Raw genomic sequence first — 126,544 nt, 5'->3', positions numbered from 1 at the left:
CTGTGAAAAATAGCAGCATGAACTAATTTCATCCCAGTCTTAGATTAGACTCACACATTCACGTCTATGTGTGCAAAAAAAAAATTGTATCCCACACAAACTGATTATTACTGATAGATAATAATAGGATGCCAACCCCCACAGCCAGGTGTGGCGTATTTTCCTATGAGGACATTACAGGACACTATAAGTCTAAGGGTTAATGTTACTTCTTGTGGAGAGTGACAAGCCAAGCCTGGCATATCAGAGTGAGGAGACATGTAGGCCATGCATCCTCCTCTGGGAAATTAAATAGGCAAATTGTCTCTTCAGAGAGAAAGATGACTAGACCTCTAGTGCCACCTATTGGAAGTAGCAAACCTAAAAGTCAATATCGAATAGCCAAGGAGCCTTGTCACATGACTTAGGATAAAAGCCAAAACCAAAATCTTAATTTGCAGACACTGTGTTTCAGGGTACTGCCCCTCATCAGTGCAAAGTGTGAGATTTGGTTCGACTGTGTGAGAGGCATCTGACCATTACCCCTTGGATCACACTCAAACGCCTATCACTCAGCCAAACCAAATCTCACACTTTGCACTGACGAGGGGCAGTACCCCAAAACACAGTATCTGTAAATTGAGATTTTGGATTTGGCTTTATGCTAACACATGTGACAAGGCTCGTCAGAGAGTCGATATTGACTCTTAGGATTGCTACTTTGAATAGTTGGCAATAGTTCTAGTTATCTTCCTCTCTGAAGAGACAATTGGCCTCTTTAATTTCCCAGAGGAGGAATGCACGGCCTTTAAGTCTCCTCACTCTGACATGCCAGGATTAGCTTGTCACTCTCCACAAGAAGAAACGTTATCCCTTAAACTTAAAGTGTCCTACAATGCGCTCATAGGAAAATACACCCTACCTGGTGGTGGAGGTTGGCACAATATTAACGCAAGTGGCGCCCCGGCTCAAGGAAGGCTCACCCTATACAGACCCTAGTAAGCCCTATTGCTAATAACTTAAATCTCACTTCTCAAATCACCTAAACCAAAGAGATATAGAAACCTAGACCAATACTATCGACCATACCAGAGAACACCTCCAAAATATGAGATCGGGAATTTCAATTGTTTCAATGATGAAGAGACAGGGAATATCCCACGTGTATGCTGACCCTATAGGGTGTCGGAAATGTATATACGTAACAATAGAGATCTATCCCATCTACATGACAACACAATGGATCCCTACGGCCACAATCACTATGGGAATCACACCTCCAAAATTATTATCCCTCTGTGGGACAGATTACTCAAGAAAAACTCGCCCTCTACGAACAAATACTAAAGAAAAGCTCTTGATATAAAGATGCACAGTGAACTGTTGATCGCCCAATGAATACATTTGGGCGTCTATCTCAGACTAATGTATAATTGTGTTATCCAGACTTATAATTATATAAAAATCCCACAAGAAAATATGTGGAGACACAAAAGAGAATAGTAAAACCAAAAACACTCAGTTTGAAAAAATGTTGCAGTAATCCGCAAGTGCTAGTAAAAGATGTAAAAAACAGGGTATTTGGTTGATACGTTTTTTGCAAAAAATGTATACTAAGCTGCTCTACCAATCTTCACGGTATACCCTTATCAGAGCAGTCCTAACTAATGTATGCAATCCCTATCTGATGTATTTAAAAACCTGATCATCTGTATATTACCTGTGTGAACAGGGTTCAGAGAGGAAAAATCCATGTGTGCATACAGGGTAGAACAGCTTTTGTGCAGCTAGCCCAAGAGGAGTGGTGGAACTCCCCAGTCTTGTAGACACAAGAGAACAATTATGGAAACAGGAACACATGGGCTACTTGCACAGTGAACAAGTCTGTATGATCATGTTCACACACCACCAAGAAACCTGAAGACACAAAAGAGAATAGTAAAACCAAAAACACTCAGTTTGAAAAAATGTTGCAGTAATCCGCAAGTGCTAGTAAAAGATGTAAAAAACAGGGTATTTGGTTGATACGTTTTTTGCAAAAAATGTATACTAAGCTGCTCTACCAATCTTCACGGTATACCCTTATCAGAAAATATGTGGGAAGGTTTCTTAGGACCATATACCCATAAGGGTCAGTGGGGGAAGGCAGGTTTAAATGGTGGTAGATAATAATCGGGTAAATTGCATCACGCTAAAGGAATGAGACCAAGTTCAAAGAAATACCCCCTGCTTAAAGGAAACAGCCATATTGTATTTGATTGTTAAGGCCCATCGGATTTATGATCCCCGTATGATCCACTTTCCAATCTCTCCTCCCTATTGATGGTTGAATGACTTCCATTACAGTCGAGGTTACAATTCCATGATATGTCTCGATATAGGGTATTTTTTACTGTAGGGGTACAGGGTTATTTGTTTCACAAATAGTATAATTAATTGAATTACTTTAAATCAAGTATAATTTATTAATACCTATTAGGATAACCATACACCTGAGGTGCAGAGGTTAGACGTCGCAAGCTGAGGGTAAGCCAACACCAAATGCCCCTTCCAGCCAGTCCTCGGGGGGTTTCGCCCCATTTTCCGGCACCCATTTGACTCCCGCCGGTGCTATTCCTGCAAACAAGCTGGCCACTTCTGCCCGGGATGGCAGAACAGGAACCCCGCATCCAAGGCAACTGTTCTCTTGTGTGGGTGGGGCGGTTGGTTGGGAGGGTCCATGAAAACTTGCAGCCGGTTACTGTGAACGACATCACTGTGGGGCTCAAGGGCACGGTGCAGAACGAACTCTCAGCCACTCTGAATTTGTGTTTCCTTGAAGAACTTATCCCTGGGAAGACCTTGACTGTCACCGGGTTTGGGGGTGTTCGTTGACCTTTACCGAGGGTCCGGGTTTTCCTAGACTGGGGTTAAGGGAGGTGGACTGTCCAGTAACCTCCCAACAAATGTTTTATTGGGGACTGAACTGGGACGGTTGGTCGCCCAATACATCCCTGACAACCCTCCCAGATCTGGTACTTCATGTGTTTCAAATGTCCATTAGATGTCAATGTCATGCATGATGATGTGTTTTGTTGCACAGAACTCAGCCATGTCACTCTGTGATGCTGCTGAGGTTCCCCTAAAAGGAGCAAACATCAGTCCTAAGAGCGATGGGAACAGGCAAGGGGATCATGAAGCAGGTGGTCCTGTGCAGCTGATCAATGTCACGATAAACTGTGACATGGTCAATGGTAGCTGCCCGATGATTAGCACTGCTCCTGTGGTATCTGGGAAGGTGGGGAAGGTTTTATCCCCAGCCTTTCAGGGTGGTGGGAAAGTGTTACCCCCAGCCTGTCAGGGTGGTGGTAAAGTGTGTCCCACAGACAGTCAGGGTGGTGGGAAACTGTGTCCTACAACCTGTCAGAGTGATTGGAAAGTTGAACCCATAATTTATCAGGGTGGAGGGAAAGTGGTACCCACAGCCTGTCTAGATGGTGGGAAAGTGGTACCCACAAACCACAATCTGTCATAGTCAGGGGAAAAGATTACGCACACCCTGTCAGGTCTTATGGGAAAGTAATGCTATCCTGCATAACCTCTGTTGCCAGCAGTCAGTGTCCACAATGCAGATAACCTCGCTGCCTTCTGGACCCTCACCATCCAGCTGGATAACGGGACCAGTTACTCACCCAGAGCAGGTCCCAGAGGGTTTCTATGAGGTTGAAGCCTCTACTGGCTACCTCTAGCCAAGAGCTTCATATTGCACTACCCATAAATGTCAGTCTTGAGGTGCTGAGCGACCTCACGGAGAATAACATCTGAGTACAAGAAGGAGAGGGTATTGTGGGATCCACAGAGGTTGTGCCATGAGATGGGCTTGGGAGACGGTCTGTAAATCAGTTTCCCATGCCACCTTTAAAAGGAGGAGGTGTCATAGAAAAAAAAATTAAAATCCATAAAACTTCTCCAAAGAAGGGGGACATATCACCCTCACATTGAACATATGGGATTAATTATAGGTGGGAAGAGATAAAGAACTAACATTCCAACCTCCATTGAAGTAGGGGCCTCCTGCAGTGAATAGGTAACGATAACAGGAGATTTGCTCTGGGAAAAAGACATCAAGACAGAGATTTGTTTACGCAAAGGTGGGGAAGTACATTACCTCTGATCAAAGCATGTCTCAGATTTTTGGGATTCAGTGGTCGGTGATGAATATTGGGTTTTACATAGATCCAATATTTATGGGAGATATATTTTTGGCGTCGTAGTGAAAGGACAAATATAACACATTCACTCATATCACCCTAAGGCTGGCAGAACCCCTCCGACTTAATATTGGTTCAATGTATGGTGATATCCATGCCATATTTCATCTCTATAGACTGAAAAAGATCGCGATAAGAAACATGTCCAACAATATCTACTGCCTGGGACCTCCAGGGATGAAGATATCCTGTAAGTTAGGGATCCCATAAAATTCTAAAAGACCTAGCAGCACATCCCACAACCAGCCCCCACATGAGGTCACCAAGGAGAGGTATGTGGGTGAAGCCTTGATCTAATAAAAATCAGAGTTTGGGTTTTGATAATTAGTCAGTCCTAGAAGATACAGCTCACTGTTGGTTCTGTCTGTTTTTGTAAGGAGTACCTACGTCTGCTAAATTCTGAGCCATTTCCGTGAAACAGGTTTAGCACTTTTCCTTTGTAATCTGTTTTATTGCATGTGATTTTATAAACCGTATTGTTTTGCTCCCATTTTGTAACATCTTTATTTTTTATAAACACTGCCTACCTTTCTGTATTAAATATATTAAATGTAACAGCTCTGTTCCTTTTGCTCTGTAAACCGCACCCATGAAGCCATACACTACCTGTAACGCATATCCAATCGGCCTGTATAAATTTTTGGTGGTGGCAACTAATGGTTCCTTTTGTTATTGTGGAGCTAGCAGTGACCATATTGGGGTCTATATACAGTTGTGCTCAAAAGTTTACATATCCCGGCAGACTTTTTGCTTTTTTGTCCTTTTTTCAGAAAATATGAATGATAACACCAAAACTTTTTCTCCACTCATGGTTAGTGGTTGGGTGAAGCCATTTATTGTAAAACTACTGTGTTTTCTCTTTTTAAATCATAATGACAACTTAAAACATCCAAATTAGGCTGGTTTCACACTTGCGTTTTTGAACGCATGCGTTTTAAAAAAAAAAAACGCATGGTGCAAAAACGCATGTAAACGCGTGTAAACGCTGCGGTTTTTTTTATCCACGCGTTTAACGCGTGCGTCAAAAAAACGCAGCGTTTACACGCATTTACATGCGTTTTTGCATGCGTTTGCGTTTTTTTGAGCATTTTTCAAAAAAATAAAAAATAAAAAAAAAAGGTTACCAGACACAACCAATGGGAATAGAGAGGGCGTATATGATTGGCTCTCAATATATAGACCCTAGGGGTACCGAAATGTTCAGAGCTTGCTACTGTTTCCGGTGTCATGATGGATCTTTTAATGGAGAACTTTTATTTCAAACTGGAGTTCAACTTCAAGATTTTCCTTGCCTGTGTTTTTGCTTGGGAGCAAGACCGAAACCGCCATAGATGGAGAAGGAGACAGCGTCGGTGTTTTTGGAGGCACCCCATCATTGAAGTGCGTGAGACCCGTGGAGCATATCACACGCTCTATGCGGAGCTGAATGCCAACCCGGAGAAATTCCAGGATTACACGAGAATGTCTCAAGAATCTTTCCGGGATTTACTGTCTCATGTAGAAGGTTCCATACGGCGACAGGACACACGGCTCCGTAGAGCAATTCCACCTGAGGAACGTCTGTTAGTGACATTACGGTACGTTCCAAAACTAAGCCAATGACAGTCCAATTTTTTGGTTATGACATGTATTTTTTTTTTTTTTCTTTTTCTTATTTAAACACACCATTAAGAGCCGATTTTAAATGTTTTTTTTGTTTCTTTTTCTTCTAGATTTCTTGCCACAGGAGAGAGTTTATCTTCCCTCCACTTCCAATACCGCCTTGGAATATCAACCCTGTCCGGAATTGTTGTGGACACCTGTCGTGCGTTATGGAATGTACTCCGTGAGGAGTTTATACCCGTACCCACCGTGGACATGTGGCGGGAAATTTCAAATACATTTTTGAACATGTGTGATTTTCCAAACTGTTTAGGGGCGGTGGATGGGAAGCACATCCGCATTGTCAAACCTGCCAGAACCGGATCTGAGTTTTTTAATTATAAAAAATATTTTTCGGTAGTGCTCATGGCAACAGCGGATGCGGAGTGTCGCTTCATCGCCATGGACATTGGAGCTTTTGGCCGTGGCAATGATTCCCAGACCTTCAAGAGCTCGGATATGGGCCGTCGGGTGTATGGCAACAATTTTAATTTTCCCCCTCCACAGCCTCTCCCCAACACTCAAGGCCCACCGCTGCCATTTGTTATGGTTGGGGATGAGGCCTTCCAGATGTGTGAAAATCTCCTGAAGCCATATTCTAGTAGGGACTTGGACCACACTAGAAGAATATTCAACTACAGACTGACCAGGGCCAGAAGAACCGTAGAGTGCAGCTTTGGCATTCTGGTTGCTAAATGGCGCATTCTTGCAACAGCCATCAATCTAAAAGTGGAAACAGTGGACGAGGTGGTCAAAGCCTGTGTGGTTCTACACAATATATAATGGCTAAGGAGCGACCCCACATTGAACTTGATGAACCAGTTTCACACCCACTGCCAGATTTTCAGCATCACCCGATGCGGTCAACTGCAGCCGTTGGTCTTATGCGGGACCAATTTGCGGCCTATTTTGTGTCCGATATTGGACGGGTGTCATGGCAGGACAATGTTGTGTAAATGTCCTGTTGTATGTTTATGTTTACCAATTATTAAATACTGATATAAATTTTTCTAATTAATAAACTTTAGTGTTGGTTGTGTTGACCATGTCTCCTATCTTTTTCCTCTCTAAACAAAGGTTGAACAAAGATGGGCAGTAGATATGTATATCATAATTTGTAATCCAAAACCAGGAGTGGGTGATAGTTGATGAGGTAATAATTTTTATTTTTTCATCATAATTGACCTCAGTTGCACTCCCTATTTTGCTTTACAAAGAATGATATAAAACACCGGCCGCATACTTATAATAATGGAACTAAATTTTTAATTATTTATTGGTAATCTTCTTGACGTCATTACGTCAAGACTGGCACGCTCTCTATACCCGTCAAGTCAAGTGTAAGAAATAATGAATTCATGATGAACATATACATGCTCATGAATTCACAATTTCTTACACCTGGCCAGGTGAGCATAGATATGTAGCGTGTGACAACCATTGTCCCATCAGTTTGACAACCATTGTCACATAATGTGCTATATAAATAAGAGAATATGGTGAATATACAAGTCAGTAATCAACTAAACAGGTCAGGTGTCTATTTTGACATCTGACCGGTTCAGTTGAGTTCTGAACTTGATTTCCACCATTTTCTCTTTGTACAGTGACACTACACTAGGTACAAAAATAAGAGTATGGAAATAACTACTATTTTTTTGGCCAACTCATATCTGTATACTAAAGAAACACATATAGATGTTGTCTGGTATTTTATACTACTGGAGATATGTTTTGGCCAAAAGAATAAGTGTGTGACGAAGTTTATTGGTGTGTATTGAGAGCGGTGAAAGACACAATAAACCAAACATAATTGTTGCAAATTAACTTTTTTTTTATTGAGTAAACACAAACAAATTAATTTTTTTGTACCGCGACGGGTTGTACCGCGCCGGCTTGGGGTAGAGTGACGTAACTGGGGGGTGTTCAGAACTGAAGCCTGGCTCACCGTGGAGGAGGCAGAGGTGGCAGGAGAAGGGGCAATAAAACTGGAAGGGTCAGGAAGTTCGGGGATGGGGCTTAAAACATGAGGGGCTTGAGACACACTGGAAGGGTCAGACACAACAGACAATAGAGACACATCGGTAGGTGATGGGGGAGGAATACTCAGAGTTTTTTGTTTTTTATGAGTTTTGCCGGTTTTCCTTTGGGTTTTCCTGGTAGGGGGATGTCTTCTTGGGCTAGGTTGTAGAATGTGGGCGGGAGACACGTGAGGACCCGGCTCCACACTAACACAGTCCGTCTCCATTGTGGAGCGCTCGGCAATGTCTGAGTCCAACAGCATTGTAGTGGGGGGGAAAGATAAAGCCCCGCCTGGGTCCTGGCGCCTCGTTGGGGGGGGGGAAACTAAAACCCTCCCAGGATCCTGGTGCCTCGTTGGGGGGGGGAACATAAAACCCTCCCAGGGTCCTGGTGCCTCGTTGGGGGGGGAACATAAAACCCTCCCAAGGTCCTGGTGCATCGTTGGGGGGGGAAACAAAGCCCATACCAGTGTCCTGCTGCATTGCTGGTGGGGGGGAACATAAAGCCGTGGCAGGGTCCTGCTGCATCGGGGTGGGTCCTGCCCGGAAAGCTATGGCTTGGTCCTGCTGCATCATGGGGGGGCCGGTGCGATACGCCATGCCTGGGTCCTGCTGCATGGGGGGGTGGGCCGTCCTATACGCCTGGCCTGGGTCCTGCTGCATCGGGGGGTATCCTGCCCGGAAAGCAATGCCTCGGTCCTGCTGCATGGGGGGGGCCGGTCCGATATGCCAGGCCTCGGTCCTGCTGCATCGGGGGTGGGCCGGTCCGATATGCCATGGATGGGTCCTGCTGCATCGGGAGGGGGCCGGGCCGATAAGCCACGCCAGGGTCCTGCGTCATCGTGGTGTCAGCGGAGGAGGTCCAAGCCGGAGCAGCGGTTGTCACGGTGGTGGCGGTGGGATGTCCAACAGCACTCGTCATCGTGTTGGCGCTGTAGTGGAGTACACCTGTGGATGGAATAGAGGTGGCCGTGCAGTGGTATGCAGCAGAGGTAGGAATGGTGTTTAATAGTGACAGTGACGGCACAGTTGGATATGCCGCCACATTACGACTCTGACTCTGCTGCATAGCCTGCACAAAAGCAACATTGCAGGCCTGCATCACACTCAGCTGGAGATCAGGGCTAAGGTGTTCCGACATGCCCTGTTGGATTTGATTAAAAAAATGATGAGCTGGCTTCTGGAGGTCGGCTTTCACTTGATCAACGCTTTTGGCGACATCCTGGATGCGGCAATCTAAGAGGTTATGGGACACATCCATTCTGTCACCTAAAGCCTTGATAGCTTCGTGTAAAACTGAGCTCAAGTGCAAAAACTCGGGCATGAGGGACCTATCCGAAGCCCACTGTCGCTGCCGGGATGAGCCCGCAAAAATGGGTGCAGCGAAAGAGGACTGCGAAAGGGGAAGGCCTGATGGGCCAGCCCCCTGTTCTCCAGTGAGTGTGGAAGACCCACCTGGTGCTGCGCTGCTGGATGGCTGGGACGGGTCCGTGGCTGCCGGCTGAAGGACCGCTCCAGAACCTGTGGCGACAGTCGTGCAGTGTGTGCTGTGAAAAAAAGAAAACAGAAAATTAATACCAAAATATAACAAGACGGTACATCCTATGGAATTAAAAATGACAGATTATCTCAATGCAATACAACCGGAAGCATGTGAGAAATACTTACGTTCTCATGAGAAGGACCGGTCTTAGAAAGGCCAGCACACGGTGATATTTGTACAGCCGGTGCCTTGCTCCGGAACCACTAGCTGCACTCTTCTCTGCACGCAGGTCCTTGTTGAAGCGGTCCTTCATGGAACGCCAACGTGTTCTTACTTTGTCCACTGTGAAATAACAAAAAAATATAATGGTCAGAAAAAGGACTTTTGGCTGTGCTCTCTTGACTGTGTGTGATGACAGAAACTACGAAAAGATTCATCACACACAGTCAAGAGAGCCCGGCCAAGGTCTCTGCTGCTTCACACTGCAGTGAAATACTTACCAAATGCATTACGGACCGTGGCGGGGAATTCTCCCAGCCATCCCACAACGCTTGGGCCACCTCACTCCACAACCGACGGAGCGTACTGTTGACGGCGTGCTGTGGATCCCTGCTGTCCCACAACGGGACTCGCTCCTGGACCAGGGTGATCAGGAGGTCATTATCGATCCGGTCGTCGTCCCGTTGTGAAACCTAAAAGTAAAAGAAAATCATTTAAGTTTGCTCAATCACATTGGGAAAAAAAAACACAGAAGATGAGAAAGGGCAGGAATATGAAAGACAACTTTCAGAAAAGGATCATACAAGAAAAATTTAAAGAAAATCAAGGGTACAGAAAGGAAGATTAAAGAATATTACAATGAGGACAGTCTGCCTTGTATACATACCCGCTGCCGTCGTCCCACCGGACCTTGACTCCGCTGCTCAGTCCCTCTCTGTCCCTCAGTTGAAGTGCTCTATAAAAAAAAAAATCAAATTGTCTCATGTGTCGATGTGACAGTCAATACTTACCAAGCTGAAGGACCAAAAACTAACCTCACTGACATGATCCACTTCTGACTGACGTGGCTGGAACTCCTCATCAGATAAAGACTCCGCAGAAGACATTCTGATGCATGTTGAAAGAAAAAAATAGAAGAAATTAGGACATGTAGATCCAAAAAATTGAAAATAAATGCATTGGCTAGGATATACTTACATTGCTCTGGGTCTTGTCCACCAATGCATCCGGGCAGGGTCTTGTCTTCTTTGGAGTCTGATGAGAAGTGACCAGAAACTTCCCCCAACCTTCCTTTTATAACCCTGCTGCTATGGGGGAGGCTTATCAGTGTCTAGACAACCTTTGTTAAAAAAAACGCATGCGTCAAAAAAACGCATGCAAACGCATGTACAAAAAAACGCACGCGTCCCCATTGACTACAATGTATTTTTGGTCCCAAAAAAAACGCATGAAAACGCATGCGTTTTTTTGTGTTCAAAAAACGCCCCTCAAAAATACTACAAGTTGCATTTTTGGAAATGAACGCATGCAGTAAAAAAACGCATGCGCTCAAAAACGTACGCAAACGCGTACACCAAAAAACGCATGCGTTTTCAATGTTAAATATAGGGGAAAAAACACATACGTTTTTGTCACGATTCCCCTGACCGCTGTCACCAATGGGTCAGGATTCACACCGTGACCGTCACCCCTACGTCACGGATTGGGGTGACTTTAGGCCAACAGACGGCTATCACATGTGCAGGGGGGCTTATCTTAGTTATCCCTCCACTCCACGATGTGATGAAAAACCACACACAAGGCTATTGACCTCTTAGCTTACAGCAGGGGCTTATTCTAGGTATCCCACTGCTTTCAATATACCACAAACTGCAGGGATTTATGTATATCCCGCTTACAGTTCCACTTAACACTTGCAGCTCTCTGGCGCCCCCCTTACTCTCAGGTCAGATTAGGTACTGCACCCTGGGTAATTAGTCGCCAGAAAGGCTGCCTATGTACTGGCTATTGGGCACGCTGCAGCGACGCGATAACTACTCCCACTCAGGCAGGAACAATAATTATTAACGCCGCAGTCGCTACAGCCTCCCTCAACAGTCGGCACACATATCGCTGCCACCAGCTTCGATTAAACGGGTCCGAAGCTAACCCAACACAACAGTAACAGTAGCGTATTTCCCTTCAGAAGACAGGGTAAGTTTAGAGCAGGATGAACGAACTAATATATAATAGTATATCCCATTAAAAATAATTAGGCAGTGCTTTATCAAAAATATTTTATAAAGAAGTTACAAATGAGACAATTGCAAATATGTACAAGGGTAATTATGACATAAAGGGAATAAATGAGAAAAGATAACACTCACATGTTAAAAGCATTGCAGGCAACCAGGCTAGGGCAGTTTCCATATTTCCCAGTCCATGGGATGCTGCTGGCTTCAGGAGAAGACAAGAAGTCAGGAAGAAATCTAGCAGAGAGACTGAGCTGGGGCTCCTGCCACAAACTTAATACCTTAAGGCTTTGACATCACAGAAGGGCTGGCTTATCCAGACCCTCCTCTCTCTACATTCTGAGTACTTCAATCTTAAATTTATCTACTTGCTATAACTTTGCTACAAAACATGACAGAGTCAGACTCAACCTATCATTCATCTCGGATTAACGTGAGCATTCTAATGAGATCAAATATGTCCTATCTGGGATACATATTAACAGAGAAAACCCTACTTCTTTACCAGACGGAGTTAGAAGCCCGAGTTTCATGGGATGTGTAGATACACCGAGTGAGACTAAGAATATATATTTTCGTATTTCTAGCTTAAATCGTTTGCCTAATATCTAACAAAAACTAAACAAAGAATCTTTCATGAATTTTTGGAGCCACTTTTCCAGTTCTAACCAGAGCAGGTGGGAGGGGTGAGGGACTTTCGTCCGAGCCTGGAATTTACGACCCCAGGGCAATAAAACCCCCTTCTAGCATACAGTCTGTAGCCCAGAGAGAAACAAGGAGAGTCAGCTAGGGAAGGGGGGGTTTAGCCCACCTCATGAGCTGAAGAGCAACTAAACTTATATGATATTTCATACCATATCGTGACAGTTTTTTTTGTAAAAAACGCTGCAGACAAAAACGCAAGTGTGAAACCACCCTTACACTGATAAAAAAGTTCACATACCCTGGTAATTTTAGCCTGATAACATGCACAGAAGTTGACACAAATGGGTTTGAATGGCTACTAAAGGTTGCATCCTCACCTGTGACCTGTTTGCTTGTGATCAGTGTGTGTGCATAAAAGCTGAGTTTCTTGGATCCAGACAGACTCTTTCATCTTTCATCCAGCCACTGACATTTCTGGATTGTGAGTCATGGGGAAAGCAAAAGAATTGACAATGAACTGTATAAAATTGGAAAGGGATACAAAATGATATCCAAGGAAATATAGCAGGGTAATTTTCAAGTTAGTTTTGTACGGCTCCCGAATGAGGTTATAAATATCCCAATGGCCTTTAATATAAAAAAAGATTTAGTTGGTTAAACTACCACACTGAGTAACAGAACAGAACAGAACAGAAAGGAAGGATATTTATTCTAAAAATAGGTTACCCAGTGGTTTCAATAACAGTTATCCTGTGGTTAGAATAACTGAAAAATCATATAGCTGTGCAGCAATGCATAATATGTGTATTTATATAGCTTGGTCATGGAGGAAGCACATCCACAGAGTCACACACAAGTCCCATGTTCCCTATTAGGGTGTGTTCACTCATAGTATATTTGGTCTGAATTTGCATGCACAAAATCCAGTGTGATAAAGTGTCAGATAACGAGATGAGACTTCATCAATATCAACTACACATTGCTGAAAATTTCTGTGCAGAAGTTGACATGAGGCGTGTATTTTAAAATCTGCAACCTGTCAGTGCTTTAGGCCTCTTTCCCATGTCCTGATATTTAACGGTACTGGAAAATCCAGTACTGGAGATAACAGAGCTACACGGAGTATGTGATTATTTTGGCAACCGTGTGTCCCATCAGTACCACACGTACTGGCACATGGGAAGCAGCAGTACAGTTAGCGCTGTTCCCTGATGCCAGGTGCTGAAGACAGCTCTCATCATTCTCCCCTGCTCACGTTGCTATCAGCGCTAGCAAGGGAGAATGTTTAAAGTTATATGCAACTGATAACAGTGAGAGCAGGCCGCAGCTGATGGGAGTATTCATCAGTTGCCGCCTGCACTATAAATGAATAAAAAAAAACAAAATGGGTTCACCTGTATTTTTGATAACCAGCCAGGCAAAACTGACAGCGGCAGGCTGCAACCCTCAGCTGTCAGCGTCAGAAAGGCTGATTATCAAGAATAGAGGGGTCCTCATGCATTTTTTTAAATTATTGAAATAATTAAAAAAAAAAAAACAGTGTGGGTTCCCCCCATTTTTGTCAACCAGCCAAGCTAAAGCAAACCCCTGGGAGCTGGTATTCTCAGGCTGGTAAGGGGTCATGGATATTGCACCCCCCAGCATAAAAATAGCAGCCTGCAGCCACCCAGAAAAGTCACATCTATTAGGCTAGGTTCACATTGCGTTAGTGGGTGTCCGCTAACGGACTCCATTACATGGCGCAATTGTCGCAATTAACGCCATGTAATGGATCCGTTAGCGCACCCATTGACTGCAATGTGCTAACGGATCGCTAACGCATCGCAAACGTATGCCATTTTTGGCATGCATCTGCGATGTGCCGTTAGTTACGGACGGACCTCGAACGCTGCTTGCAGCGTTCAGGGTCCGTTCCTCGCTAGCGCAGATCGGGGATCTGCGCTAGCGGGACTGTCAAACGCAATCCCTTTTTGGACATTGCATTAGCGCAATCCGTTAGCGTATCCGCTAAAAGGATTGCACTAACGCAATGTGAACCTAGCCTAAGATGCGCCAATTCTGGTGTTTTGACTGGCACTTCCCACATGTCCTGTGGTGGTGGCCAGTGGGGTATTTGGGGTAATATTTGTAAGGTTGATGTCACCTTTGTATTGTCAGGTGACATCAAGCCCACGGCTTAGTAATGGAGAGGTGTCTACAAGACACCCATCCACTACTAATCTTATAGTTACAGGTGAATCTCACAAAATTAGAATATCATCAAAAAGTTAATTTATTTCAGTTCTTCAATACAAAAAGTGAAACTCATATATTATATAGAGTCATTACAAATAGAGTGTATTTCAAGTGTTTATTTCTGTTAATGTTGATGATTATGTCTTACAGCCAATGAAAACCCAAAAGTCATTATCTCAGTAAATTAGAATATTTTATAACACCAGCTTGAAGAATGAATTTAAAATCCAAACTGTTGGCCTACTGAAATGCATGTTCAGTAGTGTTGAGCATTCCGATACCGCAAGTATCGGGTATCGGCCGATACTTGCGGTATCGGAATTCCGATACCGAGATCCAATATTTTTGTGGTATCGGTATCGGAGGTGTAAAATAAAGAATTAAAATAAAAAATATTGTTATATTCACCTCTCCGGCGGCCCCTGGAACATCACCGCGAGTCACCGGCGTCCGGCAGGCTTCTTTGTTTAAAATGAGCGCCTTTATGACCTGAGGAATGACGTCGCGGCTTGTGATTGGTCGCGTGGCGGTCACATGGGCGGCACGCGACCAATCAGAAGCCGCGACGTCATTCCGCAGGTCCTAAAGGCGCTCATTTTTAAAAATGAGCGCGGTAATAGCTTTCGATGACGTAGCGGCTTGTGATTGGTCGCGTGGCAGTCACATGAGCGGCACGCGACCAATCAGAAGCTGCGACGTCATTCGCAGGTCCTGAAGCCGGCCGGTTAGCCGCGTGATGTCCAGGGGCCGCCGGAGAGGTGAGCATATCAATATTTTTTATTTTAATTCTTTATTTTACACCTCCCTATGGATCCCAGGGCCTGAAGGAGAGTTTCCTCTCCTTCAGACCCTGGGAACCATCAGGATACATTCCGATACTTGATGTCCCATTGACTTGTATTGGTATCGGATATCGGTAATGGCGATATCCGATATTTTTCGGGTATCGGCCGATACTATCCGATACCGATACTTTCAAGTATCGGACGGTATCGCTCATCCCTAATGTTCAGTAAATGCACTCAATACTTGGTCGGGGCTCCTTTTGCATCAATTAGGGTATGTGCACACGCTGCGGATTTTGCTGCGGATCTGCAGCGGATTGGCTGCTGCAAATTCGCAGCAGTTTTCCATGCGTTTACAGTACCATGTAAACCTATCGAAAACAAAATCCGCAGTGCACATGCTGCGTTGTTTATTCCGCAGCATGTCAATTCTTTGTGCGGATTCTGCGGTGGTTTACACCTGCTCCATAATAGGAATCCGCAGGTGAAATCCGCACAAAAACCCGCAAAAAAAAAACCGCGGTAAATCTGCAGTAATTCCGCAATAAATCTGCAGTGTCTATGATGCCAGTACAGTTGAATGTAATGATGGAGAAGAGAGTGTCTGCTGACGCTCCCTCTCCCATCATTCCCCTCTGCCTCTGACACTGCGGGTGCGCGATTACGTCATATCATCGCATACCTGCTGTGTGTCGGGCAGACTGCAGCCGCTGAGACCGGAGCCGAGCCTGGAACACCGGGAGCAGCGTGGGGCACGAGGAGAGGTGAGGATTGTGTTTTTTTGTTTAAATCTATCAATGAGTGATAACTGGATTGTGGGGCCATTCTCGGGGGGGTGGCTACATTATATTCTTTGGGGGTTTGTATTATATTCTATGGGGGCTGTATTACATTACATTCTATGGGGGGCTGTATTACATTACATTCTATGGGGGGCTGTATTACATTACATTCTATAGGGGGGCGGCTGTATTACATTCTATGGGGGGCTGTATTATATTACATTTTATGGAGAGGCAGCCGTATCACATTCTATGAGGTGCTGTGCTGTATTATATTCTATGGGGGCTGTATTACATTCTATGGGGGGCTGTATTACATTCTGTGGGGGGGCTGTATTATATTCTTTGAGGGGCTGTATTATATTCTATGGGGTGCTGTGCTGTATTATATTCAATGGGGGTTGTATTATATTCTATGGGGGCTGTATTATATTTTATGGGGGGCTGTATTACACTACATTATATTTAGGGCTGTATTACATTCTATGGGGTGCTGTATTATATTCTCTGGGAGGGCTGCATTATATTCTATGGGGGGTTGTATTAAATTATATGGGGTGCTGTGCTGTATTATATTCTATGAGGGGTTGTATTATATTCTATGGGGGGCTGTATTATGTTCCATGGGGCTGTATTCTATTCTATGGGGAGCTGAATTATATTCTATGGGGTGCTGTATTATATTCTATGAGGGGTTGTATTATATTCTATGGGGTGCTGTATTATGTTCTATGGGGCTGTATTATATTCTATGGGGTGCTGTATTATATTCTATGGGGGCTGTATTACATTCTATAGGGGGTGTATTATATTCTCTGGGGGGATACATTATATTCTATGAGGGATGTATTATATTCTATGAGGGAGGATTGCATCATACTCTTTTATGGGGCTACATTATATTCTATGGGGAGGTAGGCTGTATTATTTTCTATGTATTAAATTTATTATATTCTATGAGGGGTGACTGCATCATACTCTATGAGTGGGCTACATTATGATATATGGGGGCTGCATTATACTATATGAGGAGGGCTGCATTATACTCTGTGAGGGGCTACCATATATTATATATGCAGGGGCTGCATTATACTATTTGAGGGGGCTGCATTATATTCTCTGGGGAGTTATATTATACTCATGGGGCTACAATATATTATGTGGGGTGGCTGCATTATACTCTGTGAGGTGGCAGCATTATACTATACTAGATGGCAGCCCGATTCTAAAGAATCGGGAGTCTAGAATCCATATATACTTGAAATTCGGCAGGAGCTTGAAGAGCAACGTCACTGGGCCCGCCTCCACGCAGTAGAAACTTGCTGTGAGGTAAAAATTCAAAAATCACACCAAAATGGCGGGCGGAGTGTGTCACAGTACGGCACGTTTCTGATTGGTCGCTCGCAGCAGGCGGCAACCAATCAGACACTGGACACTGTTGACGTCACTTATCTCCGGACATTAGCTCCAGACATTAGCTCCGGACAAAGCCACGGAAGTTGGCACAAATTGCAGGAAGTAGTATTCTAGGCAATTATTATACTATATGTGGGCTGCATTATACTGTATTGAGGACTATGGGGAATACATTATACTATATGAAGAACTATGGGGTGCATTATACTATGGGAAGTGAATTGTACTACATGGATGACTATGGCAGTGCATTATGCTATATGGAGCACTATGAGGAGTGCATTATACTATATGGAGTACTGAGCAGTGCATTTTAATATATGGAGGACTAGGAGGAGTGTATTATACTATATGGAGGACTGAGGAGTGTATTATATTATATGGAGGACTGAGGAGTGTATTATATTATATGGAGGACTGAGGAGTGTATTATACTATCTGGAGCACTATGAGGAGTGTATTATACTATATGGAGGACTGTGGTGAACATTATAATATATGGAGGACTAAACATACTAAACAAACAAGATGCTGCCTATTAATCAAGTTGTATGCATACAGGTGCTGCTCACAAATTTAGAATATCAAAGCAATTATTTCAGTTCCTCAATACAAAAAATTAAACTCCATATTATATAGTCATTATAAACATAGGGATCTATTTCAAGTGTTTATTTCTGTTAATGTAGATGATTATGACTTACAGCCAATGAAAACCCAAAAGTATTCTATAATGTTGATTTGCCTCTAATGTTACAGGTACTGATACCCTGAGACCTGTGGACCTTAGATCACCAGAGTTAGCCATCTGCTAAAGCACAGGATCTACATGTCACCTACTCCAAGAGTGACACAGTGCAGAAACGCCACTAACAGGACTTATTTTCCAGAAAACACACATGGACTAGTAAGTGACTAAGTGGCCAATCATTACTATATACTAGGTCGGACTCGGAGTTCCACTTGCGAGAGCTTCGCGTCACTTCACCCTGCACAGCCGCCCGTTCTTTGGACAGGAGTGTGCAGCTGCATAGAAATATGGACGTTTCGGGTGATGCAATGCAAGGCTCGCGTATCCCTCTTGCATAATTGGCATATAAGGCCGGCCTCACACTCATCGTATAAAAATACGGTCCGTAATTTACGGCCGTAATACGCAGAAAAGTCCCCAAAATAGTGGTCCGTATCTCCTCCGTAGGCAGGGTGTGTCAGCGTATTTTGCGCATGGCATCCTCCGTATGTAATCTGTATGGCATCCGTACTGCGAGATTTTCTCGCAGGCTTGCAAAAACCGACATACGAATATACAATGGATCCATGTTCTCAAAAAATCATAAAAACATATATACTATATACATATGTCATTGAGACACACATATATATATATATATATATATATATATATATATATATATTAATATTTATTTCAGCGCGATATAGCAGAAAGCCGGTAATTCAATTGCCGGCTTTTGCTATCTCCTTCCTAAACCCGACATGAAATGAGACATGGTTTACATACAGTAAGCCATCTCATATCCCCCTTTTTTTTGCATATTCCACACTACTAATGTTAGTAGTGTGTATGGGCGTTCTAGCTATTAAATTTAAGGGATAAATGGCGGAAAAAATTGGCGTGGGCTCCCGTGGAATTTTCTCCGCCAGAGTAGTAAAGCCAGTAACTGAGGGCAGATATTAATAGCCTGGAGAGGGTCCACGGTTTTTGCCCCCCCCCCCGGCTAAAAACACCTGCCCCCAGCCACCCCAGAAAAGGCACATCTGTAAGATGCACCTTTTCTGGCCCTTGGCCACTCTCTTCCCATTCCCGTGTAGCGGTGGGATATGGGGTAATGAAGGGTTAATGTCACCTTGCTATTGTAAGGTGACATTAAGCCAGATTAATAATGGAGAAGCGTCAATTCTGACACCTATCCATTATTAATCCAATAGCATAAAATGGTTAATAAAAACACACACACATTATTAAAAATTATTTTAATGAAATGAACAGTTTGTTTGAATATTTTATTATTCTCTTAATCCACCTGAAGACCCTCGCTCTGTAACAAAGGAAACATAATAAACCAACAATATACATACCTTCCAATGATCTGTAACGTCCCACGATGTAAATCCATCTGAAGGGGTTAAAATATTTTATAGCCAGGAGCTCTGCTATAATGCAGCTGTGCTCGTGGCTGTAAAACCCAGCGAATAATCTCCTCTCTCGCCTATTTAAGCCTGGCTGTTCCTTCAGCTAGTGCCACTTGTAAATGGTTCCTGGTTGGATTCACATCTCTTTGGAGTTCCCTGTTATCCTGACCAGTTCTGCAAAGCTAAGTTTTTGCTTACTTTTTCTGTCCATAGTTTGTGGTCTTATCCATTCTGTGCTTTCTTTGTTTGTCCAGCATTATCAGTTTGAAGTATTTTCTGTCTTGCTGGAAGCTCTGGGAAGCAGAGTTACCCTCCACACCTTTAGTCAGGTGTGGAGATTTTTTGTAAACTCTGCGTGGATTTTTGTAGTGTTTTATAGTGACCGCACAGTATTCCATCCTCTCCTATCTATCAAGCTAGACTGGCCTCCTGTGCTCATCCTGGTTTCATTCTGTGTATGTCTTTTTCCTCTCCACTCACAGTCATTATTTGTGGGAGGCTAATCTATCCTTTGGGGATTTTCTCTGAGGCAAGATAGTTTTCCTGCTACTGTCTTCAGGGGTAGTTAGCTCTTAGGCAGTGACGAGATGCCTAGGGAGAGTTAGGAGCATTCCACGGCTGCTTCTAGTGTTGTGTTGAGCTTAGGGTCTGCGGTCAGTACAGACCACCGCATCATAACAGTACAAGTGGCCAAAAATGAATTAATTGCATCTCAAAAGAAGGAAAAGAAAGTTCTGAACCATTTTTTTTTCTGTGTTCTAGTTTCTTTTTTTTTTCCTCTTGATATCTGGGTGGTTCAGGATATATGCTTTTGCATGGATGTTCAAGATTTGTTTTCTCGTGTGGATCAACTTGCTGCAAGAGTACAGAGCATCCAGGACTATGTTGTCCAGACTCCGGCTTTAGAGCCTAGAATTCCTACTCCTGATTTGTTTTTTGGGGACAGATCCAAGTTTTTGAACTTTAAAAATAACTGCAGATTGTTTTTTGCTTTGAAACCCCGTTCTTCTGGTGATCCCATTCAACAGGTTAAAATCATCATATCCTTGCTGCGGGGTGATCCTCAAGACTGGGCTTTCTCTCTTGAAGCAGGGGATCCGGCATTATTGAATGTTGATGCATTTTTTCAAGCGCTCGGATTATTGTACGACGAACCTAATTCTGTGGATCATGCAGAAATTTAGAAAATGGTCTGTGCTCACTAAATGGAATGAAGAGGCTCTGGCTGCTATTTTCAGAAAGGGTCTTTCTGAAGCCCTCAAAGATGTTGTGGTGGGCTTTCCTACGCCTGCCGGTTTGAGCGAATCTATGTCTCTAGCCATTCAGATCGATCGGCGTATGCGCGAGCGCAAAGCTGTGCAACATATGGCAGTATCCTCTGAGCATAGTCCTGAACCTATGCAATGTGATAGGATTTCGACTAGAATAGAACGGCAGGAATTCAGACGTCAGAATAGGCTGTGTTTCTACTGTGGTGATTCTACTCATATTATCTCTGATTGCCCTGAGCGTACTAAGAGAGTCGCTAGGTCTGTTACCATTAGTACCATACAGCCTAAATTTCTCTTATCTGTAACCCTGATTTGCTCATTGTCGTCCTTTTCTGTCATGGCATTTGTGGATTCAGGCGCTGCCCTGAACTTAATAGACTTAGAATTCGCCAAGCGCTGTGGTTTTTCCTTGCAGCCTTTGCAAAGCCCTATTCCTTTGAGGGGTATTGATGCTACACCCCTGGCCAAGAATAAACCTCAGTACTGGACACAGATGACTATGTACATGGCTCCAGCACATCAGGAAGATTGCCGTTTTCTGGTGTTGCATAACCTGCATGATGTTGTTGTACTAGGTTTCCCATGGTTACAGGAACATAATCCGGTGCTGGATTGGAAAACTATGTCGGTGACTAGTTGGGGTTGTCAAGGGGTACATAGTGACGTTCCTTTGATGTCAATTTCCTCTTCCCCCTCTTCTGAAATTCCTGAGTTTTTGTCAGATTTCCAGGATGTATTCGATGAGCCCAAATCCAGTTCCCTTCCACCACATAGGGACGGTGATTGTGCTATTGACTTGATTCCAGGTTGTAAGTTCCCTAAGGGCCGACTTTTCAACCTGTCTGTGCCAGAACATGCCGCCATGCGGAGCTATATTAAGGAGTCTTTGGAGAAGGGGCATATTCGGCCATCTTCTTCACCATGGGGAGCAGGTTGTTTTTTTTGTTGCCAAGAAGGATGGCTCCTTGAGACCGTGTATTTATTATCGCCTCTTGAATAAGATCACGGTCAAATTTCAACACCCTTTGCCTTTGCTTACTGATTTGTTTGCTAGGATTAAGGGGGCTAGCTGGTTTACTAAGATTGACCTTCGAGGGGCATATAATCTTATTCGTATTAAGCAGGGTGACGAATGGAAAACTGCATTTAATACGCCCGAAGGCCATTTTGAATACCTTGTGATGCCATTCGGACTCTCTAATGCCCCATCTGTGTTCCAATCCTTCATGCATGATATATTTCGGAGTTATCTTGATAAATTCATGGTTGTATATTTGGATGATATTTTGATTTTTTCTGATGATTGGGAGTCTCATGTGAAACAGGTCAGGATAGTATTTCAGATCCTCCGTAATAATGCTTTATTTGTGAAGGGGTCGAAGTGCCTCTTTGGAGTGCAGAAGGTTTTTTTTTTTGGGCTTCATTTTTTCTCCCTCATCTATAGAAACGGATCCGGTTAAGGTTCAGGCCATTCATGATTGGATTCAGCCCACATCTGTGAAGAGCCTTCAGAAATTCTTGGGCTTTGCTAATTTTTATCGTCGTTTCATTGCCAACTTCTCCAGTGTGGTTAAACCTCTGACCGATTTGACAAAGAAAGGCGCTGATGTGACGAATTGGTCCTCTGCGGCTGCTTCTGCCTTTCAGGAGCTTAAACCCCGATTTACTTCTGCCCCTGTGTTGCGTCAGCCGGATGTTTCTCTTCCATTTCAGGTTGAGGTTGACGCGTCTGAGATTGGGGCAGGGGCCGTTTTGTCTCAGAGGAATTCTGATGGTTCCTTGATGAAACCGTGTGCCTTCTTTTCTCGGAAGTTTTCGCCTGCAGAACGCAATTATGATGTCGGCAATCGGGAGTCGTTGGCTATGAAGTGGGCATTTGAGGAGTGGCGACATTGGCTTGAGGGGGCCAAGCACCGTATTGTGGTCCTGACCGATCATAAGAATCTGATTTACCTCGAGTCTGCCAAACGACTGAATCCTAGACAGGCTCGATGGTACCTGTTTTTCTCCCGTTTTGATTTTGTGGTCTCGTACCTTCCTGGTACTAAGAATGTTAAGGCGGATGCCCTCTCTAGGAGTTTTTTTCCTGATTCCCCTGGAGTTCTTGAGCCGTTCGGCATTCTGAAGGAAGGGGTGATTCTTTCTGCCATCTCCCCTGATTTACGACGGGTTCTTCAGGAATTTCAGGCTAATAAACCTGACCGCTGTCCAGTGGGGAAACTGTTTGTTCCTGATGGACTAGTAAAGTGATTTCTGAGGTTCATTGTTCTGTGTTGGCTGGCCATCCTGGGATTTTTGGTACCAGAGATTTGGTTGGTAGGACCTTTTGGTGGCCTTCTTTGTTGCAGGATGTGCGTTCTTTTGTGCAGTCCTGTGGGATTTGTGCGCGGGCTAAACCTTGCTGTTCCCGTGCTAGTGGGTTGCTTCTGCCTTTGCCGGTCCCTGAGAGACCTTGGACGCATATTTCTATGGATTTTATTTCAGATCTTCCGGTTTCCCAGAGGATGTCGGTTATCTGGGTGGTTTGTGACCGGTTTTCTAAGATGGTTCATTTGGTACCTTTGCCTAAATTGCCTTCCTCTTCTGATTTGGTTCCGTTGTTTTTTCAGTATGTAGTTCGTTTGCATGGCATTCCGGAGAATATTGTGTCCGATAGAGGTTCCCAGTTTGTTTCTAGGTTTTGGCGGGCCTTTTGTGCTAGGCTGGGCATTGATTTGTCTTTTTCTTCCGCATTTCATCCTCAGACAAATGGCCAAACCGAGCGAACTAATCAGACTTTGGAAACTTATTTGAGATGCTTTGTGTCTGCTGATCAGGATGATTGGGTGGCTTTCTTGCCATTGGCCGAGTTTGCCCTTAATAATCGCGCTAGTTCTGCTACCTTGGTTTCGCCTTTTTTTTCTAATTTTGGTTTTCATCCTCATTTTTCTTCAGGGCAGGTTGAGCCTTCTGATTGTCCTGGTGTGGATTCTGTGGTTGACAGGCTGCAGCAGATTTGGGCTCCTGTGGTGGACAATTTGGTGTTTTCTCAGGAGGAGGCTCAGCGTTTTGCTAACCGTCGTCGGTGTGTTGGTTCCCGGCTTCGGGTTGGGGATTTGGTCTGGTTGTCTTCCCGTCATGTTCCTATGAAGGTTTCTTCCCCTAAGTTCAAGCCTCGGTTTATTGGTCCTTATAGGATTTCTGAGATTATCAATCCAGTGTCTTTTCGTTTGGCCCTTCCGGCCTCTTTTTCCATCCATAATGTGTTCCATAGATCTTTGTTGCGGAAGTATGTGGTGCCCGTTGTTCCCTCTGTTGATCCTCCGGCCCCGGTGTTGATTGATGGGGAGTTGGTGTATGTGGTTGAGAAGATTTTGGATTCTCGTTTTTCGAGGCGGAAGCTTCAGTATCTGGTCAAATGGAAGGGTTATGGCCAGGAGGATAATTCTTGGGTTGTTGCCTCCGATGTTCATGCTGACGATTTGGTTTGTGCCTTTCATTTGGCTCATCCTGATCGGCCTCGGGGCTCTGGTGAGGGTTCAGTGACCTCTCCTCAAGGGGGGGTACTGTTGTGAATTCTGCTCTTGGGCTCCCTCCGGTGGTTATGAGTGGTAGTGCTGCTGTCTTTGGATCGCAGCATTTATCAGGTGTATCCACTTTTTGCAATTTGGGCTGGGCTATTTAGTCCTGCTTTATCCTTTAGTCAGTGCCAGTTGTCCATTGTTTTTGGAGGATTCACATCCATACCTGGTCTCTCCAGTTTGCTGCGCTTTTCTACAAAGATAAGTCCTGGCTTTGTTTTTGCTGTCCACCTGCTGTGGACCTTATAGTTCTGTGCATTTTCATGTTTTGTCTTGTCCAGCTTTGTCTGTGAAGGATTTTTTGCAGCCAAGCTGTGTCTCTGGAGATGCAGATATACCCTCCATGTCTTTAGTGAGATGTGGAGATTTGTATTTTCTGTGGTGGATATTTTCTAGTGTTTTAATACTGACCGCATAGTACTCTGTCCTATTCTTTCTTTTTAGCTAGTATGGCCTCCTATGCTAAATCCTGATTTCAAGTCTGCGTATGTTATTTCCCTCTCCTCTCACAGTCAATATTTGTGGGGGGCTGTCTATCCTTTGGGGATTTTCTCTGAGGCAAGATAGTTTTCCCGTTTCTGTCTTTAGGGGAAGTTAGTTCTTAGGCTGTGTCGAGGGGTCTAGGGAGTGTTAGGTACTCCCCACGGCTACATCTAGTTGCGGTGCTAAGTTCAGGGTTTGCGGTCAGTACAGGGACCACCTTCTCCAGAGTACGTCTCATGCTGTTCCTAGGCCACCAGATCATAACAGATGACTTATATAAAGCCCCTCTGCTGTATGGTATTGTAGAATTTACAATAGCTACCACTCATGTAAGAAGTGAAATCTGGCATTGTACTATACCTATATTTCTCTGCTGTACCTGTGCATCATGAATCGTGGTATGTGTTAAAGGGGGGGTCTACTGAGACTCTTTCACCCGGGGCCTTCAAAAACCTGTAGCCGGCCCTGCTCTGGCCGCTGTCCGTGTCTGGCAGAACGCACCGGGAGCAGTAAAGAAAGTGTGAACAGGCCCTAATATAAGACACAGGCATCAGGCATACCGTATTTTTCGCATTATAAGACACACCTTTTTCCCCAAAATTTTTTGGGGAAAATGGGAGTGCGTCTTATAATGCAGATATACCTTACCAGCAGCGGTGGAGCAGGGTCCAGGGTCGCTGCAGGCTGGGATGAAGGGGTGATCGCATGTACGGTGCACCGCTGCGGGTGTGTGGTGCTGCAGGGGCTCTGCCGACATTATGTGAAAGGCCAGAGCCCCCGCAATTGCATGGTTTCTTATGGGGTACACTCCGGGAAAATGGCTGCTGGGGGTGACTCATGAGCAGATGGAGATCTCGGCACCAAGATCTTGGGAGATGAGATCTCCATCTGCACATGCGCTGCCCCGGCAGCCATTTTCCCAGGAGTCCACCGCATAGGAAACCATGCCATGCAACTGGGACGGCATGGTGGCTCAGTGGTTAGCACAGCAGCCTTGCAGCGCTGGGGTCCTTGGTTCAAATCCCACCAAGGACAACATCTGCACGGAGTTTGTATGTTCTCCCCGTGTTTGCCTGGGTTTCCTGCGGGTTCTCCGGTTTCCTCCTACATTCCAAAGATCGAGATCTTAGATTGTGAGCCCCATTGGGGACAGTGATGATAATGTGTGTAAAGCACTGAGGAATTAATAGCGCTGTATAAATATGTAAAAATAAATAAAAAAACTGCAGGCGTTCTGGCCTTTCACAAAATGTCGGCAGAGCCCCCGCAGCACCGAACACCCGCAGCCGCACATCCGAACACCCCCTGCTGCACCCACGGCCTGCAGCAACGCTCCACTCTTGCCTCCTCCAGCAGCGACCCTGGGATCCCGCTTCACCGCAGCCACCACCCCCCAATGAGCAATAAGACACATGGATTATAAGAAGCACCACCGTTTTATTAAAAAAAAGTTTTTTCCTATTTTTATCCTCAAAATTTAGGGTGCATCTTATAATCCGGAGTGTTTTATAATCTGCAAAATACAGTAAACTACTGATTCCTATTAGAGCAACACTACAATTACAGAGCTTTATACTGTGTGCACCACAAATACACACTATACATGTACACATTATATATACTTTATAAATATAGAAACACACACTATATAAAGTATATATCCACAGAAACATTCAGTTTATATACAGTATGCTCACATACGTATACAGTTTATATATTTACACAATATACTGCACACATGCACAGGGCCGTATTTGCCACTAGGCACGTGAGGGCACATGCCTAGTGCGCCAGGATGCGGGGGGCGGCACCTGAGCAAGGTTTTTTTTTTATTTTTTTTTAAGGCTGGGGTTTGCCCGCCCGTCCACCCCCTCAACCCTCCCCACCCACCACCTCCCCACCTTGAAGATGATATACTCACCCTCCTCCAGCGGTGCCTGGTCTCAGCAGCGGCAGCAAGTCCTGTGCTCACAGCGGTCACGTGGTACCGCTCATTAAGGTGATGAATATGGACGCATATTCATGACCTTAATGAGCGGTACCATGTGACCGCTCACACAGGAAGAAGCTTCGGCGCTGGGAGTCGGGACAGATGTGCAGGAGGAAGAGTCCATACAGCGTGCTGTGAGGAGGGTGAGTATGACGGGCAGGAGAAGAGGAGGACAGGGAGCCACGCATACAATTATGGGAGGGGGAATGGAGCCACGCATACAAGGATGGGAGGAGGGGGGACGGAGACACGCATACAAGGATGGGAGGAGGGGGGAAACGGAGCCACGCATACAAGGATGGGAGGAGGGGGTGAACGGAGCCACGCATACAAGGATGGGAGGAGGGGGGAACGGAGCAACGCATACAAGGATGGGAGGAGGGGGGAACAGAGCCACGCATACAAGGATGGGAGGAGGGGGGAGCAGAGCCACGCATACAAAGATGGGAGGGGGAGCAGAGCCACGCATACAGAGATGGGAGGAGGGGGAGCAGAGCCACGCATACAGGATGGGAGGAGGGGTGAGATGAGCAACACATACAGGATGGGAGGGGGGAGATGAGCCATGCATACAGAATAGGAGGGGGGATGAGATGAGCCATGCATACAGGATGGGAGGGGGGAGATGAGCCATGCATACAGGATGGGGGGTAGATGAGCCATGCATACAAGATGGGAGGGGGGATTATACAGTATGGAGCATCATGTGTGGCCATCATACAGTATGGAGCATGATGTGGGGTCATTATACAGTATTGAGCATAATGCGGGGTCATCATACAGTGTGGAGCATGTGTGGCCATTATACAGTATTGAGCATCATGTGTGGCCATTATACAGTACGGAGCATCATGTGCAGCCATTATACAATATAGAGCACTGTGTGGCCATTATACAGTATTGAGCATCATGTGTGGCCATTATACAGTATAGAGCACTGTGTGGCCATTATACGGTATTGAACATCATGTGTGACCATTATACAGTATGGAGCATCATGTGTGGCCATTATACAGTATAGAGCACTGTGTGGTCATTATACAGTATGGAGCACCGTGTGGTCATTATACAGTATGGTGCACTGTGTGGCTATTATACAGTATGGAGCATCATGCGTAGCCATTATACAGTATAGACACTGTGTGGCCATTATACAGTATTGAGCATCATGTGGGGCCATTATACAGTATGGAGCACTGTGTGGCCATTATACAGTATGGAGCATCATGTGTGGCCATTATACAGTATAGAGCACTGTGTGGTCATTATACAGTATTGAGCATCATGTGGGGCCATTATACAGTATGGAGCACTGTGTGGTCATTATACAGTATAGAGCACTGTGTGGCCATTATACGGTATTGAGCATCATGTGTGGCCATTATACAGTATGGAGCATCATGTGTGGCCATTATACAGTATAGAGCACTGTGTGGTCATTATACAGTATGGAGCACTGTGTGGCCATTATACAGTAGAGCACTGTGTGGCCATTATACAGTATTGAGCATCATGTGGGGCCATTATACAGTATGGAGCATCATGTGTGTCCATTATACAGTATAGAGCACTGTGTGGCCATTATACGGTATTGAGCATCATGTGTGGCCATTATACAGTATGGAGCATCATGTGTGGCCATTATACAGTATAGAGCACTGTGTGGTCATTATACAGTATGGAGCACTGTGTGGTCATTATACAGTATGGTACACTGTGTGGCTATTATACAGTATGGAGCATCATGTGTAGCCATTATACAGTATAGACACTGTGTGGCCATTATACAGTATTGAGCATCATGTGGGGCCATTATACAGTATGGAGCACTGTGTGGCCATTATACAGTATGGAGCATCATGTGTGGCCATTATACAGTATAGAGCAGTGTGGTCATTATACAGTATTGAGCATCATGTGGGGCCATTATACAGTATGTAGCACTGTGTGGTCATTATACAATATTGAGCATCATGTGTGGCCATTATACAGTATGGAGCATCATGTGTGGCCATAATACAGTATTCAGCATTATGTGTGGCCATTATACAGTACAGAGCACTGTGTGGCCATTATACAGTATTGAGCATCATGTGGGGCCATTATATAGTATGGAGCACTGTGGCCATCATACAGTGCGCAGCATCATGTGTGGCCATTATACAGTATGGAGCATCATGTGTGGCCATTATATAGTATGGAGCATCATGTGTGGCCATTATACAGTATAGAGCACTGTGTGGCCATTATACAGTATGGAGCACTGTGGGGCCATTATACAGTATAGAGCACTGTGTGGCCATTATACAGTATGGAGCACTGTGTGGCCATTATACTGTATGCATCATGTGGGGCCATTATACAGTATGGAGCACTGTGTGGCCATATTTTTTTTATTACAATTATTGTTTATGAAACAGTGTGATCAGCAGTGCTAAATGGGTGTGGTTGTGGTGTGGATATGGGTGTGACTAGTTGTGAAGTGGGTGTGGTCAGCGGCGAGGCCTAAAATTTGCCGCGGCGCGCCACAAACTTTGTCCCTCTTTCCCTTCTTCAAACGTTGGGAGGTATGGTACCGCATTTGCTGGATCGCGGCAAGTGCTGCAAATGTCCACAAATCCCATAGGCAATGAATGAGGCCGAACGCAGTGTTGCCGTAAGTGATCCGTTACACAGCAGATGCAGAAAAACTGCCGGATCTGCAGCAAAAGGCGACTTTCACGTCAGTGATTTTTGACAAAGTCACTGCCGATAGTGTCATACTCACCAAAGGGAGAGGCAGCGCTAAAGGTGCCTAGGGCAGCAGAAACTCTAAATACGGCCCTGGGCGCGGCCTGGGTGCCATGGGCAGCGCAGGATGTCATGGGTCTTGGGCCAAAGGGGGAGGAAGTGACGCGTGGCCTGGGGGCATGGTCACGGGGAGGGGCGTTCAGGAGCCTGCAGGGCACCAGGCAGACCATTTGGAAAACCTGCTGGCCCCGACCGAGGGCGGTACCTGAGGGGGAGACAGGCTATTTAACCCTCCGTCAGGGGCAACTGATCTGACAGGCGCAGCTCACTTAGTTTCATTTCTCTATTTTCAGTGGTTTGTCTGGGAAACACCATCCTCCCAGTACCTTCATAACTTTAAAGGCTGTGTGAAACCTGAGCGTCTTGTGCTGCAGAGCTGCAGGAGATCAGATATCAGTGTTTTGGCTTCTCAGGCTCATTGCCCCTGAATGCGTCACACCTTTGACGATTAGAATTTGCTGTGTTTATTCATCCCAATTGTTTTTTTAGCTTGTTTTATGAATAGCTAGTGCTAAATTTGTGGATTTGTCATAGAAGGTTTTGTTAGAAATAAGAGTGCGCTTCTCAGGCACATTGCGCCCTAACACATATTCTCTCTCTTGCTTCTGCTTTTCTTCTGAAATGGCGAGGAGAATATTTGACTTGTCCAATGCCCGTCATGTTGGGAGCAAGTGCAAAATATACTGCTTGATGATGAGACAGACCCCTTACAGCTAGAAGATTTAGGGGAAGAAAGTGACATTGATTCAGAAGATGATGTGGAAGAATGTCCAGATGTGTCTGATACCGATCAAGATGGAGAGAGTGAGGAGGATGCTCAAGACATAGAAACATATTACTTTTCTGGTTATTTAACTTTTTTTTTACACCTGATTATGTGTATTCTCATTTATTACATTCCTATTATGGTAACTGATCACGTCTAGAGCATTGAAGTTTTAAAAAAAGGAAAATATAGCCAATTTTCTAGCCTGTGCCGGACAGGCGCAATGCCCTTAAACTCGTTATGAAACATATTGCCCCTGATGGAGGGTTAAGGAGGCTACGATGGCTGCCAGGTGCTTTCAGGCCCATTTTTCAAAATGGAGTCACCAGAGCAGCAAATGCAGCAGCAGCTCACGGAGAAGCCCCATGTAAAGGCCACCCAGCGGCGGCCTAGTAACAGTGGTCGCGTTGATGGCTTAAGAACCAGTCAGAAGAAAAGACCTGACAGATCTCCAGCCCATAAGGACAACCCGGCGGCTGAGAGTGACCCACCAAGGATTACAGTACCACTCAGTTACACGTCACGGGTAAGTGATCTTCGGGAAAGTTCACTTGGTGATGTACTGTTTCCCCTTTTTTCTTTCCATATTTGTCAGGAGAGGAAGTGTACCTCTAAAGCCAAGCACAAGGAGTGTGCAGAGTGCGGAGTTCCGCTGCCGTAGTACTATGAGAAAAAGCTGTGCCGGCCATGCATACAGCGTTTAGTGGTAGAGCAACATTAAGTAGGCTCCTTGTGTCCCTACAGGGCCGGCATGTCAGACAATCAGGTAACTGTGGCCTACACTAACCACCAGGGGGGAACTCGGTCCAGGCCATTAATGGAAGTGGCGGATCGTATTTTTCAGATTTTCAGATGGCCTGTCATTAACATCCTTACATATAAAAGGAAAAGACAGCGTCAAGGCAGATTTTCTAAGCCGCAACAGACTCAGACAAGGGGAATAGATACTAAGTCAGACCGTTTTCAACCAGACTGTACAGATATGGGGGTCCCCAGATATAGACCTTTTTGCCAACAGGGGGAACATAAAAGTGTATATTTTGTTCTTTAAACCTCAGAGAAGATCCGGCGGCTGTTCTCCTAATTCTGTGGGACTTCAATCTTGACTATGCCTTCCCCCCCAATAGCCCTGATTCCTGTAGTTCTAAAGGAGATACGGGAGGATGGGGCACATATAATTCTGATAGCTCAATTCTGGCCCAGGAGACCGTGGTTCTCCCGGCTAACGAGGATGTCCGTCACCAGGCCGTGGGTGCTCCCGGAGCTCCCATATCTCCTCTCCCAAGGTCCGATTTTCCATCCACGGGTGTCCAATCTACATCTGACGGCATGGGATTTGAAAGGGCACTACTGAGGGAGAGGGGGTTTTCTCGTGGCCTGGTTAATACCTTGCTAAAAAGTAGAAAGGCATCCACAACGAAAACTTATCCCAGAACCTGGAAAAAGTTCCTGACAATCTCAGGGACGGAGATTGTAAGGAAGGTGAGGATTAACCAGGTGTTGGAGTTCCTGCAAAAGGAGATGGGTCTAGCCACAAGTACTCTTAAAGAGTTCAGGTGTCGGCGTTAGGAGCCTTGTGTAATTATATTCTAGCATGCAATTACTGTGTAGCCAGATTCATTAAGGCAGCGGCCAGATCCAGACCCATCCTTAAGCAGAGGGTGGTTCCGTGGTATCTAAATCTGGTGCTAACAGCGTTGATGGAGGTCCCATTTGAACCTATTGAGGAATCCCCGATAAAAATTCTGTCTTTTAAAATTACCCTTTTAGTTGCACTAACGTTGGCCCGGAGGATTAGTGACCTGCATGTCCTCTCTAGACACCCTCCATACACCCAGTTTAGGGAGTATAGAGTTGTTTTGAAGCCGGATCCTCTGTATCTGCCAAAGGTGGCTTCAAACTTCCACAGACTGCAGGAAATCAACTTTCCTTCTTTTTGCTCTAACCCTACCAATCAAAAGGAGGAAAAGCTCCATTCAATAGATGTTAGGTGTTTACTTAGTTATATTTCACTAATCGATCCTTGGAAGAAAGAAAATTCTTTACTTGTATATTTTCAGGGGTTTAGGAAGGGGTTTAGAATCTCCAAAAGCACCTTAGCTAGGTGGATCAGGGAGACAATTTCTTTGGCCTACAGAACAGATGGCACGGCTGTTCCGAAGGGCCTAAAGGCTCAGTCCACACAAGCCATATCGACATCCTGGGCAGAGAGGTCGGCAGTGTCGATTGAGGACATATGTAATGCGGCTACGTGGTTTTATCCGTCCACGTTCTTTAAAGAACGTTAGACTGGATTTGGGTGGCTCCTCCGATCTCACATTTTGGAGAAGGGTGATTGAGGCAGTGGGTCTTTCCCTAGTTTCTTTACATCTCTGTAATTCTCTCGTGGTGCTGTCATGGGAGACCGAATGCTTAGCTACTTACCGGTAGTGGTGTTTTATGGAGCCCATGACAGCACCCTTATATTCCCTCCCTTCACGTGTGGGCGGGCATTCTTCGGGGCTTGCAGTTTCTACATGTGTGAAAGTTGTATTTAGTTTAAAGAAGTTGTATATATTTTGCTACTAACCTGGGAGGTCCTCTCATTCTCTGTAATCCAACTGATGCGGGAGAGAGGTGCTGCCCTTTTATGTCTGTAGGTTTCCTGTCCCTGAAGGGCGGATCCCCTCTCTCATGGTGCCGTCATGGGCTCCGAAAAACACCGCTACCGGTAAGTAGCTAAGCATATTTCTTCCATTAGGGAAGGTTGTTTTCTCTTACAATCGTTCCCATGCAAAATTAACATAGTTGCTTCTAATGAGATCAAAGCTTTTTACCACTAATGGCACATATACGACTTGCACTCCTAGCTTTAACTTTTAGTGTATAATCCTTTTCCCTTCGAGAGTGAAGAAGAAATAATATATACTTCTCCAAATGAGGGACCTACCCTATTAGGATCACTTACTGGGCCTCGGTTCGTGTTTGTTGGGCTCTGAAGATGCAGATCAAGAAGACGCACCCACCCTGGGCAATCTCGGTCCTATCTTAGGACATCTTCAGTCAGGGTCACTTACTGCCAAGTGATAGTGATTCAGCACAGAATCATACTTCAGATGAGACTACACCCACTAATCCTGGCTATGCCTAGACAAAGGAAGACTCCATGCAGCCACTGGTTGCGTTCTTTCAATTTCTTCATCTCCACGCGTGATAGGCCAAAAAAAAAAAAAAAAAACGGCCGTGCATTCCACTGTAGAGCACAATCGGAAGCAGCGTTGGACAGGAGCGCCCACGTTTGACGCCACTTCCCACGCCAGCATGGAGGAGGAACACTGAGAAAATCCAGACAGACCCAAGCCAGCAACCATTCAGCATTACCCTAGAAGAGCAGGAGAATGGAGAGGTCCTGAATCCCAAAGGAGACCGCAGCTATCCAAAGAGGAAGGACCTGCGATCGACTCAAGCTGCCCAGCTAAGGAAAGGTACTGTTATCAGTGTCAGCCGCCGATCACACCACAGGCAGACCTCTTCATGCCCCATGGGGACAGGAAAAACACTGATATGAATGCGGAAGGGGCTTTTGGACCTTCGAATTTCCTTTCCCTATTACGGCAAGGTGTCAACTTCCTGCGGTACCGTCATGGAGGGTGATTCAAGAAAAAAAAAAAAAAAAAAGCTATTTTGACATCTTTTTCATGTTACCAGCATGTACCATATTTTTCAGAATATAAGACACACTTTTTGCTTTCCAAAATTTGGTGGGAAATGGGGGTGCGTCTTATAGTCCGAATGTAGCTTACCGGGAATTGTGGGGTGGCGGGGATGAGGAGATACTGTGGGCCCTGGGCTGAGTGTTCGGAGGTGGTACCCTGCAGGATGATGCTGCGAGTTCCAAAGCTGGTAAGAGGGGATATAATCAGCGGTGTGTGGGCTCTGTCAAGACTCAAGCCCCCTGCACTTCCATGGTTTCCATGCTGTGTACTCTCGGAAAATGGCCACTGGAGGTGGCTCATATGAACGATGACGTTAAGGTGGGAGGTCATCACACAAAGGATTTTCCTTTAGGTCCCACTAAATCAAGACAATTCTGGTCTATTATTTGAACACCTGAAGGAATTACTGCCGGTGTACAAAGATGACGGAGTGCAGTGCAGATCCCCCGACAAACGCCCCAAAGTCATATTATTTTTTATTGAATATTCTGTTCACACAAACGTTTCTTATCTCAGTAAAAGCACAATATACCCCCGTTATACCATAGCAGCAAAAAAGCTTCTCACTCTTATTAATTTATAGTCACGGTGCTTGGCTTATTTACATTTTTTTTTTTTGTTTAAAGTACAGAGAAAAAAAAAAAAAAGGGAAACTTTTTTTAAAAAAAGGAAACTATGGAGATAATACGGCAACTTCTCTTAGCAAAAAAATATGTTAAATCCTCTATGTCCTGTGCTAGACGTCTCTGCAGACCGGCCCGGTTATGTACAACATTCGGGGGGGAGGAGGACGCACGCACATTGCTCTATACCGACAATGGGGTGGGGTATGAAGAAGAAAAGGGTGAAGGAGAGGCGAGGAGGGAGAAGGGGCCTTACCAATAAAAAGTTTACATCATCTCTTGCTTTGTAAGTACAAATACACCTGCATTGTGCGGCAGCTGGGAGCGCGGCCGTGTACAGTTATAGGAAGGTCCTTGGGACGCACGTTTTCAAGACTTCAACCCTGGCACGCTCTGGACTGTGGTCAGGATTATAATTGTCGGTAGTGTCCTTGTTGGATTCGCTTTACCAAAGAAAAAAAAAAAATTCAGGGTCTTCTGTAATAAATGGAAATATGGGAAAAACTTCCCCCAAGCTTTCTTCCAAAGCACTAAAAACCTAGGAGGCCGAACGGCAACGCAACGAGCCTCCGTGTTCAGAAGAAGATCTGCTTGGCGTCTCCAGGACTCTGCTCCATAGGGCAATACGGGCACTTTAATCTGCAGACGAGAGACAGTTAATGACCATTGTGGAGATCGGCATGGGCAGCAGACTGGAGGTCTGCGGGGTCCCACACCTGAACACCCCCCGTGGACTGATCTAGTACCGTCTCGTGCGGATCTAACAGATGTTTGCCGGGGCAGGAGCAGTCATACTGCCTTATATTGGGGAGGATCAAAGTGGGGGCCTAATGACCGGAGGTGATGGGTGCACATACTTACTTGCTTCCATTAAACATTTTATTTAATGCATCTCTTGAAATTATATGTCCACAGACGAGTTTCATGGGAGGATTATTGTCTGTAGTTTGCTGACGGAGGATGGGGCAGGCGAATATTGAATGGTACCAGCACTTTTTACCTAGATCCACTTCAATCTGAGGAGAGGGGGAGAACAGAAGACACAGGATATTCAGCATTAGTGACCACCGCCTCATTCATGGACATAGAAGTGAAGGGTTCACACTCCATTCCATAAAGATTCTCAGGACCCTGGTGGGCAGCCCGTGTCTGCTGGACCAGAGCACCGTGAACCGCCCTCCTATGCTCCTCTTCTGAATAGTAGGTGCCTGCAACATGGGGGCGAGTCTCATCTGATGACCCCACCAAGGCTGGCGCCGGTCTGTCGGTCGCAGACTAACCAACCAGGGTCCTGCAAGTCTTTTGCTCAACTCTGCATCCTCTCACCGGTAACTCGTCCTTCTGATTCCACACTCCGGTGCACTGCCGCTGTTCAATTACTGCCTTTATGTTAATTAACGCTGGAAGAGCCACGCACCCCGCCGAAAAGCTGCAAGACAGAATCACACGTCATCCCCTACATCCGACTGTACGAACTCAGTCTGTAAACTGACAACTTGGGAGCACAAGGCGTCTACTGCCACAACTAACTCTCCATTTTGCCTCATAGAGGGGTGTGTAGAGCATAGAGGGAGCTTCCCCGTAGACACGGCCGTGTTCAGCTCACCTAACGCTAAGAGGAGACTCTACAGAGAGCCCCAGCAGGGCGCAGGCATCGCGGGTGAAGATGTCGCAGATGTCTGCCCACTGGTTGGCATCCAGCAGATGGACGTAGGGCGAGTTCTCGATCCCCTGCCGCAGGTACACCAGGCTTCCCATCAGCACCTGGATATCTAGAGAATGGCGGACAGATTAACACCCGGACGAACCATGCGGCAGCCCGATGATGGACGCTCACCTTTCTGATGATTTATCGCAAAAGGCTGGAAGTTTTTGGCGTACTGTAGCGCCTCCCTCTGGTTAGCTGCGCCCCCCATCAATAAACTGATGAAGTACAACCTGTGAAGCTTGAACTCCAGCGAGCTGTTCTGGGCCATCAACATCTCCCGGTTGGACACTGCCCACCTAAGAAGAAAAGAAAAAAAGGATAATGGGCTCTGGTCACCTGCCGGGTGCTGTCAGCGAACGATAACGCGTCATGCAGCGGGAGGCAGGAACCGCCGCAGACCCCAAATAACAGCAGATCACTCACTCCAGAGCCGGCCGGAGGACCCGGACCTTCAGCGCCTCCAGGATCCTGTTCAGCTCCACGAACGGCTCTTTCTGGCCGGGGTCTATGGCGAGGCCGGCTTCCTGCAGAACAGAGGAGGCACAGCAGTGACGGTGTGCCCGAGACAATGTAACAGAAGGGAGGACAATCCAGGAACAACAGGACGGGAACAAGGTAACGAACAGTCCAACATCAGGAAGGGGCACCGCAGTACAAAGGGGCGTCCAGAAGGGGACAGCTCCAACAAGAAGGGGAAGAACATGAAAAACCTTTCCTAAAAGTGACCCAAAACCTCATTCAGCTGACAGCTATGGAGTATAATACAGGATCAGTAATGTATGTACACAGTGACTGCACCAGCAGAATAGTGAGTGCAGCTCTGGGGTATAATACAGGATGTAACTCAGGATCAGTAATGTATGTACACAGTGACTGCACCAGCAGAATAGTGAGTGCAGCTCTGGGGTATAATACAGGATGTAACTCAGGATCAGTAATGTAATGTATGTACACAGTGACTGCACCAGCAGAATAGTGAGTGCAGCTCTGGGGTATAATACAGGATGTAACTCAGGATCAGTAATGTATGTACACAGTGACTGCACCAGCAGAATAGTGAGTGCAGCTCTGGGGTATAATACAGGATGTAACTCAGGATCAGTAATGTAATGTATGTACACAGTGACTGCACCAGCAGAATAGTGAGTGCAGCTCTGGGGTATAATACAGGATGTAACTCAGGATCAGTAATGTAATATATGTACACAGTGACTGCACCAGCAGAATAGTGAGTGCAGCTCTGGGGTATAATACAGGATGTAACTCAGGATCAGTAATGTATGTACACAGTGACTGCACCAGCAGAATAGTGAGTGCAGCTCTGGGGTATAATACAGGATGTAACTCAGGATCAGTAATGTATGTACACAGTGACTGCACCAGCAGAATAGTGAGTGCAGCTCTGGGGTATAATACAGGATGTAACTCAGGATCAGTAATGTATGTACACAGTGACTGCACCAGCAGAATAGTGAGTGCAGCTCTGGGGTATAATACAGGATGTAACTCAGGATCAGTAATGTAATGTATGTACACAGTGACTGCACCAGCAGAATAGTGAGTGCAGCTCTGGGGTATAATACAGGATGTAACTCAGGATCAGTAATGTAATGTATGTACACAGTGACTGCACCAGCAGAATAGTGAGTGCAGCTCTGGGGTATAATACAGGATGTAACTCAGGATCAGTAATGTAATGTATGTACACAGTGACTGCACAAGCAGAATAGTGAGTGCAGCTCTGGGGTATAATACAGGATGTAACTCAGGATCAGTAATGTAATGTATGTACACAGTGACTGCACCAGCAGAATAGTGAGTGCAGCTCTGGGGTATAATACAAGATGTACCGTAACTCAGAATCAGTAATGTAATGTATGTACACAGTGACTGCACCAGCAGAATAGTGAGCGCAGCTCTGGGGTATAATACAGGAGGTAACTCAGGATCAGTAATGTAATGTATGTACACAGTGACTCCACCAGCAGAATAGTGAGTGCAGCTCTAGGGTATAATACAGGATGTAACTCAGGATCAGTAATGTAATGTATGTACACAGTGACTGCACCAGCAGAATAGTGAGTGCAGCTCTGGGGTATAATTCTTATCTGCATCTCCAAAAAATTTTCTAGAATTCGCCCTTTTCTTACTTTTGATTCTGCAAGAACTCATACTGTTTCACTCATTCATTCTCGTCTGGACTATTGTAACTCTCTACTAATCGGCCTCCCTCTTACCAAACTCTCCCCGCTCCAATCTGTCCTGAATGCTGCAGCCAGGATCATATTCCTCACCAACCGTTACACCGATGCCTCTACCTTGTGCCAGTCATTACACTGGCTACCCATCCACTCCAGAATCCAGTACAAAACTACTACCCTCATCCACAAAGCACTCCATGGCTCAGCACCACCCTACATCTCCTCCCTGGTATCAGTCTACCACCCTACCCGTGCCCTCCGCTCCGCTAATGACCTCAGGTTAGCATCCTCAATAATCAGAACCTCCCACTCCCGTCTCCAAGACTTTACACGTGCTGCGCCGATTCTTTGGAATGCACTACCTAGGTTAATACGATTAATCCCCAATCCCCACAGCTTTAAGCGTGCCCTAAAAACTCATTTGTTCAGATTGGCCTACCGCCTCAACGCATTAAGCCAACTATCCCTGCGTGGCCCATTTAAAAAACTTAAACCATAATCAGGTTCCTCGCATCATGTTCTCATACACTTTATACAGTTAATAGCCCTCTGTGTCTGTACTGCTACATACTTAGGCAGTTAACTGGTTCATGCAGCTTTACATGAACACCTGAGCCTTACACTATGGCCGGTCCGAATAACTAAAGCAATTGTTACCATCCACCTCTCGTGTCTCCCCTTTTCCCCATAGTTTGTAAGCTTGCGAGCAGCAGGGCCCTCACTCCTCCTGGTATCTGTTTTGAACTGTATTTCTGTTATGCTGTAATGTCTATTGTCTGTACAAGTCCCCTCTATAATGTAAAGTGCTGCGGAATATGTTGGCGCTATAGAAATAAAATTATTATTATTAATTTGACTTAGGACCAATATAGGATATGAGGCTATAACCCTGCTCATATAGTATGGAGATTTTACAGCCAATAATCTGACGTAGTAACCACTAAGTAAGGGACGGTCTTGTGCTCGTGAATTTCTCTCATGTATAGTTGTATTCTCCATTTAGAGCTATAATGTAGGTTTGCCTAAATGTTGTAATACCTCTTTCTACCACTAGAGGTCGCATTGTGGAGGTTTGCGCTGCACATGGAGCAGTGTTCGGCTGGACTAGTTTGTGAAGATCCTCAAATGCCAGAACAGCAGAAAAACTGCAAATGGGACCCCCACACTTTGGATATCACATCACTCGGGGAATTCATCTACGGCTGCAGGGACCATCGTGGCCTCACAGGCATTTATGCTTTGCAACATACCGGCCAGGCTTTTTTTTTTATTTGGAAAAAAGTAAATATGTCACTGCAGTGCCCCATACATTGTAGTGCCCCATACACTGCAGTGCCCCATACACTGCAGTGCCCCATACACTGCAGTGCCCCATACACTGCAGTGCCCCATACACTGCAGTGCCCCATACACTGCAGTGCCCCATACACTGCAGTGCCCCATACACTGCAGTGCCCCATACACTGCAGTGCCCCATACACTGCAGTGCCCCATACACTGCAGTGCCCCATACACTGCAGTGCCCCATACACTGCAGTGCCCCATACACTGCAGTGCCCCATACACTGTAGTGCCCCATACATTGTAGTGCCCCATACATTGTAGTGCCCCATACACTGTAGTGCCCCATACACTGTAGTGCCCCATACACTGTAGTGCCCCATACATTGTAGAGCCCCATACATTGTAGTGCCCCATACATTGTAGTGCCCCATACACTGTAGTGCCCCATACATTGTAGTGCCCCATACACTGTAGTGCCCAGCTCGTGCTTCTGAAGACACACACTGAAAATTAAGGTGGCCTTTCCAGCTACAGTAATGTCAAACGTGGATGCCAACTGTACTTTAGGCACACTGTGGGGCTAAGAAGAGGGTGGGGATTTGGGAATGCAGAATTTGATTGATGGATTTTCTTTCTTTTTTTTTTGGGAGGGGTGAGGAGCGATTTTGCTTTTCCAGAGCCTTTGTGCTACCAGTAACGTGGACACCTCCTATGTTTCCAATGACGGACCTGAGTGGGGACTTGCTTTTCGTGGGTTGAGTTGGTGGCGTTTTGGGGTACAGAACATTTTGGATCATTTTTAAGGCTCGGTTCACAATTATCCTGCACTCTCCACTGAGCACTTACATTGGGATTTCCGTTTAACTCCCCCCAAAAAGGCGACTCAGATGAAACCCTGGATGGCCTCACTCACTAACACCTGGCCTCTGTTCTCCGGGGCTCATCTCCTTAGTGGTGTGCTCAACCGTTCTTTGATGCATGCCTAAAAAAAAAAACAGACACCGCCAGATCACAAACCAGACGGGAGTCCAAGGTGACTCAATCTGCTTCAATACAGTGAACGTTTGCTCAGTGCTCTCTTCCGAGTACCATTTTTTGAAGAGTGATTTAGACAGAAATCCCGGTGTAAGCGCTCAGCGCAGGATAAATGTGAGCCGAGCCTTTCTGCGATCTTTGGGAGGCAGAATGAACAAATCAACAGTACTTTTTTTTTTTTTACACTGTTCACCCTGTGGGCTGAAGTTTCGACAATGTTTTCTTTAAATTTCTCATGTCCATCCACCTCTCGTGTCTCCCCTTTTCCTCATAGTTTGTAAGCTTGCGAGCAGGGCCCTCATTCCTCCTGGTATCTGTTTTGAACTGTATTTCTGTTATGCTGTAATGTCTATTGTCTGTACAAGTCCCCTCTATAATTTGTAAAGCGCTGCGGAATATGTTGGCGCTATATAAATAAAAATTATTATTATTATTATGTCTGTTGTGGAGCTATCGGCTTGTAAAAGCTTAGATGCCAATTTCCACTATAACAAAGTTATTAGAGCAGAGCTGTGCGTCATTGCAAACACGTCTCTGCATCTATCCCAGGTATCAGGAAGAATGCGCCAGTAACTGGGATAGATGCAAACCGTTGTATGCGACAAGCACTGATCGCATAACAGTGCTGTGAGATGAGAGCTGTAGTGTGCAGTCTACACTTGTCACCTACCTAGGATGGATGCAGAGCAGTGTTTGCAATGACCAGGCTCTGCTTTCCTTCTCCTGCACCGTAGTCGTCAGCAGTGAGATCTATGTGACCTGGTTAGACATAAGTCTTACATATCACACAGAGAGCTGGGCTCTGACCCTCTCTGAGGGACGTTTTCTTTCCCTTCTGAGAAACAATGGAAGGGACGAGAAAGTCGCTGACACAATTGTACGGTCCCCACACAGCAGGGTATCAGCAGCACAGCTCCTATTCACACCGGGCAATGTGCTGATGTCCGATTAGCGCCAAGAAGCAGCACTCACGTGCAGCAGAAATGCGGCAAATTTGCTAGATTTAACCCTCTAAAACTGCACAGCGAGAACCATCAGCATAAATGGACGGCCTTTTTTTATGGCGAGGTATGAGTTAGTATTTAGTAAATCTCAGCGCGCCTTGCCATAACTGGAAAATATTTGCCAGGGTCTGGTATGAACAATATGTATTGTAGAAGCGAATTACCAGTGAGGACGGTTCGGTGGAATATCACAGGCTGGAAATGACATCTGGACAAAGGAGTCCACTTCTTATTGTGTGGAAAGGGAAAGTGACCCCTCCCCATATTACCCCTCTATTATTTGCCCCCCTGGGTGTATACGGCGGCTGCGCCCCTTTATAGTAAGCACTGCCGGCATATAAAGTCCCTCCTGAGGCCGCGGGTACCTGGCACAGCTCCTCCGCCACATCCAGCATTCCCTGCCGGAAGAAGTGCTCCACCATGACCTCATTGAGCGTGCGCTGGCTGTCCGCCTGCCAGCAGCCATCGATGCCCACGCTGCTGATGTCTGCATCGAAATTCTGCAAGAGAGGAAGAAAACCTGGGCATGAAACATCTCGGAGAGGACAGGACGTGTTCTCAGTAAGCGAGTCTTGTCCAGATTGGTGGCGCTCCCCCAGATTGGTGGTGTGCGCCCTTCATCATGGCCGGACCCCTCAGTACCTGAGCGGAGGAAGGCGACCACCAAACCGCACCACCTTCTTCTACAACACAGAGGCCACACCGAAAAAAATATCCAGAGAATTGGGGATCAGTTTATGTTCTGGGACCTCAATCGGTCAGAAAGTCCCCGTGTTCCTGTACGAACGCAGCACCCAACGCGTGCGCCAGCGCTCCAGACCGCCATCCACCCTCGCCCGGGCACTCAGTAGGTGGCCCATCGGACACGGAGAGACGCCGCCATTACCGTACCTTATCTATGGCCTTCCCCACCCTGGACACGCTGCTGTGGATATCCTTGTGGTCGGAGGCCAGCTTCTGCACGGTGTCCTTTATCCGCTTACAGCACTGCGTCAGCACCAGAGACAGCGTCCCGGACAATTCTCCATCTTGTTCTACTGGAAAGAAGGAAGGAGACGGTCACTTATGGACAGAGATGCAGACACAGCGTCGTATACAGGCTGCACACACACAGCGTCGTATACGGGCTACACACACACACACACACAGCATCGTATACGGGCTACACACACAGCGTCGTATACGGGCTACACACACACACACACACACAGCGTCGTATACGGGCTACACACACAGCGTCGTATACGGGCTACACACACAGCGTCGTATACGGGCTGCACACACACAGCGTCGTATACGGGCTGCACACACACACAGCGTCGTATACGGGCTGCACACACACACAGCGTCGTATACGGGCTGCACACACACACAGCGTCGTATACGGGCTGCACACACACACAGCGTCGTATACGGGCTTCACACACACACAGCGTCGTATACGGGCTGCACACACACACAGCGTCGTATACGGGCTGCACACACACACAGCGTCGTATACGGGCTGCACACACACACAGCGTCGTATACGGGCTGCACACACACACAGCGTCGTATACGGGCTGCACACACACACAGCGTCGTATACGGGCTGCACACACACACAGCGTCGTATACGGGCTGCACACACACACAGAGTCTTATACGGGCTGCACACACACAGAGTCTTATACGGGCTGCACACACACACACACACAGCGTCGTATACGGGCTGCACACACAGTCATATATTGGCTGTACACCTGTACAACATATTTTCCTATGTTCTACCAAACATTCAATAGTTTTGATTTATGTCCCCAGTTTAAAGAAAAACTGTGCCCTACTCCCCCTGCCCAGGTCTCCCTCACTGCTTCCAGTCTCTGTAGTCGGGGGACAGATTCTGACGCTTTGTGGCTAATGGTTACTAGAGTCCATCATGGCCGACCCCCGGATACACACCCAAGCACAGGATGCCCGGCTTTATTTCGGGGTAAGTGGCTGCCGGGTATTATCCATAGAAACCTATGAGTGAAGGGGGTGTCCAACTAAATCCATTGGTCGCCAGGTACAATCGTGGGGGGCACAGTCTCCGGTGTGACTGGAGAAGTAAATAAGAGTGCGGACCCCTCTGAGCGATGGCCATACATCACTGATTAGCACCATTACTGGGGTCCCTGCAGTCAGCTGTGTTGCCTGGGCTGATAAATGTAAAGCCTCAGGGGGTCCAGTGCGCCTGGAAACATCTTTGAGGGTCTCTCACTGATGTAATATAGCTCTCCCTGGGTTGAGGTTCTTTCCCGTTTATCCGAGACTCCAGATGTCCTGGGAACATGTCAGCTGCTGACTACAATCGCTGCCATTGTGTCCGGCGGGCACGGGGCGAGACAACCATTGTCCCCACACGGGTCACTGTGGCCTCCGAAACAATGGGTGACACAGAGTCGTCATCTGTCTGGATCCAAAAATAAGAACCCGAGTGTGACACATTCCCTGTGCGAGGAGCGGTGGCCGGACCCCCCTAGTCACATGCGGTGGGCACAGGACCACAATCCGGCCATCATCAGCCATCAGGTGACCGTCTCCCATGTGGGCACTGCCGCTGATCGCCCCATGAGCCGCTTCTCACCACAGACCCTCTGACTCCCCTATAGGTAGAGGACAGTATCACGGGGGGGAGGGACGGTGTGCTGGGACCCCACTGATCCCGACAATGGGGTGTAGAGGCCGCAGATGCTGGGGAAGGGGAGAGAAGGGGCACCGGGCCGCAGATCCTGGGGAAGGGGAGAGAAGGGGCACCGGGCCGCAGATCCTGGGGAAGAGGAGAGAGGGGGCACCGGGCCGCAGATCCTGGGGAAGGGGAGAGAAGGGGCACCGGGCCGCAGATCCTGGGGAAGGGGAGAGAAGGGGCACCGGGCCGCAGATCCTGGGGAAGGGGAGAGAAGGGGCACCGGGCCGCAGATGCTGGGGAAGGGGAGAGAGGGGGCACCGGGCCACAGATCTGGGGGGGGGGGGGTGAGGGGGCACCGGGCCGCAGATCCTGGAGAAGGGGAGAGAGGGGGCACCGGGCCACAGATCTGGGGGGGGGGGGGTGAGGGGGCACCGGGCCGCAGATCCTGGGGAAGGGGAGACAAGGGGCACCGGGCCGCAGATCCTGGGGAAGGGGAGACAAGGGGCACCGGGCCGCAGATCCTGGGGAAGGGGAGACAAGGGGCACCGGGCCGCAGATCCTGGGGAAGGGGAGACAAGGGGCACCGGGCCGCAGATCCTGGGGAAGGGGAGACAAGGGGCACCGGGCCGCAGATCCTGGGGAAGGGGAGAGAGGGGGCACCGGGCCGCAGATCCTGGGGAAGGGGAGACAAGGGGCACCGGGCCGCAGATCCTGGGGAAGGGGAGACAAGGGGCACCGGGCCGCAGATCCTGGGGAAGGGGAGACAAGGGGCACCGGGCCGCAGATCCTGGGGAAGAGGAGAGAGGGGTACCGGGCCGCAGATCCTGGGGAAGGGGAGAGAGGGGGCACCGGGCCGCAGATCCTGGGGAAGGGGAAAGAGGGGGCACCGGGCCGCAGATCCTGGGGAAGGGGAGAGAGGGGGCACCGGGCCACAGATCTGGGGGGGGGTGAGGGGGCACCGGGCCGCAGATCCTGGAGAAGGGGAGAGAGGGGGCACCGGGCCGCAGATCCTGGGGAAGGGGAGAGAGGGGGCACCGGGCCGCAGATCCTGGGGAAGGGGAGAGAGGGGGCACCGGGCCGCAGATCCTGGGGAAGGGGAGAGAGGGGGCACCGGGCCGCAGATCCTGGGGAAGGGGAGAGAGGGGGCACCGGGCCGCAGATCCTGGGGAAGGGGAGACAAGGGGCACCGGGCCGCAGATCCTGGGGAAGGGGAGACAAGGGGCACCGGGCCGCAGATCCTGGGGAAGGGGAGAGAGGGGGCACCGGGCCGCAGATCCTGGGGAAGGGGAGAGAGGGGGCACCGGGCCGCAGATCCTGGGGAAGGGGAGAGAGGGGGCACCGGGCCGCAGATCCTGGGGAAGGGGAGAGAGGGGGCACCGGGCCGCAGATCCTGGGGAAGGGGAGAGAGGGGCACCGGGCCGCAGATCCTGGGGAAGGGGAGAGAGGGGGCACCGGGCCGCAGATCCTGGGGAAGGGGAGAGAGGGGGCACCGGGCCGCAGATCCTGGGGAAGGGGAGAGAGGGGGCACCGGGCCGCAGATCCTGGGGAAGGGGAGAGAGGGGGCACCGGGCCGCAGATCCTGGGGAAGGGGAGAGAGGGGCACCGGGCCGCAGATCCTGGGGAAGGGGAGAGAGGGGGCACCGGGCCGCAGATCCTGGGGAAGGGGAGAGAGGGGGCACCGGGCCGCAGATCCTGGGGAAGGGGAGAGAGGGGGCACCGGGCCGCAGATCCTGGGGAAGGGGAGAGAGGGGGCACCGGGCCTCAGATCTGGGGGGGGGTGAGGGGGCACCGGGCCGCAGATCTGGGGGGGGGGTGAGGGGGCACCGGGCCGCAGATCTGGGGGGGGGGGTGAGGGGGCACCGGGCCGCAGATCTGGGGGGGGGTGAGGGGGCACCGGGCCGCAGATCTGGGGGGTCCCGAGGCCTGGGCTCCGTGCTGTACTCCCGGCCATTCCCAGGGTGGTCTCTCCCATACACTCTTGCACAGCTGAGTGACGTCACCAGGGAGCCCCAGTGATGGCGTCACGCCTGCCCCGTCCCGGTCTGCCCCCGGTCTCACCCGCCGCCTGCACGATCTCCCGCCTCAGGCCGCCCGCGTACTCGATCAGCTCCTCCAGGCTCCGCTCGCAGTGCTGCCCGTAGCCCCCGAACTTCTGCAGCACCTTCTCCAGCTCCCGCTCCACCGTCACACACTGCTCCATGTCCCCGGGAGGGCCTGAGGAGGGCGCCGGGGGCCCCGGTAACACGGGGCGGCGGGGGGGCGGCCCCGGGGCCTCCTCTTCCTCTGACAGCAGCAGCAGCAGCTCCTCGGCCCGGGCCGGAGCGGCCCCCGCCAATGCGACCCGCGGGAGAGGACGACCGAGCGCGGCCTGAATCTGCTGATCGGACGGTGCGGGCGCTCGTCGGCCGATGCTGGCAGCTGCGCTCACGGCCCCGACACCCGGCAGATCTCGGTCAGCGCCGCTTGTTTTTGTTTTTTACCGGAGCTCATCATTGACCTGTTTTACCGGGGTTGAACCACTGTACAGTATGGGGGGGTTCTAAGTAACTGTCAACCTAAATGTTCACAGCCATCCCACACAGAACTGCCGGGGTTTCATGTCACGAGTGAATAGTGGATTACTTAACGTTCCGGGTAGATTTATTATCCTACGTTTCTTATTAATCAACAACAAACATCCCATTATTGAGCTCCCCCCCCCCCCGGAATAATGGAATATTCCATCTGACGACGTCAGCTCTACTTCCCTTCTACCCGTAGTTAGGAGTCCAGCTTTTTTTTTTTTTTTTTACATCCGGGTCTCGACAGTTGTTGCTGGGCGGGGTTACAGAAGCTGCCTCACTGACGTCACCGCGTCATTCTATTAGCTGCAGCACGGGGCCTTCGTGCATTTCGATTGGCTGGCTCCTGAAAGAAGCCCGGACGTTAACCCCTTAACCACCATGGGCCAAACTTTTTTTTTAGGGTAATAATGGCATTTTTAAAATCTAAGTATTCCTTTTTTATAGTTTTTCTATTATTTCTGAAACAAAAACACTTGTGGATTTTTTTAAGTGTTCTTAGATGATTTTATTTCTCATCCAAATCACAGTTTTCAAATATTGGTGTTACGTCTCCCTCTCGGAGCTGTGGATCCTCAAAGCCCTTGGTTCTGATCCAGCACGGATCAGAAGGCGCCAGTGCAGTGAGGAGATATGGAACAATGGAAGCAGATGTAGCAGAGCTGGAACAGTGATGTATCAGAGCTGGAACAGTGATGTAGTAGAGCTAGAACAGTGATGTAGCAGAGCTGGAACAGTGATGTAGCAGAGCTGGAACAGTGTTGTATCAGAGCTAGAACACTGATGTAGCAGAGCTAGAACACTGATGTAGCAGAGCTAGAACAGTGATGTAGCAGAGCTGGAACAGTGATGTAGCAGAGCTGGAACAGTGATGTAGCAGAGCTGGAACAGTGATGTAGCAGAGCTAGAACAGTGATGTAGCAGATTTGGAACAGTGATGTAGCAGAGCTGGAACAGTGATGTAGTAGAGCTAGAACAGTGATGTAGCAGAGCCGGAACAGTGATGTAGTAGAGCTAGAACAGTGATGTAGTAGAGTTGGAACAGTGATGTATCAGAGCCGGAACAGTGATGTATCAGAGCTGGAACAGTGATGTAGTAGAGCTAGAACAGTGATGTAGCAGAGCTGGAACAGTGATGTAGCAGAGCTGGAACAGTGATGTAGTAGAGCTAGAACAGTGATGTAGCAGAGCCGGAACAGTGATGTAGTAGAGCTAGAACAGTGATGTAGTAGAGTTGGAACAGTGATGTATCAGAGCCGGAACAGTGATGTAGCAGAGCCGGAACAGTGATGTAGCAGAGCTAGAACAGTGATGTAGCAGGGCCGGAACAGTGATGTAGCAGGGCCGGAACAGTGATGTAGCAGAGCTAGAACAGTGATGTAGCAGAGCTAGAACAGTGATGTAGCAGAGTTGGAACAGTGATGTATCAGAGCTGGAACAGTGATGTAGCAGAGCTGGAACAGTGATGTAGCAGAGCTAGAACAGTGATGTAGCAGAGCTGGAACAGTGATGTAGCAGAGCCGGAACAGTGATGTAGCAGAGCCGGAACAGTGATGTAGCAGAGCTGGAACAGTGATGTAGCAGAGCCGGAACAGTGATGTAGCAGAGCTGGAACAGTGATGTAGCAGAGCTGGAACAGTGATGTAGCAGAGCTGGAACAGTGATGTAGCAGAGCTGGAACAGTGATGTAGCAGGGCTAGAACAGTGATGTAGCAGAGCTGGAACAGTGATGTATCAGAGCTGGAACAGTGATGTAGCAGAGTTGGAACAGTGATGTATCAGAGCTGGAACAGTGATGTAGTAGAGCTAGAACAGTGATGTAGCAGAGCTGGAACAGTGATGTAGCAGAGCTAGAACAGTGATGTAGCAGATTTGGAACAGGGATGTAGCAGGGCCGGAACAGTGATGTATCAGAGCTAGAACAGTGATGTAGCAGAGCTGGAACAGTGATGTAGCAGAGCTAGAACAGTGATGTAGCAGATTTGGAACAGTGATGTAGGAGAGCTGGAACAGTGATGTAGTAGAGCTAGAACAGTGATGTAGCAGAGCCGGAACAGTGATGTAGTAGAGCTAGAACAGTGATGTAGTAGAGTTGGAACAGTGATGTATCAGAGCCAGAACAGTGATGTAGCAGAGCCGGAACAGTGATGTAGCAGAGCTAGAACAGTGATGTAGCAGGGCCGGAACAGTGATGTAGCAGAGCTAGAACAGTGATGTAGCAGAGCTAGAACAGTGATGTAGCAGAGTTGGAACAGTGATGTATCAGAGCCGGAACAGTGATGTAGCAGAGCCGGAACAGTGATGTAGCAGAGCTAGAACAGTGATGTAGCAGAGCTGGAACAGTGATGTAGCAGAGCTGGAACAGTGATGTAGCAGAGCTGGAACAGTGATGTAGCAGAGCTGGAACAGTGATGTAGCAGGGCTAGAACAGTGATGTAGCAGAGCTGGAACAGTGATGTATCAGAGCTGGAACAGTGATGTAGCAGAGTTGGAACAGTGATGTAGTAGAGCTAGAACAGTGATGTAGCAGAGCTAGAACAGTGATGTAGCAGAGCTGGAACAGTGATGTAGCAGAGCTAGAACAGTGATGTAGCAGATTTGGAACAGGGATGTAGCAGAGCTGGAACAGTGATGTAGTAGAGCTAGAACAGTGATGTAGCAGAGCCGGAACAGTGATGTAGCAGAGCTAGAACAGTGATGTAGCAGAGTTGGAACAGTGATGTATCAGAGCCGGAACAGTGATGTAGCAGAGCCGGAACAGTGATGTAGCAGAGCCGGAACAGTGATGTAGCAGAGCTAGAACAGTGATGTAGCAGAGCTGGAACAGTGATGTAGCAGAGCTGGAACAGTGATGTAGCAGAGCCGGAACAGTGATGTAGCAGAGCTGGAACAGTGATGTAACAGTGAAGTATCAGAGCTAGAACAATGATGTAGAAGAGCTAGAACAGTGATGTAGCAGAGCTGGAACAGTGATGTAGCGGAGCCGGAACAGTGATGTAATGTAACAGTGAAGTATCAGAGCTAGAACAGTGATGTAGAAGAGCTGGAACAGTGATGTATCAGAGCTGGAACAGTGATGTATCAGAGCTGGAACAATGATGTAACAGAGCTGGAACAGTGATGTATCAGAGCTAGAAAAGTGGTGCAGCAGAGCTGGAACAGTGATGTAGCAGAGCTGGAACAGTGATGTATCAGAGCTAGAACAGTGATGTAGCAGAACTGGAACAGTGATGTATCAGAGCTGGAACAGTGATGTTGAGCTAGAACAGCGATGTATGAGATCAGGAACAGTGATGTAGCAGAGCTGGAACAGTGATGTAGCAGAGCTGGAACAGTGATGTAGCAGAGCTAGAACAGTGATGTAGCAGAGCTGGAACAGTGATGTAGCAGAGCTAGAACAGTGATGTTGAGCTAGAACAGTAATGTATCAGAGCTGGAACAGTGATGTAGCAGAGCTGGAACAGTGATATAGAAGAGCTGGAACAGTGATGTAACAGAGCTGGAACAGTGATGTAAAAGAGCTAGAACAGTAATGTAACAGAGCTGGAACAGTGATGTAGCAGAGTTGGAACAATGATGTACAGAACTAGAACCGTGATGTAGCAGAGCTGGAACAGTGATGGTAGAGTTGACTTAGCAATGAGGATGTGGTGTAGAAAATCTGATTTTATAAGGCAGGTTCACTGCCGCAGAGCTGGAACAGCGATGTAGCAGAGTTGACCCAGTGATGAGGAATATGTGTTGCAGAGCTGAGTTTGCAATGGAGACTCAATGCAAAGAGCTAAAAGAATTAAATAGCAGAGTTGATTCAGTAATGAGGAATCATTGTAGCAACAGAGGCTCAAATGCAGCAGAGCTGGAACAGCGCTGTGGCAAAGTTGACTCAGCAATAAGGAGCCAGTGTAGTAGAGCTGAGTTTGCACTAGAGTCTCAGTACAGCAGAACCAGCACAGCCGCTCATTGTAGAGATGACTCAGCCATAAAGGGCCAGTGTAGCAAAGCTGAGTTTGCAGAGCAGACACAGTGATATAGCAAAATAACTTAACAATATGGATCCAATATAGCAGAGCTGAGTTTGCATTGGAGACTCTATTCAGCAGAGCCGCCACAATGATATAACGGAGCTGACTCAGTGATGTAACAGAGTTAATTCAGCAAATTGAACAGCCTCATGTAGCAGAGCTCAGATTGCAATGGAGACTCAATGCAGACAAGCTGTCAGAATGATATAGCAGAGTTGATTTAGCAATGAGGAACTGTTGTAGCAGAGCTGATTTGCAAAGTTGGCTCAAGGCAGCAGAGCCGGCACAGCTCCTTACTGCAGATCTTACTAAGGGATAAAAGGCGATGTAGTAGAGCTGAGTTTGCAATAAAGGCTCGTTATAGCAGAGCAGACACTGCTATATAGTAGAATGACTCAGCAGCTTGGAACCAGTGCAGCAGAGCCGAGTTTGCATTGGTGACTCCACTCAGCAGAGCCGTCACAGGGATATAGCGGAGTTGAGCAAAATCACTGGTGAACCCTTAAAGGGGTTGTCCTCTGCTTTCACCAATCTTCTGCTTGCGGGATCCGTTATATGTAAAAAAAAAAAGTCCTTTAACCCCCCTCCCCAGGTCCAGCGATGAGTTTCCGCCACTGGCCCTCGTTTCTGATGTTTGGCTGCAGCGGTGATATCATGTTGATAGCACTGCAGTTAATCACTCAGTGTGTCTTGCCCAGAACTGCTGAGCTCAGTGATTGGCTGCAGTGCTGTCTACCACTGCAGCTAAACAACAGAAACCAGTGGCAGTGGCGGAGACTCAGTGCCGGACCTGGGGAGGGTGAGGAGAGTTTAGGTGGTCCGATCACGACATACTGATGACCAATCTTCATTATCAGATCAGTGGGGGTCCGACACGCTGCCCCCCGTGTAGTGAGGACTTATTTCCTCCAGTGAAATAATACCGTATAATGTATGGGTAATAAATGCGATATCTGTAGTGTTCAGGGGGTTATTTGTGTTCCACTCATTGTGCGGTAAAAAGGACCTGAGACCATGACCCCGTACCGGCGACCCCCAAACCTAGGAAGCTGCCATTATTTACAGAGGCGCGGCCGGTGATTGGTCTGTTCCCTCTGCCTGTGGAATGCTCGTGTAGCGCGGGGGCGGAGCGGAGACTGCTCATCACCACCACTGACCGCCTCTGCCTGTGGAATGCTCGAGTAGTGCGGGGCGGGGCGGAGACTGCTCATCACCACCACTGACCGCCTCTGCCTGTGGAATGCTCGTGTAGTGCGGGGGCGGGGCGGAGACTGCTCATCACTACCACTGACCGCCTCTGCCTGTGGAATGCTCGTGTAGTGCGGGGGTGGTGCGGAGACTGCTCATCACTACCACTGACCGCCTCTGCCTGTGGAATGTTCGTGTAGCGCGGGGGCGGTGCGGAGACTGCTCATCACTACCACTGACCGCCTCTGCCTGTGGAATGCTCGTGTAGTGCGGGGGCGGGGCGGAGACTGCTCATCACTACCACTGACCGCCTCTGCCTGTGTAATGTTCGTGTAGTGCGGGGGCGGGGCGGAGACTGCTCATCACTACCACTGACCGCCTCTGCCTGTGTAATGTTCGTGTAGTGCGGGGGCGGGGCGGAGACTGCTCATCACTACCACTGACCGCCTCTGCCTGTGGAATGCTCGTGTAGTGCGGGGGCGGGGCGGAGACTGCTCATCACTACCACTGACCGCCTCTGCCTGTGGAATGCTCGTGTAGTGCGGGGGCGGGGCGGAGACTGCTCATCACTACCACTGACCCCCTCTGCCTGTGGAATGCTCGTGTAGCGTGGGGGCAGTGCGGAGACTGCTCATCACTACCACTGACCGCCTCTGCCTGTGGAATGCTCGTGTAGCGTGGGGGCGGTGCGGAGACTGCTCATCACTACCACTGACCGCCTCTGCCTGTGGAATGCTCGTGTAGTGCGGGGGCAGTGTGGAGACTGCTCATCACTACCACTGACCGCCTCTGACTGTGGAATGCTCGTGTAGTGCAGGGGCAGTGCGGAGACTGCTCATCACTACCACTGACCGCCTCTGCCTGTGGAATGCTCGTGTAGCGCGGGGGCAGTGTGGAGACTGCTCATCACTACCACTGACCGCCTCTGACTGTGGAATGCTCGTGTAGCGCGGGGGCAGTGTGGAGACTGCTCATCACTACCACTGACCGCCTCTGCCTGTGGAATGCTCGTGTAGCGCGGGGGTAGTGTGGAGACTGCTCATCACTACCACTGACCGCCTCTGCCTGTGGAATGCTCGTGTAGCGCGGGGGCAGTGTGGAGACTGCTCATCACTACCACTGACCGCCTCTGACTGTGGAATGCTCGTGTAGTGCGGGGGGGGTGCGGAGACTGCTCATCACTACCACTGACCGCCTCTGCCTGTGGAATGCTCGTGTAGTGTGGGGGCAGTGTGGAGACTGCTCATCACTACCACTGACCGCCTCTGCCTGTGTAATGCTCGTGTAGTGCGGGGGCGGTGCGGAGACTGCTCATCACTACCACTGACCGCCTCTGCCTGTGGAATGCTCGTGTAGCGCGGGGGCAGTGTGGAGACTGCTCATCACTACCACTGACCGCCTCTGCCTGTGGAATGCTCGTGTAGCGCGGGGGCAGTGTGGAGACTGCTCATCACTACCACTGACCGCCTCTGCCTGTGGAATGCTCGTGTAGTGCGGGGGCAGTGTGGAGACTGCTCATCACTACCACTGACCGCCTCTGCCTGTGGAATGCTCGTGTAGTGCGGGGCGGTGCGGAGACTGCTCATCACTACCACTGACCGCCTCTGCCTGTGTAATGCTCGTGTAGCGCGGGGGCAGTGTGGAGACTGCTCATCACTACCACTGACCGCCTCTGCCTGTGGAATGCTCGTGTAGCGCGGGGGCGGGGCGGAGACTGCTCATCACTACCACTGACCGCCTCTGCCTGTGTAATGCTCGTGTAGTGCGGGGGCAGTGTGGAGACTGCTCATCACTACCACTGACCGCCTCTGCCTGTGGAATGCTCGTGTAGTGCGGGGGCGGTGTGGAGACTGCTCATCACTACCACTGACCGCCTCTGCCTGTGGAATGCTCGTGTAGTGCGGGGGCGGTGTGGAGACTGCTCATCACTACCACTGACCGCCTCTGCCTGTGGAATGCTCGTGTAGTGCGGGGACGGTGTGGAGACTGCTCATCACTACCACTGACCGCCTCTGCCTGTGGAATGATCGTGTAGTGCGGGGGCGGTGTGGAGACTGCTCATCACTACCACTGACCGCCTCTGTCATGATAAGGTAATTCAGTACCACAATGGACATTGAGGTCAGAGCACATACAGTGACCTGACAATAACCCAAAAACATAGAACGAGCTCTGAGACGTGGAAACTCTGCTGACCGCAATCCCTAATCCTCTCCAACACACTAGAGGCAGCCGTGGATTGCGCCTAACGCTCCCTATGCAACTCGGCACAGCCTGAGAAACTAGCTAGCCTGAAGATAGAAAATAAGCCTACCTTGCCTCAGAGAAATACCCCAAAGGAAAAGGCAGCCCCCACATATAATGACTGTGAGTAAAGATGAAAAGACAAACGTAGAGATGAAATAGATTTAGCAAAGTGAGGCCCGACTTTCTGAACAGAGCGAGGATAGGAAAGGTAACTTTGCGGTCAACACAAAACCCTACAAAAACCACGCAAAGGGGGCAAAAAGACCCTCCGTACCGAACTAACGGCACGGAGGTACACCCTCTGCGTCCCAGAGCTCCCAGCAAGCAAGAAAAAACAAATAGACAAGCTGGAAAGAAAAAAACAGCAAACAAAATAGCAAAGCGGAACTTAGCTATGCAGAGCAGCAGGCCACAGGAACGATCCAGGAGGAAACAGGTCCAATACTAGAACATTGACTGGAAGCCAGGATCAAAGCACTAGGTGGAGTTAAATAGAGCAGCACCTAACGACTTCACCACATCACCTGAGGAAGGAAACTCAGAAGCCGCAGTACCACTTTCCTCCACCAACGGAAGCTCACAGAGAGAATCAGCCGAAGTACCACTTGTGACCACAGGAGGGAGCTCTGCCACAGAATTCACAACACGCCTCTGCCTGTGGAATGCTCGTGTAGTGCGGGGGCGGTGCGGAGACTGCTCATCACTACCACTGACCGCCTCTGCCTTCTTACTAGGCACTGCTCCTAATAGCCAGATTCCTACTCCACACTGATGAGGGGCAAACACCCCGAAACAGCTGTCTGTGGATGGATACCATGCTTGACATAGGTGGCTTTCCTTCATAGGATGCTGCCCTTCCCGTGGTTGTTCCTTCCCGGGGAAAGGCCTGGCTATTCACTGCTTGCGTCGAGAAACACGTGATGGTGTCTCCGCAGCTTCTTTACATGCAATACTAGAACATTGACTGGAGGCCAGGATCAAAGCACAAGGTGGAATTAAATAGAGCAGCACCTAACGACTTCACCACATCACCTGAGGAAGGAAACTCAGAAGCCGCAGTACCACTTTCCTCCACCAACGGAAGCTCACAGAGAGAATCAGCCGAAGTACCACTTGTGACCACAGGAGGGAGCTCTGCCACAGAATTCACAACAGTACCCCCCCTTGAGGAGGGGTCACCGAACCCTCACCAGAGCCCCCAGGACGACCAGGATGAGCCATATGAAAGGCACGAACAAGATCGGGAGCATGGACATCAGAGGCAAAGACCCAGGAATTATCTTCCTGAGCATAACCCTTCCACTTAACCAGATACTGGAGTTTCCGTCTTGAAACACGAGAATCCAAAATCTTCTCCACAATATACTCCAACTCCCCCTCCACCAAAACCGGGACAGGAGGATCAACAGATGGAACCATAGGTGCCACGTATCTCCGCAACAATGACCTATGGAATACGTTATGTATGGAAAAAGAATCTGGGAGGGTCAGACGAAAAGACACCGGATTAAGAACCTCAGAAATCCTATACGGACCAATGAAACGAGGTTTAAACTTAGGAGAGAAAACCTTCATAGGAATATGACGAGAAGATAACCAAACCAAATCCCCAACACGAAGTCGGGGACCCACACAGCGTCTGCGATTAGCGAAACATTGGGCCTTCTCCTGGGACAAGGTCAAATTGTCCACTACATGAGTCCAAATCTGCTGCAACCTGTCCACCACAGTATCCACACCAGGACAGTCCGAAGACTCAACCTGCCCTGAAGAGAAACGAGGATGGAACCCAGAGTTGCAGAAAAACGGCGAAACCAAGGTAGCCGAGCTGGCCCGATTATTAAGGGCGAACTCCGCCAAAGGCAAAAAGGACACCCAGTCATCCTGATCAGCAGAAACAAAGCATCTCAGATATGTTTCCAAGGTCTGATTGGTTCATTCGGTCTGGCCATTAGTCTGAGGATGGAAAGCCGAGGAAAAAGACAAGTCAATGCCCATCCTACCACAAAAGGCTCGCCAAAACCTCGAAACAAACTGGGAACCTCTGTCAGAAACGATATTCTCTGGAATGCCATGTAAACGAACCACATGCTAGAAGAACAATGGCACCAAATCAGAGGAGGAAGGTAATTTAGACAAGGGTACCAAATGGACCATCTTAGAGAAGTGATCACAGACCACCCAAATGACTGACATCTTTTGAGAGATGGGAAGATCTGAAATACAATCCATAGAGATATGTGTCCAAGGCCTCTTCGGGACCGGCAAGGGCAAAAGCAACCCACTGGCACGAGAACAGCAAGGCTTAGCCCGAGCACAAATCCCACAGGACTGCACAAAAGTACGCACATCCCGCGACAGAGAGGGCCACCAAAAGGATCTAGCCACTAACTCTCTGGTACCAAAGATTCCAGGATGACCAGCCAACACCGAACAATGAACCTCAGAGATAACTTTATTCGTCCACCTATCAGGGACAAACAGTTTCTCCGCTGGGCAACGATCAGGTTTATTAGCCTGAAATTTTTGCAGCACCCGCCGCAAATCAGGGGAGATGGCAGACACAATTACTCCCTCTTTGAGGATACCCGCCGGCTCAGATAAACCCGGAGAGTCGGGCACAAAACTCCTAGACAGAGCATCCGCCTTCACATTTTTAGAGCCCGGAAGGTACGAAATCACAAAGTCAAAACGGGCAAAAAAACAGCGACCAACGAGCCTGTCTAGGATTCAACCGCTTGGCAGACTCGAGATAAGTCAAGTTCTTATGATCAGTCAAGACCACCACGCGATGCTTAGCTCCTTCAAGCCAATGACGCCACTCCTCGAATGCCCACTTCATGGCCAGCAACTCTCGATTGCCCACATCATAATTTCGCTCAGCAGGCGAAAACTTCCTGGAAAAGAAGGCGCATGGTTTCATCACCGAGCAATCAGAACTTCTCTGCGACAAAACAGCCCCTGCTCCAATCTCAGAAGCATCAACCTCGACCTGGAACGGAAGCGAAACATCTGGTTGACACAACACAGGGGCAGAAGAAAAACGACGCTTCAACTCTTGAAAAGCTTCCACAGCAGCAGAAGACCAATTGACCACATCAGCACCCTTCTTGGTCAAATCGGTCAATGGTTTAGCAATACTAGAAAAATTGCAGATGAAGCGACGATAAAAATTAGCAAAGCCCAGGAACTTTTGCAGACTTTTCAGAGATGTCGGCTGAGTCCAATCATGGATGGCTTGGACCTTAACAGGGTCCATCTCGATAGTAGAAGGGGAAAAGATGAACCCCAAAAATGAAACCTTCTGAACACCTAAGAGACACTTTGATCCCTTCACAAACAAAGAATTAGCACGCAGGACCTGAAACACCGTTCTGACCTGCTTCACATGAGACTCCCAATCATCCGAGAAGATCAAAATGTCATCCAAGTACACAATCAGGAATTTATCCAGGTACTCTCGGAAGATGTCATGCATAAAGGGCTGAAACACTGATGGAGCATTGGCAAGTCCGAATGGCATTACTAGATACTCAAAATGGCCCTCAGGTGTATTAAATGCAGTTTTCCATTCATCGCCTCGCTTAATACGCACAAGATTATACGCACCACGTAGATCTATCTTGGTGAACCAACTAGCCCCCTTAATCCGAGCAAACAAATCAGATAACAACGGCAAAGGGTACTGAAATTTAACCGTGATCTTATTTAGAAGGCGGTAATCTATACAAGGTCTCAGTGAACCATCCTTCTTGGCCACAAAAAAGAACCCTGCTCATAATGGCGATGATGACGGGCGAATATGCCCCTTCTCCAAGGACTCCTTCACATAACTGCGCATAGCGGCGTGCTCAGGCACGGATAAATTAAACAGTCGACCTTTTGGGAATTTACTACCAGGAATCAAATCGATAGCACAATCACAATCCCTATGCGGAGGTAGGGTATCGGACTTGGGCTCATCAAATACATCCCGGTAATCAGACAAGAACTCTGGAACCTCAGAAGGGGTGGATGACGAAATAGTCAGAAATGGGACATCACCATGTACCCCCTGACAACCCCAGCTGGACACAGACATGGATTTCCAATCTAATACTGGATTATGGACTTGTAGCCATGGCAACCCCAACACGACCACATCATGCAGATTATGCAACACCAGAAAGCAAATAACCTCCTGATGTGCAGGAGCCATGCACATGGTCAGCTGGGTTCTGACGTCTGTGTTCTTGCCGTTCAACTCTGGTCAAAGTCCTATCGCACTGCATAGGCTCAGATTTAAGCTCAGGTAATACCGCCAAATGGTGCACAGATTTACGCTCACGCAAGCGTCGACCGATCTGAATGGCCAAAGACATAGACTCATTCAGACCAGCAGGCATAGGAAATCCCACCATGACATCCTTAAGGGCTTCAGAGAGACCTTTTCTGAAAATAGCTGCGAGCGCACCTTCATTCCATTGAGTGAGTACGGACCACTTTCTAAATTTCTGACAATATAACTCTATCTCATCCTGACCCTGACACAGAGCCAGCAAATTTTTCTCTGCCTGATCCACTGAATTAGGTTCATCGTACAGCAATCCGAGCGCCAGGAAAAACGCATCGATATTACTTAATGCAGGATCTCCTGACGTAAGAGAAAATGCCCAGTCCTGAGGGTCGCCACGTAAAAAAGAAATAATGATCCTAACTTGTTGAACTGGGTCACCAGAGGAGCGAGGTTTCAAAGCCAGAAATAGTTTACAATTATTTTTGAAACTCAGAAATTTAGTTCTATCTCCAAAAAACAAATCAGGAATAGGAATTCTCGGTTCTAACATAGAATTCTGAACCACAAAGTCTTGAATATTTTGTACTCTTGCCGTGAGCTGATCCACACATGAAGACAGACCTTTAATGTCCATCGCTACACCTGTGTCCTGAACCACCCAAATGTCTAGGGGAAAAAAAAGGCAAAACACAGTGCAAAGAAAAAAAAATGGTCTCAGAACTTCTTTTTTCCCTCTATTGAGAATCATTAGTGCTTTCGGCCTCCAGTACTGTCATGATAAGGTAATTCAGTACCACAATGGATATTGAGGTCAGAGCACATACAGTGACCTGACAATAACCCAAAAACATAGAACGAGCTCTGAGACGTGGGAACTCTGCAGACCGCAATCCCTAATCCTCTCCAACACACTAGAGGCAGCCGTGGATTGCGCCTAACGCTACCTATGCAACTCGGCACAGCCTGAGAAACTAGCTAGCCTGAAGATAGAAAATAAGCCTACCTTGCCTCAGAGAAATACCCCAAAGGAAAAGGCAGCCCCCACATATAATGACTGTGAGTAAAGCTGAAAAGACAAACGTAGAGATGAAATAGATTTAGCAAAGTGAGGCCCGACTTTCTGAACAGAGCGAGGATAGGAAAGGTAACTTTGCGGTCAACACAAAACCCTACAAAAACCACGCAAAGGGGGCAAAAAGACCCTCCGTACCGAACTAACGGCACGGAGGTACACCCTCTGCGTCCCAGAGCTCCCAGCAAGCAAGAAAAAACAAATAGACAAGCTGGAAAGAAAAAAACAGCAAACAAAATAGCAAAGCGGAACTTAGCTATGCAGAGCAGCAGGCCACAGGAACGATCCAGGAGGAAACAGGTCCAATACTAGAACATTGACTGGAAGCCAGGATCAAAGCACTAGGTGGAGTTAAATAGAGCAGCACCTAACGACTTCACCACATCACCTGAGGAAGGAAACTCAGAAGCCGCAGTACCACTTTCCTCCACCAACGGAAGCTCACAGAGAGAATCAGCCGAAGTACCACTTGTGACCACAGAGAGGGAGCTCTGCCACAGAATTCACAACACGCCTCTGCCTGTGGAATGCTCGTGTAGCACGGGGGCAGTGCGTAGACTGCTCATCACTATTATTACTATTATTACTGTTATTATTATTACTGTTATTATTATTGTTGTTATTATTACTGTTATTATTATTATTGTTGTTATTACTGTTGCTATGAATCCTGATTTTCTCATCCTATAAAGCAATGTATTCTGCGTCAGTTACCACATCCGGCCACAGTGGCGCTGCACCTCTGTGTGATTTCTCTGTCTTGTCTGGCCGCCTCCCCCGTATCTATGGTGAGTCGTGCTCTCTCTAGCTCTCAGCTGCTCTCTATGGTTAGTCCCTGCCCACAAACACAGAGACATACACACAGCCGGGGTCGGAGGTCGCGGTGACGTCACAGCTGTCTTGTTGCTCAGCTGATCGCAGCCCGGAGATCATCCTCCGTGACAGCGGAGCGGCCGGCTATGGACGCGGGCGTCGTGCACTGCAGCGCCTGAGACACCGCTCCGCCTTACCTTCCGTCCCGCCGCTGATGAGGTAGGGGGTGCGGGCCGAGGGAGGCTCGTCCTGGGCACGGTGTAAGCCTGCTGGGGGGCTCTGTACGCGAAGTCCTGCAGCTGCCACGTTTCATGTATCCCCCGTGTCCTGCCTCACTAGCTCCCCTCAGAGTCACATGTAGGGGCTGCCCTTGGTTCCCTATGCAGAGCGCAGCGGTGGAGATGAGTTTGTCATGTGCTGCAGTGCTCTGCATAGCAAGTGACCGAGATAACAAAACTCTGCAGCAGGGCCGGCTCCAGGAGTCTCAGTGGGCTCCCCCTTTAACACATACCACGATTCATGATCGCATGTAACACAGCCACGTAGTATATAGCACAGCTCAAGTAGCATATAACAGCCCACGTAGTATATAGCACAGCCCACGTAGTATATAGCACAGCCCATGTAGTATATAGAACAGCTATATAGTATATAGCACAGCCCACGTAGTATATAGCACGGCCCACGTAGTATATAGCACGGCCCACGTAGTATATAGCACGGCCCACGTAGTATATAGCACGGCCCACGTAGTATATAGCACGGCCCACGTAGTATATAGCACGGCCCACGTAGTATATAGCACGGCCCACGTAGTATATAGCACGGCCCACGTAGTATATAGCACGGCCCACGTAGTATATAGCACAGCCCACGTAGTATATAGCACAGCCCACGTAGTATATGACACAGGCCACGTAGTATATAGCACAGCTCAAGTAGCATATAACAGCCCACGTAGTATATAGCACGGCCCACGTAGTATATGACACAGGCCACATATTATATGACACAGGCCACGTAGTATATAGCACAGCTCAAGTAGCATATAACAGCCCACGTAGTATATAGCACAGCCCACGTAGTATATAGAACAGCTATATAGTATATAGCACGGCCCACGTAGTATATAGCACAGCCTACGTAGTATATAGCACAGCCTACGTAGTATATAGCACAGCCCACGTAGTATATAGCACAGCCCACGTAGTATATAGCACAGCCATGTAGTATATAGCACAGCCCACGTAGTATATGACACAGGCCACATATTATATGACACAGGCCACGTAGTATATAGAACAGCCATATAGTATATAACAGCCCATGTAGTATATAGAACAGCCATGTAGTGTGTATATAGCACAGCCCACGTAGCATATAACAGCCCATATAGTATATAGCACAGCCACATATTATTTAACACAACCCCCCTTCCCCCAAGAATGGCCCCATAGTCCAGCACTCACTGTTATAGTTACAACAAAAAAAAACACTCCTCACCTCTCCTCGTGCCCGCGCTGCTCCCTGCTTCGGTCTCGGCGGCTGCCGCTGCACTGCCTGACACACAGCGAGTGCGCGATCATGTCTTCGCGCACCCGCAGTGCCAGAGGTAGAGCGGGGAATGATGGGAGAGGGAGCATCAGGTGACGCTCTCTTCTCCATCATTTGCTTTGAACTTTACCGGCAGACGCCGGTATAGTTCAATGCGGTGGTGGGGGAGTTGGTGCTGGCGACAGGCGGGCCCCCCTGCCTCACAGAGGCCCCATATTGGCTGCATGATGTGCCGCTAGCTGAGGGCCCTTGGGGGAGCGGGGGGCCCTAGGCAGCTGCCTGCCCCTAACACCAGCCCTGAATGGGCCCCCCTGTCTCGCCAGGGCCCCGGCACTTGCCCGGGTACGCCGGGTGCTGACGCCGGTCCTGCTCTGCAGTCAGCTCTGTCATTTCAGTATCTGCCTATGCAGAGCGCCTGTTAATGAGATTGGTGCTCTGAGACACAAATCCTCTGTTATTCCTCCTTGAAATGTCTCCATCCACTCACAGCTCCTCTTCCCTCCTGCGTCCCCTGCGTCACCCCGTCCACTTATCAATAAGGTTTACCGCTCACGTTTCAGTGTTATACATTTCCAGGAGGAATAACAGAGGAACGACGCCCTCTGGTGGCCGGGGGTTGTCAGTCATCGGCTCCTTCTCCTGCCTGATATACAATAATGAAGATTATACAGAACGTAGAACAGCGGACGACTGGTGACAGACATGGCCGACCTCCCCGCCACACAGTCACTGGCAGGAATCCCCCATCCCCCTCCTCCTTCCGCGTTTCGTCTGAGCAGTTATCGTTAGTTTTGTCACCCTGAGATTCCAGTAAAACAAGTTTTGTCCCATGTGATGTGCGGCCGGAGCTCTGCGGTTACCAGGCTTGTAAATGTTTATATACATACAGCTCCGATAGCTGTGAAGCCGCACCGCTCCAGCCTGATTCCCCTCCCCCCAACCTTTTAGGAGCGCTCTGGCCTGTCTCCCCCCTCTGACCCGCTAGGAGCGCTCTGGCCTGTCTCCCCCCTCTGACCCGCTAGGAGCGCTCTGGCCTGTCTCCCCCCTCTGACCCGCTAGGAGCGCTCTGGCCTGTCTCCCCCCTCTGACCCGCTAGGAGCGCTCTGGCCTGTCTCCCCCCTCTGACCCGCTAGGAGCGCTCTGGCCTGTCTCCCCCCTCTGACCCGCTAGGACCGCTCTGGCCTGTCTCCCCCCTCTGACCCGCTAGGAGCGCTCTGGCCTGTCTCCCCCCTCTGACCCGCTAGGACCGCTCTGGCCTGTCTCCCCCCTCTGACCAGCTAGGACCGCTCTGGCCTTTCTCCCCCTGACCCGCTAGGACCGCTCTGGCCTGTCTCCCCTCTGACCCGCTAGTCTCCCCCCTCTTACCCGCTAGGACCGCCCTCGCCTGTCTCCCCCCTCCGACCCGCTAGGACCGCTCTGGCCTGTCTCCCCTCTGACCCGCTAGGACCGCCCTGGCCTGTATCCCCTGAACAGCTAGGATCGTTCTGGCTTGTCCCCCTGACCCGCTACGATTGCTTTGGCCTGTGTCCTCCCTGACCCGCTTTTACCACCCCAGCTAGGACTGCCCATACCTGTCTCCCCCCTGACCCCCTTGACCTGCTGTGGCCTGTCCCCACAGTCAGCGGACATCTGTACTAGTTTAGTGGAAGAGCATGCGGCTGCAGATGCTGTGGTGGAGGTGTCACCATTACATTCCTGCACACGTTGTACATCGTTATTCATGGCACGTGCAGGCTGTGCACTCATCACACATCTCCGCAGCCTCCGGGGAGGACTTTGGGATGATTCAATAATCGTGTGACGTCCCGATGTTGTTTTTATTAACACCCGCTGTACCTGTGTCTGATCCCGCAGGGCAGATACGCTGCCTCCACCAAGACTGGCAAGATGTGGCTGAAGCTCTTACTCCTCCTCCTCTACTTTCTCATCCTCTTCGTCCTGGCAAGGTTCTTTGAGACCATCGTGTGGTATGAGACGGGTATTTTTGCCAGCCAGCTCGTGGACCCAGTGACGCTAAGCTTTCATCAGCTGAAGACCATCTTGGAATGTCGGGGACTGGGGTACTCCGGGCTTCCGGAAAAGAGAGATGTCCGGGAACTGGTAGAAAAATCAGGTAACAGAAATGTGCTGTGTGGGGAGGGCGCCGCTGGCTGGCGCTGTGTTGGGAGGGCGCCGCTGGCTGGCGCTGTGTTGGGAGGGCGCCGCTGGCTGGCGCTGTGTTGGGAGGGCGCCGCTGGCTGGCGCTGTGTTGGGAGGGCGCCGCTGGCTGGCGCTGTGTTGGGAGGGCGTCGCTGGCTGGCGCTGTGTTGGGAGGGCGCCGCTGGCTGGCGCTGTGTTGGGAGGGCGCCGCTGGCGCTGTGCGGCGGAGGGGTGACGCATGGCGGAGGACGCTGTGTGGCGGAGGGGAGACGCGCGGAGGGGAGACGCGCGGCGGAGGTCGCTGTACGCGGAGGGGAGACGCGCGCGGAGGGGTGACACATGGCGGAGGACGCTGTGTGGCGGAGGGGAGACGCGTGGCGGAGGACGCTGTACGGCGGAGGGGAGATGCGCGGCGGAGGTCGCTGTACGCGGAGGGGAGACGCGCAACGGAGTGGTGACGCACGGCGTCGGTTGCGGTACGCGGAGGGGTGACGTGCGGCGGAGGTAGGTCGTTGTGCACGGAGGGGAGACGCACGGCGGAGGTCACTGTATGTAGCTCAGGTGCTAGGCAGGCCTGTCTTCCATGCAGCTTTATAACCAGACTCCAGGTGATTATCTCTTGCTTGGGGCACTCTGGATGTCTGGCACTCTGGATGTCTCCGCTCTTCCCTAAATTCTGTCTCTCTTCTGATCATTGCTTTCTCCCCCCACTAGCTGTCTCTGGAGCGATCATGTGTCACATACTGGGGAGCCCGTAGAGCCGTCAGTGAGACGCAGGATCCCAGAGCATCTGATATCTCCTAATAGTGAGACATCAGGTGGCTGTAACTAGAGGCTATTTACAGTTGGACAGACGGAACGAGTCATGGGACCTGTAGTCCTTCACACGTGGAAGCATCAAAACAAAGGTGCAGAGCAGGAATCGAGTAATCAGTCAGGGACGTAGAGACATTTTACTTTTGTATGTTTCCGTTGTCTGCGCCGGCCCTCGCTCTGACACTAGCACGGTCTGCAGTGATTGTGCATCTGCTGTTTTGCCTCGTGGTGTACTGTACAATGTGACTGTCTTTACCAGGAGATCTGATGGAAGGGGAGCTGTACTCCGCCTTAAAGGAAGAAGAGGCCTCCGAAGCCGGATCCAGCACCAACTTCAGTGGAGAAATGCACTTTTATGAGCTGGTGGAGGACACGAAGGACGGCATCTGGCTGGTGCAGGTAACGGCTTACACCTCTGATTAGCTGCAGCGGTTTCATAACCTAACAATGTCACGTGATGGTTGGGGGACACAGCGCTGACAATGCAGGAACGACACCAATCCAGGACATGAGGCTTTTCTCTTTTTCTTATGAAAGTTAAGGGGGCGTTATCCAGTTATGGACATCCCCTTAAAGTAAAATTAATTTCCTTTTTCCAAAATATTTGCAACTGCTTCCTTTTGTCACGCTGCAGCACTGCAGTTAAATGCAAACGCCACTAGATTTCAGTAGAGTGGCGAGAGGGCTGCAAACCTGCTCAGAGCAGACCAGCAGAACTGCAGCGAGGCTACCACCAGATGGCAGCAGAATAGTCAGACAAGCCGGATCGATACCAGAGAGTAGCGTAGTACCAAGGGGAATCCCAAACACAGGTCAGTAACGGTCCGTAGCAGAAGTACCAGAGGGAAGAGATAGAATCAGGTCAGAGCCAAAGCAGAGTCGAGTACCGGGGAATCCAAACACACAGGGATACACAGAGTCAGGGCGGGGAGAGTGGAATGAACAGACACGGGCAAATACAGCTAAATGCAGCAGGACAAATCAGGGTCTCACCAGTGCCAGCTACACACGCCGTAGGCAGGAAATATAACTGGCACTGCCTGCAGGATGATACCAGAACGAGGCAGAGAAGTTAACCCCTGACATGACCAGACCCAAAACCCGGTCTTGATCATGACACCTGTCTTACTGATGTCATTATTAGAAAAAAATGCTTTCCAACAAGCATAGATGGCCAAACCTTAAGGCATAGATGAGACGATAATCAGGAATTAGCGCTTGAGATTTGGTCGCACCCAGTATGAATGAGTCACAGATGCACCCAGAATAGGTGCAAGTTCACATTCCTCCTGCAGACAGTGCCTGTAAAGCATTTCATTCGTGCCAGATCCCAGGGTATTTCCATCATACAACGAGATCTCGGGATTTATTATACTTTCTAGATCATTCTTTGTTGATTTTAAATCCGTTTTGGCGACTGATATCCCCAGCGGTCGATCAGTCGCTAAAGAAAGCTGCAGTGACCACTATAGGAATAATGTGGTATTACATGACAGGCTCCTCCAGGATGGAGGCCGCTCATTGCCTTGTGTAGACGCAGTTCAGGTCGTCTAATATGATGGGACAGCGCCTTTAATTCCGCAAGTGCACGACCAAGTACTAGGATAAAAAAGAAAAGAAAAGCCCGTTTTGGCAGCACAAGTGATGTGGAAGCAGTGACCCGTGATCCTGTTTGCTAGCATTGCCTTCCTTGTTATATGCAGCTTGTGTTTGCTTTTAGGTGAGACGGTGCGTGCAATGTCGCTGCATTCGGCGCCACTAAAATCAGAAGAACTTGTGGAACACAATGAATGTTCTTTAGGCCGGCCTGTGATGTTCTATGATAATATTTGCAATGCATCTGTAAAAAAATAATTATATGTGATCCAAGAGTGTGTGTGTATGTGTATATACATATATATATATATATATATATATATTTTCGAAGTTTGGGCACCCTTGGTCAAAATTACTGTTATTGTGAACAGTTAAGCAAGTTGAAGATGAAATGACTTCTAAAAGGCCTAAAGTTACAGATGACACACTTCCTTTGTATTTTAGGCCAGCAAAAATATATTGCTATTTTTTTTTACATTTTAAAAATTTAAAAAAGGAAAATGGGTTGATGCAAAAGTTTGGGCATTTGTGTGCTCAGATAACTTTGACCAAGATTTCAGACATTAAGCCTGTTAGGGTTATGGCTTCTTCACCATAATCAATAGGAAAGGCCGGGTGATGCAAATTTCCCAGCTTTATGAAAACTCAGCCTCCTCCTAACCTTTTGCCCAAAATCGACAGCCATAGGTTCTTCTAAGCAGCTGCCAGGCGCTCTGAAAATGGAGGAGGCCCTCAAAGCTGGAGAAGGCTATAAGAAGATAGAAAAGCGTTTTCAAGTTGCCCTTTCCTCAGTTCGAAATGCAATTAAGAAATTGCATTTATCAGTAACAATGGAGATCAAGATAAGGTCTGGAAGACCAAGCAAAATTTCAGTGAGCGCAGCTTGTAGGATTGCTAGAGAGGCAAATCAGAACCCCCCACTTTGTATATTTTACTTTGAACCTAGTATTAATAAGCCGGCTGGGAGCTATTGGGAGAGACCTGTCAATCATCTTCAGCAGGGCGGGCAGTGCCGGACTAGTCACATCGCTCCCTATAGTCCCTGGTTGTCTTTTAAAACACTGCAGCTGTAATTGCCGGCTTCATGGGGTTCGGGAAGAATTAATCTAACCTTCTGGGATGTAATTGTACGCCGTAGGGATGGTGACTGTGTATGGAGGAGCAAGCAAAACAAGTTGTTTAACCGCACCCTTAAATGTCCAAGTCTTTAAAGACCAAGGGGCGCACGTTAAAACCAGGGAGTCCATCCCAGAGCGTGCTCCATATCCAGATAAATAAAAAAAACAGCGCCTCAAAATGTAGTGAAGATTAAATCTTACATTTTATTCTGCCTCCTGCTTGAAAATGGTCTCTGGACCGAAACGTCGCCACAGGAGGCAGAATAAAATGTAAGATTTAATCGTCACTACATTTTGAGGCGCTGTTTTTTTTATTTATCTGGATGTGTATGGAGGAGCGTCTGGAGCTCCTGAATTTTGTGCGCCCATTTGACATCCCTATCAAAAAAATACCGCACTCAGACTTGGTGTGATGCAAAAAAGTTTTTCAACACATTTATTGTAGCCAAAAAAAAGGCGGAAAAGGTAATCATAGAAATACAAGAACAGACGTGTTCAAATCAGACCAAACCCAACGTTTCGACCCACCATTTGACATGCCTCGCAGCCCAGTTGTGGGGTTCCCCGATGGCTCCTGTATCTGCCATGTCAGTACTCCCGTGAATCCCAGGCTGAGCTTCATACGAGACTGTGATTTTTCTTTAAGGGGTTAAAGAGTTTATACTTTGTCTCCCATCCTATAAATAGGGAATAACTTAGTAATTTCTTGGGGCCACCTGATGGGACACCGCCAGTCCCAAGAAAGGGGCTCTCCACTGAATGGGGCTGTGATCTGTCACGTGCACCTCTGCTTTATCCCCTCTCTATGGGACTGCCGGAGATGGCGGAGGAGCAGTCTCTTAGACAATCTATGGCCGGCCAGTTTTGTAGTTGGTGGGGTCACAGTGATCAGACCCCGTGCGATCAGAAAACGATTACCTATTCTATGGAGAGAAACCTTCGATACAGGAAATTGGTCACCGACCATCGTGTGGTTTGATGGGTGTAGACACCAGTCACTTTGCTTTGGGGCGCAGTCAGACGGCCATATAAATCGGACCACAATGCACAGACTGGCCGGCGACCCTCCCGTCCCGAGCCTGACAGCTGCATATCTTTCTATTCTCTGGTCGGTAGAGCCGCCGGCCAGACCGAGCACCGGGGTCCTCTGTATATGGCAGTCTGACTGCGCCCTTATTGTTATCTCTTATTCTCTTTATTACGGTCTCGTCATGTTGTCGCCTCTCTCATCACTTCCAGGTGGTCGCACACGATAGGAGTCCTCTTGTGAGTAAAGTCCATTGGGAGAAAATGGTGAAAAAAGTGACCAAATTCGGCATCCGGACGGGAACTTTCAACTGCTCCAGCGATCCCAGGCGAGTGCTGCATCCCAAGCATTGTTACTGGTCCCATCACATGATGTCATCTGAATACGCTGCCCTTAGTGAGCGGCCTTATAGTCCACGGACTGATCCGTTTAGCTAAAACCGAGCAAAAGAAAACGGAAAATGAACCCAACTACATGGTTAAGTTTGTCAAGACTGTCTGCCTTCAAAATAATGAGGCAATGGGGATGGGCCCAAATTCAGCAGAGCAGAGGGTACACACACCGGATGCCTACTGAATAGTAATGCCTGATATTACAGTTCAGCAAAAAGATTTGTGCTTGCCACTTTGCCCACCGTGACTGCCGGACCCGGATGGCCTTCACTTCTGCACTCGCCATCTGCATCCCGGCATCCTGGGTCCTGTTGCATTTACGAAGGCCGACAACTTTGACACCGTGTGGAGACTAGTAAACTCCAGAGATGCGCAGGATGCCGGGACGAAAATGCCGACTGCAGAAGTGAAGACTACCCTGGTCCTCCGGCTGCCACTGAGGAGCAGTGTGGACACGAGGGCCTATTTGATATTAATGGCCTATTCAATTACTTTCTTGAGGATAAAGAAAATCGACATGGGAGAGAAAGCGTAGGGCAAAGGAAAAGGCGAAACAGTTTTCCGTAGAGCCCAGTCATATTCCATGGCCCGTTGGAAGAAGCAGCAACTTATCGGGTTTCTCCACAATTTTGCTTTTGCGCTAGTCTTAAACTCCTCACTGCTTTGTTCCCATGTGATATCCCTAATTTTACACATCGACCTATTCTTACGAGAGTCTAATCTGTTCTTGGTTCTTCCCATCTCCAGATATTGTAGGAAGCGAGGATGGATGAGATCAACCCTCATAATGTCTGTGCCCCAAACCAACCACTCGAAGGGGAAAGTCATGCTGAAAGAGTACAGCGGCCGCAAGATCGAAACGGAGCACATTTTCAAGTGGATCACGGCCCACGCAGCGTCGCGCATCAAGACCATCTACAACTCCGAACACCTGAAGGAAGAGTGGAACCGGAGCGACCAGTACAAGGTCAAGCTGTACCTGTTTGCAAATCTCGATCAGCCTCCAGCTTTCTTCTCCGCGCTGAGCGTCAAGTTCACCGGAAGAGTAGAATTCATATTCGTCAATGTGGCAAACTGGGACAATACGAGTTACACGGCTGAAATCGGCATCTCCAGGACGCCATCGTACGTTCTGAAAACGCCGGAGGGAATCTACAAGTATGGGAATAATACAGGGGAATACGTCTCCCTGAGAGCCATGGATTCCTTCCTTCGCACTTTACAACCGGAAGTCAATGACTTGTTTGTGCTCAGTTTGGTTCTGGTGAACCTCATGGCTTGGATGGACTTATTTATTACCCAAGGAGCCACCATAAAGAGATTTGTGGTCCTGATCAGCACGTTGGGGACCTACAACTCCTTGCTCATCATTTCATGGTTACCAGTTTTAGGTTTTCTCCAGCTTCCTTACCTCGATAGCTTTTACGAGTACAGCCTCAAACTACTCCGCTACTCCAACACCACCACTTTAGCATCGTGGGTCAGAGCCGACTGGATGTTCTACTCTTCTCACCCCGCTCTTTTTTTAGGCACCTATCTCGGCCACGGGTTGCTCATCGATTACTTCGAGAAGAAGAGACGGAGCAATAATAACACAGATGAAGCCAACGCTAATAATCTGGAGTGGCTGTCCAGCCTTTGGGACTGGTACACCAGTTACCTCTTCCACCCAATCGCTTCGTTTCATCACTTTCCCATTAATTCCGATTGGGATGAAGATCCGGAGCTTCTTCTCGAACGTTTAGCCTTTCCAGATTTATGGCTTCATCCTCTGATCCCCACAGATTACATCAAAAACCTACCAACCTGGCACTTTCACGATTCTCGGCACGTCGAAGAAAATTTGTCTGAAAGTTCACAAGAAAGCGACAGCGACTCCGAAATTGAACGATGCCAAAATGAAAGGAGTCAACCTCCTGGATGCATGGAGTCTTCCGACCAGACTTGCTCATGTCAAGGTGGAAGAAACGTCGGGACCTCGATTAAGGAGAACTCTGAACCGGACTGGTCCTCGTGGCCCGACAACATGTTGCACTGTACAGAATGCGTCGTGTGTCTGGAGAATTTCGAAGACGCCTCTTTGCTTATGGGTCTACCGTGCGGTCACGTGTTTCACCAAAACTGCATTGTGATGTGGTTGGCCGGAGGTAGGCACTGCTGCCCGGTGTGTCGATGGGCGTCCTACAAAAAGAAACATTTCACCCAACCTGTGTCGTCCGTGTCGGGTCCTGCCCATTCTTAGCACCCGCGATTCCATCTGGAAGCTTCCCGGCCGCCTGTAATTGCTCGTATCTGTGGTTTGATGTACTGTTTCTTTCCTGTCTCAGTACAGTGGACTAATTATTGCACATTATGTTTCCGTCATGATTCATTTTTTTTCTTGCCTTGCGTGTTTAAGTGTAAATGCCTAATGTAAGCAACGGGAAAGGGGAGAAAAAAAATATTTTTATGATTTTCACAAACTATATTCCTATTTCAACCTATTTTTAAAAGAAAAATTGTCTGCCAAATTGTAGAAAAAAAATACAATTCTGACTTTTTATTTTTCCCAACCGTTTTCATTTCTTCTTTCTCTTCGCGCAGTGTTTTCATACATTTGTGAAGGTATGTAATGAAAGGCTCAAGATTTCACTTAAGTGTTATCATCATTATTTTTTTCTCTTTTTAATAAAAATATAACAAGAGTCTCCTGTTGTGGTGTAAATCAAACCGCTCATCTTTAACGGGAATCTGTCAGCGGGTTTGTGATATGTAATCTGACAGCAGCATGGTCTAGGGCCTGAGACCCTGATTCCAGCAATGTGTCACTTAGTTTACTGGGCGCAGCAGTTGTGATACAATCAGTTTTCTTTGCTTGGAATGCTGAGCTCTGTATAACTCCGCCCACGCCACTGATTGGCAGAATTCTGTAGGCAGTGTCAGAAATCTCCCAATCAGTGGTGGAGGTGTGTCAGGACCAGAAGGCACTAGACACCTAGTCCTGTAGTGATAATATCCTGCTGATAAAACACTGATTTTATTGAAACAGCAAAACACAGCCCAGTAAGTGACACATCACTGGAATCAGGATCACTTCCCCTACATAATGGTGCTCTCAGATTACATGGCAAAATCTCCTGACAGTTCCCATAAATATCTGACTTAATTCCTGTACTGAATATTAAGGTTTACAGTTTTCTTACATCCAGTTGCATTTGCGGTTCTAACCCATAGAAACGGGAATCATTATAAAAAAAAAAAAAAAAAAAAAAAAATTCTTAAATCTTCTAAATGAAATGCCATTATTTGACTTCTATGCAGGATCCAAGCCGGCAGAAAAAAAAATTTTTTTGCCTTTTATATATTTTAGGGTTTTGTACTCGCTGAGCTGCAGTTTGAGTAGGCACAAGAAGCAGTTTCATTAAAAATATCCAGTCTCGTTTATTGGCTCCATAAACCTGCTTAAGTAGAAGCAAACAAAAAACAGCTCAGGTCCCTGTCTTTAGTAAACACACTGAAGGCCTCCACACATCTCCAGACCAGACACAGATACTGAATGAGACACTCGTCTCCATTTTCTATGCCAAACCATGCCCCTGGGGTTTCGATATGTGAGCATGGTCATTCCCACCCATCTCTTTTGACTACTCGTAAAACCCGGCCCTGGAATGGCCTAATAACTCTCTCAGCACTATATGTGCTGGAGCATGCTTTCTGAGCTCACATCACTCAAGCTACCAACCGCGATGATACATATCTGCAGTCAAAGATAGGTGGCCATCTTACATAACCCCCCCCCCCCCCCCCCGCCTAAAGCTGGGGGCCTTGGCACCTTCTACCATCAAACAGTGGACTCTCGACAGAGTGTACCCATTATCATGCAGTTTCTCTGGCCTATGCTCCACATGGAAGTTCCCCTTCTTCTCCCTCATCCACTTCAGTGAGGCATGGTCGAACACTAGCCTAATCTTCCTGCCTGAGGTAATACCTTAGGGTGTCCAACGCCCACTTGATGGCCATTTATTCTTTCTCCACTATGGAGTAATTAATCTTGCAGGATGACAACTTCTGACTCCGATACATTATGGGGGTGCTCTTCCCTGTTCACCTCTTGTGATAAGACAGCGCCCAGCCCAACATCTGACGCATCCATCTGGACCATAACCTCCTTGGAGAAATCCGGTGCCACCAGCACTGGCTGTTTACACGGGGCTAGCTTCAGTTCCTGGAAGGCCGTCTCAGCTTCTGGAGACCACTTGGCTATAGCCAACTTTGTCCCTTTTTAAGGAGGTCCGTCACAGAGGCAGCTATCATGGCGAAGTTAGGGATAACCTGGTAGTAATGCCTACAATGCCCAGGAATGCTCTGACCTGCTTCTTTGAGAGAGCTTGTGGCCAAATGGAGCACCTCAACTTAATTCATTTGGCGCTTTATTTCACCTGTGTCTATAACATAGCCCAAATATTTAGCCTTCTCCATTTACATGGCATATTTCTTCGGGTTTATGGAAAACCCCGCCTTCCATAGAGCATCAAGTATCGCCTGGACTTTGTTTAAATTGCTTCCCCAGTCGTGGCTGAAGATCACAATGTCATCCAGGTAGTCCGCTGCGTACCTCTTGTGAGGAGTTAGGATACGGTCAATGGCTCTCTACAAGTTAGCTGGAGCTCCTTGTAACCCAAACAGCATCCTTCTGTACTGGAAGAATCCATCCTGGCGATGGGAAGGCAGACTTCTCCTTGGCATCTTGGGACATGGGAATTTGCCAATACTCTTATGTGAGGTCAAGGGTAATAATGTACCGCACTGGCCCTAGCCTCTTACTTAATTCATCGGCCCGGGGCATTGGGTACGTATCGAACTTAGAGACCTCATTCAGCTTCCTATAGTCATTTCTGGAACAGTACTAGCCACTCTTGGATTCTTCAATGACTCCCAAACTAAGCATCCACTTCTCCTCTTTTGAGATCACCTCTCGACGGGCTTCGGGAATCCAATATGGCTTCAAGTTGACCCAGACATGATGCTCCGCCAGAAACTCATGGCTTTCTATGATCTTTGTACAATCTGGTAGTTCTGAGAACAGGTCACTGTTCCGATGTAGCAGCTCTTAGCACTTGCTTTTGGGCAGGTGACAGAGTCTCTGCCACTTTAACCTCTTCTACATCAGCTTCAGGCTTAGCCACCAAACAAGGACTTTATAGTTGATGCCTCCAACCATTTCATAGGGGCCCTGTGACTAGGAAGTTGCTCTCTACCATAGGTACCAGCACCAGTACCCAATCCCAAAGGCTGAAGTGTCTCACGCTTGCCGATGTATTGTACACCCTCGCCTGTGCCTCTTGTGCTTTGAGGAGGTGTTCTTTTACGATGGGTATCACCTCGGCAATTCTCTCTTGCATCTGGGCCACATGTTTGATTACACTCCGGTAAGGTGTAGACTCCGCCTCCCAGGTCTCCTTGTCTACATCCAGGAGTCAATGGGGGTATCCGCCATACAACAGCTCAAAAGGAGAGGATCCAGTAAAGGCTCGTGGGACTTCTCTGATGGAGAACAGAAGGTACGATAGAAGACAGTCCCAGTTTCGGCCGTCCTTCACTATGATCTTCTTCAACATGGTCTTCAATATTTTATTGAACCTTTCCGCCAAGCCATCTGTCTGTGGATGGTAGACTGAGGGCCAGAGTTGTATGATTTGCAGGGTTATGCACAACTCCATCATCACCTTTGACATAAACAGGGTCCCCTGGTCCATTAGGACCTCTTTAGGCAACCCTGTTCTAGAAAAGATATGTACCAACTCCCGGGCTGTACACTTGGTGGAGGAGTTTCGTAGTGCTACGGCCTCGGGATACTGTGTAGCATAGTACAGTACCACCAAACTATACTGGTGCCCTATGGGAGACTTGATTAGGGGTCCCATTAGATCCATGGCTATGCAATCAAATGGAACCTCAATGATGGGCAATAGCACTAACGGGCTACGGAAGTGAGCCACTGGGGAGATCAGCTGGCAGGTGGGACAGGACCTACAGAAATTCACAATATCATGGTGACAACCGGGCCAGTAGAACCTCTGAAGGATCTGTTCCTGGGGTTTTTGAATGGGTCATTTGACGACAACTCAGACGCCTCCTGGGCTCTTGGACACCCCCATACGTGGCTCTAGCTCCCATATTTTGGGTGTCGGCCCCCTTTGGGAACCTCAGTATGGAGATGCTAAGAACCCTTGTTTCCCCAAGAAACTCTCGACCGCCTGGTACCTCTCCACGAGGCTCACTAGGTCATCGGCATTACGGGGATCTGCTTGGATTACCCAGGATTGCACCTGCCCCAGTAGGGAGTGTACTAACCTGTCTATGATGACCCTCTCCACCATCTGTGCTGGGGACGAAGATTCAGGTTGCAGCCATTTTTGGACCAGGATGAAGGAGGTCAAGCATTTGGGACCTGGGAGGTTTGTCACTGTAACAGGCCCAGTGGTGCACCCTTTGGACCCTTACAGTCAGAGTCACTCCTAAGCGCGCCAAGAACTGAACGTTTAACTTGGCGTATTCTTTTGCGTCCTGCAAGGTCAGGTCATAATAGACCTTCTGTGGTTCCCCTGTTAAATATGGCGCCAGAACCTCCACCCACTGCTCTGAAGGTAATGTCTTCAATTCCGCCACCCTTTCAAAAAGCACCAGGAACTCCTCTACGCCATCTTTTGTAAGGTTCTTCTTATCGTCTTCCTCATGTGTGAGTCATCACCTGGATTTGGGGCTGTGAACGTCTCCCACCCTGAGCTCCATCTGCCTATGCTGCTGCTACTCTCGATGCTTCTGGTGTTACTGCTGTTAGCCCAGGATCAGCTCCTCCGTTTTGTCCGACCAATGTTCCATCCCTGTAGCCGCCTTCACCCAGAACGTGCGGTATCTCCGCGGCAGTCACACAGCCCCTTGGAATTCGTACCCGTGCTTCTAGCACCAATTGTAAGGTTTTGTACTCACTGAGTTGCAGTTTGAGGTAGGCACAGGAAGTGGTTTCATAAAAAAATGTCCAGTCAGGTTTATTACCTCCATAAACCTGCTTACAAGCAAACAAAAGAACAGCCTTTTCTGGCACAAAGTGAAAACAAACAGAAAATAACAGTCCATATAGCACTGCGGGTCCGCCCTCTCAGGTCAGTGTCTTTAGTAAAAACACTGAAGGCCGCCACACCTTCAGTCACAGACACTCGGACTCCATTTTATCTTCCATACCACGCCCCTGGGATGAGGATATGTGTGCAGTCCTTCCCACCCATCTCTTTTGAATGCTCGTAAAACCCGGCCCCGGGATGACCTAACAACTCTCTCAGCACTATATGTGCTGGAGCATGCTTTCCGAGCTCACATCACTGAAGCTACCAACTGCGATGATACATATCCCCTCAAGGACCTGTCCGGCGGCCATCTTACAATATTTATACATAAAACGTGACATTTGTGCTTACAGTGATTTTTTTTCCCCTGAAGTTGGGCCTGGAAGTAACTGAAAAGAAATGTAAAAGTACGGGGATTTACTATTTTACAGCTTACACTTTTCCATGAAGGGCGAGGTCAGAGCTGACTCTGATCCCCTGATAAGGACCATAGTTAGGACTCCGCTTTCATGCTTGACCCTGATTTTCTAGGCTGAATGGGGCCAGGGTTTATGTAGACCCCTCAATAATAGTGGGTGTTCTGGGGTTAGGATGGGAACAGAAATTTCCACAGCAACGTTGACAAATTAATGCTCTTGTCACCCGTTTAGTGCTGCTGTGACGTGATTGTGGGATACCGAGGGATTGTTATGGCCGCTATAGAACCCTCCCAGGTCTGCAGCGTACAGTATATTTGCCCAATATGCCTTGACTTACAATATGGCCGGGCAATAACTGACAGCCATATTGTATGAGCGATCATCAGTCAAGTCTCATAGTGGGAGAAAAATGAATTAAAAAAAGTAATAATTTTAAATGTTTGGTACATTAAGTAAAAAGAAAATCTTAATATTGTGCAAAAATAGTGACGTACCGCCCTGATCCATGGCAGCATTGTGGTGTGAGAAGAGAAACACCCTTTATGCCATTGTGAATGCCGGTAGGTTCTAAAAACCCTAACCCAACATGCTTAAAGGGTTACTCCGAAGAGATAAAAAATCTATTCCTATCGTATAACTTCATAAACTATAAAGGCTTATTACATCCGCCGTGTAACTATTGAGGTCACAGAGGGTGCAGTCGGGCCCGTGCAGGAGGAGGGCCCACACATTCAGCTGAAATGATTTGCAGCACAGAGATTCACCAGCTCCCTGCACTGCAGTATAAGCTCCGGCCATCGGACATCAGCTTGGCTGTGAACGGCGGCGCATGGCAGTGACATCATGCGCTGTCCAGGCCGGAACACCGAAATGAGCTGTCGGCTTCTGCGCCGGCTATACTATAGCCATTAATGAAGTGAGGCTTGCAAGGGAGACCAACAGCAGTAAAAAAGGATTTTGGGGGTATGTCAAAGGCAAAAGAAAGGTCAAAGATGCTACAGGATTTTTACAGGATGAAAAGGGTGAAGGAGTCAAAAATGATGTTGAGAAGGCCGAACATTTAAATTGCTATTTTGCATTTGCGTTCTCTAAGAAAGCAATTGTAACATCAACTGATCTTCATGATGCTATCAAAGGAATAAAAGAATCCATACTATCAATAAACAGAGAGATGGTGAAGGAACACTTAGATAATTTACATGAAATCTCCTGGTCCAGATGAATTACATTCTAGGGTACTGAAAGAGTTAGCAGAGGAAATTGCAAAAACACTAGCCAGAATCTTTTAAAAATCCTGGGGAAGTCCCAGAAGACCGGAGAAGGGAAAATGTTGTCCCTATCTTCAAAAATAGGAAAGGAGATGAATCCAGGAAAATACAGGCCAGTGAGCCTTACTTCTATACCAGGAAAGATCTTTGAACAAATTATTAATTCCTTTCTGACCTCAGACAGGATAGTACATCCGAGGTCAGATCACCTGCTTTGATGGGGGCTCTGGTGGTAAGCCCGCATCAAAGATGGGATATGTCAGCTGTTTTGAAGAGCTGACTTGTGCCCACAATAGCTGAGGGTGAAATCGCGATTCACCCGCCGCTATTAACTAGTTAAATGCCGCTGTCAAATGCTGACAGCGGCATTTAACTACCGCTTCCAGCCATCGGGACGGAAATGAGCGCATCGCTGACCCCCCATCACATGATCGGGGGTCAGCGATGTGTCGGCATAGCAACCAGAGGTCTCCTTGAGACCTCTATGGTTGTTGATGACGGGATTTCGATGAGCGCCACCCTGTGGTCGGTGCTCATAGTAATGCAGGGATTCAGCTACATAGGAACGATCTATGCATCGATCCTATGTAGCTGAGCCGATCAAGTTGTGCCAGCTTCTAGCCTCCCATGGAGGCTATTGAAGCATGGCAAAAGTTTAAAAAAATGATTTAAAAAAATGTGAAAAAAATAAATATATAAAAGTTTAAATCACCCCCCCTTTCGCCCCATTGAAAATAAAGCAATAAAAATAAAATCAAACATACACATATTTGGTATTGCCGCATTCAGAATCGCCCGATCTATCAAAAAAAAGTATTAACCTGATCGCTAAACGGCGTAGTGAGAAAAAAATTTGAATTGCCAGAATTAGTTTTTTTGGTCGCCGCGACATTGCATTAAAATGCAATAACGAGCGATCAAAAGAACGTATGTGCACCAAAATGGTATAATTAAAAACTGCAGCTTGGCACGCAAAAAATAAGCTCTCACCTGACCCAAGATCCCGAAAAATGGAGATGCTACGGGTAATGACGCAAATTTTTTTTTTAGCAACTTTTGGAATTTTTTTTTACTACTTAGATAAAAAATGACCTAGACATGTTTGGTGTCTATGAACTCGTAATGACCTGGAGAATCAAAATGGCAAGTCAGTTTTAGGCTGCCAGAGAAAGAGCCGTATGCACTACCCTGTGAGGGTGCCCGGGTAGGATCCCACACCATATAACAATATAAAATAACCCGGCACTCAACTTATGTCGTCGATAAAGCGTTTCCACGATCGTATGTGGTTGTGGTAAAGGGGATGGGTGTAAATGAGTGTAGCTTCATAGTCTGCCATATAACTATTCGCGTAAGGGGGCGCGAGGTTAGACCCCATCGCGGTCCCCCGTATTTGTAGGAAAAACTTGTCTTGGAACATGAAGAAGTTCCGTGTGAGTACAAGTGTAAGCAGATCAGTGCAGAGATTGATCTGTTCCCCAACCATACCAGTGGAGCGAAGGAGCCGACGTATTGCGTCAATACCCTCCGTATGTGGGATGGAGGTATATAAGTCCTTTACATCTAAGGACACTAAAAAGGCTCCATTGGGTATGTTCCCAAGTTGTCTGATGTGGGATAGAAAATCGCCCGTGTCTAGGATGAAGGAGGGTGCGTTTTTGGTTAGAGGTGTAATTATCTTTTCAAGGAAAACTGATAGAGGGGATAAAATGGATTCAGTTGAGGCCACTATGGGTCTGCCCGGAGGACATTGTAGATTCTTATGAATTTTCAGGAGGGTGTAAAATACAGGGATAACGGGGTGTTTTTGAGTGAGGAATTCGCATGTTTTAGAATCTAAAACCCCCAAGGACTATGGACCTTTACCACTCTTATTTTCTATTTGGGGCTTTTTTCCTTACCCCACTGCCATACATTAACTGGGACTATTTTTCACTACTCCTATAGAATTAACAGCACTGGCAGATTTTCACTGCCTCACCATCCACCGCTCCAGTAGGCAGCACGGTATGTCCTTCTGTCCACCACTGGACCATGCTTATTTTTTTCTGACATAATATTGCGCTAAGTAGTGCATTGTATATCTTACCTCATAAAGGAACCATATTATTGTCCCCTCCTAGATGCTGACTATATTTGTGTCTTGTGCAAATTCTATTGTGTTATGGTCTTTGAACTCCTCGTTATAGCATATTATATACTCTTCCACATGACCGTACTATCTTGTTTATGTGCATACTTTGTTTTTTCTTTTTTTCTTTTGTTATACATTGAGTGATGTGAACTCATTATGTTTTCTTTGTTATCCTGTACATAGTTACTGAAGAAGGCCAACATAGGCCAAAATGTTTATCCTCTCTCTTGCTAATAAATCCCAAGAGATTCACCATAAGTTGAGTTTTAGGCTGCCGTCATACTAGCAGTATTTGGTCAGTATTTTACGTCAGTATTTGTAAGCCAAAACCAGGAGTGGAACAATCAGAGGAAAAGTATAATAGAAACATATGCACCACTTCTGTATTTATCACCCACTTCTGGTTTTGGCTTACAAATACTGATGTAAAATACTGACCAAATACTGCTAGTGTGACGGCAGCCTTAGCATTTAGTGAACCTTGCAAAAAAAAGCCAAACACAAAACAAGTGTGGGATTGCACTTTTTTTGCAATTTCACTGCACTTGGAATTTTTTTTACCGTTTTCTTGTATATGACATGCTAAAACCAATGATGTCGTTAAAGTACAGCTCGTCCCGCAAAAAATAAGCCCTCACATGGCCATATTGACGGAAAAATAAAATTGTTATGTTATGGCTCTGGGAAGTAGGAGAGCAAAAAACGAAAAAGAAAATACCCCGGGTCATGAAGGGGTTAAACAGCATGTATATAAGTACTTGGATAAGAATACAATAATTAACCAGAGACAGCATGGGTTTGTTGCAGACAAGTCATGCCAGACTAATCTGGTTTCCTTTTGTGATGGAATCACTGACTGGGTGGATCAGGGAAATGTGGTAGATATAGTATAGCTAAACTTCAGTAAAGCATTTGATAAAGTATCTCCTACTATCCCTATTGAAAAAATGACCAAGTATGGGATTGACAAGGCCACGGTGGATTTATAACTGGCTCAGTGATCATACTCAAAGTGTGGTGGTAAATGGTTGGACATCCAATTGGAAAAGTGTTTCAAGTGGGGTCCACAAGGCTCTGTCCTGGCCCCAGTGTTGTTCAACCTTTTTATAAATGATCTAGATAAGGGAACTGAAGATAAAGCGATCAAATTTGCAAACGATGCAAAGCTGAGAGGGATAGCTAAGGGTACCGTCACACAGTGGCATTTTGATCGCTACGACGGCATGATTCGTGACGTTCCAGCGATATTCTTACGATCTCGCAGTGTCTGACACGCTCCTGCGATCAGGGACCCCGCTGAGAATCGTACGTCGTAGCAGATCGTTTGAAACTTTCTTTCGTCGTCTAATGTCCCGCTGTGGCGGCATGATCGCATGGTGTAACAAAGGTGTGCACGATATTGTATACGACCACTAGAAGAAGAAGAAAGCACCACTCTATATAGTACCGCACACCACTCTTAGGTATATATATAAAAAAGGTAAACTTTATTGATGCAATGACGTTAAAAACATTAAAACATCCCCACAAAAACCCGAGAGATCCCGCCGAATATATAACTGGTCAAAACATTCATAACACAAACATATAAATATATGTATAGTATATAAGACACAACATGATGCCAAAATAACATGTACATATGACCATAGTTATAATCCTAATACGACTAAATTCTCCTCCCCGGGTAGCCCATCACAACAACAAATGACCCTCATATAATATGTAATAGCTAGCTACACTCACCAATGCCTGGGGGTAAAAAAGGCACCTGTATGCCAAAAAGATCAAGAACGGTACAAGACGCACCAAGATCCCTGTATGGGAAATATAGTGACTAGGCAAGAAATGATGAGGGTCAGACAAACCTATAATCAGGCGTGGGCAGAAGGCCAAGTAGCATGAGAGTAGACTGCCCACGTAGCCCTGGAGAGAGATAGGCATCAATCAGAATATGCCAGGTGAAAAGATCCAGGCCACAAATAGGCAAACACCCGGGGAAAGAGGAGAGGACGGCGGGGATCAGCGTGGGGGTAAACCCTACGCGTGTCGCCGTTACCAGGACGGCTTCATCAGGGGAAGGTGTCATGGGAGCAATCAAAAAGAGTTTATATACCTTATGGAATCATGAGAACGGCGCGCGTGGCATATTCTGATTGATTCTTATCTCTCTCCAGGGCTACGTGGGCAGTCTACTCTCATGCTACTTGGCGGGATCTCTCGGGTTTTTGTGGGGATGTTTTAATGTTTTTAACGTCATTGCATCAATAAAGTTTACCTTTTTTTATATATATACCTAAGAGTGGTGTGCGGTACTATATAGAGTGGTGCTTTCTTCTTCTTCTAGTGGTCATGTTACTTTACCATCTCTCCGCACCCCTCATTTGTGATTTACAGACTGGTTGTGCGCCGGAACTTTTCTTCATCGATATTGTATACGATGTGCGCATAGTAACCAACGGCTTCTACATCGCACATATGTCATGAAATTATCGCTCCAGCGTTGTACATTGCAAAGTGTGACAGCAGTCTACGACGCTGGAGCGATATTGTTACGATGCTGGAGCGTCACGGATCGTGCCGTCGTAGCGATCAAAATGCCACTGTGTGACGGTACCCTAAGGGTACCGTCACACTATACGATTTACCTACGATCACGACCAGCGATATGACCTGGCCGTGATCGTAGGTAAATCGTAGTGTGGTCGCTGGGGAGCTGTCACACAGACAGCTCTCCAGCGACCAACGATGCCGAGGTCCCTGGGTAACCAGGGTAAACATCGGGTAACTAAGCGCAGGACCGCGCTTAGTAACCCGATGTTTACCCTGGTTACAAGCGTAAAACTAAAAAAAAAAAAACAGCACATACTTACATTCTGGTGTCCGTCACGTCCCTTGCCGTCTGCTTCCCGCACTGTGACTGCCGGCCGTAAAGTGAAAGTGAAAGCACGTCACCGCTGTGCTCTGCTTTCACTTTACGGCCGGCAGTCACAGTGCGGGAAGCAGACGGCAAGGGACCTGACGGACACCAGAATGTAAGTATGTGCTGTTTGTTTTTTTTTAGTTTTACGCTTGTAACCAGGGTAAACATCGGGTTACTAAGCGCGGCCCTGCGCTTAGTTACCCGATGTTTACCCTGGTTACAAGCGAACGCATCGCTGGATCGCATCGCTAGATCGGTGTCACACACACCGATCTAGCGATGACAGCGGGAGATCCAGCGATGAAACAAAGTTCCAAACGATCTGCTACGACGTACGATTCTCAGCAGGATCCCTGATCGCTGCTGCGTGTCAGACACAGCGATATCGTAACGATATCGCTGGAACGTCACGAATCGTAGCGATCGAAATGGTATAGTGTGACGGTACCCTAACACTAGAGAAGCCACAGAAAGGATTCAGAAGGATCTAGATAAGCTTGAACAATGAACAGCAACTAATAGAATGGTATTTAACAGGGAGAAATGCAAGATTCTACATCAGGGCAAGAAAAGTGATAATTAGTTCTATAGAACAGGAGGAATAGAACTAATTAAGAGAAGCTTACAGTCTAGATCACGTGAAGTCATTATTGCCCTCTACTCCTCTTTGGTCAGACCTCATCTGGAGTACTGTGTCCAGTTCTGGACACCACATTTTAAAAAAGCCATTGAAAAACTGAAGCAAGTTCAGAGAAGAGCGACCAGAATGGTGATCGGACTGCAAACCATGTCCTAGGAGGAACGGTTAAAGGATCTGGGAATGTTTAGATGGCAAAAAAGAAGGCTGAGAGGAGACTTAATAGCTGTCTGCAAATATCTGAAGGGCTGTCACAGTGTAAATGGATGATCCGTATTCTCAATTTCACATGGAAAACTGAGAAGCAATGGGATGAAACTGAAAGGGAGAAGACACAGATTAGATATTAGAAAAAACTTTTTGAAAGTGAGGGTGATCAATGAGTGGAACAGGCGGCCTCGAGAGGTGGTGAGTTCTCCTTCAATTGAAGTCTTCAAACAGAGGCTGGACAGACATCTGTCTGAGATGGTTTAGTGAATCCTGCATTGAGCAGGGGGTTGGACCAGATCACCCTGGAGGTCCCTTCCAACGCTAACATTGTATGATTCTATGTCCCACATCCTGGCCTCTTGTGTCTCCACTCTGCCCCATATGTTGTCCCATCCTGCCCCATGTGTCTCCATCCTGTCCCATATATTTTCTCATCCTGCCCCATGTTCTCCAATCCTGCCCGACGATTTTAACTGAAACAGTAGAATCCTGCACCTGGGGCCTGGTTAGCAGAAGGAAAAAAATAGAGGGGCCCAGGCCAGGTCCCATACGCCAGTAAGGACAGTAATGCCCTGATGTCGGCCCTGACCCGGCATGTTGGATTTGTTTTTTTTCGGTGCCGTTTCTCCTTACAATTCTACGTGGAGCGTATAAAAAAAAATGTAAAATCACAACGCATCTTCTCTAAAAAATTAATTGAAAAAAAAAAAAACATTAAATCCGCACCAAAAATGCAATAAAAAAGCAGCAAAAATGCAACCGAGAAGAGAGTTTACTGTTCTATATTTCAGTGCAAATTCCTGAGGGAAAAAAAGCAGCATTTCCACAAGTGGGAACAGGGCTTAAACCCCCTGGTGGCTCCACAGGCAGCGTCTCGTTACCTGACTGTACCGTCGTGGGGAAACTGTGACACAATGTTGTGTTTTGCATAATTTGCAGCTTCGGTGTCTTTAGTCAGATGTTTCCACGGGTAATGAAGTATAAGTCTAAATATTTCAGAAGTTTTTACACTTTTATTAACAGAAACATCAATTTTAAGCAAAGTTTTAACATTTACAATGTTGTCCATGCTTCCCAACTCTTACAGAAGAGAGACAAACTACAAGCCCTGCGGCAAATTTTGACAACCCCCAAGCCACGCCCATTTGCCATTTCTTTCTCCCCCGGAAGGAGTGGTCAGAGGGGCGGCGGTAATGATCAGCAGACGCAGAGACTGCAGGGCGTAGACCCAAATCTGGGACTATCACCAGGACAGCTGGGACTATCACCAGGACAGCTGGGACTATCACCAGGACAGCTGGGACTATCACCAGGACAGCTGGGACTATCACCAGGACAGCTGGGACTATCACCAGGACAGCTGGGACGATCACCAGGACAGCTGGGACGATCACCAGGACAGCTGGGACGGTCACCAGGACAGCTGGGACTATCACCAGGACAGCTGGGACTATCACCAGCTGGGACTATCACCAGGACAGCTGGGACTATCACCAGGACAGCTGGGACTATCACCAGGACAGCTGGGACTATCACCAGGACAGCTGGGACTATCACCAGGACAGCTGGGACTATCACCAGGACAGCTGGGACTATCACCAGGACAGCTGGGACGATCACCAGGACAGCTGGGACGGTCACCAGGACAGCTGGGACTATCACCAGGACAGCTGGGACTATCACCAGGACAGCTGGGACTATCACCAGGACAGCTGGGACGGTCACCAGGACAGCTGGGACTATCACCAGGACAGCTGGGACTATCACCAGCTGGGACTATCACCAGGACAGCCGGGACTATCACCAGGACAGCCGGGACTATCACCAGGACAGCTGGGACTATCACCAGGACAGCCGGGACTATCACCAGGACAGCCGGGACTATCACCAGGACAGCCGGGACTATCACCAGGACAGCCGGGACTATCACCAGGACAGCCGGGACTATCACCAGGACAGCTGGGACTATCACCAGGACAGCTGGGACTATCACCAGGACAGCTGGGACTGTCACCAGGACAGCTGGGACTGTCACCAGGACAGCTGGGACTATCACCAGGACAGCTGGGACTATCACCAGGACAGCTGGGACTATCACCAGGTCCAGGACAGCTGGGACTATCACCAGGTCCAGGACAGCTGGGACTATCACCAGGTCCAGGACAGCTGGGACTATCACCAGGACAGCTGGGACTGTCACCAGGACAGCTGGGACTGTCACCAGGACAGCTGGGACTATCACCAGGACAGCTGGGACTATCACCAGGACAGCTGGGACTATCACCAGGACAGCTGGGACTGTCACCAGGACAGCTGGGACTGTCACCAGGACAGCTGGGACTTTCACCAGGACAGCTGGGACTGTCACCAGGACAGCTGGGACTGTCACCAGGACAGCTGGGACTGTCACCAGGACAGCTGGGACTGTCACCAGGACAGCTGGGACTGTCACCAGGACAGCTGGGACTATCACCGGGACAGCTGGGACTATCACCGGGACAGCTGGGACTAGAGAGGAGCGGATGGATTCCTGGGTCAGTGGTCATGGGGGGCTGGACGGGAGGCCACGAATCTTCCTGGCGTGGATTTTGATGACCCAGGGCAGGCGGGTCGTCGTCTCACTGGCTGCAGCGGTCACGGCTGCTGAAATAAGGAGAGGAAATAACTAGGAGAAAAAAATAAAAAAGTTATCGCCATTATATATAAGGGAAAATAAATATAAAAAAGGTATAGTATGGAGAGGAAAAAAAACAAATACAAGTTCTAGCAGCTATGGGGAAAAAATAACTAAAAAATAACTAAAATAAAAAGTTCTGGTAGTTATAGGGAAGAGTAAAAACAAAGTAAGGTCTGGTCATAAAGAAGGGGTTAAGCAGTCAGATTAACCCTTTGCATCTCAGGGTGAAATCCGCAGACTCATCCTGGCACACACTGTCAGGGGTTTAAAAAGTTAATGTCCTTTCTCCTCTTCCATCATTATTTTTTCCTTTTGTATGTTGACGATAAAGTTACATGAATACAAATTAAAAAAAAAATAAAAAAAAAAACTAGTGCGCAGAGATAGAAAAAAGAGGCAACTGGTGCACGCACGACAGTTGTCTGAGCGCATGACGTCACATCTGACGTCAGCTGAGGGCGGAAGTCGTTGGACGGCTGTGGCGTTAAGGGCGGAAGACGGAAGTATAGTGACACCGGAAGCGCTGTGCGAAGATTCTGTGTTGGGGGTTTTCGGGTACATAGACATGGGGCTGTTCGGGAAAACGCAGGATAGGCCGCCCAAGGACCTGGTGAGTGGGGACGGGGACTTATGGAGGGGTCACCGTGTGTAATTACATGGGCTGCTGTGTAGTGACTGCTGTGTGTCGTGTGTATCCGGCTGTGCCTCCACTATATACACACATTACTCCTATAGACAGGAGAGGTTTATATCTGTACCTTAAAGGGATATATATACTCCTTAAAGGGATGTCCCCACCCTATAAGGATGGTAAAACATAAGAACAGCCGTGTAGTGTCTGACCCTTGCGGTTCATGGCTGTTTACCCGGATAGTAATGTGAGCAGTGCTTTTATTTCTCTTTAATTAAAGGGACGGGCTCGTTGTTTTTGTTTTTATTCTGAGACTTGATGTTCACACAGAGAAGGGTTTTTGGATCCATTTTGCTGTTCATAAGGAGGCTTTAAAAAAAGAGAAAGAAAGTCTCCATGTCTGGAACACTGGAGGAGAAAAAAAAGTGCTTGTTACCTCTAGGAAACTGATCCCAATGAGATCTGCTCCAAACTACGGGCTGAGTTACGGGAATAAAGGTTGGGGGTCCGGGGTCCCCATTCTCTGATCCTGCTCTGCCTGATTGACGAGTGGTTTTCTGTAGTACGGGGGGCAGTAGCCCAGAGACGTCCACGTGACTGTTCTCCTGTGGAATCTATAGGGGGGGGGGAAGTTATCAGGGGCTTTTATTGTATGCCAGTTTTATGCAAAAAAAAAAAAATCACTAACCTCCTACTTACAACAATGTTAAAAACAGCACACTAATGTTTCAGCAAGACCTTAAAGGGGTTGTTCACTACTAGGACAATCCCTTCTCATTCCCCACGCTTGACCCTGATAAAACAAAAAAGTCTATACTCGCCTCCTGTTCCGGCGCCATTCCTTCAGTGTCAGCACTCGCGGTCCTGGGGTTCCTGTGTGGTTGTTGTGAGCCTGGGGCCCAGTCAGCGCTGTCGTCACTTCCTAAACCTTCTGTCAACTTGAACATGAAGCCGGGGATCAACTGCAGCCCGGACTTCATCTTCATGTTCGATTTGTCTGAAATCGGGGACAGTGACGCCAGCACTGTTTTGCCACCGGGCCCCATGTGTTATACAACCACACGGGAGCCCCGGGACCGTGAGTACCAACCCCTCGGGTAATGGCGCCGCCACAGGAGGTGAGTAGAAGATTTTCATTTTATCAGGGCCAAGTGTGGGGAATGAGAAGGAATAGTCCTAGTAGTGGACAGCCCCTTTAAATTATTATTTCCAGACTCCGTGTCCATGTCAAAGATGACAACCAGGGGGAAGGTGTCGCGCTACTCGCCGCGCTGTTATCTTTTTTTTTTATCTCTGCTGCCCCCTATCGTCAGGACAGTTACACAATTGGCCGACAATTAACGGATGAGGCTGCAACTGTTACCACTAACAGTGAGCATATTGTATATACACCTCCAATTCCAACGCATGGCTTATATACAGTATACCCCGGTATCGTCACTGCTAACTCCACGATAACCCAAGAACTACTCCCTGCCTGCACTTGTTGTTTATACAGGCTGACTAGACACCTGACAGGTAGCGTATGGCTTCGGGGTGTGGGTTACAGAACAAAAGGAACAGAACTATGATATTTTATATTTAATCCAAAACGACAGGCACTGTTTATAAAAAAAAAAAAAAAAAAATGTATAAAAGACTTTAGAAATGGGACGAGACAATACAGCATGTACAGTTACATGAAAGTAAAGAGGATAAACAGATGAAAGTTACTAAACATATCACAGCCGTGACTTCAGATTTTTGGAGGAAGGCACTCCAGGAAGCCGGACAGCACCCACAGTGAACTGTGCCTCCATGTACTGACCATGTCCAATAATTTGGCATTTGCCTTTTATGCGCTCCTAAGTTACACCCACACACCTTCTCTTGATGACTCCTAAAAGGGCTGGTCATGGGAAGTGGCTTCAGTTTCATAAAATTGAGATTCCCTAAATACGCTATCTTTGCTTCTCAGGGTCGCAGGATTTTATCTTTACGAAAGCATCAAATATCAACCGGTTTACACCATCTATCAGACTGTTATTTAATTGGAGGGATTCTAGCAAACCCATGGCGAAGTGAGTTAGTGCATAATGTCCATACGCTCACTATGACGCTGAAAATCTATTTAATAAGTATCGGGTCAATATAAATCCCAATATTCAAAACTTCCCATCGGAGACACAGAACACGAGGAAGTTCTTTCATCATAACAGCTCATCCTGGACAGGAGCCTATTGCCCCTCTTCTAATCAAGCAAACACCAAATGTTATCACAATAGGTATCCTGTCCTAATTACCTGTCCCCACCAGGGAGTCTGGACTTCTAAAGGACTTTTTGTTCTGCCACGTCCTGGCTATACATAATTTCCCATATTTTAAATTGTGTAGTTCAACAAATAAGAGGTTTAGATTGTCAGCTCTTTTTCCTACTGGAAATTCTGTGACCGAGAAGGGGGGTGAATGCCCCCTCCCTGGAGTTATGGATCTTAATATTTTCTATGACCGCCAACATCATGGGGAATAGCTAGTGGTCCGACCACTGAGATCCCAGTAGCTGACCTTTTGCAGACCTCCATCTTAGATGGAGCTGAAGTTGTGCGTTCATAGTATTTGGGACTGACTGAAAATAGCCGAGGACATTGCACCTCATCTTGACATTGCAGAGGATGGGTCCTGGGACCCGTAACCCACGCTTTGCGACCCAAGTGATTAAATTAAAGGATAACTTTTGATTCTAGGAATACCCCTTAAAGCCAATGACGGCATCTTAGAAGGGGTTCTGGACCACTGCAGTCACCGATGGACCAGGGTCCAGCAGAACTTCTTGCTCAAATCTAGCAGAGACCGGCAAGGCTGACTTAAAAAAAAAAAATATATATATATATATGAAGGGCAAAGTGTTCGCAGCTTTCCGTATTCGTCCTGCATTGATGATTTCTTGATCATTGTCTTTCCTCATTAGGTGAATGAATGGTCGCTGAAAATCCGCAAGGAAATGCGAGTGTTAGACAGACAAATAAGAGGTTGGTCATATTTGCTTCATTTGTTTATTGTTTTTTTTTTTTTCCTCAGTTAGTCTTCTTTTCCTCCCTATGTTATAGCAGCCCTACCCACTGCTCTCATCGGTCCCGGCGCTGGGCATTGTGACTAGGGCGTGGGCCCCTATAAATAGAAGCTTTTCTCAGCTCTCTGTATCTGGTTTCTCTGAAGTCGAGGTGTTAATACAGCCATCACTATCCTCACAGGCAACGCTGGATGCCATGGTCATCAGTAACATAAGGAATTGGAAGGAAAGGGGACACTGGTGACTCTACTATATACCTTACCTGTTATTTGTGCATATACAGTACAGACCAAAAGTTTGGACACACCTTCTCATTTAAAGATTTTTCTGTATTTTCATGACTATGAAAATTATACATTCACACTGAAGGCATCAAAACTATGAATTAACACATGTGGAATTATATACTTAACAAAAAAGTGTGAAACAACTGAAAATATGTCTTATATTCTAGTTTCTTCAAAGTAGCCACCTTTTGCTTTGATGACTGCTTTGCACACTCTTGGCATTCTCTTGATGAGCTTGAAGAGGTAGTCACCAGGAATGGTTTTCAATTCACAGGTGTGCCCTGTCAGGTTTAATAAGTGGGATTTATTGTCTTATAAATGGGGTTGGGACCATCAGTTGTGTTGAGCAGAAGTCTGGTGGATACACAGCTGATAGTCCTACTGAATAGACTGTTAGAATTTGTATTATGGCAAGGAAAAAGCAGCTAAGCAAAAAAAAACGAGTGGCCATCATTACTTTAAGAAATGAAGGTCAGTCAGTCCGAAAAATTGGGAAAACTTTGAAAGTGTCCCCAAGTGCAGTTGCAAAAACCATCAAGCGCTACAAAGAAACTGGCTCGCATAAGGACCGCCCCAGGAAAGGAAGACCAAGAGTCACCTCTGCTTCTGAGGATAAGTTTATCCGAGTCACCAGCCTCAGAAATCGCAGGTTAACAGCAGCTCAGATTAGAGACCAGGTCAATGCCACACAGAGTTCTAGCAGCAGACACATCTCTACAACAACTGTTAAGAGGAGACTTTGTGCAGCAGGCCTTCATGGTAAAATAGTTGCTAGGAAACCACTGCTAGGGACAGGCAACAAGCAGAAGAGACTTGTTTGGGCTAAAGATCACAAGGAATGGACATTAGACCAGTGCAAATCTGTGCTTTGGTCTGATGAGTCCAAATTTGAGATCTTTGGTTCCAACCACCGTGTTTTTGTGTGATGCAGAAAAGGTGAACGGATGGACTCTACATGCCTGGTTCCCACCGTGAAGCATGGAGGAGGAGGAGTGATGGTGTGGGGGATGCTTTGCTGGTGACACTGATGGGGATTTATTCAAAATTGAAGGCATACTGAACCAGCATGGCTACCACAGCATCTTGCAGCGGCATGCTATTCCATCCGGTTTGCGTTTAGTTGGACCATCATTTATTTTTCAACAGGACAATGACCCCAAACACCTCCAGGCTGTGTAAGGGCTATTTGACCAAGAAGGAGAGTGATGGGGGCTACGCCAGATGACCTGGCCTCCACAGTCACCAGACCTGAACCCAATCGAGATGGTTTGGGATGAGCTGGACCGCAGAGTGAAGGCAAAAGGGCCAACAAGTGCTGGCATCTCTGGGAACTCCTTCAAGATTGTTGGAAGACCATTCCCGGTGACTACCTCTTGAAGCTCATCAAGAGAATGCCAAGAGTGTGCAAAGCAGTCATCAAAGAAAAAGGTGGCTACTTTGAAGAACCTAGAATATAAGACATAATTTCAGTTGTTTCACACTTTTTTGTTAAGTATATACCGTATATACTCGAGTATAAGCCGAGATTTTCAGCCCAAATTTTTGGGCTGAAAGTGCCCCTCTCTGCTTATACTCGAGTCAAGGTGGGTGGCAGGGTCGGCGGGTGAGGGGGAGAGGGCGCTGAGGCATACTTACCTGCTTCCAGCGATCCTGGCGCTCCCTCTGCCGTCCCACGGTCTTCTGTGCTGCAGCTTCTTCCCCTCTTTAGCGGTCACGTGGGACTGCTCATTAGAGAAATGAATAGGCGGCTCCACCTCCCATAGGGGTGGAGCCGCCTATTCATTTCTCTAATCAGCGGTGCCGGTGACCGCTGATAGAGGAAGAAGCTGCGGCACCGAAGACCAGCTGTACGGGGGAAGGAGCCGGACGCCGGGAGCAGGTAAGTATGTCATATTTACCTGTCCACGTTCCAGCCGCCGGGCGCCGCTCCATCTTCCCGGCATCTATCTGCACTGACTATGCAGGTCAGAGGGCGCGATGACGCGTATAGTGTGCGCGGCGCCCTCTGCCTGATCAGTCAGAGCAGAGAGACGCCGGGACCGGACGCCGGGAGCTGCAAGCAAGAGAGGTGAGTGTGGCTTTTTTTTTTATTGCAGCAGCAGCAGCAATGGCACAGATATATGTGGAGCATCTATGGGGAAATATGAACGGTGCAGAACACTATATGGGGCACAGCTATGGGGAAATATGAACGGTGCAGAGCACTATATGGCAGAGCTATGGGGAAATATGAACGGTGCAGAGCACTATGTGGCACAGCTATGGGGAAATATGAACGGTGCAGAGCACTATATGGCAGAGCTATGGGGCAATATGAACGGTGCAGAGCACTATGTGGCACAGCTATGGGGAAATATGAACGGTGCAGAGCACTATATGGCAGAGCTATGGGGCAATATGAACGGTGCAGAGCACTATATGGCAGAGCTATGGGGCAATATGAACGGTGCAGAGCACTATATGGCACAGCCATGTTGAAATTCACCGGTAAATGCTGCATTTCCACCCTAGGCTTATACTCGAGTCAATAAGTTTTCCCAGTTTTTTGTGGCAAAATTAGGGGGGTCGGCTTATACTTGAGTATATACGGTAATTCCACATGTGTTAATTCATAGTTTTGATGCCTTCAGTGTGAATGTACAATTTTCATAGTCATGAAAATAGAGAAAAATCTTTAAATGAGGTGGTGTGTCCAAACCTTTGGTCTGTACTGTACATAATATACAGTCATGGCCAAAAGTGTTGGCACCCGTGAAATTCTTCCAGAAAATGAAGTTTCTCCCCAAAAATTATTGCAATTACACGTTTTATTATACACATGTTTATTTCCTTTGTGTGTAAAAGGGAGAAGTTGACTCCATCTTTGCATTGTGTATCATCAACAATCTCAAGGTTACAAATCCATCTCCAGAGATCTTGATGTTCTTTTGTCCACTATGTGTAACATAATCAAGAAGTTTGCAACCCATGGCACTGTAGCTAATCTCGATGAACGTGGACGGCAGAGAAAAATTGATGAAAGGTTGGTGGATAATCAACCCCAATCAAGTTCCACAGACATTCAAGTTGTCCTGCAGGTTCAGGGTGCATCAGTGTCAGCACGAACTTTGTCCACATGAGAATGAAATTAAACGCTATGGCAGGAGACCCAGGAGGACCCCACTGCTGACATAGAAATGCTAGACTGCAGTTTGCCAAAATTTACATGAGTAAGCCAAAATTCTTCTGGGAAAGTGTCTTGTGGACAGATGAGATCTTTTTGGTAAAGCACATCAGTCTACTGTTTACCGAAAACAGAATGAAGCCTATAGAGAAAAGAACACCGTACCTACAATCAAATATGGTGGAGGTTCAAAGATGTTTTGACTGTGTGCAAGGCATCATAAAATCTGAAGATTCCCAATAGATTTTGGGGGGCAATGTAGTGCCCAGTGTCAGAAAGCTGGGTTTGCGTCCTAGGTCATGGGTCCTCCAGCAGGACAATGACCCCAAACATACTTCGAGAAGCCCCCAGAAATCGATGGAAACAGAACTCTGGAGAGTTCTGAAGTGGCAACAATGAGTCCGGATCCAAGTCTCATTGATCACCTGTGGAGAGATCTTAAAATTGCTGTATAGAGAAGGCGCCTTCACATATGAGAGACCTTGAGCAGTTTCCAAAGTTCCAGTTGAGGTGTAAGAAGCTTGTCGATTGTTATAGGAAGCGATTGATTGCAGTTATTTATTCCAAAGAGTCTGCAACCAAATATTAAAGGGGTGTTCCTTTACTAGGACACCCCCATCTTAAACTACGTTGTCGGCACTTGCGGTCCCGGGGCTGTGATGCCGTGGAGTGACACGTGATCACCGGCGCCCAATCAGCGCTGTTGTCTCTGTCTTCGGACAAACTGAACATAAAGAGTAAGTCCGGGCTGCAGCTGATCCCTGTCGTCTTCTTCATGTTCATTTAGTTTGAAGGCGGTGAAATAGTTTTCTGAATTTCAAGGGTGCCAACACTTTCAGCCATGACTGTATATCTCTGCTAAGGGGGCTTGCATCACCTTACAATGGGATAGATGGTGATTGTTTGATCACTGAACGTCGGATTTCTGGGCCTCCCTGGTTTATAACAGCAGGGATCCCATAGTCCCCCAGTGTGCATTCACTGGTAATGAGCCATGAATGACCACAGCTCCATTTCCAAGGGTCTGACCCCCAGAAATCGTACATTTATTCACTTATCCTGCTGTGTATAAGTAATAAATGTTGGGACGACCCTTGAATCCGGTGTTCATTTTGATATATATTTCGGTGGTTCTATCTCAACTAGACATTTATTCACATTAGTGTATACCTCACAGCAGGAAATATGGCCCTGACGCGCGTTTCGCTATACTACCAGCTTTTTCCAAATGTTTTCATTTTTACACCCTCCTTTCAAGAGCCATGCATGGACTGACCATAATGTCGTCTCCGCACCACTGTCGGTGCTTGACAGCAGCATGTAAATGGTTAAACTCTAGCGATTGGAGCCCTCTACAGGCAGTGACTGCAGATACAGGCAGGGGCAGACCTGCATCTACAATACAGCGTGGGAATCGTTTTGTTTTGGGGGGGGTTTCCACACAAAATAGAAAAGCAAGGCCCCATATGGTGATGGGGGGGAAAATATAGGTTACAACTCATGAAGGCAGAGATTGGGGGGGGGGAATTAAAAACTTTGGTTTTGTGTCCGCAGCTCATGTGCGGGCTGATACGTCCTGAATCCAGACCCTGACTATATGTAGTCTTACTTGTGTGTTTGTTTTTTTTGTTGTTGTTTTTTTTGTGAGGATTTATGTTTCTGCATCTATTTTAGATATTCAGAGAGAGCAAGAAAAGGTGAAACGATCCATAAAGGACACGGCGAAAAAAGGCAACCGGGAGGCCTGTGTGATACTGGCCAAGGAGGTGGTGCAGTCCAAGCGGGCTGTCAATAAGCTGTACGCATCCAAGGCTCACATGAACTCCGTGCTGATGAGCATGAAGAACCAGCTGGGTAAGGAGCCACCAACAGCAGCGGGGATTTCGCATCTAATGAGCCTGCGGCACGTGACTACCAAAAACAGCCACATAGTCTGGCCCTACATGTCCTCCGTAGACCTGATAAAGAAAGAAAGAGTTATGCAACTTATATTTCTTCACGTGCATCGAGTTTGATGCTGTATGGCATTTTTCATGGAGGCCTTCTAGGCAGAGACATGCTAATAGCAGATGTGGGTGCCATTTTCTTTCTTTAAGGACCCTGGGTGTCTTAGTGACCGATCACGTCCCATAAGGGCCTCTGGGCGGACAAAAAGGAGCCTCCTAGCAAACACCACAATCTTGAGATTGCTGGGGGTCCCAGCGATGAGTTATCCCTTGGATAAACCCTCAAGATTGCAAGAAGCCGCTTGTCATTATGTCTGACAGTCGCTATGCTGCATGCAGCCGGACATAATGGTTCATTTCTTGCTTTATTGTGTCCCTCCAGCTGTACTCAGAGTGTCCGGCTCCTTACAGAAAAGCACAGAGGTCATGAAAGCCATGCAGAATCTGGTGAAGATTCCGGAGATCCAGGCCACCATGAGGGATCTTTCCAAAGAAATGATGAAGGTAAATGTCCAGAATGTCAGAAATGGATACCAGATTACCAGCCGGCCATGTACATAACATATTTACCAGCAAGTAATTATCCAGCCTGTCAAATGTTGGATGTTTACTACCTCCTGCCCGCAGATAGATGATGAAACATCCGGGCGGTCCGCGGCTGTGTGAGTGGGAAGCTGGTGGCTGTCAGACACATCCGGACTTCCCATTGAGAAGGCAGAGACGGTTAATTACAGTCTCTTCCTTCCATATACTCAGGACTAAACAAAATCCGCAGCTGAAAACCGACGCTCGGCATTATATTTCTTAACCGGATCTGCAGATCTATGTTCAGTTTCCACCTTTAAAAGATGATGGTATAAGGTGTTCAGCCATTTTGCCTGGGATCAAGCCTTACAGGAGACGAGTCAGACAGGCAGGTCCCTGGCAGTTTCTTATCCACCCCCTGCCAGTGATTGACAGGACTTTCCCTGTGTGTATATATATAGGGAGAGACCTGTCACTCCAGGAAAATGGGCAGGGAAAAGCTGCCGGGGACCCGCCTGTCCGACTAGTTTCCCGTGCGGCTCGGTCCCCAGCATTTTTTTCCCTCCGCCATATAATAGCATGCAGCCTTATTTTCCCCCAGGCTGGCATTATAGAAGAGATGCTAGAAGACACATTTGAGGGAATGGAGGACCAAGATGAAATGGAGGAAGAAGCAGAGCGAGAAGTAGATAAGATCCTTTTCGAAATCACGGCAGGTAAGGGAAGAAATTGAGCCCTATAAGATATGCAGTGAGATCTCGCAGCACCTGCTTCGCTCACCTCACTGTTCAGGGGTTTTCCTTTTTTTTTTTTTTTTTGAAGCATTAAAGATAAGGATGCGTCCTGGGACATTGTTATTTATAGGAGTTTTTGCATCATAAATTGGTTAAAAAAATGCAAAATGGTTTTAAAAACAAATAACTTTACAATTTTTATTTAAATTTAATAAAAGGAAACCTGTCAGGCGATTCTTGCTGCCCAAACACGATCCATACACAATGGCAGCCAGGTATATAATTCTCTGAAACATCGCCGTTTAACAAAGAAAATGGGCTTAGGAGAAGATCCGGCCAGAGACTAGACTATAGTGTAGTGCCATCCAGCGCTGCTGCAGGTGATTGACGGGTCTCCCCTTTGCCTGTACATAAGAGACCTGTCAATCATCTGCAGTGCTGTCGGTGTAGTCTCTTTTACGGCTATGGTCCTCAAGCCGGATCCTCAAAGTATATCTTCTCTGAAATCAGGATGCATTTCACAAATTAATACACCTGGCTACAGTCTTTCAGCTAGGCTGCATTGCATGCTGCACACAGTTTGGGCAGCATGTATCGTCTGATAATGTTCCCTTTTATACACAGGTCTCCGTAGGATGGAGATGAGGGAAAGCATGTACAGTCTTAAATGGCAGAGAAAACTGCCTTTATATTAGGAAGAAAACACATGAAGACTAAATAAGTGCAGGATAGAAGCTGTGCTGATACAGAACTCACATCCAGCCTGTATTACTGTGAGGGACAATCCCAAAAGTAAAAGTTGAACAAGGCTGCAAAACTGGATGGTCTGAAAAATGAAAATAGATTGCAGCCTGAAGCAATTTTATTAACTAAAGGAAACGAGTTGCATAGGTATAATCATTTTGTAGTTTGTGAAGATCCCCAGGGCAGTGTGCCCAGAACGCCCTAACAACTGCCTGTATTCAAGCAGAAGGTCAATTAACTTTTTATTTTCATTTTGATTTTGCCGATTTTTTTTTTTTTTTTTTTTTTTTACACCATAGTTTCTGTGTTTTCCAGGGGCCTTGGGCAAAGCTCCCAGCAAAGTCACAGATGCCTTACCGGAGGCCATCGAGGATGGAGCCACAGCTGCCGCTGAATCCGACGAAGAGGAGGAGGACTTGGAAGCCATGCAGTCGCGGCTTGCTGCCCTCCGGAGCTAATGACGCACTGTATAGACTCTCTTCTTTATTTTACTTGTAACTTTCCTTTGTGAAAGTATTTTGGGTTATATATTTATATATATTTACTATATAAATCTATCTGCGGCTTATTAATGGTGGCAGACTGCTGCTGCTGTCTGTTATCCTCTGGTTCACAGTACTCTAGCCCTTTAAGGAGGCACACAGCGGAGATGACCGCTCGTCTCTCCTCGCTGTCCGCCCTGCGCTCGTCTCTCCTCGCTGTCCGCCATGCGCTCGTCTCTCCTCGCTGTCCGCCCTGCGCTCGTCTCTCCTCGCTGTCCGCCCTGCGCTCGTCTCTCCTCGCTGTCCGCCCTGCGCTCGTCTCTCCTCGCTGTCCGCCCTGCGCTCGTCTCTCCTCGCTGTCCGCCATGCGCTCGTCTCTCCTCGCTGTCCGCCCTGCGCTCGTCTCTCCTCGCTGTCCGCCCTGCGCTCGTCTCTCCTCGCTGTCCGCCCTGCGCTCGTCTCTCCTCGCTGTCCGCCCTGCGCTCGTCTCTCTCCTCGCTGTCCGCCCTGCGCTCGTCTCTCTCCTCGCTGTCCGCCCTGCGCTCGTCTCTCTCCTCGCTGTCCGCCCTGCGCTCGTCTCTCTCCTCGCTGTCCGCCCTGCGCTCGTCTCTCTCCTCGCTGTCCGCCCTGCGCTCGTCTCTCTCCTCGCTGTCCGCCCTGCGCTCGTCTCTCTCCTCGCTGTCCGCCCTGCGCTCGTCTCTCTCCTCGCTGTCCGCCCTGCGCTCGTCTCTCTCCTCGCTGTCCGCCCTGCGCTCGTCTCTCTCCTCGCTGTCCGCCCTGCGCTCGTCTCTCTCCTCGCTGTCCGCCCTGCGCTCGTCTCTCTCCTCGCTGTCCGCCCTGCGCTCGTCTCTCTCCTCGCTGTCCGCCCTGCGCTCGTCTCTCTCCTCGCTGTCCGCCCTGCGCTCGTCTCTCTCCTCGCTGTCCGCCCTGCGCTCGTCTCTCTCCTCGCTGTCCGCCCTGCGCTCGTCTCTCCTTTCTGTGGCTGGATAAACCGTGATCCCAGGTGCGATCGGCGGAGTTTGCATCTGCTAAATAAGTATATAATGGTTTCTTTATATAATCTCTATTTTACGTTCTTGATCCGATGTCTTGGATGATGCTCTTTGATTTTTGTAGCAAAGGAAGGACCCGTTCGACACGCGTGGGTATGTATCGTTGTCTCGCCTATCGACATATGAGACGGCAGATATGTCCAGCTGCTAGAATTTGCCTTTTATCTACTTTATATCTGACCCGGATTGGAAATATCATCCTGTATTACACACTCCAAACTGTCTAGGATCCGTTTATGCTTAAAAATGTTGTTGTTTTTTGTTTTGTGTTGTTTTTTTTGTTTTTGTTTTTTAGCAAATTTACACCTATACATTGTATAACGCAAAGTTTTCTAAAAATGCCAATAATTAATTCTTCACCGTTTCCAAGATCTCCACCTACTGTCGGTAACCGGTGACTTTCCAGTTTATTATCGGTCGTTAGCATGTGACTGGTGTTGGGGATCTGACGCCTCCGGATGGATATGAACAGCACAGATCCGTACGTTGTATGGTTTTACTGACGCTCAGCTCCTATCAAAGTGAATGGGAGCTGAGCCACAGTACCTGGGAATGACCACTATTCAGTGGGGGTGCCGATCTGATATATCAAAGTATTGGACAGTTCCTTTAAATATCTTTGCAAATACTATGTCGTAATGGACAAGGAAATCTTTGTTTCCATGTAGAATTCATCTGTAAAGTGTTAATAAAAATTTAGAAATCCTTTAAAGACAAATTCAGTGGGATAAACCTGTCGGCCATTTATATCATGTAAATGACAATACTTCCCATACACTTCTATGGGCACGAGGTGACTGTGAGTGATTCTAAGAGTCACTCACAGATTGTAGCACCAGGTTATGGCCTGGATGTATTGGGGTCTGGAATATTGGGATTTTTTTTTTTCCTTTGCCACTTAACATGTTAACCTTTGTAATCCCGTGTTCTGAATTGTTTCACTACGATGACTGCATAGAAACTCTAATCTATATAAATCTTGCTCCCATAACCACTCTATCGGTATAGTCCCCCCCCCCCCCTTGTCCTGGTCAGAATACTACAACTTACTGTCTGCTATGTCTGAGCACACTGACACTTTAAGCTTGAGCCAAAATGAATAAAAAATTATAGGATTAATGAGCATTATGGTTTACGCGCTAAGGACTGGGCAGGATTTGGCCTTCAGGGTATTTCACAATCTTAATTCCGGCGTTTCTTATTTTTGAAGCAGCTTCTCTGGTGGTTTTACTGTCACTTTCTGCACCGGTGTCTTTACCTTGTACTTCCAAATCTATTGAGCGGCCAGCTTCCATACTAAGCCGCCCGAAGAATGAACAGGTCACTTCTTTTAACCACGTCATGGTTTGTGAGCTCTGAAGTGGTTAAAAGAAGCAACAAAAAGCTGAACAGCGTTGTTTTGCAGATTTCATGAGCACATATGCTTAGAGGGTTTTGCCTATGAAAGCAAGTTATTACCTATGCACATTAACGATAACTTGCTGCTCATTATAGGCGGGATGGAGATCTCTGGGATTACTACCAATCCTGAGAACAGGGCTGTGGACGGCCCATTCTGAAGCACCACCATCACCTTCTCTCTCTTCATTTTTCGAGTCTACTAGAGATGGCAGAGAACAACGCCTTCTCTTGTCATCCCATAGACAATGGAAGTCACTTTAGAGCCCATATATGCCCATTGAAATGGAGACCTCTAGAGCACAAGTGATTACCTGGAGCTGGAGGGAAAACAAGCTCCACTGTCTAGAACCATCTCCATTGCAATAGATGATCGGGAGATAAGGGACTGCGGGTGTAAAGCTATAAAACATTACCAAAATTAATTCCTAATAAAAAAGGATGATTATAATTGTATCTCCCTTCATTAAATAAGTCACCAGTCTTATTCTTGAATACCGTATCCGTCGTCTTAGTACAAGATCAGGAAAACATGGCTGCCTCCTTCCAAAACAATAACAACACGCCTTGGTTGTGGGGTTTTTTTTTTGGACGATGTTTCTCGAACCCCCAGATGGACCGCTTCTTTAATAAAATATCACCCTCCTTCTTTACTGGTGTGGGAGCCTGCACAAATTATGTCCTGAATGAAATCTATAAAAATAAATATTATTATTATTGGTCGATGATATATCTTTTTTGTTTGTATGACGCTGAAAGTTTATTAAAGACAGTTTCTAAAATGTTTGTCTAGTTGTATATATTGGCGCTCGCATAGAGCTCTGCAGCTCCATAGGGAAGGTATGAAGGAGTGGACAACCCCTTTAATTTTGTTCCTCCTTTTGTCACCTGGGGACCACATATGTTCCACAGGCTGCTGCATATACAGCAGAGGCGAATGCACACAGACTGTAAGGCAGAATCGGACACAATTGTGTGAAAAATGGATGACTTGCAGTCATCCGAAAATGTTGGCACCCTTGAAATTGTTACAGAAAATTATTGCGATTGCATGTTTTGTTACGCACATGTTTATTTCCTTTCTGTGTATTGGAATAACACAAAAAAAATGAGATAATTTTATACAAAACCTTTCAAAAATTGTGGGTAAACAACTTGGTTCAAGCATGTGACGCTCCTACAAACTCACCTGTGGCAAGTAATGGGTGTGACCAGTATGAAAAGCACACCTGAAACCAGTTAAAAAGGGGAGAAGATAACTCAATCTTTGCATTGTAACTGTGTGTGTCGCACGAAGCATGGAGAACAGAAAGAGAAATGTCTGTGGACTTGAGAGCCAAAATTGTTGAACAATATCAACAATCTCTCAAGGTTACAAGTAAAGTTGAGTGAATTTGTCCGGGTCCCTGCTTATTCGGGAAGCTATAGCGCTTACCAAATAAGCTGCAGAGGGAACCCGGATACATGGAGCGCGCCTGCTGATCAGCTGATTGGTGTCGCGGCTGTGTCACTGTCACAACACATGCATGGAGAGCCTGTGTGTTGGGCTCTCAATGTCTGTGCTGTGATTGTCACACAGCCGCGACACATGCTGCCGATCAGCCGACGCGCTCCATGTATCTGGGTTCCCTCTGCGCTATAGCCTACCGAATAAGCAGGGAGCAAAACAAATTTGCTCATCTCTAGTTAAAAGTCCATCTCCAGAGATCTTGATATTCCTTTGTCCACAGTGCGCAACATAATCAAGAAGTTTAAAACCTGTGGCCTACAAAGAAAAGAACACAGTACCTACAGTCAAATATGGTGGAGGTTAAAAAAAAATGCTTTAAGGTTGTTTTGCTGCCTCTGTCACTGGGTGCATTGACTGTCTTCAAGGCATCATGAAATGTGAAATCTGTAGATTACCAAAAGATTTTGGGTACAATGTAGTTGCCCATTTTGGATACAATGTAGTTGCCCAGAGTCAGAAAGCTGGGATTGTGTCATGGGTCTTCCAGCTACAGTGGCCAGTGTCAGGAAAGCTAGGTTTGCTTCTTAGTTCATGGGAACAATGACCGCAAACATACTTCAAGAAACCCCCAGAAAGGGATGGAAACAAAGCTCTGGAGAGTTCTGAAATGGCAGCAATGAGTCTGGATCTAAATCCCATTGATCGCCTATGGAGAGATCTAAAGATTGCTGGTGGGAGAAGACACCCTCAAATATGAGAAACCTGGAGCAGTTTGCAAAAGAAGAGTGCTCCAAACTTCCAGATGAGAGGTGTAAGAAGCTTATTCATGGTTATAGGAAGCGATTGCAGTTATCTATTCCAAAGGGTCTGCAACCAAATATTAAGTTGAGGTGCTAATAATTTTGTCCGGACCATTTTGGGGATTTTGTATGTTATGTCCAATTTTCCTTATTCCTCTGTTTTTTTGTGTTGCTCAAATACACACAAAGGAAATAAACGTGTATTAAAAAAAATGGGGAGTTGCAATAATTTTCTGGGAGAAATACTTCATTTTCTGGAACGATTTAAAGGGTGCCAACACTTTTGGCCATGACTGTATATCTGGCAATTGGTTTCATTTAAGCCATATAGATTTTTCTGACCAGAATACGACCTACACTGATGTTAATGAAGTGGACACATGGATCCGTCCTCCATGTGCCGGAGGCACTGAATTCCTGTAGCCTAATTACCATACATTGCTTCTAGGCTAGAATAGCAGCAAAATATACGAGCTAGGGGTCTGGCCATACGGACCCCCCAGCAATCTGAAGGACTGTTACATCATTATACAGGGTCTGGCCATACGGACCCCCCAGCAATCTGAAGGACTGTTACATCATTATACAGGGTCTGGCCATACGGACCCCCCAGCCATCTAAAGGACTGTTACATCATTATACAGACATCCATAAATGCTTAATTAGTCTACAGGAATATGTTGGCTCATGATTAAGGGCACAATAATTGATATATTGTAATGCAGCGGGATTGGTGCACTGTGATAGGCAGGGACCACAGGAAAGTTCACAGCAAATGTGTTTAATGTCCAAACAACTCGCACAATGTACAGCACGGTATCCTCCGGATCGCAGCCGGGACTTTAAAACAGTCTGTATACGAGACCTGTTGTCGAGGGCAACTGCACCACCGTGTTACGCTCGGCGTGCCAGGCATTTGCCGCTCTTGGCTTTGCGTTATCTCACACAAGCTGGACAATGCAGAGCCATCTGCTCTGCCACTTGCAAACAAACACTGACACACCCAACCCTTTACTGCAGGGTTTTTAAAATGGAATCTGTGGCCATGGGCCACTTGTAAGACCCGGCTTGGAGGGAGTGAACCGCCCCACTACCATCATCTAGTTCACTCCAAAAATAAATGCCTATAACGGGTTTTCCTGAACATTGCCTTGGCCAAATAACTCAACCAGGTCCACACTTAGTTTTATTTTGCACTGCAGCCACAACTATGTCTGTGACTGCAATGTACACCATCGGGTTTAATACTCTTCTATGTGACCCTCGCATATAATACCTGTCACTGCCTCACAATATATGTGTATATATATCTCCCTTCTTCCGATAAGACTACAACCTGCAGTAACCACCAAACCACTGCACGACCAGCTCTATCCTCACCTACTGTATCCTCACCCATCCCTTGTCGATTGTGAGCCTTCGCGGGCAGGGTCCTCTGTCCTTCTGTACCAGTTGTGACTTGTATAGGATTACTGTACTTATATTTTATTATGTACACCCCCTCTCACATGTAAAGCGCCATGGAATAAATGGCGCTATAATAATAAATATTTACTTTTTTTTATCTAGTTGTAAGACCAGGCCATTGCCACTAGAGGGCAGCGTATCCTCGAATTCCGATAAGAACAAGTGTCTTGTCTTTGTGCAAAGTTATGGACTAAAGTTTTAATTCTGAAACTATGCAGACAAAATAATTGTCTTACCTAACTATATAATCAGGGTTTTATTATTGTTGATTATGTAGATTATGTAGAAGCTTGTGTCTTTGTTAAGGGGAAGGAGAGAGCGTGGATGCCTGTTATTGCACACTGCTGCCACAAGGAGGCAGATGACAAGACGAGAGCGTTGCCTTCTTCTACAGATATTGCGCTAAGGCTTGGTTCATATTGCGTTAATGTGACCGCGCTAACGGACAGCGTTGCACGGCGAAATTAACGCCGTGCAACGCGTCCGTTAGCGCGCCCATTAACAGCAATGGGGACGCGCATCACTAGCGCGTGCCATTTTCGGCACGCGCTAGCGATGTGCCGGTGTTTTGTGGTGCGCCGCGGACGCTGCAAGCAGCGTCCGCGGGGTGCCCGAGGTCCGTTCCCCGCTCTCGCAGATCGGAGATCTGCGAGAGCGGGGACGTTTAACGCGACCCCATAAAACAACATTGCGTTAGCGCAATCTGCTAGCGCTAGGCGCTAAACGGATTGCACTAACGCAATATGAACCTAGCCTTATAGAAACCAAGTGTGTCCATAACCGGCCCCAAAATACATATTGTCCTGTGATTGTGGCAGATACGAGAAACTGATTTAGTGACCGGCAGCAGCCGCTTTATCGTGTTCCTCTCCATGCAGTCAGGGGAGAGAAGAGCTATATTAATAGGTCGTATACATCCCGGGGATGCCCGTTTAATTTTAATCCCTTTCTAACGTGGCAATTTTCTTTTTTCCTCTTCTTCCAAGAACCATAATATTTTTTTCTTCAATATAGCCATACGAGGGCTTGTTTTTTGCAATACGAGTTGTACTTTTGAATGACCCCATCCATGTTATCTGGTAGTGTACTGTAAAGAGGGAAAAAATTCCAAGTGTGGTGGAATTTCGGAAACGACACAATTCCGCCACCGTTTTTTTTATTTATTTATAGTGTTCATTATATGGTAAAAATTACCTGTAAATATGATTTTTCAGGTCAGTACAATTATGACGATAGCAAACATGCAAAGTTTTTGTTTTCTTTTTGTTTGTTTTTTATTTGCTTGTTAAAAAAAACAATTCTGATATTTTTAAAGAAAATTTTTTTTTTGCCTATTCCGCCATTTTCCAAGAGACGTAACGTTTTCAATTTTCAGTTAATGGGGCTGTGTGGGGGCTTATTTTTTTGTACCCTGAGCCAATGTTTTTATTGATACCATTTGGGAGTAGGTACGATTTTATATTTATTTGCGCTGTTGCGGTGGGCAAAAATCACAATTCTGTTTTTTTTTAATCTGTTTTCTCATTACACCGTTTGCTGATCGTGTTATTTAATTTGATATTTTGATAGATTGGACTTTTACGAACATAGTGATGCCATCTACTGTATGTGTATTTATCTTTTTATTAATTTTTAATGAGGGAAAAAAGGGGTGATTGGAACTTTTTTTTTTTAATTTGTTTTGTACTTTTTACTGTATCTTGATCCTGTGATCGTCTGAACGCTTATACCATATACAGCAATGCCACAGTACCACCCATTGGCCCCCTGCGATCACATCACGGGCATACTCATGATTCGTTTTTATTTTTACCATTTGGACTACATATCGTTTTTTGATTTTTATTTTCAAATTTTTGGATGGCAGAGTGAACAAAAAATTGGATTTTTGTACTCACGATAAAATCCCTTTCTCGTAAATACATTGGAGGACACGAAAACATGGGTATACACCCTGCCACTAGTAGGCTTAGCGCTTGTTGGAAAAAAGTGTCATCTCCGGCCCTATCCTCAAACACTACTCAGCTCGGATTAGTGTCAAAAGCAGTAGGAAATAAAACCCAAACGAGCAAAACTATTAAAAAAAATAAGACAACCACGAACCAACAAGACTTGAACCTGGGGAAGAATAGTAGATAGGGAGTGACAACTGATCCTCGGTAGGAAACAACTGAAATAAGAAGAAAGTTGTGGGCCCCAACGTATTGAATGTTACAAAAATCCAATTTTTTCGTTAACAGCATTAACAGGCCCAAGTGGCAGCATTACAGACATGAGCGGCAGAGGTTTGATCCTGACCACTCAGGAGTCCCCGAACTCCTTGGTGGAATGAGGAGTGTTGTGAATTCTGTGGCTGAGTTCACTTCTGTGGTCACAAGTGGTATTGCAGTCTCTGGGCTTCCTCCCTCAGGTGTTTTGGTGAGCTCGTTGGCTGCCTTGCTATTTAGCTCCACCTGAGTCTGTCTTCCTTGCTCCTTGTCAATGTTCCAGTGTTGGATCTTAGCTACTGCATCTTTCCTTGGGCCTGCTGCTCTGCTAGATAAGTGCTTCTAGTTTGTTTTCTGTTTTTTCTGTCCAGCTTGCTATTAACTTTTGCTGGAAGCTCTGAGAAGCAAAGGGGTGCACCGCCGTGCTGTTAGTTCGGCACGGTGGGTCTTTTTGCCCCTTTGCGTGGTTTTCGTTTTAGGGTTTTTTGTAGACTGCATAGTTCTCTTTGCTATCCTCGCTCTGTCTAGAATATCGGGCCTCACTTTGCTGAATCTATTTCATTCCTACGTTTGTCTTTTCATCTTGCTAACAGTCATTATATGTGGGGGGCTGCCTATTCCTTTGGGGTATTTCTCTGAGGTAAGTCAGGCTTGTATTTCTATCTTCAGGCTAGTCAGCTCCTCAGGCAGTGCCGAGTTGCATAGGTAGTGATAGGCGCAATCCACTGCTGCTTATAGTTGTGTGAGGATAGATCAGGTACTGCAGTCTACAGAGATTCCACGTCTCAGAGCTCGTCCTATTGTTTTTGGTTATTGCCAGATCTCTGTATGTGCGCTGATTACTGCACGCTGTGTTGCCTGATTGCCGGCCATAACAGTACAAGGAGCCACACCAATGATTCCCAATAGAGGGAAAAAAGAAATCCTGACATCATTTTTTTTTCTTAGCTCTGTCTTCAGTCTTTTTTTTCCCCTAGACATTAGAGTGCTTCAGGACACAGCTGTGGACATGGATATTCAGGCTCTGTGCTCCTCAATGGATAATCTCGTTGTAAATGTACAAAAGATTCAAGATACTATTGATCAGAAATCGATGCTAGAACCAAGAATTCCGATTCCTGATTTGTTTTTTGGTGACAGAACTAAGTTCCTGAGCTTCAGAAATAATTGTAAGCTATTTTTGGCCTTGAAACCTCATTCTTCTGGTAATCCTATTCAACAGGTTTTGATTATTATTTCTTTTTTGCGCGGCGACCCACAGGACTGGGCGTTTTCTCTTGCACCAGGAGATTCTGCATTGAGTAATGTTGATACATTTTTCCAGGCGCTGGGATTGCTTTACGATGAGCCTAATTCAGTGGATCAGGCTGAGAAAAATCTGCTGGCTTTATGCCAGGGTCAGGATGATGTAGAAGTATATTGTCAGAAATTTAGGAAGTGGTCAGTACTCACTCTGTGGAATGAATCTGCACTAGCGGCTTTGTTCAGAAAGGGTCTCTCTGAAGCTCTTAAGGATGTAATGGTGGGATTTCCTATGCCTGCTGGTTTGAATGAGTCTATGTCCTTGGCCATTCAGATCGGTCGTCGCTTGCGCGAGCGTAAATCTGTGCACCATCTGGCGGTATTGTCTGAGAGTAAACCTGAGCCTATGCAGTGCGACAGGACTATGACTAAAGTAGAACGGCAAGAACACAGACGTCTGAACAGACTGTGTTTCTATTGTGGTGATTCTACTCATGCTATTTCTAATTGTCCTAAACGCACTAGGCGGTTCGATAGCTCTGCCGTTATTGGTACTGTACAGTCCAAATTCCTTTTGTCCATTACCTTAATGTGCTCTTTGTCATCGTATTCTGTCATGGCGTTTGTGGATTCAGGCGCTGCCCTGAATCTGATGGATTTGGATTATGCTAAACGTTGTGGATTTTTCTTGGAGCCTTTGCGGTGTCCTATTCCGTTGAGAGGAATTGATGCTACACCTTTGGCCAAGAATAAGCCTCAGTACTGGGCCCAGCTGACCATGTGCATGGCTCCTGCACATCAGGAAGTTATTCGCTTTCTGGTACTGCATAATTTGCATGATGTGGTCGTGTTGGGGTTGCCATGGCTACAAACCCATAATCCAGTATTGGATTGGAACTCTATGTCGGTATCCAGCTGGGGTTGTCAGGGAGTACATGGTGATGTTCCATTTTTGTCTATTTCGTCATCCATTCCTTCTGACATCCCAGAGTTCTTGTCGGACTTTCAGGATGTATTTGAAGAGTCCAAGTCTGATGCCCTACCTCCGCATAGGAATTGTGATTGTGCTATCGATTTGATTCCTGGTAGTAAATTCCCTAAGGGTCGTTTATTTAATTTGTCCGTACCTGAACACACCGCTATGCGCAGTTATGTGAAGGAGTCCCTGGAGAAGGGACATATTCGCCCATCGTCGTCACCATTGGGAGCAGGGTTCTTTTTTGTAGCCAAGAAGGATGGTTCGCTAAGACCGTGTATTGATTACCGCCTTCTTAATAAGATCACTGTTAAGTTTCAGTATCCCTTGCCATTGATTTCTGACTTGTTTGCTCGGATTAAGGGGGCTAGTTGGTTTACTAAGATTGATCTTCGTGGTGCGTATAATCTGGTGAGAATCAGGCAGGGAGATGAATGGAAAACGGCATTTAATACGCCCGAGGGTCATTTTGAGTATCTGGTGATGCCGTTCGGACTTGCCAATGCTCCATCTGTTTTTCAGTCTTTTATGCATGACATTTTCCGTGAGTATCTGGATAAATTCTTGATTGTTTACTTGGATGACATTTTGATCTTCTCAGATGATTGGGAGTCTCATGTGAAGCAAGTCAGAATGGTTTTCCAGGTACTGCGTGCTAATTCCTTGTTCGTGAAGGGATCAAAGTGTCTCTTCGGTGTGCAGAAAGTTTCATTTTTGGGGTTCATCTTTTCCCCTTCTACTATCGAGATGGATCCGGTTAAGGTTCAGGCCATCCAGGATTGGACTCAGCCGACATCTCTAAAAAGTCTGCAGAAATTCCTGGGCTTTGCTAATTTTTATCGTCGTTTCATCTGTAATTTTTCTAGCATTGCCAGACCATTGACCGATTTGACCAAGAAGGGTGCTGATTTGGTTAATTGGTCTTCTGCTGCCGTGGAAGCTTTTCAGGAGTTGAAGCGTCGTTTTTGCTGTGCCCCTGTGTTGTGTCAACCTGATGTTTCTCTTCCGTTCCAGGTCGAGGTTGATGCTTCTGAGATTGGTGCAGGGGCGGTTTTGTCACAGAGAGGTTCTGGTTGCTCAGTGTTCAAACCATGTGCTTTCTTTTCCAGGAAATTTTCTGCTGCTGAGCGTAATTATGATGTGGGCAACCGAGAGTTGCTGGCCATGAAGTGGGCATTCGAGGAGTGGCGTCATTGGCTTGAGGGTGCTAAGCATCGCGTGGTGGTATTGACTGATCATAAGAACCTTACTTATCTTGAGTCTGCCAAGCGCTTGAATCCTAGACAGGCCCGTTGGTCGTTGTTTTTTGCTCGTTTTGATTTTGTGAATTCATACCTTCCGGGCTCTAAAAATGTGAAGGCGGATGCTCTGTCTAGGAGTTTTGTGCCCGACTCTCCGGGGTTATCTGAGCCGGCGAGTATCCTCAAGGAAGGAGTCATTGTGTCTGCCATCTCCCCTGATTTGCGGAGAGTGTTGCAGAAATTTCAGGCTAATAAACCTGATCGTTGTCCGGCCGAGAAACTGTTCGTCCCTGATAGGTGGACTAGTAAAGTTATCTCTGAACTTCATTGTTCGGTGCTGGCCGGTCATCCAGGAATCTTTGGTACCAGGGAGTTGGTTGCTAGATCCTTCTGGTGGCCATCTCTGTCACGGGATGTGCGTGCTTTTGGGCAGTCCTGTGGAATTTGTGCTAGGGCTAAGCCCTGCTGTTCACGTGCCAGTGGGTTGCTTTTGCCCTTGCCGGTCCCGAAGAGGCCTTGGACACATATTTCGATGGATTTCATTTCTGACCTTCCCGTTTCTCAAAAAATGTCGGTCATTTGGGTGGTCTGTGATCGCTTTTCTAAAATGGTCCATCTGGTGCCCTTGGTTAAATTGCCTTCCTCCTCTGATTTGGTGCCTTTGTTCTTCCAGCATGTGGTTCGTTTACATGGCATTCCTGAGAATATTATTTCTGACAGAGGTTCCCAGTTTGTCTCGAGGTTCTGGCGAGCCTTTTGTGGTAGGATGGGCATTGACCTATCTTTCTCCTCGGCCTTCCATCCTCAGACTAATGGCCAGACCGAACGAACCAATCAGATCTTGGAAACATATCTGAGATGTTTTGTTTCCGCTGACCAGGATGATTGGGTGTCATTTTTGCCGTTGGCTGAGTTCGCCCTTAATAATCGGGCCAGCTCGGCTACCTTGGTCTCTCCATTTTTCTGCAATTCTGGGTTCCATCCTCGTTTCTCTTCAGGACAGGTTGAGTCTTCGGACTGTCCTGGTGTGGATTCTGTGGTGGACAGGTTGCAGCAGATCTGGACTCAGGTAGTGGACAATTTGACCTTGTCCCAGGAGAAGGCTCAGCTTTTCGCTAATCGCAGACGCCGTGTGGGACCCCGACTTCGTGTTGGGGATTTGGTTTGGTTATCTTCTCGTCATATTCCTATGAAGGTTTCCTCTCCTAAATTTAAACCTCGTTTTATTGGTCCGTATAGGATTTCTGAGATTCTCAATCCGGTGTCTTTTCGTCTGACCCTCCCAGACTCCTTTTCCATACATAATGTATTCCATAGGTCGTTGTTGAGGAGATACGTGGCACCTATGGTTCCATCTGTGGAGCCTCCTGCCCCTGTTTTGGTGGAGGGGGAATTGGAGTATATTGTGGAGAAGATTTTGGATTCTCGTGTCTCTAGACGGAAACTCCAGTATCTGGTCAAATGGAAGGGTTATGCTCAGGAAGATAATTCCTGGGTTTTTGCCTCTGATGTCCATGCCCCAGATCTTGTTCGTGCCTTTCATGTGGCTCATCCTGGTCGGCCTGGGGGTTCTGGTGAGGGTTCGGTGACCCCTCCTCAAGGGGGGGGTACTGTTGTGAATTCTGTGGCTGAGTTCACTTCTGTGGTCACAAGTGGTATTGCAGTCTCTGGGCTTCCTCCCTCAGGTGTTTTGGTGAGCTCGTTGGCTGCCTTGCTATTTAGCTCCACCTGAGTCTGTCTTCCTTGCTCCTTGTCAATGTTCCAGTGTTGGATCTGAGCTACTGCATCTTTCCTTGGGCCTGCTGCTCTGCTAGATAAGTGCTTCTAGTTTGTTTTCTGTTTTTTCTGTCCAGCTTGCTATTAACTTTTGCTGGAAGCTCTGAGAAGCAAAGGGGTGCACCGCCGTGCTGTTAGTTCGGCACGGTGGGTCTTTTTGCCCCTTTGCGTGGTTTTCGTTTTAGGGTTTTTTGTAGACTGCATAGTTCTCTTTGCTATCCTCGCTCTGTCTAGAATATCGGGCCTCACTTTGCTGAATCTATTTCATTCCTACGTTTGTCTTTTCATCTTGCTAACAGTCATTATATGTGGGGGGCTGCCTATTCCTTTGGGGTATTTCTCTGAGGTAAGTCAGGCTTGTATTTCTATCTTCAGGCTAGTCAGCTCCTCAGGCAGTGCCGAGTTGCATAGGTAGTGATAGGCGCAATCCACTGCTGCTTATAGTTGTGTGAGGATAGATCAGGTACTGCAGTCTACAGAGATTCCACGTCTCAGAGCTCGTCCTATTGTTTTTGGTTATTGCCAGATCTCTGTATGTGCGCTGATTACTGCACGCTGTGTTGCCTGATTGCCGGCCATAACAGAGGAGTGACCGGAAGAGGCAGAGATTTTCCCTTGAAGTTAAAGGATTCCACAATGGTCCGACCTAATTCATTGAGCATTGGTCTTGGAGGCTCACAAGTCCTTCCATAGACAGTCTGGAGTCACAAAACATAGAGACGCTAAGCTGAAAGGCTTCCGTAACTGAAAGATAGGTCATGAATGATGGTTCTAAGTAGATCCAGACAATGAAAAGAAAGCTCCTGGGAATGATAGACAAAAAGAGGGAAGAACAATGTCCTAATTAAAATGGAAAGCCGAAACCACCTTTGGAAGAAAAGATTAAATTAGATGAATGATCCCCTTGTCCTAGTGAAGGACAAGAAAGGGAGCCCTGTAGGATAGGGCACCCAAGTTGGACATCTATGACTGGAGGTTATGGCTACCAGGAATGCCACTTTCCACAAAAAGATTAGAAGAGACAGATACTACAAAGCAGCTTAGGCTGGGGTCACACTTGCGAGTGCAATGCGAGAGACTCGCACGAGTCTCTCACATCGATACCCGGCCGGCTCTGCCGCCGGCACTCGGGACCGGAGCATTCAGCTGCATAGAAATACATACAGCCGCACATTCTGGTCCCGAGTGACGGCGGCAGTACTGGGTATTGATGCGAGATACTCGTGCGAGTCTCTCGCATTGCACTCGCAAGTGTGACCCCAGCCTTAAAGGGAGACTTCCATTTTGACTCCCTTGAAGTCACCAAGTAGAAGACATAGACAAGAGACAACTATGCCTATAGAGTGACCAGCATCTACCACAAAGACCCTTGGGTCGTGGACCTGGATATGTAGGATGTAACTTTGTGATTGAGACGAGAGCCACTCCACCAGATCCAGATTTTCTTGGCTGAGAAAATTTGCTGCCCAGTTTTCCATGCTGGAATTGTGAAATGTGCTGGCAGCTTCCTTCACAGTTGAACAGTTCCTTGTCCCCCTTGATGGCTCAGCTAAGCGACTGCTGCTGGGTTGTCTGGTCTGCACTGGAAGTAGACAGTCTTTTAGGAGGGAGGACCAGTGGAAGAGAGCTAGGAAGATGGTCCTTTCAACAGGTTGATCTGAAGGCAGAATTCCCCAAGAGATCAGAGTGATGTTTGAACAATGCTCCCCAGCCCGAGAAACTGGTATCGGTTGTAACCACCTTCCATTGAAGAGGGAGGAAGGACTTGCTGAAAATCAGAGCTGTGGCTGTTAACCACCAGAGAAGTCTCTGCGGACTTGAATGTCGAGGCAGATACGTTGATTCTGGGTGCTTATTGACTTATTCCAAAAAGATAGGATTGTACAACATACAGCCCAGAATTCTCATGCAAAAAGGGATGAAACACAAGAACACTGTCCACAACTGAGTCACTCCAGACTGAAGAATAGAGAGCTTGTCCTGTGGATCATAAATTCCAGGTGCTGAGATGGCATTAGACAAGACTTCTGGGTGTTGACAATCCAACTGAAGGAATCAAGGCAGTCCAAGGTGATATGTTGGCTGGACAAGGTTTCCTCCTTGGATGGTGTTTTCAGCAAGAGACTGCCGAGATAAGCGATGATCGCCACCACTCTGGCATGCAAAAGTGCCATTAATGGGGCAAGCATCTTGGTGAAGACCCTGGGAGCTGACGCTAGACCAAATGGTAGAGTAATGAACTGTAAATGAAGAGGACAGCGAAGTGAAGAAAACGGTGGTGGGACTCCACAATGGGGATATAAATATTCACATTGTGTATGTCCACTAAAGAGAACAATTCTCCTAGTTCCACCAACACAACAACAGACCAGAGTGATTTGTGATACTCACAAATTTTTTGAGCATCTTCAAATCCAAGATGGGTCAGGCCAGACAATAATTTTTTTGACTGTGAATTGGTTGGAATAGTACCTCTGAAAAAAGAACAATGACTCCTTAACACTGATTTCATGGATAGCTTGGAAGAAAACTTACACACAAGGTTGAGTCCTTGGAGAGGTTGAAATAAAAAACAAGTTTGATAGCAATGAGGTGGATTCAACTTTGTAACCTGAGGAACCCACCTCTCTGATCGAGGCATCAAGTGAGCTATCCAGACATCCCTGAAGGAAACCCCTCGCCTTCTCCAATTTGAGGCGATTTGAGTGGGCAAAACCCTTCATGCTGTGGAAGACCTGGAAGTGGAGGGCTTTGGGGCCTTGGGACGGGCATTCCAGGCAGATTTAGGTTTGAGCGAGGGTTGCCTGGGTGCGGAGGATTGGGCAGGCTTTTTTTTGCTTCCAATAAGACAAGAAAAGCACTCTTGCCTCTAGTGGCATCCTTGATTATCTCAACTTGACGCTTCCCAAAGAGCCCGTCTCCAGAGAATGGGAGCCCTATAACAGCCCTGATCGGCAAGTGAAGCCTCACAGAGGATTGACATATACGGTGAAAGGAAAGCTCGAAAAGGCTATCTTGAGGGACCCCAAAAGATATCTGGGCATGGAGACAGTCTGACTTACCACATGGTAAGCGTTTGTCACTGAGCAAACAAAGTGGGTGACAGATGCCACAACATGGGTCTGCCTGGCTGTGTTTTCCCAGGAACAGAACATGGCACCTGGGGGGGAAAAAAAAGTGGGGGGGCCCGAACCAGTACTCAGGAAAGAACAGGAGCAGTAAAACCACAAATGTGTCCCAAAATGCTGCTGACTGTGAGGAAGAGGAGTTTTGGACTCTGCTGATGTGCAGGATCACCAGCAGCTTGGAATGGCAGCAGAGCAGTCTTCAGAAGTGAGGAAATTCTGGAAGGAGCAGGAGAACCCAGAAAAAAGGGTCTGTCCCACATCGTCCAGGGCGAAAAGAGCTGATTAACATAATTTTCCTGCTCTCAAACCCCCCATAACTCCACAATGAGGGTGGAAATTGATGCCGAGGCTGTGAGTAGGCAGGCCACCTGCAGCAATGCACCCTCCGCACGGTTTTTGATACAAGGCCCAGAGGATCTAAATTATAGTGATCAGCAGAAAAGGACCAAACGTGGGGGAAGTGGACAGGACTTTTGTGAATTCCCTGATGTCCAGAAAATCCCTGAAGTGACCAAACGTATACTCACCTTTCTAACATCTTCGGATGCCTGCAGTTTTGCTGGCCTCTCACAATTGGAGGGACACCGGCAGTCCACTACATCAGAAGCCATGGAGGATAAGGGACAAGTTGAAATTTTGTCCACGCGGAGGTATGCTACTATGGAGTGCACGGTGTGTTCTCCCTGGCATAGTAACCTAAGGTGAAAGACTCCATACTACCTGGGTAGTAGCAACCACAAAATAAAAAAAACTCAAAATTGGAAAAAAGTGCAAAAGACATGATGCAGGTTGTATCCGCCTCATACGGACACAAGGCTAAAACGGATGTAGCGAAGCCAACACCTTTATTTTTTCACCTGGTGATGAACCTCCTAGTGGCAGGATCTGTGTCTGCCAATGTTTTTAACAAGAAACAGTTTTGGACGAACCGTAAAATAGGGATTTTTTGTGTACTCACCGTGAAATCCTTTTCTCCGAGCCAATCATTGGGGGACACAGGACCATGGGTGTTATGCTGCTGCCACTAGGAGGACACTAAGTTAACACATAAAGAATAGCTCCTCCCCTGCAGTATACACCCTCCTGCTGGCTCAAAGTGAACCAGTTCGGTAACAAAGCAGTAGGACCTTTTTTTTTTTTTTGATCAGATAAATTTTTATTGAACATAATAAATGTTATCTATTCATACAACAAAGTGCATTTGTGTTTTTCATTTTAACAAGAAAATATACCCCTTCTCCCCCCTCCCTCCTTCAGATAACCAACCCCAACTTCCCCCCCTCCTCCCCAAGAAGATCATTTTTATTACAAATTGTATTATTAACATTATTTACCACAACCTCTTAATCATTCCCATTTAGCCATGGCTGCCATAGCTTTTGAAAAAACCCCATCCTATTCCTCTTGGTATAAATGCTTTTTTCGAGCTGGACAATATGATTCACCTGTGCGGTAAATTCTCGTCTGGTTGGAGGTTCCTCCCTAATCCAGTATCTCGCAATCACTTTCCTTGCAACGAAGAGCAATCTAGCTATTGCCATTTTGGCAGTTTCATCGGCCGACAACTCCTCCACATACCCAAGTATACAAACCACTGGATCCCTGGGAATCGCACATCCATAAAGCACTCCAATTTGGTTCAACACTGCTACCCAATATGAAAAAAGCCTGGGGCACACCCACAACATGTGGAGCATACCCGCCTCAGTCTGAGTGCACCTAGGGCACTCAGAATCCAATCTCACTCCGGCTTTGAACAACAAGTCGGGTGTCCTATAGACCCTATTAACCACATACAATTGCAAGAGCCTCCCAGGCTCACTCATTGACAATTTAGGTATGTATTCCAGAATAGACCCCCATTTGTCATCGTCTATTTCCCCCAGTTCGGCCTCCCATTTTCCTCTAGCTTTAATCGGGTAATCTTCCAAGAATGTGTGTAGTAAATCCCCATATACTTCCGATATAGCCCCCTTTGTTCCATTGTTATTTAGAATACAGTCTAACATGAGATCTTTCTGAACCACTATGGGCCCCCTCTTCCTCTGTGCCTGAAAAGCGTGCTGAACTCTCCTATATTGATACCATTTTAATCCCGGAAACTGAAATTCCTGCCGAAGCGCATCATAAGATCTAAGACTCCCACTGTGAATCAATTGTCCTAATAGCCTAATACCCTTTTCTCTCCATTCTCCCATTCCTTCCATATGGTTAAATTCTTGAAGAGATGAGTTATCCCAGATAGGTGAAAATTCCGTGAAGCCCCCAATTCCCCTAATACGCTTCAGCATCTGCCATACTCTATGAATTAAATTCATGGTGGGAAAGCCATTCCCCAATTTCCTAAATAGTCCTGATTCCAGACCCAAACTCAAGGGCCATACCCCGCTAATATGCACCAGACTACTGTGACCCATTTCTTCCACTAACCCTTTCCCCCATCCCCTAAGATGTTGGCTCTGTGCAGCCAGAAAGTATAACCATGGGTTGGGTAACGCAAGCCCCCCCTCATCTTTGGGTCTCTGCAAAGTCTCCTGCCTAATCCTCGGGCTCTTCTTTCCCCACACCAACTCTCCAAACATCGATTTCAGCTTACGGAATGTTCTCATCGGGATCCATACCGGAGAATTATGTAGGACATACAAGATCTGAGGCATCACCACCATCTTAAGGAGATTTACTCTTCCTACCACTGACAAATTTAGCTTATTCCAAGCTGAGATCTTAGTGCGTATCTTAGTTACTAAAGGCTCGAGATTAAGTTCCTCAAATCTAGTTAAGGGAAGAGCTACCTGAATCCCCAAATATTTAAACTGAGTGACCACCCTTAATTTTGTATCTTCTTCCACCTCCCTTGTACAATCCACTTCTCTATCTATCTGCATAACGCTCGATTTGTCCCAATTAATAACTAGCCCTGAAATTTGCCCAAATCTCTCGATTAATGCTATTACATTTCTTAGTGGTTCCCCAGAGCTCTCAAGGAAAAGCAGTATGTCATCTGCATATAAGGCGATTTTTTCCTCCATCTTCCCATATAAAAACCCTTTCACCATTTGAGACCGTCTGATAGTCGCTGCCAGTGGTTCCACCGCCAAAGCAAACAGCAGCGGGGACAACGGGCACCCCTGCCTTGTACCTCTAAAAAGCTGAAAGCTGTCTGACATCATATTGTTCACCCTGATTTTGGCCACCGGAGAGGAGTATAGGAGTCTCACCCATGACACAAAGACTGGCCCAAACCCACAACGACTCAGCACCGACCACAGGTATTGCCATTCTATACTATCAAAGGCCTTGTGTGCATCGAGGGAAACCACCACTCTCTTGCCAGCATTATCAGCCGGTATTTGCATATTAAGAAATAGCCTTCTCAAGTTAATGGCAGTTGATTTATTAGGCATAAAGCCTGATTGGTCCGAATGAACCACTTTTTCTATCACCCGGGTCAGCCTGTTCGCCAGGGCCTTAGCCAGAATCTTGACATCTGTCGTTAGGAGTGATATCGGCCTATATGACTCCGGCAATCTTGGGTTCTTGTCTGGTTTGGGGATGACCACAATAATGGCCTCCCTCATGGAATCAGGCAATATACCCCTCTCCAGTGACTCCTCAAAGACCTCCAACAACTGAGCCATCAGCTCCTCAGCAAAGTTGCCGTATAGTTCGACAGGAATGCCGTCCGCCCCCGGCGCCTTCCCTCCCGCCATGGACCTCAAGGCCCCCTCCAATTCCTCCACCGTAAACGGCCTATCCAACCAGTCTCTATCCTCTGTCTCTATTCTAGGCAAGTCTGCCACCTCTAAGAACCTGTCAATTTCTTCTTCTCCCTGTTCCAATCGTGATGTATATAGTTTGCTGTAAAAACCCTTAAATCCTTCCATAATTTGGGCCCCCTGTGTAACAATACTGCCATTTTCCAATTCTAGGGCATGTACATGTGCCGATTCCCTTTGCGCCGATGCCACCACCGACAGCAGATGCCCCACTTTCTCTCCCTCCGCATAAAATGCCTCTCTTTGGAAATTCCTTGTCCTTTCTGCTCTACGTAAGTGTAACTTATTCACCTCCTCCTGAGCCTTCTTCATACGTTTTATGGTGTCCTGTGAGCGCAGATCATTCAATGCAGCCTCCGCTACCTTCAATTCTTCCATTGTCGCTTTATCAGATTCCCTTGTTCGTGTTTTGTGCCTAGATATCTCTCTAAATAATATCCCCCTCAAGAATGCCTTCATGGTATCCCACACCACATATTTCGCTGCACTACCTTTATTAATTTGAAAGAACTCCTCCAGCTCCTCCCCTATCTTTCCCATATCCAGAATTTGCAACCAGAAAGGGTTAATTTTCCACCCCCGCTTAGCTATCTCCCCCTGGCTTTCAATTTTCAGTGTTACCACAAGCGGACTATGGTCCGAGACTACCCTAGCCATATATGCCACCTCCTCCACTAGCCCGTCCATTCCTTCATTGCCCAGGGCCAAATCGATGCGAGACAACGAGCCATGTGTCGCCGAATAGCAGGAAAAGCAGTACGTGTCAGTGTTACGGACTCTCCACAGATCCCTCCATGCTACTTCTTTCAAATAACTACCAAACGCTGTCTCATTCCCTTCCGCCCTCAGCTGTGCGTGTTGACCCTTATCCCAGTGATCATTAATAATGTTATTGACATCTCCCAATATAAGCAAAGGAACTCCTCCCCATCTACCGGCTATATTAAGAATTTCCTGCAGTTTTTTCCCCGAGTACGGTGGAGGAATATATACCGACACTACACATATCAGTTTAGCGAATACTTTACACACTAGGAATACATATTGTCCATCACTGTCTATCGTCACCTCCACCTCCTCAAACGGTACGTTCGTGTGCACCAGAATCGACACCCCTCTAGCATAGTTCGAGAACGTCGCATGGTACGCCCTCCTCACCCATCTTTTATGCAGTATATCCACTTTTTCTTTTACTAAATGGGTTTCCTGAAGGCATATCAGCGAGGGCCTCTGTTTCAAGATATATTGCAAAATCGCCGTACGCTTTGTATTGTTTGATAGACCTCTAATGTTCCAGCTCAAAATTTTAACTTTATCTCCCATCATATTGCCAAACAATGAAAATATTCTTCTCCCATCCTTTGATCTTCTTCCCCCCTCCCCTAAACTGACCCCATCCCCCCAAACCTCCCCCCCATCCCTCATTATTACAAATTAACCTAAACCTTACCTCTCCCTCCCTCAATAACCTCCTCCCTCACAAAACTCCTACTCCCTCTCTATATGAGAAAAAGGGGAACGTACTAACACTCCTACCAGTAACTTAGAATCCGACCCTCACCCACAATAAATTTCCCACTATTCAACAGTCGTTCCCCTCCCCCCGCCCATCTGAAACATAATGTAAAAACAGTTGCGCCGCCGAACACAACCAAAGCGCACTAGTCCTTCAAAACAAGTTACTCCAGTATTCTGTCACAGTGAACCCGTAGCTCAGTTAATTCTGTCAGATGAACACCTTAGACAGAAAATCACTCCTGATCCTCCTCAGCGGTTCCCTTCCGCTTCAATACGCTTTGCGTTCAGATCCAACCAGTGTGACACTTCCTCAGGGCTCTGGAAAAAGTGGACCTTATCCATAGCCACCACGCGTAGTTTTGCCGGATACAGCATAGAATAAGCCAGGCCCAGTTCACGCAGACGTCTTTTAGTCTCTCCAAACTTCATCCTAAGCCTCTGCACAATTGTGGAATAGTCAGGATAGATGGATACTCGATTTCCATCGATGGTTAATTCCTCCATATTCCTGGCCTTCCTCATCAGAATATCTCGGTCTCTATAATTCAGGATTTTAGCCAGAAAGGTCCTTGGAGGGGATCCAGGGGGCAAAGGTCTGGACGGCACCCTGTGCGCTCTTTCAACCGCGAATAACTTAGTGAGACTATCTCCTCCCACCTTAGTTTTCAACCATGTTTCAATAAATTCCGTGGGGTTGTTTCCTTCTGCCTTTTCAGGCACACCAACAATTCTCAAGTTATTCCTACGTGAGCGGTTCTCCAGATCGTCAGTTTTAAGCTCCAACTCTGAAATGCGCTGGATGTATTTTTTCTCCCTTTTAGTCATTTCGGCAATTTGGTCCTCCGCTCCCCCTACACGTTCCTCTAACAGTTCAACTCTCCCCTCCATTTTGTGCATGGCTGAGCGAAACGAGGAGACCTCCCCCTTCAGGCCATCCACCTGAGCAGTTAGGGTTGTTAAAGCAGTCTTGCAAGACAATATAGCAGAGAAAATGTCCCTCAGGGTCGGCTCCGCAGCCTCATCAATACATACAGTTCCCAGCTGTGCTGCACAATCCAGGGCCAGCCCAGCCCCCTTATCCAGTGGGGCATTGCTTATGGCTGCTGTTATGGTGGGTGCTATGCAGGATTCGCTCTCCACCACCTCCCTCTGTGCCCCAGCCTGCTCACCCGTCTGCTCCACTGAGTCCACTGCTCCTCCTGTCACCTCTCCTTCAGCTCTTTGCATCATCCGTCCTGCCTCCTCTGTTCTGGCAAACTGCTCCAGCTTTGCTAGTATTTCTAGCCGCTTCTGGTAAGCAGCGCCTGCCTTTGCCGCCTCCTCCGCTGCGCTGTCGGCGCCATCTTGGGAGCGCGTGCAAACAAAGCAGTAGGACCTTAACAATTAACAAGAATGAACTATGTCAAAACCAAGTCAACACAGAAAAAAACTAAAGCCAATAGGCTAACAGGATGGGTGCTGTGTCCCCCAATGATTGGCTCGGAGAAAAGGATTTTACGGTTAGTACACAAAAATCCCTATTTCTCCTATGCCTCATTGGGGGACACAGGACCATGGGACTTCCTAAAGCAGTACCAGGGTGGGAAACAATCCACTGCAATTGCTCCTTGTACCCACAAGTTGCAGATGCGGCACTGCAGCCAGCAAAATTCTTCTGCCGACGGACACATCTGCCGAGGCCTGAGAATGTACAGGTCCTTCTCAAAAAATTAGCATATAGTGTTAAATTTCATTATTTACCATAATGTAATGATTACAATTAAACTTTCATATATTATAGATTCATTATCCACCAACTGAAATTTGTCAGGTCTTTTATTGTTTTAATACTGATGATTTTGGCATACAACTCCTGATAACCCAAAAAACCTGTCTCAATAAATTAGCATATCAAGAAAAGGTTCTCTAAACGACCTATTACCCTAATCTTCTGAATCAACTAATTAACTCTAAACACATGCAAAAGATACCTGAGGCTTTTATAAACTCCCTGCCTGGTTCATTACTCAAAACCCCCATCATGGGTAAGACTAGCGACCTGACAGATGTCAAGAAGGCCATCATTGACACCCTCAAGCAAGAGGGTAAGACCCAGAAAGAAATTTCTCAACAAATAGGCTGTTCCCAGAGTGCTGTATCAAGGCACCTCAATGGTAAGTCTGTTGGAAGGAAACAATGTGGCAGAAAACGCTGTACAACGAGAAGAGGAGACCGGACCCTGAGGAAGATTGTGGAGAAGGACCGATTCCAGACCTTGGGGAACCTGAGGAAGCAGTGGACTGAGTCTGGTGTGGAAACATCCAGAGCCACCGTGCACAGGCGTGTGCAGGAAATGGGCTACAGGTGCCGCATTCCCCAGGTAAAGCCACTTTTGAACCATAAACAGCGGCAGAGGCGCCTGACCTGGGCTACAGAGAAGCAGCACTGGACTGTTGCTAAGTGGTCCCAAGTACTTTTTTCTGATGAAAGCAAATTTTGCATTTCATTCGGAAATCAAGGTGCCAGAGTCTGGAGGAAGACTGGGGAGAAGGAAATGCCAAAATGCCTGAAGTCCAGTGTCAAGTACCCACAGTCAGTGATGGTGTGGGGTGCCATGTCAGCTGCTGGTGTTGGTCCACTGTGTTTCATCAAGGGCAGGGTCAATGCAGCTAACTATCAGGAGATTTTGGAGCACTTCATGCTTCCATCGGCTGAAATGCTTTATGGAGATGAAGATTTCATTTTTCAGCACGACCTGGCACCTGGTCACAGTGCCAAAACCACTGGTAAATGGTTTACTGACCATGGTATTACTGTGCTCAATTGGCCTGCCAACTCTCCTGACCTGAACCCCATAGAGAATCTGTGGGATATTGTGAAGAGAAAGTTGAGAGACGCAAGACCCAACACTCTGGATGAGCTTAAGGCCACTATTGAAGCATCCTGGGCCTCCATAACATCTCAGCAGTGTCACAGGCTGATTGCCTCCATGCCACGCCGCATTGAAGCAGTCATTTCTGCCAAAGGATTCCCGACCAAGAATTGAGGGCATAACTGAACATTATTATTTGTTGGTTTTTTTGTTTGTTATTAAAAAACACTTTTATTTGATTGGATGGGTGAAATATGCTAATTTATTGAGACAGGTTTTTTGGGTTATCAGGAGTTGTATGCCAAAATCATCAGTATTAAAACAATAAAAGACCTGACAAATTTCAGTTGGTGGATAATGAATCTATAATATATGAAAGTTTAATTGTAATCATTACATTATGGTAAATAATGAAATTTAACACTATATGCTAATTTTTTGAGAAGGACCTGTATATAAAACAAGAGGGGATTATAGAGAGAGGAAAGGGAAGCGCAGACTTCTGAGTGTAGTAGTTAGTTTCCCAAGGTGTGTATTCAGTGTGAATCCACTCACATTTTTGGTGTCTTGATATACTGTGTATAGATCCAATCCATGGATCACTCCATTCCTCTTTCCACTCAGTTTGCTGCAAAAGATCTGTGAACTGATGAGCGCACTGAACAGTGCTTTCATAGGCGATAACACTTTGTGAATGTTTTTCTCAGCAATATGCGCTCCTGAAGGATGATGGAACTCGATATTCTGATTCAAGGATGATTTTTATTTCAAACTAAAATACAACCGGTTTCGACTTCTTAGAGTCTTCCTCAGGTATAATGTCATGCATGACATTATACCTGAGGAAGACTCTAAGAAGTCGAAACCGGTTGTATTTTAGTTTAAAATCATCCTTGAATCAGAATATCGAGTTCCATCATCATCTTTCAGGAGCGCGTATTGCTGGGAAAAGCATTCACAAAGTGTTGAGGCCTGAGAATGGACATGGTAATGTTTCGTAAACGTATGCAGGCTGGACCAAGTCGCAACCCTGCAGACTTGGGCTGCCGACGCCTGGTGCCGGATGGCCCAAGACGCACCCATTGACCGAGTAGAATGAGCCTTAATCCCTGCTGGGACGGAGTGACCTCTAACTCGGTAGGACTCCTGGATAGCTGAACGAATCCACTTGGCTATCGCAGCTTTGGAAGCGGCTAGACCTTTCCTTGGCCCTTCTGGGAGCACAAACGGCATCTGACCTGCAGAAAGACGCTGTCCTCAAGACGTATCTCCTAAGAGCTCTCACCAAGTCTAGTGTGTGGAGAGGCCTCTCAGTGCGATGTACTGGTGCCGGGCAAAGTGAAGGCAAGACAATTTTCCTCATTGAGGTGGAAAGATGAGGCAACTTTCGGTAGAAAAGATGGGGATGTTCTCAAAACCACCTTATCCTGGTGAAAAATGAGGAAAGGAACTTGGCAAGACAAAGCTGCCAGTTCTGAGACTCGTCGGATGGACGTGACCGCAACCAGGAAGGCAACTTTACATGACAGAAAAGACAGGGAAACATCCTGCAGAGGTTCAAAATGAGCCTCCTGCAAGAATCCGAGGACCAAATTAAGGTCCCATGGTTCCAACGGCATCTTATAGGGCGGCACCACATGGGAGACTCCCTGAATGAATGTCTTCACCTGTAATGTTGGCAATTTTACGTTGGAACAGGACTGATAAGGCTGAAATATGCCCTTTGAGAGAGCTAAGGGCGAGACCTAAGTCCAAACCCGACTGAAGGAATTCGAGGATTGAAGAAACGGAAAATTCAAGAGAAGAGCGTCCACAGTCCTGGCACCATGAGGTCTTCCAAATGCGATGATATATACGCATAGACGTAGGCTTTCTAGCACTGATCATGGTAGAAATGACTTTCTGAGAGAAGCCTGCCTGTGTCAGCACCCAGGACTCAACGGCTATGCCGTCAAACACAGGGCCTCGGAGTTCTGGTGGTAAATGGGGCCCTGGGACAACAGGTCTGTGCGATTCGGTAATCGCCAGGGGACATCGGCGACTAGTTGAACTAGTTCGGCGTACCAGGCCCTGCGCTGCCAATCTGGCGCAATGAGGATTACTGGTATCCCCTCCGCTCTGATTTTCTTGATGACTTTCGGCAGCAAGGGAAGCGGGGAAAAAATGTACGCAAGCTGGAACTGATGCCATGAGTGAACGAGTGCATCTGCCCCGATGGCTGCCGGATCGTGGGACCAAGCTATGAAGTTGGGAACCTTGGAATTTAGGCATGAGGCCATCAGATCCACGACCGGGGTTCCCCAACGACAGATCTGGTGGAAGATCTCAGGATGGAGAGACCACTCTCCGGCGTCGAGACCTTGACGGCTGAGGAAATCTGCCTCACAAATTTTCCACTCACGGGCTGTCAAACGCTGATATCATTGAGCAGTTTTCCTCGGCCCAACAAAGGATGTGGCCTACCTCGGTCATGGCTGCCTTGCTGCGTGTTCCCCCCTGCCGGTTGATATATGCCACTGCCGTGGCATTGTCGAACTTAATCCTGTTGGGACGACCCATCAGGAAGGGATGGAATTGAAGAAGAGCCAACCTGATTGCCCGTATTTCCAGGATGTTGATAGGCAGACGAGCTTCCTGAAGAGACCAGCGGCCTTGAGCAGTGTGACGGTGGAACACTGCTCCCCAGCCCAGAAGAGTGGCATCTGTTGTCACAACTAGCCAATGTACTGGGAGAAAGGACTTCCCTTGATTCAGGGAGGACTTCAAAGTCCACCACCTGAGAGACTGTCTCGCTGGGGAAGAAGGAAACGACGATTGAGAAATAACGGGTTCCTGTCCCACACAGCCAGGAGAGCATGTTGTAAGGGGCCGAGGTGTAGTTGAGCGAATGGGACCGCCTCCATAGCTGCTACCATCCTGCCGAGGACTCTCATACTGAAACGTAGAGCGTGAGTATGAGGTTGGGAGAGCTTCTGAGCTTCCCGCTGTAAGACTGAGATCTTTTCCGGGGGAAGAAGTACCAACCCCTGGGACGAGTCCAGTATGATTCCTAGAAAGGAAATTCGCTGAGCCGGTACTGGGGAAGAATTTGGAAGTTTATCTTCCAACCCAGGTGAGAAAGAGTATCTGTTGTGATGGTCACGGCCTCCTTGCAGGTGCGGAGAGGGGCCTTTGATGAGGATATCGCCTTGATACGGTAACACCACCACACCTCGGGTATGGAGGATGAC

At 47.3% G+C, this 126,544-nt stretch overlaps 2 protein-coding genes across 5 annotated transcripts; one reads left to right on the top strand and one right to left on the bottom strand.

The window, feature by feature from the left end:
• Nucleotides 1-34,633: 34,633 nt before the first annotated feature.
• RMND5A (required for meiotic nuclear division 5 homolog A) lies at nucleotides 34,634-47,151 on the bottom strand. 2 transcript variants are annotated; one of them, XM_069744937.1, is made up of 9 exons: nucleotides 46,738-47,151; nucleotides 42,921-43,066; nucleotides 42,395-42,529; nucleotides 36,929-37,029; nucleotides 36,635-36,801; nucleotides 36,404-36,569; nucleotides 36,124-36,226; nucleotides 35,659-35,813; nucleotides 34,634-35,436 (listed from the first exon to the last, which is right to left on the bottom strand). In XM_069744937.1, exons 1-9 carry the CDS (start codon nucleotides 46,877-46,879, stop codon nucleotides 35,373-35,375), a joined length of 1,179 nt encoding a protein of 392 aa, XP_069601038.1. In that variant the 5' UTR covers nucleotides 46,880-47,151; the 3' UTR covers nucleotides 34,634-35,372. The 2 variants fall into 2 exon arrangements, with proteins under 2 accessions (XP_069601038.1, XP_069601037.1); XM_069744936.1 differs by having other exon boundaries at nucleotides 42,921-43,063; nucleotides 46,738-47,144.
• Nucleotides 47,152-60,914: 13,763 nt separating this feature from the next.
• LOC138657262 (charged multivesicular body protein 3) lies at nucleotides 60,915-101,668 on the top strand. 3 transcript variants are annotated; one of them, XM_069744935.1, is made up of 8 exons: nucleotides 60,940-61,077; nucleotides 64,267-64,525; nucleotides 65,627-65,766; nucleotides 90,450-90,510; nucleotides 95,676-95,855; nucleotides 96,330-96,451; nucleotides 97,074-97,188; nucleotides 98,266-100,202. In XM_069744935.1, exons 2-8 carry the CDS (start codon nucleotides 64,300-64,302, stop codon nucleotides 98,406-98,408), a joined length of 987 nt encoding a protein of 328 aa, XP_069601036.1. In that variant the 5' UTR covers nucleotides 60,940-61,077; nucleotides 64,267-64,299; the 3' UTR covers nucleotides 98,409-100,202. The 3 variants fall into 3 exon arrangements, with proteins under 3 accessions (XP_069601034.1, XP_069601036.1, XP_069601035.1); XM_069744934.1 differs by lacking the exons at nucleotides 60,940-61,077; nucleotides 64,267-64,525; nucleotides 65,627-65,766 and adding an exon at nucleotides 87,379-87,481 and having other exon boundaries at nucleotides 98,266-101,668; XM_069744933.1 differs by lacking the exons at nucleotides 90,450-90,510; nucleotides 95,676-95,855; nucleotides 96,330-96,451; nucleotides 97,074-97,188; nucleotides 98,266-100,202 and adding exons at nucleotides 69,321-69,436; nucleotides 70,248-72,184 and having other exon boundaries at nucleotides 60,915-61,077.
• Nucleotides 101,669-126,544: the final 24,876 nt, after the last annotated feature.

The sequence above is a fragment of the Ranitomeya imitator genome, chromosome 1 (genome assembly GCF_032444005.1).
Source record: "Ranitomeya imitator isolate aRanImi1 chromosome 1, aRanImi1.pri, whole genome shotgun sequence".
NCBI lineage: Eukaryota > Metazoa > Chordata > Amphibia > Anura > Dendrobatidae > Ranitomeya > Ranitomeya imitator.
Note: the sequence above shows the minus strand (reverse complement) of the source record. Positions and strands in the feature narration are given on the sequence as shown.

Excerpts from the sequence above, each read along its gene's own strand:
- LOC138657262 (XM_069744933.1), top strand. The coding sequence starts at position 64,300 with ATGTGGCTGAAGCTCTTACTCCTCCTCCTCTACTTTCTCATCCTCTTC. Across the intron at positions 64,526-65,626 it reads GGAACTGGTAGAAAAATCAG|GAGATCTGATGGAAGGGGAG; the intron begins GTAACAGAAATG and ends TGTCTTTACCAG. Across the intron at positions 69,437-70,247 it reads AACTGCTCCAGCGATCCCAG|ATATTGTAGGAAGCGAGGAT; the intron begins GCGAGTGCTGCA and ends TCCCATCTCCAG.
- RMND5A (XM_069744937.1), bottom strand. The coding sequence starts at position 46,879 with ATGGAGCAGTGTGTGACGGTGGAGCGGGAGCTGGAGAAGGTGCTGCAG. Across the intron at positions 36,802-36,928 it reads GTCCTCCGGCCGGCTCTGGA|GTGGGCAGTGTCCAACCGGG; the intron begins GTGAGTGATCTG and ends TTTTCTTCTTAG. Across the intron at positions 35,814-36,123 it reads ATCAGAAGGACGAGTTACCG|ATTGAAGTGGATCTAGGTAA; the intron begins GTGAGAGGATGC and ends CCCTCTCCTCAG.